Below are 129,494 nucleotides of genomic sequence, written 5' to 3' on the forward strand. Positions count from 1 at the left end.
AGACATGATTAATTTACTAATGCAACTTCCCACGTACATCATAGATTTGAAAGTTCATAATGCCTGTTGAAGTCTCCAAAAAAATAAAAAATAAAATTAAAGCCCACACCCCCCCATCAATAGAGTTAAGTCTTTCAAGTAATAGTATAACCATTGGTTGGAGACACGGCTCTTCTCTGAGCTCAAGTAACTACTTCGTAGCATTCTTCATCTTGGCCGTACCCAGATGGGTTTCCGGCCAGATTGCAGCCCTGGCTTCAGAATGGATGAACCATCTGTCCTGTAAGTGTGGCTGACAGCAGCAGGGGCTCACTTGACAGTTCAGCTTCAGGGCACTGAGAGAAGCAAATGCCAACTGAAAATGAAATACTACAGCTCAACAAAAGCAGGTTTGGTTTATTTGAATGATTTCATTAAATATCTACAAAGAAGGTAACAAACTGCAGCACAAAGCGCAATTGTACATGAAGCGCAATGCCTGGATTTAGTGCAAAACATACCATTAACTACGGCCAGGGAAGCCCAAGGTTTGAATTCCTTTTATTTTATTTTTACAGTGTACATTGTTAAATAATGTAAAGAAAACATCTGTAATTCAGAAACAGATCTTGTGGAAAAAAAGGTACTCAAAAGTGTAATATTAACACAAAATAATTTAACAGTTCAGTAGCACTAGTTAATTCTTCTAGACCTCAGTTATTTAATCCACAGGAGGGAAATCAATGGTAAATAAAACCAGTATTTGAATAACTAAGTGAAAACCCAACCTCAAACATATTAAACCAAAATACCATCCTCGTGCAACACTCAGCTGACCATTCTAACCATGAAGTGGCACCTTTCATCACTGATTCTTTCTACTTTCTGCATATTAATTCATTTCTTGTTTTGAAGAATGGGCCACAAACTCAGAAAGTAAAAGCTTCTCCATTAACAGTAGGAAGCCACAGCTTTCCCCCATATTCCGTTACAATGGGGGACTTTGAAGTCGGAAAAGGGGTTGGAGCCCAGCTACCTTATGGACTTCCCGTCTTTTGCTTTCCAGCCACCCTGCCGAGGCCTCCCTTCCTGACAAAAGCCACTCTTAAAAACTTCAACTTGAGACAAAGGGATGGAAAGACAAACCTGTGCATATGTTTGAGGGTAGCGTGAACAAGTACAGAAATAACAAATTCCCTGCTAACCTTAAAGGAACTTTTTTTTTGGGGGGGGGGGGGAGACATTTTTTTTTTACTTAGTATACAAACTTTTTAGACCAGCAGTAAAGCTACTCCCAAATACAAAATAGAAGTACTCTGACCCTTCACAGCCTGCTGCAGCAATAGAGAGTAATACTAGTTGGTTGCAATATGTCGTTTGAATCGAGAACTTGTATGTCGCGTTAGAAACCGAGTCTGAGTGGAAAGTAGGCGATGCAGTGCACCTACTCGAAGGCAACACAGTTACAGTCTTGGTACCAAGTTTTAAGTCCTTTAGACATTTTTAACAAAAACAAAGTTATTTTTTGATTCTGAGTGTTTCAAGTGTATCTGTCCTTGGCAATGAAACCCGCAACATGGAATATCTGTTTCTGCCCTTCCTAGGTAGAATGAAAGAGCAACCCCAGGAGACGTTCGCGCTCCCCAGGGTCCTAAACTCCCGTTTCTGAACACATGTTGACCCTCCTAAAACCCTTTTTTAGCTTTCAGCCAGCCTGCCCCTAGGAGCCGTCCTTTCAGACAAGCCTTTCTCCTTCCCTCCCTCCTCTCTCTTTCTCTCTCTCTCTGTTCACATTCAGCCCAGTTTTACTCTGGTTACACAACATGTCATCATTTCTGTACCCTCCACCAATATCCATTGCTGGTTTTCCCCACCTCCTCTCTGTAGTTTACCTTTTCGACGTAGAGCTGCAGTAGCTCCCCCTCCAACACCTACTCTAGACACTGTTACAGTATAAGCATCCAATGTTTTAGGCCTTTGGTATTTCAGTGGCTATGTCCAAAATAACCTCCCTCTCGCCTTTCCCTTGGTCTGTCTAAAGTCTGCCGGGCAGGTGATGCTAACTGCAGGAGCAATAAAAAGTCCAAGGCACTAAAATATCCAGCAAGCATACTGGGAGAACAGACAAGTATTCAAGTACATTAATTTATACAATTATACATTCACATTTATCTAATACAATGAAAATAAAAAGGAAAAAAGTTAAAGTGTCTCCAATAAGTATCAGGATATAGCTAGCTTTTTTCCCATTTTTTCTTTTTTGACTGTTTAACCCCCTATACTCCACTCGTTTGTTTTTTTTAAACTACTGTTGTCCAACAACATTTATATATCACAGTGTTTCCACATCAAAACTGATGGTAAGTACATGTCCGCAGGGAACTTTTAATTATTTTTCTTCTAAACATTTTAAATTGCTCTAATGCTGCTGCCAAAGCTCTTAATATCTTTTCCTGAAAGCAGGAAAGACTTATCTCAAAGCATGGGCTATTCTGTATGTCCATCTGTGTGCGCACTTGTTCCGGAACTGTGATGTCATGTTCTGAAGGAAAGGATAAGATGATGTAAAAATAGACCGCTTTCCATTTGGGCTCAAGTTCTTCAGAACAAGGCAAATGGCATACGAAGATTCATGCGAAGGCTAACAACTTTCTTTCCCAACCCATAGGATCCAGCCTCTTAAGTCATGTGGATTTTACAGTCAGAGGCTGCTGGCTTGCATGGTGATTTCCATCTCTATACATTCTGCCACATACAAGAATTAGAGGAAGTATGTGCCGTCTTAAGAGGATCCTGATCACGTTCTCCCCATCTTCCGAAAGGGGGGCTTTACTTACTGAGTGCAGACAGCAATGGTTAGAAGGGGAGGGGGGGGCATCCATCCCTTTTGGGCACAAAGAGCCTAGCAGTTAATTCAGGCCCCGACTCCTGCCCAAAGATCTACCCAGCAACGTGGCTGGGAATCGCTAAGTGGTCCGCAGATTGGAGCCAGGGGGGTTGCTGATAGATTTCTGTAAGTTGCTGATGTTGAAGTTTTGTAATGAGGCAGTTCCTACAGGCTGGAACTGGTTTAAAGGCTGCTGTGCTGGACCACCCGTCCCGCTCCAGGGGGGTACAAAGGGCACTGCTGGATAACCAAACGGCTGAGGGGGACACATGGCCTTGGTGAAGTGACCTAGGGAGGTAGCTGATGCTGCAGAGATAGGGGTAGCACCAAGAGAGGATGTCATCGAGATGCAGAGTTGGCTTGGTGCGGAGAACTTCCTTGCCATTCCTGGACCCTAAAACAAACAAAAACAATGGAACTCAATCCAAAATCAACCTACCTGAGAATTGCTAAACAAATTTCTTTCATCAACTCTATCCATGCATGAACCTGAAAAGTAACTATGGTACTTAGAGTGCTGATTAAATGTTTGTGAGCCCTTTTGAATTTTAATTTGAATTGAAATGTGATCTGCTTATTCATACAAGTCCTAAAATTACATAAAAAGAATCACATTACACAGTCAAAAACATATTTGTTCATTGATTTGTTGGGGAAAATGATTCAAAGCTATGAAACTTTGCTTTTAGTAACTGGTGTGCCCTCCTTAGTCAGTAATAACTGCAACAAAATAATTTCTGCTAACAGTTGATCAGTCCTGCACATCAACTGGAGGAAATTTACCCTGTTCCTCTTTTACAGAACAGTTTCAACTAAGGGATGTTGGTGGCCTTCATTGCAGGAACTGCATGCTTCAGGTCTTCCCGCAAAGTTTCTATAGGATCAAGTTAGGACTTTTGACTTGGCCATTTCAAAACCTTAATTTTATTCTACTTGAACCATTCTTTGGTGTTACAACTTGTGTGGTTTGGCTCACTGTCTTGCAGCGTGACTCACTTTCATTTGAGTTTCATTTCATGGCTAGATACCCTGACATTTTCCTGTACCATTTGCCAGTAGAATTTCGAATTCACGCTTCTCTCAAGCCGTTCTGGTCCAGAAGCAACAAAGCGGACTCAAACCTCAATCCTGTCACTCGCGTGTTTCACAGATGGGATAATGTTCTTATGCTGGAATGCAGTGTTTGCCTTTCGCCAAACTTAACACTTTTCATTCAAGCCAAGTTACATTATGGTCTCATCTGTTCATGGAACATTTGTTCCAATAGCCTTCTGGCTTATTCTCATCGTCTTTCACAAAATGTAGACTGGCAGCAGAGTTCTTTTGAGAGAGTAGTGGCTTTTTCCTTGCACTCCTGCCATGCACACCTCTACATCCTTCTATGCTGAAGATCAGACTTGTAATTCTGTTCTTTAAATAAAGGAAGCCTTCCCATGTTCACACCTAATTATCATCCCACGGATTGAAACACCCGACTCTTAATTTCTCCTTCAAATGAACTGATAATCCTAGAGGTTCATGTATTTTTGCTTCACACAAATATGTAGTTTTGGATCATTTTGCTTAATAAATAACCAAACTAATACAATGTTTTTCGCTCAGTTGTTTAATTAGGTTCTTATTATCTAGCTTTAGGAATTGAGTGGAGATGAGATCACGTTTTAGGCCATATCTATGCAGAAATATTGAATGTTCAAAGGGGTTCACAAACTTTAAAGCACCATTGCAGTATTAATTCTTCTTCTTCATCCTCCTCCTCCTCCTAGCCATTGTCTTTCCACTGCAGGATGAAGGCCACTTCCTCATGTTCCCAACCAAGATGGTCCTGAGGTTTCCTTTGCCAGTTGCGCTGCAATACTTGCTGATGTCATCAATCCGTCTTGTTTTAGGTCTCTTTCGTGGGCGCTTTTGTGAGGTCCATTCTATGAATGCCTTGGTCCACCTGCCATCAGTTCTTCTTGCTATGCGACCAAAATTCTCTTCGGGGAAGATGGGTGGCTGTTTAAATTTGATTAATTAATTGGAATCAATCAATCAATCAAATTTAAATAGCCACCCATCTTCCCCAATGAGAATTGTGGATGGCACATAATCAAAAAAAGCAACAGCCAATATAAAACTGATAGAAATCTAAAAAGTGAGAGTTATAAATAGAATAAAAACTAAACTGCTCAACTTGCCTCGTAATTGCCATGTCCTTTGCCTCCTTTCTTGCCAGACAGATTCATAGCGTCACGAGCCCAGTTGTCCACTAGTTTGTGCAGATCATCAGTGAAGGTTCCTTTCCGACTAGAGGCAGGGGGCTGAGACTGGGGTGCCTGGCTGTTTACTGTACCTCCAACAGTGTTTACACTGCTGGTCCCTAGGAAAAGGAAAGCAGCTATCATTTGAATACGATTGAAACAGAATTCCCTGGAGGCCATCAAGAGTTACAATGCAAAATAAGAGCAAGAATTTAAAAAGCCATGCATATGAGGTCTACTTGGACATAATGAAAAGGAAGGATTTTAGAGCTCAGCTAGCAGTTTTTCTGCTATTAAGTTAATTATGTAATTGTATGTTATTTTTCAGATCAGTGGGTGGTCTGCAAAGTTGCTGTTTTCCACAGACAAGTGGATTAACATTGGGCATTAATAACCAGGCTGTCGGGAAGTTTCCTCCCAATTGTCTACAAGCACCTATTATGCTCAGTTAAGCCATTTGCCAACTCTACCCACTCAATCCAATACCAAGAAATTATATATTCATTGGGATAGCCACTCTGTTCTGCAGATGGACAATCTGAAACCTCAAGGACACATTACTGGAAAGAAACACTTGCGTTACTGGCAGCAATCATGAAACAAAATTGTACTAAGAGCCCACTGACTTCACATCCCAAAACCAAAAATGACATATAGCAAACAATCTCCTTTGCTTCAAACTGAGAGGGTGGCTTCCAGAGGAGCCCGTTTATTTAGTTCCAAAGGTTTCACACCATGGGAGGGAATGATCTCAATACATCTAAAAAGAGAGGCACAAGGAGCTACTTGATTAAAAAAATATGGCACTTGCTAGAATCAGATCAGAAGAATAAAGAAAAGTCCAATATGTCCAGGGGTGTATGCCAAAGGATTTCCAGTGGCAAACTTGCTGAAACAATGTAGAAAAGTATTATTGCTTCTAATAGTTAGTTGAATAGCAAAAACTTCAACACAAGTCTTGAGAACTTCAATGTGCGATGGAAAAAAAAAATCACCCATAACCAAAACAGAAATGTTCGTCAATTTATAAAACAGAATCTGAACCCAAGAAGGTAACTTCAATGTGGAAATATTTGCTGTTTAAGAAATCTAAGTTTTATTTTAAAATTCAGGAAGGCATAAAGAATTAGAGCAGCACTTTGGATCTGAGAGCAAAGAGGTGCTTTGGAGCTTGCAGGGGCATACATGTTACACTTGTGTGCAGCCACATGCATCTTCAGTGGGAGGCAAGACAGACAAGTGACAAAAGAGGCAATCTGTGTGAAGCTGAAACTTTGCAATGTTCCACACTTGTACCCAATGTTGGGGTTAGAAGCACAAAAAGGCCAGGTTTGCACTGTGACCTTACTGTGTGTGTGTGTGTGTGTGTGTGTCATAATGAATGGCATGGATTACATATGCCTGCAATTCCATATCCAAACATCTTTCCCTGGGATTGCTATGTTCTATGGGCAGGGCCCCATGTGCTCCTAAGCACTTTTTTTTGCCTTCAGATCCAAACAGCTGCACAATCTTTGTATCTGTGGCATTGTATTATTATGGCAACTGGATCCTGTTGCTTAGAAACTAATAGCTAAAGGTTACAGATGGTAATAATTGGATTCTGGATCCCTAGACCTGAGTAGTAGAGAAATAAAAGTCCTTATTTGTGGTAACAGTGAGGCAAGGTGTTACTGTGCTGTGAAATACTGTATAAGCAAGCAAGGTGACTAACTTAAGATGACCTAGGATGTCACGGTCTCCCCCAAACTGAACAGACAGAAGGGGGAAAACATGCAAACAAGAAAATGGAAAAAAAGGAATCCTTTGCCCAGGTGAGAGAAATGAATGTAGTATTGAATCACTTACTGTGTAACATGCAAAGGAACAATATTTGATACAATAAAAGACATAGGCTGTAACATATGCATAAATCTAATTGATAAACAGCCAGACACACACGCACCAGCACAGATAACACACAAGAGTGAAGAAAAGAAAACCACCTTCACATCATGCCTAAAAGCATTGTCATCAGTTTCATGCAGGGACTAGAAGAGATTCTTCAGCCCCTTCCTGATGGCCATAAAAGATACATTGCTAGGTAAAGTGCCTACAAGACATTGGGATAAGTTGATGGTGTGAATTCTCAGATGTGACTAATTTTTCTCTTTCACTGGCTGTTCAGCATGCACCCAACTGCCTCAGAAACGATCTAAGATAATTAAATAAGAAGGATTTATACTTTATCAAAAATGACCTCAATTGTTAAAAGTAACCAATTTTTTAATCTGTTAAACCAGCCATCAAGAAGAGTCTGACAAAAATGTGGATCAGTGTCAATTAAAAAACAAAAAACACCTCCCCTCAATCTTGCTCAGTCACAGCAAATATTACAGAATTTTATTTTGGCTCTTATCTTTAAAGAACAAATGGAGCTCTTTCCCTCCATCGCTGCATTCAATCTCTTGAATCTCTCTCTCTCTTAATCCTGCCAAAGTGCTTCCCTCCATCTGCAGGAAGTCCTCCAATTATGACAATTGGGAACAGAATTTCTGTTGCTAAACAAGGTGGTTGCTAAGTGAGTCTTGCCCAATTCTGCAACCTTTTTTTGGCATGTTTATTAAAGGAATCTTTGCAGTTGTTAAATGGATCAGGCGGTCATTAAGAGAATCTGGTTTCCTTCATTGACTTTGCGGCCTGAAGCTGGCTGGGAAAGTCACAGATGGTGATCACATGAACCCGGGACTCTGCAACCATCGTAAATATATGCCAATTGCTAAGCATCCAAATTTTGACCATGTGACCTTTGGATGCTGTAATGGTGGTAAAAGCAAGGACCGGTTCTAAGTTACTTTTTCAGTGTCATTATACCTCTTAATGGTTGCTAAATAGAATATAGAATAACAGAGTTGGAAGGGACCTTGGAGATCTTCTAGTCCAACCCCCTGCTTGGCAGGGAACCCTACACAACTTCAAACAAATGTTATCCAATCTCTTCTTAAATGCTTCCAGTGTTGGAGCATTCAGAACTTCTGGAGGCAAGTTGTTCCACAGATTAAGTGTTCTAACTGTCAGGAAATTTCTCCTTGGTTCTAAGTTGCTTCTCTCCTTGATTAGTTTCTACCCACTGATTCTTGTCCTGCCCTCAGGTGCTTTGGAGGATAGTTTGACTCCCTCTTCTTTGTGGCAGCCCCTGAGATATTGGAACACTGCTATCATGTCTCCCTTAGTCCTTCTTTTCATTAAACTAGACATACCCAGTTCCTGTAACCGTTCTTTATATGTTTTAGCCTCCTGTCCCCTCATCATCTTTGTTGCTCTTCTTTACACTCTTTCTAGAGTCTTCACATCTTTTCTACGTCGTGGTGACCAAAACTGAATGCAGTATTCCAAGTGTGGCCTTACCAAGGCCTTATAAAGTGGTATTAACACTTCACGTGATTTGATTCTATCCCTCTGTTTATGCAGCCTAGAACTGTGTGGCTTTTTTGGCAGCTGCTGCACACTGCTGGCTCATATTTAAATGGTTGCCCACTAAATGAATGGTTATAAGTCGAGAAATACTTGTACCTTTATTAATGATACTTTTTCTTATGCTGTAGAGCAAGGGTGTCAAACTGGATTATTTCAAGGACTGAATCAACATTGTAGTTCTCCACCACAGGCTGGCTGGGGAGGGGAGAGAGATGAGAGGGATGCCTCCTGCAGCAAGTGATGCCTGCTGGCCAAAATAGGATGCACAGAGGGGACGCAAGCCCCCCCCCCCCGGTGCCCCATTCTCAGCCTGGATGCAGCACTTTACTGGCCAAAACGGGGCATGCCCCATTTTGGCTGCCAGAGGCACCGCGGGCCAGTCCTTTGCTATTTCTAAGCCAACCCTACAGGCCAGATTTAACCACCCCACAGGCTGGATCTGGCCCACAGGCCTTAAGTTTGACACCCCTACTGTAGGGTCACTCTGAGGTCATTTGTTTGTTTGCTAGTGGTCCTTTAAGATATGGATAGCACACTGGTCATATATAGCTGAATCAGTGCTTGCAGAAACCCCCTTTTGACATAATTATTAGAACCAAATTGCTTTCAAAAAGGAAATGTGCCTTCTAGTATGATATGAAAATTACTAGGGCCAATACATGCTAGAGTCTCATGATTAATCTCCAAGAAGTACACCATTAAGTGATGATCAAAGTTATCCTTTGTGGTAGTAACAGGGTGTTTAGGTCTACTTCTGCAGTAATGCAGAAATACATGTTATTAAAAGGAACAAAGGTATATAAAGAACAGATGCTGTGCTTAAGTCAGATTCAGGGAGGTTAAACTGTATGGCCTTGAACAAAACAACATAGTTTAGCAATCAGAATTTAGAGGTAACCAAAAATGAAATAATTACTACAGAGCTGGTTGCAAGGGCAGACTTTTTTCACCATCTTCCCTAAAGCACAAAGAGAAAGCAATTGGTTAAAGAGAAACAGTGAGAAACAGAGTATTAGCAAATAGCATAAAGCACCCGGTGATAAAGTAGGAAAACACAACAGGTTATCATCCCTTGATGACACTGCTTTTAATTCCTCAGTGGCCTTAACAGCATGACGACTTTCAAGTAGGGAAACAGCTACAATAGACCAATTTAAGTACATACTTGTTTAGAATTTCTCAGGTACATTATGGCAGCAAAGTTTTTCTAAATATAATATAGGGTAATTAGTTTTTTTTAATAATCTGAACTGAATTCAATATTGTAAACTTTCCTCTTATTTTTAATTGACTTCAAAAAGAGTAACAACAAATAAACCCACCAGGGGTTTATTTGCTGTTTTTATTGTAACTGATACAGTGATTGGCTGATTTATATTCGTGTGAAAGCCTCCTTGAGTCACCATGGGAATTTTCTAAAATAAAATAAAATAAATTTAGTTCTCAAAACAATTTCATTTTTCCTAGAAGGCCAGTGCCATCCAAAGTAAGAAGGAACCTGTTGAACCTTTTCTACTTTTATGTCAAGTGTACAAAGACATGTGTTATTTGCAACAGAGGTGATCAGCCTCATATTCGCTAGTAAGGACCTTTTCCCCTATACAATCTATTGACAAAAAAGACAGGCCTCGGGAAAACAGAAAACCTGTTAAAAATTGAATAAAGCCAAGCCATGCTTCCACAAGCATTGCCAAGATTTAGGGGACAGCAAAAATCAAGTGATGCCAAATTGGAGGCATTATACGTTTCCATTATTTTTAGGCTCCCCAAACCTTTCCTCCACATGGCTCATAGTTCACAGAATATTTTATGTAACAAAAAACTCCTGACAAAAATCCCATAGAGCAATTATACATGTGAATTAGCCACATTCTTGCTATTAATTATCCTCAAAATAACTACTGTTTTCTGAAATTTTCATTTTACTGCAATTTAGTATTGTTTAATAACTTTTTTCCCAAGTCTTGGCTAAATCACCATTTAATAGTTCATGTCCGGGCTCAGAAACTACGGCATATAAAATTCAGTTACTGATTGAGGAAACTTTTCAATTCCAAGGAAGAAATATTTTTGCCCCAATTGCGTGCATGAACATCTGTCCACACATCATTCACATGATGAGAAGATAGGATCGTAATACCTGTAAATTAAACTACCCATATCTTTATGCAGCTCGTAGATCAGCTCTAGACTTCCTAGTTTTTTATAAATCATTGTAGTGAAAGATCAGGTGTTTTCCCTAGTTTCTAACTGAACTGTGAGTAGTTGGCTACATAATGTTCAGGGGAAATTATCTCCTTGATCTGAAGCACATCAATGGAAAAACCTTTGTACCACTTCTCCTGGGGCAGATATATCCCCCTAATCTTGCTGAACTGCTATTGTGTTCAGTCAGTGCTACACTCATACCTGTGCGTGCGTGTTTACCTGAGTTGACAAAAATAAGCTCAGACAGATGAACAACAATCTGTTAACTTCAGAGTTGTGTGAATTAGGTTCTCATGTCCAGCACAGCTGTCATGTACACTAGGAAAGGGGTAAGCACCTCTCTGTCTGGTATATCTTGTCCCTGGCCATTATTTCTCTATACACTACAGAGAAGTTTAAAGATCTTGGCAAGGAATCCTAAGATTGTCTCCTTATAACCTGAAGGATCATATGAAACCACTACTACCACCAGAACCTTTTAGCTGAGCAGCAGGGTAACAATTTCAGAACACTGTTTTCTGCAAGCTACACTTCTCAGCCAAGCCCTAAGGTCAGAGAGATACAAGAAGGCAGATGTAAATGGACAGCATGTGATAACAGATCCAAGTAGCCAAAAACAAAAAGACGAGGAAGGAGTAAAGGTGTTACACACAAAGAGCCAAGCAGGGCGTACTCAGAAATCGGGTCCTCCTGCCACCAGGCTTGAATGTCACCCGCTCAGATGCACAGTTAAACTTCACACAGCCTGTGATAAAACAAAAAAAAAAAACAGAAAAAAGGGGCGAAGAACAAGGACAGGAGATAGAACACAACTACAAGATGTTAGAGAACTCTAGGCTGGACTGGTGAAATGCATTAGCAAGACACAAGAGAAAGAACCTCCACCAATTGAGAGCTTTTACACAAGACACAAGAAACCAGGACCTTCCTCCCCACCCACCTCCCCAACCCCAGATAATCATGTCTCCAATATCATGTTGTTTCTGATACCAGAACACAGCTATTTTAATCCAACTGCATGCATTTAATCCAACTGCACGCCACAAGTAATATATATTATAGCAACGGCACATTAAGACATAATATTGTGCAATTTGAAAGATAGGCAAGGTTTAAATCAGTATGCTCCAATGACTTGCTTTCTATAGTTTGGAAGGAGCCCTGACTATTATATTGTACCATTTCATTCTTCCTTATTTCATCCTTATTTCACATGCCTGATCTGTTTATACAATGAAACTGTACATTTATTTATAAGGGGGGAATCAATGATCAGAGTTCATTGTACAAACCTTCCAGAAAGCTTAGGTTTCAAACAAGTACACTGGGACGGACAAGTCAATCTAACTTATTTTGGCTAAACCTTCCTTTCAGCACCGGCCTTAAGTTTTACTCCTCCACCCTCACCCAATCGAAGAAGGTCAATCATCTCTCCTAAATTTTATTTGTCAGGGTTTGCCAGGCTCTAGAAATATTGTCATCCTCTGATGCAGGCAGATAAGCCCCACTGAAACTCCGTATTACGGATACTCATCTACAATGTTTACCTTGGCCTGGCCCAGAAAGGCTTGGAGCAGAAATGGCCCCATCGCTAGTAAAAGCTGAATAGAGATTTTCACTAGAAGGAGATGGCTTCAGTGGCTGTAACAGATGGTTCTGTCCTGTTTCAGGGACGCTACAAGGAGGGTGCAGGGTCTGCTGCTGGGGTAGAACTGAAGGGGCACTCTGAGCAGACAGGTTTCCTGTGCAGGGACAGAGGAGAGCAGAAGTTAAGGCATTGGTGACATAGTGAAGCCTTTGCTTGCCAATCCTACTACGTCATATTAAAATTCAGTCATGAACTCTAATGACAGATAGGTGTTTGCATTAGCTATCAATTAAGGCTGAAACTACGAGTAAAATTTGTTGAGAAACCGTCACTCTCTATTTAGAAGGCAATGGTTGACAATGAGCATTCAAGTGTTCACATATGATTAGTCAATACTGGTTAAGGCATCAGGCTAGAAATAAGGAGACCGCCGTGAATTCTAGTCCCGCTTTAGGCACAAAGGCAGCTAGGTGTCCTTGGACCACTCAATTTCTCTCAGCGTAAAAAAAAACCTTGCTAAGAAAACTGCAGGGACCTTTCCGTGCAGCCTTTGAGAATCAGACAGTTGAATGAATTTTTTTTAAAAGGTTAACAAAGCACCAGTTGTTCTCTTCACATGACAGGACTCGTTTTTATTACATAGATCAGTTGTGAATCTTTAGCGCGTAGACCTAGAAAGTGAGATTGAAGGACCTACAGATAGTCCTCAATTTATCACTGGTTGCTTAACAACTGTTTGAGGTTACGATGGACTTGAAAAAAGCTACTCACAACTTGTCCTTGAAACTACTACTGCTGCAGCATTCTGTGGTTACATTTGGAGCATTTGGCAACTGGCTCACATTTATGATTGATTGCAGCATCCATTTGTCATATGATAGTAAATTAGGGTAGGGCTGGCAAAATTGCCAATTGTATAAGTTAGGTTTATTATCACATGATTTGCTTAACAACTATGTGATTCGCTTAATGACCACAGTTGATTTAACCACCACAGTAAAAACAGCCGTAAAATTGAATTCAGTCACATGGTCCCCACAGACACCGCAGAAATAAATAGAGGAGGACTTAGGCACAGTTGAGCTACTTCAGCAAAGCCTTCTGGACTGCCAAGACGTTTAAATTAAGGAGGTGAGTTACTTGAAGTATGATAAAATAAGCGGCCAATTGTAAGAAAATAACTGCCCCTCTGTGAGGGAGATGGGTGATAAATAAGTTTGTGTGTGTGCATGCGCACACTCATGCGTCCGTAAAGTGGTTTGGCTGAAACAAAATTGAAACTGTGGCAAATTAAATGGACATAAAACCAGGCCACCAATACAAAAATGAAAACTCCTTTGACTCAGTGCCAAATCAACTGCACCAAATAAGACAACTTTTCCTACATTTTTACCAAGCTTACCCAAAATTTGTGGACTCTTGTTACCCTGGGAACTGCTGCGACTGGATCGGCTGCTTTTTCCTTTAGTAGGTCTTCTTCTCCTGCCTGAGAGAGGAGCAGCAGGAGGGATGATGACTGCTGGAGGCACTTTGCCCAATTTTGTGTAAAGGAGTTCAATCTCCAGCTTTTGACGACTCTGAAGTTCTTGGATCTCTTTAAGGTGCCTGAAAAATGAAAAGATGGTATACTGATATATTTGTGAGTCCTTTACATAATATTACCCAAGCCAATGTTTTTGTACTGCTGTATTACCTGTTAATATAGGGAACTGCTCCTACAGTGCATATGGCCTTCTGGAAGGGCATTACAATCTGGATTGGCTTGAGCCCTGAGGGAGGCACTCTTATGCTGGAGGTGGTTGATGAAATAAGATGATTTTGACCCAGCCCATGCCCTTGGTCTTAGTTTTTTATATAATTCTTAATTTAGTTTTAAGTTAGTTAGTTTATATCCCTGGATTTTTAGAAATTCATGCTGTTAATGTTTTAGTCCATCCTTTCCTCTTGGATCACCATGTACAGATGTGGGACCCCTGTCACCTGAATTAGTAATCATATGGTCCTTTCATCACACTCAGAGGATGCCAGATGGGGAGAAACATAAAATCTCTGCTGCTGTAATTTCCCCCCTATGTTTGTGTGTGTGTGTGTGTGTGTGTGCGCGCGTTTGTGTGTGTGTGTTTGGGGTATTATGTTACCCCTGGTATGCCCCAATTATGGGAGGAAGCTAACTGCTTCCATTATCTGTCTATCGGGTCGTCACAAGAGTCCATCACGACAGAAACCCAATATTTTTACTGTTGCCTTTGTTACATTTGTGTTGTATTTGTGCTGATAAATAAATAAAGGGAGACTAGTATAGATCTATTTTAAGCTATTTAGCTCTCATCAGCTAGCCCAGTAAGGGTATGGCTAGCTGATGAGAGCTAAATAGCTTGAAATAGATCTATACTAGTCTTCCTTTATTTATTTATCAGCACAAATACAACATATATATATAATGGCTCTGTGTGTATTTTTGTGTGTGTTCTAGCATAACTCTGGAATGTCTCCAGCAATTTCAACCAAACTTGGTCCCCAGATGACTTACTCTCTGGAAACAAATACTGTAAGACACCCCTAAAACCCCTCGGGGGGTGTGTTCTCTTAAGATACAGCCTGTTGTGCCTTAAAACGGCTTCTACTGTACAGCGCAGTAGAGCTGCCATGGTAACAGCTTCACAATACTCCACAAAGGGGCTCCCTCTGGTAAGGGGGAAAATCCAACATTAAAAATTACGTTTGGTCCAGACATTTCCCCCCTATAAATAAATACCTAGGGTTATCAACTAGGAAAATATTATATATATTTTGCTATCTTTAATTTGCATTTTAACTCTTTAGCTTCTTCTCGTTCAAGAACTGAGTGCTGCTGTATGACAGGGTGTGTTCCCATTATGGACTCCAGCTCCTGCTGACCTAGCAGTTCAAAAGCGTGTAATTGCAAGTGGATAGGTACCACTTCAGTGGGCACAATAATGGGGAATTGAAAGGAGCCCCCAACTGGGCATCCCCCAGTGATGTCCCCGGCTAATCCTTTCAACCCAGAAGCGTCTGAGGTACTTCTGACACAAATGCGAGTGTGTGCTGCTTATTTTGGTTTGAAGTTTCGTTAACTGCTTTAAGTGCTTGTCTTGGGCCAAAAGCTTAGAGATAATTCAAACAAAAAATAACTAAATTTCATCTGGAGAGCCTTAGCTATAAGCCATATTAGACAGAAGGTTCTTACCCACCTTAACTATTTTTAAAAAATATTTATATAATAAAATTAAAGAGGTTAAAAGATGTTGCAAGTCAAAGAATCAGACTATTGCATCATTTTGATTCGCAGAAATTATTGTCAGCCCAGCAAAAATATCTTGGATAGCTAATGAGCATCCCAGAGATTAGCTTGCCTTCTGGTTAATGGTTTGTAATTGTCCATCACAAACACTCAGAATTCCAAATATGCTCAGCCCTAAAAGTTATTTACTTTTGCATTGGATAAAGAAAACTGATTCAGAGATGAAGTACTTTTTCTCACTGGTTGCCATTAATTCCCCCTGAAAACTTACTTTTCCCGTAGTCGACGCAGCTCACACTTCAAATCTTCATCTTCTATGTCTGACTCATTATCGCTGCTCAGGTAGGAAGAGTTGAATGAGTTGCTGAGACTCTGGACTGGAAGACTGACTTTTGAGGCAGGAGGGGGGATTGAATCAGGACTCCCTGAACCATCATCTAACTCTTTAGCTACACCGCTCAGGAAAGCAGCTTCCAATTCAGAGGATGGCCCATTCAGATGCAGAGACGGCCTTCTCTCTGCAAATTCCGATTTAGGGGTCGTAAGTGGAGAAGAAACTTGCACAGAGTCCATGGACAAAGGGACCACTTCAGGAACATCTCTCTCCATGCAGGTTACCTCATCTTGAGTTCTAGACACAGAAAAGCGGCCAACTTGGTCCGTCGTTGTTGTCACCTGGAAACGTCCAACCTTGGTTGGCTGCAAATGAACAGTGGGAGAGAGTGCACCATCCACTGCATCCACTGAAGTGACGGGGATATTATCTGCTGTCCCACTGTAGGCGTGCTTCACGAGAGTACTTTCTGGACTGCTGCTAGACAAAGATGAGGATTCTGAGGTTGTTGTATCAAAGTGCTTGGGTTTACTTTCGCTGTCTTTCTGATCATCCACAGCCACTGACACCTAATTGTAACAGAGATATTATTAATTCAGTTTAGTTGTAGAAATATATAAAGTGTATAGTGTTTTAGGTCCCTGCACTGAAACAATGACCATATACACTTTTATGTTGTGAAAGAAATATGGAGAGGGAGAGAAATGAAGCAGAATTTGCTTGTGTTCATTGTAGAAACAAGGGGAATGAATAAAGAGCCTAGGAAATGTGCCAAAAGCTTAATGGAAAAAGCCATGACAATTTTAAATATAGTTTTCTATTTATACATACTTAGTTAAAAAGTCAATCATTACACTGGACTATTCATTGATAAAATGATCACTCTTCAGTACTGGTCACAAAATAAAAAAATTAATACCTGATCACAGCTGTGGCATTGGGCTAGTTTTCCTATTTTAAGTGTTGCAGTAATGTTTAGCACGACACTATTATGGAACTATGAATCTTAGCCAATTTTAAGAGACAATGGAGGATCACAGTTCCCCACTACCAGCTTGTACAATTGTGGTGTTCATGTTCTATCTAGTCCCTCCATAACAGAAACAGAAATAATTATTTCACCTCAGTGTCCTCCTTTGGAAATCTTACTTTTGGCTTTTCCTCTTTAAAAATGGATGTTTACATTATTTTAAAGACTTTCCCTCTTTTCTGGAAACAGAATGTCTGGTTGAAGAATTGTATGCTCATGTAGTAAACCACTATTCTGATGAATATTTATGGCCAATTGCTAGCAATTAACAATCACAGAAACCTTCATAGGAAAATAACATAAAGAGAAAATCCAGGTCGGTTGCAATTGGGAAACCCTTCACGCAAGGTAATTTATCAGGGGAATGTGCCTCTAGTGTTTGGTATTGGTGTTGCATTCTGCTTCCCTGTTCTCTAGCTCACTGCCCAACCAATGGACCCTCAGAGACTCAGGCTTCTGACTGTTGCTACAGAATGCCAGGTCAGTTTGTAATAAAGCCTCCCTCACCCATGATATTAATTAGTCAACTAATGGATCCCATAGGTTTTAGAGGGCTGTTTGGATCATTGCTGAAGGCATAGTGCATGTTCCGAACCAAAGCCTTAGTTGCAGCTGAGACTTTCAATCAGATTGTGTCTATGTGGTTCTTTCCTCTTGTCATAAGTTTCTACTTTTTGCTGTTGTTTTAATGCATTCTTAATGGCTCATTCATGAGATGGGAAGCCATATAAATTGGTCAAGGATCGCAAACACATTCAACACAACAGAAACTAATTTAGGAATACTTTTGGACTAAAACTAATCCTATTCTGATCCCACTACTGCTGGATTGTCTTGTTTACACAATATGTTAACCTACCCTTTACCTATTTATTGTACCAGGTAAACACAATCATTATAAAGTTTGAAAATGCTCAAAGGGAAGGAGCTTGCAAGATCAAATATTGTGTGGGTATTGGTTTCTAAGTAGGCTTAATATCTTATGAAATGGCTTGTCTAACACTCAATTAAATAACTAGAAATTAGTTGAGCAGCAATTTTGGAAATTGCTATCTACCTAAGGCAAACCAGCAGAAAACTTGGGGAAAAAGAGGCTCTGAGATAGAAACAGCAGTTCCGGAAGAGAAAAGGCTGAAATTATGGCCAGAAGCAATATGACTTGAGGATAGCTAAATCCCCACCAACATTAAGTAGAGTAGTCCTAATGGGACCCCGAGAGAAGAACCCTTGGCATAATAGACATGAAACAGAAAATGAAATCTACAACTTACATGAGTGTTCTTGGGAGGAAGAAAACTATTTTGCTCCAATTATTATGCAACTCTACCTTTAATTTGGGGGTGGGGGTAGTGTAAGACCAAGATAGTGAACAAGAACTATAATAACTTGGTGTTGTGGGAAAAATGTAGTGGGAAATTCCAAGAAGAGCATTCTGCCTGACAGTTTATTGAGTACAATTGAGGTCATTTCCACACAATTATATATATATGTCTTTCTTCTATTCATATAAGCAACAAAATAATTGAACAAGCAGGCATCAATGTTTGTTTCAGTATCTCAGCACACCCCAATAAAGTTACAATGTTTGAACCTTTTCAACTTATCTGTAATTAAGCCATCTTTGCCCTTCACAGTAAACATCCAAATTTAAAAAATCTTCTGTTTTTGAGGGAGGCAGAAAACCTTGGGTTTTTAAAGGTTTGGAATGGGATGAACTTTTCCCCTTTTCTGGCTTCGTTGCTAATTATGACTTTCTTGACAGTGGTGATGGGCTCTAATAGCACCCATTTATCTATTATAAACCCATCTGTAAAAAAAGGAGTAATTGATACTCCATGCTAATACCTGAAAACGACCCATCTTAAGAACTGCAACTTCCGAGGTGCTACTGCTCTCTGCATCCTGAGAACCTGAAAGACCAAATGGAAATAGAACATGAGACACAGATCTCTTAACACAGGTGGATAAATTCTTTGAGGGAAAAAATCCATTGAAAATATTTAGTTATATCAAATTAAGTCAGTCAATGATGACATTATTGAACTTGATAGGCCAAGATTCAGACTCCATACAGGAGTTTGTTACGTTCCTATGTTCCATTATGAAATCTAACCAGCTTTTATTTGTGGACATCTTTTAATACTGCATGAACCTCAAAAATGTACAACTGGATGATGATGAACGAATTGAGGGAGGTCACACTTGTTCTGCCTGGACAAGCCAGAGAAGGAGTCCAGTTCTGCATTTGCAAACAATGGTGTCCGTGGGTGGATCCAAAGAGGCAAAGCTGGCAGAGGTGACATCCTTTTGTACATATGTGCACCAAAGTTGCTCTTAGATGCCTTTCCTTCTTTGCCACTTGCCTGTCAGCAACACTGGCCACCACCACTCCCACATCACCTCATCTAGACTCTCTTTCTCTGAAAGTTGTTTGCTGCCTTTATACTCCTTCCCATTGGCTCTGCTCTGCTCACCCCAGCCAAAGGAGGGATATGCAGGGTAGTTGAGAGTGGAGTCACTTGAGACTGCCCAGAATTTCCCAGACATCAGGCACAAGTGTGAGAGAATTTGGGTCTCTTCTGCTAGGACTTCTCTTTACCTAACCTATTAGCCAGGAGCCATCCCCAGATATGGAGACCTAATGATATATTGGACTTTTTCCTTTCTGATGTCACTTTTCTCTCTTCTTAAGTCCATGTTATCCCAAACTGCTGGTCTGGAGAGCGGATGCCAGTTTCTCATCCCTGCCATGGGTCAGCTGAAAGGCTCTAGGGATGCCTGTGGCAGGTTCCAAAATACTTACTACGCTTTCTATCCAAACCTGGAGACATAGTGGGCATGGAATTGCCTTGTGCCTTGTACCTTTTGGCTCCCATTGCAAGTTAGGTGCTAAACCTGGCTGTCACAGGCTGACCTGGTGTTGGCAAGCTTGCCTATATGGGAGTGGCTACTACCTATCCTACTGGCTAAATTAACCCAAGGGAGCTGCTGGGTACAGATAAGCACCAAACACTATCTCCATAAAGAGGAAGAGGAGGGAACCTATCCAGACTACTCCAGAATCCGAGAACCCGTTTTAGCATATTATGGAATTATTAGCACAGATAATTCTTTGGATTAAATTCCAAAAACTTATTTTGAAGCGCGTGGAATATGTAAGCAGCATTTAAGAGTCATTTACTAAAACAGCCAGAATTGTTTTCAAGATTCTGTATTTTTTATCAGCTACTACATTTATGATCCCATGACCTTCAAAACATTTTTTCAGAACGGAGTCCAAAGCATCTACAAACACACAATCAAAGCAAAGAAGAAAAGCCTGCTAACTACAAAATCACATTAAATTGAAAAATAATGCACCAATGTAGCCATTTTAGCTACATATATATGCAACTTTTTTCTATCTACATCACTCAAGCATTTTAAATAGCTAGGTAAATTTTTGTTCATTTGTGATGTGAACAAATTCTAAAAGAAAATATTTTTGAAATTATAATCCTGTTACAAAGACTTCAAACCCTATTGCAAAACAATTCTAAATAAAACATTCAGTTTTAGCAATGGCAGAAGCATGCTTTCTACTTTCCAGAAATTGTTATAACCAGAGACTCTTACCAGAATCTGTGGGTTGCTCTGAGGCGGATACCATTCCAGTCACTGCTGAAGTTGCCACAGGTGGCACAGACTATAAAAACACAGCAAATAATAATAATAGTTTGTTCTTTTTATCCTTTTTCAGGTTGGGACAATCATCAATATGTCATTATTCAAATGTCCCATCATTTTTATTAAGATGCAGATACAAAAGCAAAGTACTTATGAATATTCGCTGTAGCAGATTGACACTACTAGGAAATAGTTCAGCTAATTTCAACACTGAATTTTCCAGAATGTTGGTGCTACTGTAAAAAATGATTCACATCCCTGATATTTGTCAAAGGGAAAGAACTCTGAGCAGATGCTGGACTGCATCATTTCAGACTACAGTTATGACATGAGACAGTTAAGATGATGCCTGAGGGCACCTCTCTTGATATTGACTAGGCTCCATGTACATCTGACTTTGATTTTTAAAATTAGAGATGCATAACAACCCCGGAAAGTCAACAGGGCTGCAAATGGTATGCAAGAGTTCATATGTGGCCCCTGGGCAATTCTAGGATATGAGACAAGCAAAACACAGCCAGCAAATCTGCTTAGCATTCTTAAATTTTCTGGACAATTGGCCATCAGGTCACAAGCATGTGAATATGTTCAAGTTATTTTCGGTCAAAACCTACACATGCAGTTGTTGTAACCATCTCTGGACTCAGAGTTCTTCTCAGCTGGGCATCCAGATCTTCCAGAGGTTGTTGGGACTAGAAGAAGGAAAAAAAAACAATTAAACTTTGCTCCTTAAAGCTTCCCAATATGCATAACTTCTCTAGAATGCAACAAACTTCTGAACAGTCATATCTTTATATCCACAAAATTATAGCTTATGTTGAAACAAATTCAAAGGCATTTGGCATATAAAAATGGGCATGTATGAAGTCTCTAATTTTATATTAATTCATTGCTTATGAGCATCATTTTGTCCATAGCAACCTTACTTGAAAAATCTGGAAGTATATTGCAACATTAAAACAGAATATAGGTATATACTAAGAAGTCTATGAGCTACTCTTAGGACTGTTAAGATACAAACCCCATGGATCTTCTTTTTTTCTGAGCTGATATAAATATACCTACCCACTCCTTTGTGTTTTTCATATTGCCATTTAGAAATTTTTCAACAAACTATATTTTTGCATAATAAATGTGGCCTAAATACAAATTATCTCTGAGAAATGCACAAGTAAAATTACAATCACATCTACTTGATCCATGCTTATTACATTAAGTAGTTAATGTAAATTGGTAATCCATGTGTACATATCAACTCTTGCTCTATATAGCACAATAATCGGAAAAGGGAATGGAGCACCAATGCCATCTATTTCCTTCACACACTGGAAAACGCCTTCATGATTTAGTTGATTCTTGGGGCTCAATCCTTCAAAGGCCTATTAAGAAAGAAGTTAAGCCGAGAGGAGGAGCCAACGTCACGATGATACGGACGTGCAGTCTCGATGCTCTCAGACCGCTGCCGATACTTTTGCCGCTGGGTGGTCCAATGAGACATAAACCGTCCCGTAGAGACGGTGAACAGGAAGAATACGTCTTGCTGATGTCAGGGACACTGCAAAGTCCCTGATTGATCCAAGAGAAGATCTTCAAGCCAGCGACAAAAAGTCTAGCCCCAGGCTGATGAAGTTGGGATGGCTCCAGAATGGAAGGGAAGTGGAAAGAGAAAGTGTGTCCATCTGGTGAGGAAACTTTACTGTTTTGGAAAGACTCCCCCCAAATTTTTTTTTAAAGTTTAATTAAATCCGAAAACTGAAGAAAATAAGTGGCGAAATTAACCTATATTGGATTGCTTTGGATAATGTGTTTCTTTTTCTTTGTAATTTTACTTTGTGGATTACTTAGAACATGTTATAAAGGTGTAATTTTATTGGATGATATTTGAAATAATTAATGAAATGTCATTATGTGGTTGTGTTTTCAATTTTGGATTATTTTATGCAAAATGATGTTAAAACAATTATAATCAAATGAGAATTGTGGGATGTTGATAGTAAGATATATAAAGATTTTTGATTTAAAATATATAATGTGATATGAACTATAAGTAATGACTGTGGAAGAGATGCATGAAAGTTATTTGCAACCAATCGACACACTTCTACAATATGTAATGAAAGATGATTTTGTGTGTGTTGTGTTTGTCTGTTTAACCAAAAATAAAAAAAATCTTTTCAAAAAAAGAAAAAGAAAGAAGCTAAGCCTAATTATTCAGAGTCCTATCCTCAATGTGCACAGAGAGGATTTCAAAATCCAGTAGCATTTACTACTACATAGAATGCTGCCTGTTTAACAAAGTAATACTTTTAATAAGTTATTTTTTATTGTACTTCCAAGATCAAGTTTACATATAGATTTCCAGCATATCCAACTGTATTTTTTATAACCCTTCTAGGACTGTGTTATGAAGGAATAGTATTGAAAATATTTTTTAAAAAAACAGACACTAGGTAAATACACTATATAAAATATAACCTAAACTGTATAATTCAGAGTTTAACAGTTTATTTATTTGAATAGTTCCAAGCAGGACTATAGAAATAACAATTCCCAGAAAGCCAGCATAGATTTAAGATTTGGTATAACCATTACCTATATTTGGTTTAGCAAGAACCAATTGATGCGTTAAAATTAACTTAACAAATATTGCACTTTTCAATCACAACACTGACAGTGTTTCCAACTCAAGAGGCCACATGCCCAATTTTTTTAAAAGTATCTTGCAATATAAATGTAATCATATATTGCATTATTTTTTATATTTCTCTCTCTCTTTGTGTGTGTGTGTATGAGAGAGAGAGAGAGGGGGAGGGAGGGAGGGAGTGAGGGAGGGAGAGAGAGAGAGAGAGAGGAGGGGGGAGAGATCTTGATCCTGCCTTTCTTCTAAAAGCTTGAAGCCACTTCCATAGGGATTGTCCTTATTTCTGTCAGTGCAGCAGCAACCACATGAGGTAGGTTGCCCTGAGAGAGTAGCTGATCCAAAGAGACACAGTTGGTCAATATTGCTGAGTGTGAATTTTAACCCTATCTAGTTCTTGCTCAATATCTTAATGACGCTAACTCTAAAGTGATATATCCACATAGTCCTCTCCAGCATTAGTTAATGTAGATACGGTATCTAACAATGGTTTTCAACAGATGGAAGTGCATGTTCAACCTTGATTGGGCTTCCAAACCTAAGTTGGCTTAGGGCTGTTTAGTAACTTGGAAGGGAGACAAGAACTGTAGACTATGCATGAAAGTAAAAAAGAATAACGAAGCAATGAGAAACCATTCTGCATCCCATCAGGATAACTGTGTGGACTCATCTATGATCCCTCCAATTCCTATAATTAAGACCCACAGAACTCAAAAGACTCATACCATTATGCACTGATCAGCAGGCTTTGAAGATAATGCTTCCTATAAAAAAACATTGCATATAAGTGCCCCAAAGATTTCTAGCTGACTATTTATCAAAAACAGGCACACTGTATTTTTATCTCAATTCCCTGAAGTGGTGGTCCCCATTACCAACCGAACTTGAAGCACCAGGACTTTATTCACGGGATGCACCTTTTTTTTAAAGGGGGAAAAATACATCTCACAAACTCATTAGACGTCAAACATCAGAACACATTTAAAAGGAACTATGTACTGATATCAAAGAAGCTTGATATCTTTAAACCAGATAACAGAAAAGTTCAGCAGCTATTTTGTATTGGAAGGGAGAGGGACTGGAAATAAAAATACCTCTAAATAAGAAGTCTCTCTATTATTAAGTGAGATTATGCAAGAAAAGGTTGCCCAGTTAATAAAAGAAGGTGTAGGAAGAACTATCATGCAATAGAGTTTAATTGAAGCATGCTCATTGAAAGAAAAACCAGGGGAAGCAGATAGCCGTAGAGCACCTGAGTTAGTGTAGGTCCCGGAAAGGGTGGCAGCTGCTCACTGGGTGGAGCACCAGTTGGAAGTTCAGAACCTACTGGTAGTGCCTATGGATAGACATGAAATTTAAGTTTAGTGACAGAAGCAAAAAATTAAACTTCACATGGAACCAAAGTATGTCATTCTAGAGCAGGGATGTCAAACTCAATTTCATTGAGGTCTGCATCACGGTTGTGTTTGATCTATCGGGGGGGGGGGTGATAGGTGTGCCTAGGGTGGGCATGGCCAGCTCGACATCACTTGTGTCTGAGGCGCCTGTGGTGGCCTGAGCGTTCTGCCAATAAAAATGGGCTCCCAAGTTCCATTTATGGCTGCAATGGCCTGCTACAACTCTCAGCCAGGGAAAACAGAGCCTGGGAGGGCCCCTCTGTTTTCCCTGGCAGAGGGTTGCAGGTGAGTGTCGCAGCCAAAAACGGAGGTCAGGAGCCCATTTTCACTGGCAGAGGCACCGCAAGCTGGTCCTTCACTGTTTCCAGGCCCCTGGAAACTGGCCCTTCACTAGACCCTGTGGGCCAGATCTAAGCACCCCACAGGCTGGATTCGGCCCCTGGGTCTTGAGTTTGACACCCCTGTTCTAGAGCCTTCAATAGTTAAAAGAACATCATTAACTTCGGTTATGATTAATTGCTGAAAGTCTTTATATCAATCAGTAACACACCAAAAGCAAAACTTCAACAAAGAATGTAACCATTTTCAGACCCCAAGCTTTGGTCATAATAAGTGGAATATGGGGGGAAGATGATAATCTGAAACCTATTGGGCAGAATATATTTCATGAAAAAATAGTTTAGTTCCATCCAAATATCAGTTATTGGCAGTTCCCTTTAAAAAAAAAAGTCCATATTTTTTTGGTCTAAAACTGAGCAGTTTGTATCACTTTAAAGGTATTTATTTTGCTTGGAACTTTTTATCCCATTGTGTTAAAAATTAAGAAAACCATATTCATTTGTAGTTCTCTCAAGCTCATCAATGAAAGGCAAAAATCTCATTATAGACCTTGGGTAAACTTTTAACTCAAGCTAATTTGGACAAATTTTCAACGTGACAAAATGAACTCCAAACCAAATTGGTTAATGCACACCACTAGTCTTTTAATAGGAAGCACTGAGGGAGTAGTTATTATTTTAAACCCCATCTGTATCTTAAGGGGGGGTTTGAATATGTATTGTTTACATAGACATACTTTCTATGGTTAAGTAGTTGTCATATTCTTAACTCAAAAACAAATATATTTAAAGCAAGATTAGCTAGAGTTAGGTTACAGTTGAAGGTTACAGTTATTTGAACTGCTCATGAGATTGGCCTAGCTACCATGCAAATGAAGGAAAAGGTTAATGAATATGCTGAAGGAAACCATAAAATTGGTTGTTCTATTAAAAGATACTGGAGCATGCAAGTTCAAGAGGGGAAAAGTTATGTTACCAACATTGGTTAAAACAACATATCAGCCTAGCAACAAAGTTCTGGGTAATTCCATTATACGTAACAGCAGTGAGTCTAAAGAATGGAATGCAGAGTTTTGAACATCTCCCTCTCCACTCCTCCATCAAAAATAGGTAGCTGTGTAAAATTTAGTTTGGAATGATATCTCATTATACCTCTTTTTTTAAAAGAAAAAAAAACATTAGAAGTTGTTGCAATATAGCTCTACATATGATAGTTTGGGGAAATTTTTAACTCTACATAAGAAAACACAAAGGTTATCATGTAAGTAACTTTGTAAAAAAAGAATGAGTTAATTTGATCTTCATTCATTTTCTTCCAGAAAACTTTAAAAAATAAACTCAGTCTCCATCTAAGTTTTTTCAAACTCCTATAACCTGTTTATTTTCCTTGTGTTCAACAGCATCAATGTTCTCTTTAATTTGGCAAAGAAATGTGGTTCATAATCTCTGCCACTTAATATTTAAATGAACTCAGCTGTGACTGAAGATCTTAAAATGGTGATCTGGGGATTCACACGTATGGGGTATATTCCTATACAAACCAATATTCTGAAACATACTCTGTGTCAGGCCTGCAGCTATCTTTTCTTTTGGATCTTTGGCCTGCCATACTTTCTACTATTCTACCTATGCATTTTCTATTGTGTGAAAATGGGAGAGGGGATTGTAAGGAGTTGCATACTATGTAGCCATAACAAAATTCTTTCTAGAAAGCCAAGGTCATCCTTTGTCTCTGCACCTGACCGGAATTGGATGGGTGGAACTGCCAGCATGGCAATGGGAGATTGGGCCATGTGATGGACTTGGGGGTGTGGGGACAAGATCTTGAACTTTCAACTAGGTGGGGAAGCTTTCAAAATCAGGTTTTCTCAGATGTGCCAACATGGCTCTCTTAATAAATTGGAACTTTGGGCAATACTTTGTCTTGGATTCTGATTTACTTTTTGGGTGCTATTTGGAACGCTGACACTCTGGCTGAGTTTGTATTGGCAAAAAACTACCCTTCAAAGATAAACTGTGATGAAATTATTCGTGATGAATGTATCTTTTCTTTTATGTACACTGAGAGCATATGCACCAAAGACAAATTCCTGGTGTGTCCAATCACACTTGGCCAATAAAGAATTCTATCTATCTATCAAATGTTGTCCAGATTCCCAGGAGGAAGGGAGTACATTAGTTTGGCAAGATTTCTATCTATAGGTGCAAAGCAACAAAGAAAATTGCTCAGAAGAATCTTAACATGTTTTCCTTGGTTACTGAAGCCTGACATCGACTCCTCCATCCTGTTGCATTCAATTTCCTGGTACTCAGTTCCAGGTCATTATAAATAAATGTGCCATTAATAATCACATTTAGCAGGGAAACAGTCACATGAATGTAGTACATATGAACACTTGAAAGAATTATAGCTTATAGTACAGAGACCGGATTGGTTAGCAGTGGCTGTTCTGGCAGTCTGGCATCATTAAGAGAGAACCCTGTAGGTCATATAGGAAGAACCTCAACTGACCCCCGACTTACAACTTCCTTCCAGTTATCCATTGACTTTGCTTATCAGAAGCCAAGGAAAATCACAAATTATGATCACATGACAGTGGGACACTGCAACGGCCCTAAATATGAGAGCTAGTCATAACTACCACTTGTTCAGCACCATCATAACTTCAGAAAGTCACTGAACATGGGAGATGTTAAGCAAGAACCATTTGCAATGAGCAGCTGTTATTTTGGGTTATATCTGTGCGTCACGCACATACATTTTATTTATTTTTATCCCACCTTTATTATTTTCATAAATAACTCAAGGTGGTGAACATACTTAATACACCTTTCACCTCCTATTTTCCCCACAATAACAACCCTGGTGAAGCGAGTTGTGCTGAGAGAGAGTGATTGGTCCAAAGTCACCCAGCTGGCTTTCATGTCTAAAACAGGATTAAAACTCACAGTTTCCTGGTTTCTTGCCTGCTGCCTTAACCACTAGACTGGATTAGCTGAGGAGGCAGATATATAACTTTACAAAGTACACAGCTATGATAATATTTAGTCACCATAGCCATATGTCTCCATAAATTTATCAGGTTTAAAGCCATCCAAGTTGGTAGGTATCACAGTATTTTGTGGTAATTTATATAATTTAATGATGTGTTATATTGTGAAATACCTTTTCTCCAATCAAATTCCCTACCATTTCATTTAATTAAGACAAAATTTTATTATGATAAGCAGGTAAATTTTTTTTCTATCCCCCACCTTTCACTTCACTCATAACTTTTTGTGTCTATTTTGCTTTGCTTTTCTAAGCAGAAATACTAATGTAAATACTAATATTTATAATATTTAGCAAAGAGCTAGAACGGATGAACTAACGCTAAGAAACTTATAAAGGTTGAACAAGGAAAATATCGATAAATATTTAGCAGGCTTTTCATTTGACGCGATTTAAAATGCTTTGATCAAAATACTGGATTCCTTACCGAGGTCCGGTTAAGAGGTGGTTTTGAAGGAGGCGTCCCTGGTTTAGTCGTTGCTGTTGCAGGGCAGCACGTCACTGAGACGGAACTAATTGGGGTGCCAGCTTGTCCTGGAGTGGTAACTGGTGTCATGACAGGAAGACCTGTCGGACCAAGCACCAAACTTGCTGGTGGTATACTGGTACTTGCAGTGGATGGCACAGGCTTTGTGGGTGCACCAGTAGTACTTGGTAAGCCAGGAATGGCTGTGCCCTCCATTGTTAAAGATGTTTCCAGGGACACAGAGGGGTGAGCTGTTCCAATTCCACCATGTTCACTGAAGAGGGATCGTAGCTTTTCTTCCAGGGTTTTTATGTCATCAATGCCAGGTGCTTTGGGCTGGGTGTCAATATCCCCTTCTAGACAATGAGTATGAGGTTGATTGGGTAATGGCGCTGGTTGAGGCTGACTGTGTATCAAAGTCTGCTGGACAACAGGTATATTAGCTACTGGCTGTGCCAGTGGTACGGCACCAGGCAAAGGGCCCTGGGGTAACACTGGGGCAGAGACTGCACCCAATGGTGTTGCAAAACTAGATGAGGTAACTATAGGTGGGACGGGTAATGGCTGTACCACAGATTGCTGGGAGCTGCTGCTAGACATGCCCGAGTCTCCTGTAGAGAGTATTGGTACAGAAACATGCACAGGTATTTCACCTGTATGGCACAACTGTGGATTTTCTGATGCCTGTTCACTTTCTGATCTTGGTTGCAGCACACTAACCACTACCACATTTGCTAGGCTGGGAACAGAAGTACTGGTGTTCAAGTGAGAAGTCTGTGAAACAACGCTCTGGGCCATAGATACAGGAACTGTTTGAGATGTTGTTGAAACAGCACTGCCAACTGGCTGGGATGGCACCAATGGCGCCATAACGCCCGATACTGTAACACTAGGCCCTGTTGTTGCAGCTTGTGGCAACGTCAGGGAAGCAGGCGTGCTAATACTAGTAACAATTTCTCCAGTAGCAGAAGCTGCCTGGACTACAGATGTGGATGGAAATGAAGGTGCACTGACACTCAAAGCTACTCCACTAATTAACTGTGATCCAGGCAACACTGGTGGTGGAGAGCTTGGGACTGACAATTCTTCACTTGTTGGAAGCCCTGTTTCTGTGGACTGAGTTGACGATAAAGAAATACTAGTGGAGGGAGGAAGTGACGCAGAGGAAGCAGGTACAGTTGTAGATGGCAGCCCATTGGCCCCTGAAGCTACAATAGGAAAAGGAGGCACAGCTTGGTTAAATATTGGGGGAGCTGTGCTAGGTCCTTCAGTGTGCTGCATATGCTTGAGTTCTGAGAAAGCTTGCTGCAGACTGATTGATGATGCAGAATGCGAGAGATTCATCCCAGGACCATGAGATGTGGAAGCAACTGAAAGAAAAAGACACAGTCAACTTATTCAGGAAAACTTACCGAAGGGCACTAAATGTAATGCTAAATGCTGGTTAACGTAATTTGCACTTCTATAGGTAGTCCTTTTTTAACAACGGTATTTGGAACCAGAATTTGTGTTACTAAGCAATGAGATCATAAAGCACAATGGGGGATTCTGCTTCTTAGTGACAGCAGACCTGCAGTCCCATTGCCATTGTTCAGTGAATCACAGCGGATCATTAAGTGAGGTCTTGAGAGGACCACAACTTCCAACTTTCAGCTGGTTTCTCCATTGGCTCTGCTTGTGAGAGAAGCTGGCAGGGAAGGTCAAAACCTATGATCATGAAACACAGGCACTGCAATGGTTGAAAATCCAGGTCGGTTGCCCACCCTGGACCATGGTATCCTTCTGCGGTGGTTGCGGGAGATGGGAGTGGGAGGCACCATTCTTCAGTGGTTCTCCTCCTACCTCTCGGACAGGTTGCAGTCGGTGTTGGTCGGAGGGCAGAGATCGACCCCTAGGCCCCTCAATTACGGGGTGTCGCAGGGTTCGGTCCTGTCTCCCCTCCTATTTAACATCTACATGAAGCCGCTGGGTGAGATCATATGTCGGCACGGGATTAAATACCACCAATACGCGGACGATACACAGTTGTATCTGTCCGCCCCGTGCCAACTCAGTGAAGCGGTTGAAGTGATGTGCCAGTGCCTGGAGGCTGTCAGGGTCTGGATGGGAACGAACAAGCTTGCATTCAATCCCAACAAGACTGAATGGCTATTGATGCTCTCTCCCAAAGATTGGCTACTTACTCCATCTCTCAGTCTGGGGGGTGAAATTATATGCCCCTCAGAAAGGGTTCGCAATTTGGGAGTCCTCCTGGACCCGCAGCTGACTTTAGAACACCATTTATCGGCTGTGACCAGGGGGGCCTTTGCCCAGGTTCGCCTGGTGCACCAATTGCGACCCTACCTGGACCGGGAGGCCCTTCGAATAGTCACTCATGCCCTCGTGACCTCAAGACTGGACTACTGTAACGCGCTCTACATGGGGCTGCCCTTGAAGAGTTTTCGGAGACTTCAGCTTGTCCAGAATGCAGCCGCGCGAGCGATTGTGGGTGCACCTCGGTACACCCATGTTACACCTATCCTCCGTGAGCTGCACTGGCTGCCCATTGGTCTCCGGACACGCTTCAAAGTGCTAGTCGTTACTTTTAAAGCCCTACATGGTATCGGACCTGGGTACTTGAGAGACCACCTCCTGCCAATTACCTCCCAAAGACCTATTAGATCCCACAGACTAGGCCTCCTCCGAATTCCATCTGCTGGCCAGTGTCGACTGGCAACTCCCCGGGGGAGGGCCTTCTCTGTGGCTGCTCTGGCCCTCTGGAATGATCTCCCCGTTGAGATCCGGACCCTTACCACCCTTCCGGCTTTCCGCAAAGCAACTAAGACCTGGCTATTCCAGCAGGCCTGGGGCTGTTGAATTTTTCAACCCCATCCACGGTTACGACCGTTGCTGTATTTTTAAATTGTTTGTCTTTTTATTTTTATTTTGTACCCCCTTCCCCTTCTGATTGTTAGCCGCCCTGAGTCTCTTGGGAATAGGGCGGCATACAAACTGAATAAATCTAAATCTAAACCCTCCAGAGCAGGGAGGGTCAAACTTGCAGTCCGTATGTGTCACATGCTGGCCACGCCCACGGTTGATTTAGTGAATGGGAAAAAGTCGTGATACGTCATGTGATGCCGTGAGTTTGACACTCCTGCCCCAGAGTATGATCACATAACCATAGGAGTGCCGCTACAGATGGAACTTCAAAGACCACTCATAAATTCAAAAGGTCGCTGAACAAGTGGTCATTAACCAAGGACCACCTGTACCATCTTCCTAACAAACGAGTACAATAGCTTACGATAAATTAATCCAATTCTAAAATTAATACAGAACGTGTCTGTGTGTGCGTGCGTGCGTGTGTGTGTCTGTGTGTGTGTGTGTGTGTACGTAGACACAGAAAGCAAACATAGCCTAAAACAGGAATATGTGACACCAATAAACCACTGAATACTATTACCAGTTGGTCCATGTTTTTAAAACTTTGAAAACAGCTGAAAACTCATGACAGTTAATATTTTAGATCTTTCCTATGATCACATTCTGATTGTATTTAATCTTAAAATGTCCTGTGATATCATGAACAGATAAACACAATTGTTCGGGTTAGCTTTGGACAAGAAAGATTAAAAGCCTAATATAGATAAAAATGGCACGTCACATGTCAATAGTCATTCAAAGAGAATCTTTGAAGATGCTCTCAAACTCTAGCTAAGTATATCTGTGAAAGGTGGATGTTTAGATCAGGGTAATTTACACCATTTTTTATTAAAAGAATTCCAATTAAGCCAAGCCTACACTGGAAAGCAATACAAACAAACATTTTGTGGAAGAATGCTATTTAACTTACTTGAATCAAAAAGCTCATATTCTGATGGAATGGAAGTGAAAAATTTCTGTTCTCGCAATCTACTTTCTGGTACAGGACTGACAATAAATCTTCTTCCAGCAGAGTGGACTACCTGAGTAAGCGAATTAGGAGGTACACCTAAAATAACAAGAAAGAAAGAAATTGGTTATAGCTGTGCAATTACATGCAATCCAATTTCTAATTCAATGCAATACATGTAGTCCTCATATACGATGACAAATTGGACTAGGATTGTCACAGCTAAGTGATGCAGTCATAAAACGTGACATCCTGTGATTGCACCACTAAGAGATGACAATCTTGGCAGTCCTAATCATCACTGTAACCCAGTGACACGTGGGTTATTAAACAGGGGGTGTTTGATGCTATTGGGGAGTATCATGGGGTGGGGGGTGGGGTTGAGGCAGTCCATGCATGAACTAGGGAGCCAAGGGAAACAGGTTGTGGTGCCACAGGAGCACAGGGAGACCATAAGAGCTTACCGGAGTGACATTCCCTGCCAGCTTCCCATTGGTTTTGACTGTGGGAAGCTGGCAGGGAAGATAACAAATTATGATCATGTGCTGGAACAGCTGGAGCTTTGAGGACTGGTTGCAAGTACCACTCATTGCAACCTCAAACAGTTTCTGAATCAGCAGGTAGTAAGCAAGGACTAACCGTAATGAAATAGGTGATTGAAACTTTGCAGTATTTGAGATAAAAATCACCAATGCCAAATCATAGTAGAATTTAATGGTACTTACCTATTTTTTGTGGCATGGAAGAAACAGGATCCGGTTGCTTGAAGTCTCCATCCAATTTCTGTAACAAAGGAAAATCTCAGAATTATAGTCATAACAATTAATTAGTTAAGCTAAAATGTGTGTTTGTGTATCTATGTATATATTTGATTTCTATCTCATCTTTCTCTGTTTGACTCAAGAAGGTGTACTTAATGTTCCTACATCCAATTTTCCCTAAAACAACAGCCTGGGAAGTGGGTTGGGCCGAAAGAAAGTGACTGGCCCAAAGGCAGCTGACCTTCATGCCTAAGGAAGAACTAAAACTTACAGTCTAACAAATTATCCACTACACTAATCTGACTCTCCATATTCCAGCTACCCTGTTTCCCCAAAAATAAGACCTTCGCGGATAATAAGCCCAATCAGGCTTTTGAGCCAAAATAAGCCCTCCCCCGAAAATAAGCCCTCTCTGAAAATATTGTAACATAGCAGCAGCCATGAGGTGACCATGCTCATCGCCTCCGGCACCTCAAAAATAATAAGACCTCCCTGAAAAGAAGGCCAAGTGCTTATTTCGGGGGTCAAAAGAAAATGTTTTATTTTTGGGGAAACGTGGTAGTTATAATATATGTCACCCCAGAAAAGAAACTTTGCTCACTGAAATATGCATATGTTCAATTGTAAATATTTTAATTAATTTATCTGATATTTTAGTAACTTGCTTTTAAGTATTGTTAAATCTGCAAAAACTGTATCTTTAGATTTATTTATTAAATCTGTATACCACCATTTTGGACAGCTCTAGTGCAGGTGAAAATTACTGATTTAAACAAATACTAAAAATTATCTAATAATTGAAAGTTTGATGTAACAAAAACATTTTTCAAATGTTTCAATTTTCAAAGCAACTTTAGTTTCCTCACTGGCCTTCTCCCTAGGCACTTAATTTGCTTTTTCAGTTTGCAACATGGACAGTAAATAAAAGAAAATGGCCATTCAGTTAGTTGGAACAATAAAAAATGAGTTGGAGCGAGGGACATTCTATTATCTTTACTAAAAGACTTCCATCACATTTCTCTTTCCCCTTAATTGCTTACAGATGGGTACTTTAAAACACATTATTTAACCTTAAAATGGACTAAATTTGTAGTTCTTCCTTCCTCATAATTTCCCCTTTCTGTGTTATGGCTTCTTAAGTCAGTGTTTTTCACCCTTCAGAAATTTAAAATGTAGCTGGAAATTCTGAGAGTTGAAGTCTACACATTTCTAAACTAGAGACTACTTGCCACTGGACATGCCCACATTCCTGCCTGTGGAAACTAAGCAAAGGACAATACTGCTGGGAGGGAAGACAGAGACCCACAATTATTGATATGATGGTTCAATTTCAGATTATAAATATCTTTTGCCACAATTGCTTAGAAAAAATGAAAAGAATAGGAGAAACAATTTAAGATAAATGCTAGTACATCAAAATCAACCCATACCTGGTTCTGAATGCCATCCATACTTTGATCGCCTTCTGCCTCCATACTAGGATCTTCATTGAGCATTTCATCTGCCTTTTCTATAATATCTCGAACCTGCTCAACAAATGAATCTCTCTCTATTGCCAATATGAATTCATTTTGCACCTGCATATAAAATTGGAATTGCAGTAATTACAGAATTGCTACAGGATGATCCTCTGGAACAAATTGAAAACCTGTAAAAGATGCACTGCACAGCATTCTAGGAAACACACTTTCTTCATCTATCTTCTAGCCAAAAAAATGGCAAGTGATTTTCAATTGTACAATTTACTAGTTGAATTGAGTATTAACAGAACTATAATTCTGGACAGTAAACATCCAGACAACTACTATCTTGAGTTGGCAACAGTTTTCTGTATCACTTTGTTACCCATTTCTGATCACGTGGACTTTTGCAGCTCAGTGGCAGCCTTACAGCCAGATATGTCTATATTTGGCATAGAGCTCTTCAACTGTCACTTTTCATTGCTCACTATAAATCACTATTTTAATTTCTTCTCCTTTAAGGATTAACAAGTTTAAAAAGAAAAGAAAAGCAATACAAACATATTAAACATTCATTATAAATGTTGCTATATCTTTTTGCAAACACACACTAGTAATGACGGGAAAAACCTTGTCACTAAACATAAAGCTACCCAGTAACCATCTGATTTAAGTATTTTAAAGAGTAGTTGTTAAAGCAGCTGTTTGCCAAATAAATGATAGTTTAGGGGGGAAAAGGCAATAATCCCTGCATCCAAATTTTGATTTAACCATTTTCATACAAAAAAGCTGACTGTTCAACAGAAGGTAGAAACTGCAGTAGCATCGGCAGTACAGATTTTAGGAGGAAATGTGCCAAAATTAAAATTTTGGAGACAGAAATCTGATAGGGTAGATTACCAAAACTAATGCTGCTAACAGTGAACTCATATCAGCTGTTTTACCATTATAGAAGCAATTTCCTCTGGATTGTCACCATCCAAGTCAAATTTGAAAGTAACCATTTTTCTGTTGTGTGTTTCTAGCTGACATTCCACAACCCGATCACCTTTATTTGAAACCTGGAAAAACAGAATGGCTTTCAAAATGCAAACTGAATACAGAAGATCAGCTACAGACATCCTAAGCTCAGTTATCTAGTGCAGTATTTATTAACCAGTGGTGTGTGGTAGTTATCTAGATGGGACACAATTCCTCTTTCTAGCTCAGAAAGTAACATGCAGGAGAGAAACAGAGCCATCAGTCTAAAGTGCGCTGAGAAAAAGAAAATGAACAGTCTAACAAAACAAGAATCCTACAGGAAATTTAGGCTTTAAGGGTTAAGACAAAGTAGCATTTTATTCACAGATTCATTGGGCAACAATTAATGGAAAATCTACCCACACAGTAACAAATAATTAGCTTTCACTATTTTACAATGACAGCAGTAACATCAACAGCACTACTGCAATTGTATATATTTGTAAATCTTACAATGTCATAAAATATATTAATAGGATATCTTTGAATCACACGCTCCCCTACCCCTTTGGAAAAAGTGGACTCTTCATTACTATCTTGGTGAGAACCAGTTTCTTTGACAGAGTAATCCCAAACTACTTAGTGCTATATTTCAATCAATAAAATATGCATTACTCAAACAGGTAACTCACATTAAGAATTCTCAGTTTGGGACGTGTAGATTTCTCATGTCGAGAACGGCTGCGTACTGATTTACGATAATGTCGCTTTGTAGTCCTCCCCTCATGTCTACCACTAGATGCCGAAACACTTTCATTGCAATCACTTAAGCCTGAGGCAACATCTGAATGAGCACTAAAGAAAAAAAGATTAATGTTAGCAATATTTTCCATTTCACACATAAAACTGCTTTTACATTCTTATTTTCTTTTCTTTTTTTAGGTAGGTATGGGGGTGGGGTGGGGTGTTCTTTTTCTTTATTCAAGTATATTGAGTATTTAATCATTTTTTCCCAAAATAATGTTGTTTGAACAATAGCAATATATAGTTTACATATAATAAACTATAAATTAATATTTAATGCTTTCCCAAAAAAGGCAAAAGATTTATATGATCTGAAGAGAAACCAGAGTATTAATACTTTCCAAGAATTGTTATTTTTAACATTTTAAAAGACATTTATAACTTTTTAAAAGATTTTAGTTCTAACAGGCCATCTCATTCTTGTTAAAACAAGTGATCAAACAATGGAAAAATTATATTGTCATACATATAATTATTTATATTTGGGAGGGGAGAAGATTTTTGTGTTTCATACTGAATAAAATACAAAAAGTTCTGAATATTTAACCAAAAGGAATAATGGGAACTGTAAATTAGTCTCCCCCTCCCTCTTTTTATTCTGAGTGGGTTCAAAATTTAGCCATTTGTTGGACTGACTGTCATCGATAACCCAATCAAAAGAAATCTGGCAGAGATCATAAATACTGTTATTTATCTATTACTGAATAAATCTTACATATGTGACTCTATGTTATTGTTACTCTTTAAAACTCCCACATCAAAACAAGGAAAGCAATATTTTAAATTGTTTTTGCAATCTATAATTACAATAGTCCAGCAAAGAACATCATATAGTATAATTTACTATATAGTACAACAATGGATCCTAAGAGCAGCAAAAATCCTTCTCTAGGTGTTAAGCTTTGGTGCTGGTACCTTAAAGCACAAGGGAAGGTGTTTGGCTACTTGCCGATATTGCTCAACAAAGCAAAAAACAACAGTAAACAAAAAGCAACACACTCATTTCCATTTAGCATAATCTCCCAACAACAGTCTACTAAAGCTAAGTAACAAAGGATCTAGCTCCAATGTGGGTGGGTCACTGGGACCAGAGGTTTAGCCTTTTGAACTTTCAGACTCATGCTGGAGCCCATCCTCAGGGAACATCTCTCTTACCGGAATGTGTGAGAGTGAAGATCTGAGGATGAGCTCTAGCACAAGCCTGAAAGTTCGGAAGGCTAAACTTCTGGTCCCAGTGACCGACCCAGATTGGAATTTCCCAAATTATTCTGCGACATGTATATTTGCCTTCATTCAATAAAGAAACTATTTTGCGTAACTTAGAATTTGTAATCCCAACATTATTATTAGCAGTGTTTCTCCTGAGCCTAAACATGTGGTTTTTACATTTTCTCCAACCACCTTTCCTCCTTGCTCCATCAGTCCTAGCCAAGAGCATTAGGGACAGAACCAATACCTGCAATGTCAACTTGGAAGCATATTTAAAAGGGGGGGGGGAAACAAACCCTCGAGCTAATCGTGACTCAGAAATTAACAAACCAATGAGGACACTTAGAACAGACTGGAACAGCCTAATTTTGTTTTTTGCTCAGAACAAAATCAGAACGTTTTGTTCCAGGACTAGGATGAAAACTCAGGAGGTGGGAGTTTTGTTTAAAGAGCGGAATAGCATGCACCAAAATGAATATATCTGCAACAGACCAATAAATTATAAATACTATGCAGTCTTCTAATGTACGATATCATCTACTTTAAGATTCATCTTCTTCAAAAGTAGCAGGAAAATTATTATTAGGTGATTATGCTGAATATATTGGGTTCTTGCATGCTCTAAATATTTCAGAAAATGTATCCCAATTTGAAAAACACAGTTTTAGCTTACATACAAAATTAACTAAAAACATTCTCAAATCTTGGGAATAAGAAAATCAGATTCTTTGCTATCACAGCTGTTTTTCCAAAGCAGTAGCTTACTATTTACCTGTCTATTGAAGAAACTAAAGGAGTTGATTGTGAAGGTTGCTGCTGTATGGAAGGCTGAGGCTCTGGAGGTGCAATCTGCGTGATTCCGGGAGTTGTACCCTGCAATGAGAAAAATGAACATTCAAGTAACTTCTTAAACTTTTCTTTTAATCTGACATCGTAATCCAACCATCTACGCAACTAGAAGCTTTGAAAAGCACTCTCTCTACATCTTTTAAAGCATCTACCGAATTCAAACTGTTAACTTTCAGAGCGTTTCTCGTGCAAATTCAAGAAGTCAACTATGAGATTAATGTGACATCAAAGCTTGCCATGCAACCAGAAATCTTACTTAGCAGAATGTGCAACAGAAAAGCCAATGAAGAATGCAGGGGGAATTCAAATCTCTTCCATTAATAACAGAGCTGCAGAGAAGAGTTCTGAGGAAAGGTTTTTTTTTTCCAGGTGCTACTGAGAATCTGTATCTTATTTAAAGGGCATTACTAGCCAGGAGAGAAGTACTAGTAAGTAATTTGCATCTGGGAGGCCCACTCACTTCCCAACAGCACAGCCAGGGGCAACAAGGTTTCCACATTGGCATCACATTCTGTTGTAAGAGAAATTCATTTGAAAGTTAACATACAATATTAGCTGGAATCGGAAAACGAGACCGGCTGTATAACTGGTGCTTTGAAATTCAGTTTCTAAAGCACATTCCCAACAACATGCAGTTCATCCATTTACCTCTAATGCTGTCTGCTGGGTGGAAGCAGACTGGGGCACTTGAACCTGTCCTCCTAGACTGCCCAAAGAAACTAAAACACTCTGTTCCATGTAAGGCTGCCCTACTGCAGCAAGATAGCTTGGCTGAGCCAATGCTTCTGTGGGTAAAGGAGGGGACAATACTGCAGAAGGAAGGCAAGCAGAAGCCACAGAAGAGGAAGCAATATTTGAGTCTCCAATATACTGTGCTGGTAGCCGAGGTGGGAAGCCCTGTGACAAATGAGGAAGCCATGTTAGCTTATTTTAGTGTGACTGGTATGAAACAGTATGAAATAGACAAGAAAGGAGAAATTGCAAGCCAGGTTGTTAAAAGTGTTTTTTTTGCCCAACCACCATTTTAGACTTAATTTATTTCAGAAGCTCCAGAGCATATTGCCTTAGGATCATTTTTACCTTCCAAGCCACCATGCAGCCTATATCTCTGTAGCAAGCAACTACTCCTCTTTGAAAGAAGAGCTTCAGCTACACACTCTTAAATTTCAAGATGAACTATGCTACTCATGGTAAAGTTTTTTTGAAAAAAACACCCTCTACATTTCATCATCCCCACTCCCGTTTTTTTTTTTTAATTCTAGAGGTGTGTTTGGCAAAATATAAAGCAAACAGTATTTTCATAATCTACAATTAGAGAGAATATGCTGAGCATATTTTCACAATGTAAAAAGCAACAGAGAACATTACAGAACAAAAAACCCAACCAAACAAAAGTATATTGTTTGTACTCCCATTAGAGCATAGCTTCTAAGTCAAAAGGTGAAAACTGAATAGCCAAAATTTCAATAATCATCATCATCTTAGTAATTTGTCACTTTCTTCAAGCAATTCTAAGGAAGCATCTGAATTATTACACATCCCCTTATATTTAAGAATGAGATAAGACACGAAATTTAAATAGAAATTTTAACTTTTTTTTAGACATAAGTAGCCTTTGCACTATTAATTAATAAATACTAATTTTTAAAATAAAAGCATTACTGCTTTTTTTTTTTAAAGGTCCAGTTTTTAGACACAGATTTAGCTTTATATCAGAAGATTCCCATGTATTCCCATGTATGATAAACTATATTTTCCTATTTATTGTTCTTCCATGTAAAGCAGAGCTCCTGCACGCAAGATTTTTCATGGAAATTAAAACATTGGGGAACTGATGAGATTACAGAGGGGGACTTTTGCTTGATTCCCAAAATACCTGGTACAGAGCATCTGTAGCTGGAAGTGGAACTTCAGCAGTTTGTCCCAGAGTAGAAGGCAATCCCATGGACTGAACACCTGGCTGAAGAAGCTGTGGGAGCACCTGGCTGGACAGCTGAGCCCCAGGCTGCAAGAGGGTTGGAAGCTGGCTAGGGACACCTGTTGAGCCCACAGGAAGGGCAGTTGCTGCAGCAGATGTAGCCAGAGTAAGCAGTGGCTGGTTAATGCCAGCTGCCATAGAAATGGATAGAGATGGGAAGCATGGCTGAGCCACAGACACATGAGGTGCTGGCATGGGCATCTGAGAGGTCGAGAACTGTGGAAGAAGTGGTGGTTGTATGGGCTGTCCCACTGGGAGGAAATGAGACATGACTGGGGCAGCTGAAGACTGAGCAAGGGAAGGTGCTCCCATAGGTAACTGTGATTCACCCTGGATGATCGGCACTGTTTGGGAAACAGGAAGCTGGGGAGGTAAAGAAAAATAGAGATAGGGTTTTAAGAAGCAGGGTTGCAGGAAGCATGTTCTTACTGCATTAGTCCAAGAAAGGAAAAAAATGTTACATTTTACTTAGTAAAAGAGCATAAAAATATATTTGGTAAAACTAGCAGGAAAGTTTCTTAGCCAAGAGTAAAGGAGAAAGGCATATAGGAAAGAGCATTTTTAAGGAATGTTCAGTATGAGATTATTGGGCTATTGGTTCCAATATACACTTGAAATTATACATACCAAAGGCACTCTACATTTTTTTCAAAAACCAGCCAGTTACATAATTTTAGATCATGTCCAAACTCATGCAGACAAGTCTTTCCCTTTCATAAATCGATGTTCCTTTCAATTTCATAATCAACTATTATATTTTTCCACGCAACACATATCCTGTTATCTATAGTCCGTTTTTTTAAAATCCACATAAAAGTAAAAATCTAAACTTCAGACAGCCTAGAGGGTGGTTTAGAAATACCAAGCTGTACTATACCTGCGTCCCAGCAGGTACCTGAGGCATAGGCATTACTTGTGCTTGTTGTGTTACTGGCTGTAGTGGAGCAGATCCAGTGGAAACTGGTGGCTGTGGAACTTGGTATTGCCCAGTCTGCTGAGAGGTGGTTGGCTGTTGGGTAGTCTGAAATGAAGACATGAAATAAAAATCAGAGAATGAATTCACAAATATTTCATTTTTTTAAAAATACTCAATTTGGAATAGATGTGCCTTCGGTAAGCATGGATTCTATAAAGAGGAATCATACTGACACTAAAATAAAATGAGCAGTTGTAGTTTTCAAATACTCTTGGGCTACAACCATAATCAGCCCAAGCCCTCAACATTGGGGATATTTGGAATTGCAAATGAACTTTTATAGGCAATAGTATTCTAAAATACAGTGTATAGGTTGGACAGCTATACAATTTGTTTCATTAACCAATAAATTTTGTTTGGACACTTACATTCATAGCCAAATAGAAATGGAGGAAAAAGTCCTCCTTTCTCCTTTTTTCAATTTAAGAGCTGGTTTAGCCAAATTAGCCAGCTTTTGATTTAGCTGAAATCAATTATTGTTCTAAACACTTGTCCAGTATTCAGTTGTTTTTGCTTGCTAGTTCTTGCATCAAAACTATCAATATATGATGCAATGAGGGGTTTTATCTGCAGAACCTGGTGCTAATTAGGACTGAAAATGCTGAGAAAGCATGATGGGTCCAACTCTCCATGTTGGCTTCTATGCCAAAGTAAAATGAAAAGACTAAAGCAAGAATGGAGTTAAATGGAAAATATTTCTGTCTCAATAGCAGAAAAATGTGCAAAACCCAGAATATCTGGTTGTTACATCAGACCAATTGCTAAATTTATGATGGTATTTCCGGAAGTATATCATTTTTTTTAATCTAGAGCATTAATCCAGAGGAAAAACACTGAAAATGCTATGAAAATACTTTGAGGGATATCACTGAATCTACAAAATGATACAGCTATCATTCATCATTACCAATTGATTTTGCTGCAAAAGTTGTGATGATGCGGTCACCGATGATTCATTTGAGGATGGCTGCCCTTGCATCTGCATAGAAGGGAAAGAGAATCAGAATCAGACTATTGATCAATTTCAGTATTGGGAACATTGAAACAATAATGACCTAAAGTAATAATTGCCCTGAAATGGAAAAGCATTTTATTTTAATCAACTAGGACTGTGTGGTAATCCCAATTATGTAAAAAGGACTTCATAGTGCAGCTATCTGCAACACTTTAAAGCAGTTGCATTTTTCCAGTAATCAAACTCAGTTACTAGTATTATAAGAATGAAATATGTGTTTGGGAGTGTGTGTGGGGGGGAGGGGGGGTTAATTAAAACCAACCCAAAAGACCCTGTGCTACAAATAGGGACACACACTCAATTTCTACAGGAAAAATGATACTGATCTCTTTTTTTAAAGTTTAATTTTCCTACAGTTTTTCAAAGATTTATATCTATCACTCAAGAAGACAAAATGCTGAACTATCGTTAGGTGAAATAATGGTATTTTCTAGCCAAATCTAAGCAAATCCAAGAACCTTGTTAGAAATTTCTCAGAGATACTGTAAGAATCAGCTGTTTTTTCAGAAAAAGCACCCGAAGCCAAGGGTTAGTAATTTCAAATTTTGAATGAGTAAGCAAGCAAAATCAAAACAACACAGTTATGAATGGATGTAAAACTGGAATGGCAATGACCACCTTTTGCAATCATTCCCATATAATGAAATGTGTATTATGTATTGGACTGTATCTCAATATATAATGAAAAACAAATGTTTTCAAAGAAGAAAAAAATAATTTAGGTTTTAATACAAGGGTGGGCAAGAGAGAAAAGGGTTGGAGATCTACACAAAAAAAGTGGGTATTTTTTTAGCTAAGCTGAAAATATAAGAATATACGGTAAGAATTTTTATTAAACAAGCATACAGTGTTCAAAACTTCACGTTAAGGGGGAAATATGAAACACAGTTCTGGGGCCATCCTGAGGGGAAGAAATACTATTGTCTTGAAATGGCTTGCAATATACACCCTGATAATTATGTAACCATCTTGAAATGTTCAGAGTACAATTTGCTTAACTGTTTATATTTTCATTTCATTTTCCAAGATTCTTAGAAACCTCCCCCTACCCCCCCAAAAATCACAGATCTTATTAGAATCACAAGAAATAGCAATAAGTTATCAATCAATAGTACAAAGTGTTTAGATAGGGACAGATAATGTTTTGGGGCCAAGGGATCTGCTTGAATGTGCAACTTGAATATACAAATATATTACACGTATTTATATTGGATGTAACCACATAGCAGTTTATAAGATAGTGTTCAATTAGAACAGTATTTCTCAACCTTGGCAATTTCAAGATACGTGGATTGAACTCCCATCCTGGCTGGGGAACTCTGGGACTTGGCAGTCGACACATGTTCAAGTTGCCAAGGTTGAGAAATACTGCATTATTACATAGAAAAGTATGAGAGGGCTTGAGGTGAAGCTGCCTCTTGGTTCTACTTAGGGCATGCTGCAACAATGTAGAAAAACTGGTACTATTCTTACTATGAGCAGATAGATAACGTTGCACAGATGTGACCAATCCTGGTCATGCAGTCTCCATGTTCTCTATCTTATTAAAAAGTGTTAGCTGAAAATCACGATTGGTCAAAGGTACAATAGAAGCAGAGCTGAATGTCTGGCAACTGCCATAGCATATGCAAAATTTCTGCTTGGAATGTGGTGAATTAAATGGTAAAGAATAAGCTTTAGGAAATAAAGCAGAACAAATAATTGCATGTGTGCGAAAATAAGACAAATAGGAAGGATATAATAGATTAAAAAGGAAGTAGTCTTGATACTGTATGTGGAACTGCTGAATGCATGAGGAAACATTTATGGAGATTCTAGGTTATCTAGGTCACGGTTGTTTCAATGGACCCTTTTCAAGGAAAAACAAAGGAAGTCCAGTTGCCTTTTGAAAAAGCACCTTTGGGGCCTGCAGAAAACGGAAAGTGTGAGTTTAAATATGTATGAAAGGGCTGAAATGTATATCAAATGCATGAATTGGTATCATCTAAGCTGTACATGGAATCATATACAGGTGATAACTGCATGTTACAAATGTGAAAGATGGCAATGGAGGAATCAGGGATAGCTATAGAAAAATAGTGTAATATTCTGAATTAATTCAGTGCATAAAAAATCCTGTTGGGTGCAATGAAGGGATAGATGGGAAGAAAAATATAGAAAAAGTGTCTGGGCTATTTGAAAAACTGAAGATATTGCACTGCTTAAAAAAAGAATTGTTTCAAATACGTGGTTAAGCATATCTACTCGTGCATGCATATATGGAAAAATAATGAGTCAACGAACGTGACTCTTTTGATATTTATAATGAAGGATGAGAATTAGTGAAGGATGGAAGGAAATTAAATATTCTGAATGTAGGGCAGATTTATTTATTTATTTTTGCTGAGATCAAGACTGGATTAGGGAAAATAAACATTTTAAAAAGTTTGTGTTAGGGGCAAATATCTGTAGCTTGGATGTAGGATGAAAGTGGAGGTTCATTCTCTGAGCTTGTGGGTTGGTTCCCAAATGTTTCGTTACCAGGCTAGGTAACGTTAATGTATTTTAAAAAGTAGTAAATAGTAATAAAAACAACAGATGAAAGAAAAAAATACAAGTCCTATACCAAAAATGGAATTGAAATATAACACAATTTCCCAATAGAATGGATAGCAAGCGGATGTAAGGCAGCAGCCCCCAACCTTTTGGGCACCAGGGACCAGTTTCGTAAGAGAGGGTTTTCCACGGACCAGAGGGGGGCGGAAATTATTATCTATGTTTATAATTTTGTTTTATGTATAGTTTTTCAAACAGCTGAAGATTGCATAATTCACACACTTTATTGCGATATAGTTCCTTTATATGTGTTTTGATGTCTCATTGTCACAGTTTGACCACATTGATCAGCAACTAATTTAGTTTAATCATGGAGAAAGAGGAGCAGACTCCCATGTGTCAGTACTATTACACCTTATGCGTATCTTCAATGGGTGCCAATTATGGATTAGGGTGTAAAATTTCCTAAAATGTTTAAGATGGGGGAGGAAGGCAGAATCTTGGAAAATGGAAAACTGGGAGACAAAATTACTTTCTTGTTGAAGTGGATAATTTTATATTTGAATATATGAACATAATATATCGCTCAGCATCTAAAATTGCATTAATTTGCATGCATGATACATCTATGAAAATGTCATATGTGCAAAGTAATGCAATTTTAGATGCTGAGCGATACATTATGTAATCCAACTCATATTTATTTACAGGTCAGACATATTGTTTATAGGTAGTCCTTTACTTACGACCGATCGCTTAAAGACTGTTCAAATTATGATGGACACCCCCCCCCCCCAAAGCTACTTACAACCTGTTTTTGAAGTTATGATGCAAGAAACCCCCTCCAAATAATCATGTGGTTGCATTTTTGGCACTTGGCAACTGACTCCCATTTAGGGGCATCGGCAGCATTCTGCAGTCACATAACTGTGACCTGTACTTTTGCCAGTGTCCCATTTTTATTTGGGGATTCTGACAAGAAACATCCATTGGAGAAAATTGATTTGCCTAATGACTATGGTGTTTGCTTAACGACTACCACAACAAATGTGGTCCAGTCACATGATGCTGTGACAATGTACAACCATAATTCCAGAGTCAATTATTCCTGTAAGTTAAGGACTACACGTAGTGAGCCTAGTCCTAGGTAAGCCGGTATAAGATTGCAACCTCAAAACATAAAATCAGTAAGTACAATTCTCTCTATAAAACAAACTTTGTTATGTTTCATAGGATATACTCCTAATTAATTTTATAGTGGTTTGTTGACTTGAATTATATATAGCTAAATGTTAAGGATTCACAGCACATTTATTTTACAAAGTTCAAAATATCTGGATGTTCTGCATAAGCACAACATACATGTGAGCCGTCATTTCTGTTGATTTTACACTAAGCAATCATAGTATACAATCTGAATAAGGAAATACTGGATTAATTTTTTTAAATAAAAATGAACAAGAATATTTGAGTGCTTCTAAGAGCTCTCAGAACATCCAAACTTCCCAGATTTTTCATTTTCAGATGGTGAAAAGAAGCTGTAAATTTCACTTACCTGAGCTTCCAAACTCAGCTTCAGATAAGTAAAAAGACTTTAATGCAATGAAGTAATAACACATAATCTATTACACAGCCCTACAATCAAGATTTGCTTACAATCAATACACCCTACACATAATAGTCCCAGTGAGGATGTTCCTAAAAAGATAGGACTAGAATTGTTTCAGCAGGCAACACACTCCTGGAGAAACAATTTGTCCTTCGGTACCAGAGTATCTTGGGAAGGGAAAAAGGAATCTTATACTATAGTGCCAAGGTAACACTAAAAACCCAAGAATATTTGGAAGCATTTGTACTGGTAACCTGAGAATAGAATGCAGATGATCTTGAAACCAACGCAGAGTGTGCCTGTTCAGATGAAGTTCCCTGTGGAAAGTGGATGAAGATCTGTGAATCAGGCAATACCTTCTGAGCCATTTGGGAAGCAGAAAAAGATAAATCTGTGGCATATGATACAGATGTCCCAGTCAGAGGGGGCGACAGAAAATCACCAGTATCAGAAGAAGTTAACTGTGATGAGTCACTGGAATACCCTTGGCTACCATCCAGCCAGCTCTGGAGAACAGAACTGCCTCTACTCATCATGAACTCAGAACTCATATAATTACTCTGTTCCTCTTTTACAGGCTGAAGACGAACAGGCTGTAAAGTTCTTTGAGTAGACTCCTCCTGGTTAAAATCTGTGTGACGATTTCTATAAACACACTGAGATAAGGTTGTACTTTCTCCTGCAGTTACACTGGGAGTTTGAACATGGAACTCAAACACGCTTGTTTGACCATCCCCACTGTGAGAGAGTACAGCAGGTGCAGAATGTGGAACAAAGACTGGATGAAAATTCATCTGCATGGCATCTGCGCTCAATGGGGTTGATATGTCGGACGCTGGCAATAATGGATTCATTCCAGAATCCAATCTCAAATTTTGAATTTGTCTTGCCAAAAATGTCTGACCTGTCTGATATTCGAAAGCAGAATTCTGAAGAGGGCCACCTTGTACAATTCTCGGTTCAGGAGTTTGCAGTAAATTTGGCTCAGTTCCTTGAGCATTATAGGATAGTGTCTCATAGTGTTCAGGTAATTGAGATTGGTAGTGCATGCCCATTAAATATAATGCTTCTTGGGTCAACATGTTTGTAGCATCTTCCGAAGTTGCTTGTCCAGGTCTGTAATCATTCAAGGTTTGAGTCGAGTTCAACACAGTGTTAGCCTGAATGTGTTCTCTTGTGGAGTTATGAGCAGTTGTGCTCATTGTTGCTGTCTCTGGTGTCCAAACTGTTGGACTACCACCAGGGAGAAGTAGATTTTGAGTGATCTTGAACAAGGGCTGGAAATGGCAAGTTTGGGCTTCAAGGACAGAAGTACTTTTACGCCGTTGAGAAATGGACACCCCCGAAGGACAGGTGGGTGGTGGTGAGAAAGAGCCTGGCAGTTCATGAATGGTAGAAAAAATTACTTGGGAATCTAGGAATGCTGGGGTTCCCCCATACCGATGCATCACGGACTGAGGCTGTATTGACATGAACAAGACAAGTAGTTCAGACATTACAGAAATATATCACCATTTAAGCTCAATAAATGGCTCTCTTTAGTAACCTTATAGAATGGCTACACTTAGGTCATATTTAACACACAAAATGTTTTGAGTGTTATACAAATCCATTAAATACATCCATGGCAGAGACTGTTGTCTATAGGAATATTTGCTTTTGTTAGAAGCCGTTTTTCCAATCATCTTTTTATTAAGATAAATACATTTTGTTAGATTTGCTTCAAAACCATCATTTCTCCATACATATATCTATATTTTGCAATACAGTACACCTCCTGAGAAATAGTTGTCTAAATAGGAAGAGACTCTGCTTTTAAACAGCAACAAGTCTAGAGATTATTCATTGTTTTCACACCTCCAAAACCTAGTTATAACAAAGGGATTACATTTGTCAAGTGTTGCACTTTATTATGCTAGAATGGGTATGTTATCTCTTATAAAATTCTCTGTTAAACACATTCCAATGTGATTAAAATGCTTGGTTTTTCTTTTTTATACTAATAGGATCAATTGAGACCATGTTATCAAAATTCAAACTGTTTTGGAAAAGCAGCAGCAAATTCTCCTATGACATAGAAAAAAATGTGGAGTGACAATTAGTCTTAGTCTTTGGGAATGGAGGAAAATGTTTTCTTGTACTGTAGGAAAGTGATTCTAATTTCCTCTCCTTATCTAAAAAAAATAATTTTAATCACTTCTGTATGTTGCCAAGAAAATATATCCAGCTAGTAGCAAGACATTGAACTTGTATCACAAGAGCTTTACGTTTACCTCCAGTTGCCACCCAGAGATTAAACAAGAAATCCATTATTGTTCTTAACTAAAATTAAAAACACCCAGTGCATAATATACTGGGAGTAGCCCTAGGGCCCAATATGGCACAAAGGAACGGGGCTTAAGGAATAGGAAGCTTCTAACCTTCTTGAAGTCCATAAATGTGTGTCTTGAGGGTAATTTTCTTTAGCTCCCATGATAGTAGAGCAAGCAGTTGCTTCCTGAATAGATGAAGCTTAAAAATTGTTTCTGCCTTGTTCACATTGCCTACATGAAGCTCTGCTTCTTTACTGTGTCTAGCCAAATACATACATGATTTTACCTTCTTCATAAATGACTTGAAGTTAGGCGTGAGCAGTGAAACTTTCAAGTTGACAGATGAAAGCACTAAAGATATGATCTTGTCTAGTAACAAAACATCTGCAAATAACCAAGCTCAGACAGCACCCAAGACTCAACAGTTACAGGTGAATGTTATTCAGGCAATTAAAGCAAATGGTCCCGAAAGTTATCCACGCAGTAAGTAAATTATTATAGCAAATATATTTCAGTGCAAGTAAGTTTAAAATGAGTATTATTTGATTTAAAAAAAGATCATGCATCAGAGGATTAATAATATGGTAGTTTGTTACAGGTCCTATTTGTTATAGATCTGCTATAGAGGTAATGTTCATTATCTTCCATTTCCTTTGCAAATTTTGATTATTTTAATTGCTCCCCCAATTGATTTAATAAAAAAAAATCCAAGTTATCTTGCTTGAAACTGAAAAAAAGAAACTTTGACTTTAGGTTTTGATGATTAGAATGATTTTGCAATTAAAGAATTGGCTTGAAATGTGAAATATGAAGCAAAAGGTTGATGCTGTATTATGATTGGAATGTACTGTATCAAAGAAAGTTGGAAGTTATTTTTCTCTCTCTTTCATTCTACTGTCTTTTCTTATTTTTCTAATATTTGTTTCTTCTATATTTTTGTCTTATAATGAAATTTAACAAAAATGTATTTTTAAAAAATCCATCTTAGGAAAAGGAATATACACACAACAGTACACATGTATACACTACCAGACAAACCTATGTAACAGTTATGTCTGCCGGACCCTGTGAATTAATTTTGTAATCTTGTTGAAATATATGTATTTGTATTTCTATTGACATTTTCTTTTGTTTGCAAATTTCTGAAGGTTTTTTTTTTTTTTTGCTGTTTTACTGTTATTGTTAATCACCCAAAATCATTTATTTGAGATGGGCAGCCATGTACTGCAAATTATTGATTGAACAATAAATAAATGCCACTTTCAGGATTACTAACATATAACAGATAGAAACACCCAATCAATTGAGGCAAATTCTGAGAAAATGTTAAGTTGTACTATCCTAGGCTAGCGATTAAGTAGAAGCTGCTAGGAAATCCAGGACTGCAGGGATGTTTTTTTTTTAAAAAAAGGAATGATAAACCATTTCATATTATGCCAAGAAATGTTGGCCATGTGGTTGCCAGAAAGCCTGGCACAGAGTTAGGCTGTACAAAGTCACAATTACCGAATTAGCACATCCTGAAAAGTGTGCATTAGGTGACTCAATTTTTTCACTCCTCCGTATGTCCATGAATCACCACAAAAGTGTCCAATTATTGATTTTGCAACTACAAATAATTATTTAACAAATAAGCAAAGTTGCAATTATGGAATCCACAAATAATGAGAATCAACTGTAGTATTTACCTGAGAAAACCTTCAAATGTTTTTGAAATAATACCATAATTTTCAGATTCCTCCTATAAATTATGTGATACTTTTAAGCGTTTTCCCAAAGCTTTGATCAAATTAATTTCTAACTTCAGGAAGGAGAGGAATTAGCTTTCCTATAGCACAGAGTAACCAGGGTGCCTTTTTCGTCCTAATCCAATACTAGAAGCCAGGATGTATTTAGTGGTAACTTATCTTAACGTGTCAGGAGTGTGACATACAGGGCTGACAAAGAGGGAAGGCAGGCTGGAGCGCCGTTGGTTGCGTGGAGAGGTGATATGCATGGGCAGGACACTCTCCAGGGCTTTGGAAAGCTTTTCACCAAAAGTTTCCTGCGGGGTAGTCCGAAGATAGGAAGAAGACAGAGGTGCAGACAACGCTAATGGCAGGGTGGAAGGAGAACTGGGAGGGATCGGGGAGGAAAGGAAGGGGGAAAGAGTGGAAGCACAAACTGACATGCTACAGCCATGTTGAGGCTAAAAAAAACACAAAGAAATGAGCATAAATGACTTGACTAATGAGCTGAAACTCAGGAAGATAATCATAGCAGAAGACTGATTATAACAGACAGGGTTACCAAGAAACTTGACAGACATCACACACAAAATTAATATGTGCACCTTAGAGGCCTTCAGGTTTTCCTCTATTAAATTCCACCAAAACTAAATCTACAACAATATAGTTAGCAAACAGTGGTGTAGAAAAGAGGCATCTGCTCCAAGTTCAGGTCTCCATTAGGATGTTGTGTTTAAGGGATCCATTAGAGGTTTATTCTATTTAGGCATAGAAAACAAGCTCTTAATGAAGAAGACCTCTTTCTTCCAAGTGTTAACAATTAAATATTAATATAATTGTCTCTAGTTGTCTCCCCCCCCCCCCTTTCTTCACTTCAGTTGATTTTGTTTGAACTGGAATGGCCTCCTAAATAATGCCTTGCCAGGATCTCTCTACAATTTTATTCAGCTAAGAATTATATGACACAAAATAATGATTCACATTATAATCAGCACATGTTCAGACTTTAAGATTAAAAACAAATTTGACAACTGAACAATATGGTAGAAGAGTTCATTAGAAAATAAAGATACTATAAACTGCTTACATTCCCAAGGTAGATGATAATTTACTTATTTTGTCAATTGAACCAATTTAAGATTTTTTTAAAAAGTTATGTAGTAGCTCTTCCAGAAGCCAGTATTTTTTCTTCTCACCAGTTTTTTAGGTTTTTTAATTATTTTCTTCCCAAGTCATTTTTCCACTGAGATTCCCTCAAAATTGTAACTTCCAAAAGAGACGGAATTCCTTTTTTCTCTCTCTTGGAAATCTATTTGTCATTTGAAAATGGCCTTTTCAGAAGAACTATTAACATACCCTTAGTATTATTTATGATTACTGAACCTTGAAGCAAGACATGTGAAGACTGTTTAATGGGTTATTGTTTAAACAATATTTTTGGAATGGAGTCAGAGGAACTAAAATTATGTATACAAAACTTAAAGCTAAAATGTTGCATTTGGATTAAAAGGGCACAAAGCAGTGGTGGGTTTCAAAATTTTTTGGAACATCTTCTGTAGGTGTGGCCTGCTTTCCGGGTCCACTGGTGGAACCTCTTCTAACCGGTTCAGTAGATTTGACGAACCGGTTCTACCAAACTGGTGCGAACTGGTAGGAACCCACCTCTGGCACAAAGCTTCACAAGTGCATTTGAAATGTATGGCAATGTTTCTCTTCTAGAAAAGGATTACTTTCCCTAGCTACCTGCATCAATATGATATAAATAAATGTATGATTATACAAATGTTGCAATCTTTGGCTATGGGTCAAATTCTACAACCAGTTATAATTTTTGCCAGTACAGATCCCACAAGTAGCTTTTTTTCGTTTAAAAAAGTATAATGAATAGAATAGGAGGTGAGATCATCTAGAAATCCCCCAATGTCAGCTCTGAAAGCCCAGCAGAGAAAGATACAAATTATAGGGTAACACAAATGAACACATGAAGTGGGAAAGGTAACTGTGCCCATAAGCAAGTAAAAGGGAGCTATAAATAAATGGAGACATAAGGTTCACTTAAAACTGAAGTGGTTACATGCAGCATTCTATAATGGTTAATTCTTCTTACCTTGTTTAGCTGCAATTGAAAACTTACAACACATTTACATAACACATGTTTTATAAATGTCATCATTTATTCAGAAACTCCATCCCATGATTTTTATTCCACCCACAATTCAACAATGCTTGAACCTAAGTACAGTTTCAAATACCTCTGTGTGTGCATTTACTGCCAGTAAGCAAATGTTTCACATTCAGTTCACTATGCTTACTTTCAGAACATTCCTATTTCAAAGCAATCTTAGGGTAAGCAACAGGCTTGCGCACACAGTTTCCTATATTACTTATGATTAACTTCAGACTGAAAACCTGAGGTCTAAGCCCACCCAGGAAAATTGAACAAGATTCTAGGGTTCTTGCCATTCTGCTTAATGTTGTGCTTACCACTGTAGAGGTCTGGTATCCTCCAGGCTGTTGTGACTGTGGCTGGCCAACAGGAACTGAATATCCTGAGGCTGGAAGTGTTGGAAGAGACTGTTCTTGCTGGGAAGTGAAGGAAGTCGTCTGCTGGCTACTCAAACATGATTCACTAAAGAGAGATGAACCCTGGCCACTATCAACTGTGCCATCAGCTGTAAAACACAATATAAATATGATTTTTAAATACCAGGTTCATAACTTCATGGTAAGTTCAAGCCTTGTAAGTGCAAAGAACATTCTCATTCATTCATTTATTCTCTCCCTCTCTTTCCCCTCCCCCCCCCTCTTTCCCCATTTAATATGTTGAAAGTGATGTGCTGAAGGAAGATAGTGCATAGAAACGGAATTTGGATTCTCAGGCTGGATGTTGACATTGAAATGTTGACACTATTAAGTCTTATGTAATTATCACATTTTAAATAAATTACTATAATTAAAATTACAAATATCATCCATAGTTTTAGTACTTGAAATTATCAGATACCTTAGATGAAAGGCATCTAAGGCAATAAAACCAATCAGGAAAATTTGTTCTTATACATTATTTTAATATTTTGGATTTCTCTATCTACTTTTCAATATACAAAAAATGGAGGGAAAGTGTTAATATCCCCAAATTTTTCAACATCAATTCTAAAGAGATATTCTTTTTATTATTATTACTATAGTTTATCACACAATCAGCCAGATATTTACATGGTATCTGGCATTTTTTGTCTACCTAGCGAGTCCTTCCCAAGGACCTGGGTGGGATAGGCAGATGTTATTCTTTGATGGCATTAAAGGTAGCATTGCAGGATGCAAACTATTACTACTATGGTTATGATCATTTCCTTCAAATCATCCCGAATAAAAATAATAGCATAAGATTTCTGCCAGTGGGCGTTTGAATTTTTTAAAAAACTTTTGTTGCAATTCAAAAACAAACTGAATAATAGCAAGGAGATAAGCAATAATTCTCCAATAATGATTCAACACTCTTCTTCAACCCCAGGGGACTATTTTTTAATTATAGTCTTTAGGCAAGTTTACTAGGAAATATTTTTACACTTTATTCCAATCAGAGAGCAAACCCAGACACCATGCCTTTTGTATCCCAGGGACTTTAGCTTAAAGAAGTCTGTTAAACTTCGTGTCTTCCCCACCCTGTCAGGGCCAGTATGTTAGTGGAACTCAATATACATGTGTCTGTTTCTGTGAACTGGTTATATGCCTTCATTTTCTTTTGTATTGGGCTATTTCAAATTTTGTGCTTCTAGTGATCCTTTTTATCTTGTTTTTTCTTTCTTCTTCTTTTGGTAAACTGGTTGTTAGTCACACAGAGTTATATAGTTATGATAATAGACAGAATCTCTCACATAACAGTTACCTGGGCAGTACTAACAATTTTGCTTATGGTATTAAAGTCTACCTTAAGATCAGAAGTTGTATTGGGCTGTTTAGAGGTGAGCTTCATGGACTTGGGAGATAATTGTAATTGGGAGGAAAATAACTGAGATATTAATGTGTACTTTCCTCTTTTGATCTTCTTCTTGCTTATATAATTCTAGTGATTTCTGCTATTCCCTACAGCTTTTGTGTATCGTCGAAGGATGCCAAATAAGCCAAAAAAGAAATAATAAATTTTGTGTTTTTGACATAATTATAAAAGAATATACCGCTTTGGCTTGCAAACCATCTTAAGAGAAGAGGAAGGAATTAATTTTTCCTATATGTATTCATTCCCCAGCTGAATTATTAATTTTTGCCAGTCCAAAGATCTTTTAATGCTAATACATTCTTGAGGAAGTAAACAGAGATGAAATTAAATTAACTATGAAACTGATAGAAGGAAATGCAAGAGTCTAGTTATTAATAGCAAAGACATGACTGTGGAATAGATCACAAATTGCTAATACGCTAGATTCAAGTTAAATTTTAGTAGCAGAAGAAAACCAACCAGTTTCCACAATATGGATTTGTCTTATATTGTACTAATTTCCCATTTATATTTGATCTGTCAAAGAAATACAAGTATTTCTGATTTACAACAGTTCGTTTAGTGACGGTTTGAAGTTACAACAGCACTGAAAAAAGTGAACAATGGCCATTTTTCATACATATGACAATTGCAGCATCCTCATGGTCATGTGATCATAATTCAAAAGCTTGGCAACTGGCATGTATTTTTGATGGTTGCAATGTCCTGAAATCAAGTGAAGGTGACCTTTTGTGACCTTCTGATAAGCAAAGTCAATGGGAAAGCCAGATGCACTTAACAACTGTGTTACTAACTTAACAACTGTAAAATGGGGCAAAATTCACTTAACAACTGTCTCACTCAGCAACAGAAATTTTAGGGCGAATTGTAGCCATAAATTGAGGATTACATGTAAATAACTTCCAGACAGTAGTACATTAGGTTGGTTCTCTGGATATATGGATCAAGGAAGCTGCCTATTTCTTGAAGTGAGGTTAGAAAGTAATTTTGGAGAGATGAGGAGAGGCAAACAGAGTCAGTCTAGAGATTAATCCTTAACCTGGACTCAAATGAAGCTCCATCTTGGGAGATTTTTTAGGATGGCAGTGGTGGTCACAAATGCTTTAGAATAGAATAGAGAATAACAGAGTTGGAAGGGACCATGGAGTCTTTTAGTCTAACTCCCTGCTTAGACAGGAAACCATACACCACTTCAAACAAATAGTTATCCAATATCTTCTTTAAAACTTCCAGTGTTGGGGCATTCACAACTTCTGGAGGCAAGCTGTTCCACTGATTAATTGTTCTAACTGTCAGGAAATTTCTCCTCAATTCTAAGTTGCTTCTCCCCTTGACTAGTTTCCACTCATTGCTTCTTGTTCTACACTCAGGTGCTTTGGGGAATAGTTTGACTCCCTCTTCTTTGTGGCAACCCCTGAGATATTGGAATACTGCTATCATATCTCCCCTAGTCCTTCTTTTCATTAAATTAGACATACCCAGTTCCTGCAACCGTTCTTTATATGTTTTAGCCTCCAGTCCCCTCATCATCTTTGTTGCTCTTCTCTGCACTTTTTCTAGAGTTTCCACATCTTTTTTACATCGTGATGACCAAAACTGAATGCAGTATTCCAAGTGTGGCCTTATCAAGGCATTATAAAGTGGTATTAACACTCCAAGGGAATCTTGATTCTATCCCTCTGTTTATGCAGCCTAGAACAGTTTTGGCTTTTTTGGCAGCTGCTGCTCATTGCTGGCTCATATTTAAATGGTTGTCCACTAGGACTCCAAGATCCCTTTCACAGTTACTACTGTTGAGCAAGGTACCACCTATACTGTACCTGGGCATTTCATTTTTCTTGCCTAAATGTAGAACCTTATTCTTTTCACCACTGAATTTCATTTTATTAGATAGTGCCCAATATTCAAGTTTGTTAAGAACCGAGAACGGTGAGTCTGGGGCTGCTGCTGAGGCTTGCCTCGGCCCGGGTCGCTTCGCGCACTCTCAGTTCAAAAAAGAAAAAAGCTTCTTTGCGCTCTTCCCAGCGCTCCATGCTCTCCGTGGCTCGAATCCAGCTGCCAAAGCCGTTTCCAGTAGATTGGTGTGATGGTGGGGCCTCTGAGCTGGGAATCCCTAGCCTCTAGCCTCCTGATCGCATAAAAACCCCCAGGGATCAGCGCCACGTGCTTGGCAAAGCCGGAAATGGCTGCCGCGACCTCAGCGCTCCCGCCAATCCCAAGGATACAAAGTAACACTTCCTGGTGGTTAGAAAGGAAAACCACGTAGAGCTACTTACAGCCTAAAGCAGAGAGCTAGCTATGGTGACTGCAGAGTTAAAAACATGACTCGTTCTTTAACCGGACTGAGATGAAGTGGAGAAGAAAGGGTGGAGCACAGAGGCGTGTCTTCAGCTTCATCCTAGTCTCGTGGCCAAATGGGCGTGTCAATACCATCCACTGGAGCCTCCTGTCCCTCTCTCCAGAAAGTAATTTAGTAGCTTCATCTTATGAAGAATAGGACAGTGCTGAAGAGGGAATTTATGACCAGTCTTTGAAGTTCCTGCACTCACATAAACAAAATTGAGGCACTTGGCAACCAGTTTGCACTTACAGCCAATTGTAGCATCTGTGGTCATGTTATCGCCATTTGTGACTTCTCTGCTGCCTTCCCAGCAGGGAAGATCACAAGTTGCCTGGGTAAGTCTCCTCCCAGCCTTTCTTTTCTCACTCCCAAGGTACCTAGACTACTTGATAATGTAGGTAGTAGAGTGACTGTTTTCCCTAAGGGGGAGGGGAAAGTGTCTTTTGAACCTTTTGTGGTTTTTTTTAAAGTTCTCTTCTAAATAGAAGAAATTTGATCCTGCCCGGTCTGATGACATCACCACAATTTATGCAAATACTGGAGATTAATAATAATGTTAATGATAGTAAGAAGGTAGTGAGATGGAGAAAAAGAGTGGCTTCTCTACTGTGATTAGATGACAATGGCAACAATTGATTCTGACAATTTATGGTTCTCTCTGCTAGATATGAAATCAAGCAATGGTGATTTGGCTTCTGTTGCAACCATTTTGTCCCTGCAGGAATCAGTGTCTATTTCTGAACATAATAGCAAAGCAGAAACTGCATCCATAGTTACAAAGATTGACCATTAATCTCTAATGACAACTTAGCCTCCGCTATCCACAAGTGGGGGGGAAATGGAAGTTAGGCGACACATACAGAAAGTACTTACATAATACAGAAATACTGGGTTGCTGGAACTGAACCTGTTGGTGCTGATCTGCCTCAGGCTCCTCAGGTTCTACTTGGGTAGAAACAGAAGTTGAAGTGGTGGGAACGGCAGTGACACTAGTAGTAGGCACAGCCTGTTTTGTTCCTTGTTGGGCAGCCCCTGAGTGTGTTTTCTGTTCTGTCTGCTGCTTCTGATTGACTTCTTCTTGCTTTCTTTTCTCCTGTTCTTCCCTTACCAACTGACGCTGCTCTCTCTTTCGCTTAATCAAAGATACCCTATCCTTTATAGCTTTAGCCATTGTTTTGTGATCTCCTTCACAGACATATCCAGATTCAACCTGAAAGAAAAACAGTTCTTACTATTAGACGATGGTGAATGACAATAAATACATTTATGTATCACATCTATAGAGCCACCCATCTCACATGAAAGTGACTCTGGGCAGCATATAGCAATCAATTAAAAAAATGCATAAAAACATTCACAATGAAAAAATAATAATTATAAAAAGGCACAAAACAGAAATGCATGGTATTAACTTCACCAAGACAGCCATTTTTAGAATGACACAACATAAATGAAATGATCAGCTTGTCAGTTTTAAATTAACTATTACAAGAACATTAGAAGAAAATATTTGGTTTAAAAATTATTCATCACAGTATTCTCCCAAAATATTATGAGATCTTATCAAGGAAACAAGCCACTATAGCAACTATAATAGTATAGCCACTATTGTTCAGCCTCTTAGGACAGCTGACCCACAGCTACCTGGAATGGAAGGAAAATCTAGATGCAGTGTCCTCTGTTTTATTAACAGATAACCTACACTGAAGTCATAAGGTGAACTCAAACCAGGATGTTTTTAAGACTTGAAATGTTTCGATTTGATTTTAACTAAATGTTGGTGTTGGTGTATATTCAATCAGTTATTATTTCAAGTACTGATTTCTATTCGTAATTTTGAAATGGAAGTCCCAAATATTATTTTTTCAAAAGGCAATTCATCCAAGAAACTTGTTCAGTTCTAACTGACTGGTGGGGTATGGAAAGATTTATATTCTTTGTAGACATCCACTTATTAGATTTCTGAGTGTCAATTGTTATCTCTGAGTCAGTTAGTTACAAATGAAGAAGCTTCTTGGATGAAAAGGAGAAACATTTTCAAAGAAAAAACCAAAACAGTCCAGTTGTTTTTTGGAAAAAAAAATCTTTTGAGACAACCATGACCTGGATGATTGAGAATCTCCAAAGACTTGAAATGAAAGGTTTATTATGTTGTTTATATTTATATTTCTGTTGTTTAATACTTCCTCCTCTGTAAATCATTTTGAGAGAGATTTGCTTTGTAAATTTTCTAAAAATGTCAAATATTTTATGTAAATAAACTTTAGAAATTACATCTAGAAACATCTGTCTCAGATTGATGGTAGAAAAGTTTACTAATTAATCTTATCAACTGGGAAAAAATAAAAATATTTTGTTTAAAGTTCAGCTGGAAAATGACAAGCAACATTCTAAACTGCATTTTTTTAAAAGCAAGTATTCAAGTGATTTGATTGCTTTTAACTAAGTAAGATATCATAATATTATACCTGAATACATGTCAACGATATCTGAAGCATTAAACTGGGCGATGTACAAAATGGAGAAAATCACTTTTAAGAAATGTGGTTGTTCTTGGCTAATGTAAATAGTATTTACCTCAAACTTTTGCCAGATTGTATTGTTATTTGCTTATTTAAAATATTCTTGTATTAAATGGAGAGACTTGGGGTTTAGTTAAGAATTTTGTACATAATTCACTCATGAATTACAGCTTTCTGTATCACTTCATTTTCAAGTATTGAGTTTTGTACAGTTATCAAAATAACAAATGGACCAAACTGTATCCAAAACTCAAAAATCTACATTTAGAGACAGATACCCAATCCCTTTATTGCTCACCATTTCTTGTGCTACATCCTCAGGAACATCTCTTTCCAAGTCAAAAGAAAATTCTATTGCTTCATTATCCTTGTATTTTCCTTTTAGCTTTTTAATATCTTCAATTCGTAGCCAGAGCTTAATAGCAATTTTCTCTCCATCATCTTCTTCTGCTAATTCTACACGCACACCAGTTTCTTCCTGGAAGAATGCATGATTCAAAAGGTCCTTGATAGCATATCTGATAATTATAAAAAGAAGAGATCAAGTTATAATTTAGGGCATCCATGAGTGAGATGGAGATTTAGGGATACAAAAGCAGTGCAACTAAATACAAAAGATTATTCAAACTTTACCATTTGAACCAAACATATTTTCCTCCCAAATAAAACCTTAATTCTTATGCAAAGATAAATTGCATTCATGCCACTTTGTTCTCCAAAAAAAGAAAGCACTTATTTTTTTAAAGATCTGAAGAAAACAATATTACGATGCAATACTATGATACAATGGATGAGGCAACAAATGTTTACTTAATTATTAAAGGAAATACTGTCAATACATTTTAATGCTTCACCCATTCTTTAAACAGAAGAGGACAAATTGGAAATTTATGCCTTCTCTACAAAAAAAGTAATTAGTGCAATTTGAAAAAAAGACTATGGGTGTAATTTGACCTTCACTGAAAGAAATGCTAATGTGTGCTTGCAAAACCAGCGCCACATTCATTGATTACACACTAAAGAAACAGTCAATAAACTAGGACCTGTGGACAAATACAATCTCCTGCTGGTTTTTACAGCCCATGAGCTAAGAAAGAACAGGTAAGCAGATGGAGATTGTCAGGCCAGAGTTTTAGTTGGGTTCCCAGGGCAAGGGACAGGGCTGAATACCAGGTCATACTGGGTGGGCACCTCTCAGAAGATTCCTTGCTTGCAGCCTGGCACCATCCTAATGACAGCTGCACTAAGCCTGCAGTCACAGAGAGGTGGGATTTTGGCCTTTACTGAAAGAATTTGCCAACATTTGTAGAGTACTGAGGCATTACAGATTATCGGAAAGTTTTTCATCAAAACAGTCAACACAGCCCATTTCTACTGCTCAATCCAAATAGAAGAACATTTACCTTTCATCTTTATTTTGACGAATGCATCCCTCAATTATTTCCTTCACTTCAGGAATAGCTACTTTATCAAAGCTGGCTGGCTTGACTCCCTGAAACAAAGAAATAAGACCATACAAGGAAAGTCATTATTATATATTAGTTATATTTATATATCTTATCTATCTTATCTATCTTATCTGTCTGTCTGTCTGTCCGTCCGTCCGTCCATCCATCCATCCATCTATCTATCTTTTACCTATCACCTCTATCACCTCTTTATCCCCCCCTCTCTCCACTCTCTCTCTACCCTCTCTCTCCACCCGCTCTCTCTTGGCAGACATCTGGATCATTAAAGCAACCATGTCACCTTCTAGGATCATGAGGCTGTCACCTACAGCTACACACTATCACCTCTATCTATCACCTCCAACTCTCTCTACCCTCTCTCTCTCACTCTACCCTCTCTCTCTCCCCCCTCTCTCATGGCAGACATCTGGATCATTAAAGCAACCATGTCACCTTCTAGGATCATGAGACTGTTACCTACAGCTACACACTATCACCTCTATTACCTCTACTCTCTCTCTACCCTCACTCTCTACCCTCTCTCTCTCACTCTACCCTCTCCTCCCCCTCTCTCATGGCAGACATCTGGATCATTAAAGCAACCATGTCACCTTCTAGGATCATGAGGCTGTCACCTACAGCTACATACTATCACCTCTATCTATCACCTCCACTCTCTCTCTACCCTCTCTCTCTCACTCTACCCCCCCTCTCTCTACCCCCCCTCTCTCTACCCTCTCCCCCCCTCTCATGGCAGACATCTGGATCATTAAAGCAACCATGTCACCTTCTAGGATCAAGAGGCTGTCACCTACAGCTACACACTCCTGAATATGGAAGTAGTTTCTTTAGTGAAATGCAGACTAGTAACACGTTACATTCCCAAATGTTCCAAAAATCATTTCAAAATGAATCCAAAGCATTAGTTTCATTAAAGAGAAAAGGCCATTGGCATTATTATCTTGTGACCATATATTTTATTCATTACAAAACATGGACACTAACTTACCTCCAAATCAAAACTAAATACAATAAAGATACTAAATTATATGACATTGAAACAGAACCACACAAATTGGATAAAATTATTCAAAGCTCAGATAGAAAGATGATAGGGAGAATATATAAAATCCTCCTGAAGTATAAAATGGAAGAGGAAATTGTGAAAGAACAAATGATAAAATGGGTGCAGAACTTTGGCTATAATATTGAATTAGACAAATGGGAAAAATTTTGGGGAACAAACTTAAAAATGACACTATCAGTTGCATACAAGGAAAACCAGTACAAAATGTTTTACAGATGGCACCTGGCACCAACAAGGTTAGCTAAAATCTTAACAAATACCTCCCCAAAATGTTGGAAATGCGAATCAATACAGGGAACATATTACCATTTATGGTGGACCTGTGAGGCGGCTAAAATTTTTTGGAAAAGGATCAAAAATTAGCTGGAGGCAATAACAGGGGTTAAAATACAATGGAAACCTGATTTTTTTTTTATAAGGAATAATGTCTGTGAAATACAAAAAAGAAATCCAGTATTTAATACTACATATAATTACAGCAGCGAGGATTGCCTTTGCCCAGAAATGGAAAAACAAATTAATTCCAAGCGAAGATGAAATAATAAGAAAGGTTATGGATTGTGCTGAAATGGACAAACTAACTAAAGAAATCCAGGGAAAAGAAGAATCAGAATTCTACCAGATATGGGATAAATGGTATAGGTGGATGGGGGGGAAAAAAACAAGAATCAATGAAGGAATATAACAAAAGTCAAAAAATAATAGTTATGAGTAAAATAAGAGGGTTAAGAATGGTGAAATCCAAATGCAATACAATAGAAGGGAAAATAATATAAGGTATTGATTGATAGTTGCTATTAGAAAGAATAGGAAGCTCCTGTTCATATTGTACTGTGTAAATGTGGTGTACATCTAAATTTTGTATGTGTGTATTTTACATGTTTGTTAATAAAATTTTTTTTAAAAATAACATGGACACCAATAACACATTTCTTTAATTAAATGTGCAAATGTAATTAAAATTAAAGCTGTTCCCCAATTAAAATTTAGTAAATGAGTTTCGATTCATTGAATCTACATGCTATATTATTAAAATAATACTATCATTTCTCCATTCTTCCAAAAGGTGCCCCTACACAATAACATGTGCCATCACACAAGAACCATTCTTTCATCCTGTCAGTGAATGGAGAATTTCTTTTTTAACATGGTTTTTATTTATCTACATTTTCCATATTTAATCATCTATTTAAAAGTTTCTAACCGGTGAAAAACACAGACCCAATTGAAAGATGTAGCCCAACTATAATATTCAAAACCACGTATCATGTTTTCCCGAAAATAAGACAGGGTCTTATTTTCTTTTGACCCCCAAAATAAGCACTTGGCCTTATTTTGGGGGAGGTTTAATTATTATTTTGGGGGAGGCAGTGAGCATGATCACCTCATGGCTGCTGCTGTGTTGCAATATTTTTGGGGAGGTCTTATTTTTGGGGAAACAGGGTACATATATAGAATAAGAAAATATTATATCCACAACTCAAAGATTCCCTAGCAACAGAAAATAATATTTTGAACTGAGTCTTTCAAGTTTAAAAAATGATTAGTTTATAAACAAGGTTGCACAACAAAGTTCATATATTTTTCTGAAAATTATCTAAGCTACTATTGTTCAAGAATAACTTGTATTACAAAAGTATATATAATCTAATACCAGATGAAGTAAAAACCACTAGACACCCAAGTATTGTGCTTACTGGAAACATAAATAATGAAGTTAAGTTTTACATATTTTGAATACGCCATGCAAAGAGTCACTGGAGAAGATTTCCTTGTTTGGAAAAATTGAGGGCAATCAAACACAAGAGAAAGCAAGATGGCTAAGTACAATTACTAATGGCATAAGCATGAGCTTAGTTTACTAGAACTCAAGAAGCCATTATTGATAGACAGTCCTGGTGAAATCATTGTGTCATGAAGGTCAGAGCCAACTGAATTGTAAACAACAAATTACCATCTAATCTTCATTCAACCATCTTCCCCATAGTCCTCCAAACTACTCATTTTATTCAAATGAGTACTAACCTCCGAGTCTTATTAGATATCTTTGTGAATTTCAGTTAACTCATATTCCACCAATTCCTTCACTTATTTATCTAGATTCAGTTGATATAAATCAATGATTTGTTTACATTGTTAGTAAAATTCAAGGATTAACATATAGATGTAGGCTGAAATAGATGAGATAAACATACCACTCTTTCAAATAGGCAATACAGAAATACACCAGTCTACCTTTTCAGGTTTAACATAATAAGGAAATATGTAGTATTTCATGAAAACATGTGTGAAAGTATGTAGGCATGCACTGAGGCACTATAAATAATCTCCACACACACACTTTACAGATCCACATATAAGAACCCCAATTTTTAAAAAAAATCTCCTACAGTCAGCATTCTTGGAACAAGACAAAAGAACTCCAATACAAACGGTTTTTAATATCTATGTCTGTCTGTCTATATTTAGATATAGATATGAAATTACAAATCTAAGAAATATATTTTTATATGACAACACTTTATCTCACAAGATAATCTCCCAGACTGAACATCTACTGCATTTGTTCAGTTCTTGCACACATGTCAGCTGACAGTTTGGGTGTTCATTAAATTGTTTAGAAAATCATAATGATCAAAGTATTTCTCTCTTGGATAAGTCTTAACTTCCCCATTGGATGTGTTGAAGACCGGTGGATGTATTTCTCTGCACTACATCCAAATCTTTTTTCATAACTTTATAGTATGCTGACAGATAAATTGTTTTATCTGCAATCAAAATCCATACCTGCCTCACATGATATATGAGGAGTTGTCCTAGAACCCATAGAATCTACACAAATTGCAATTTAACTTTATTCCTAGGTTAACAACCTTCAGTGTAGAAGAACCAATATTCTGAACAATCCAATTAGATCAAACAGCCAGAAAAATACAGATAGATTCAAGTAGTTGTATTTTCTTGTAGCTTTGAACATTAAAGGCCTTCTATTACACTCTGACCTAAATGTAACATACCAAATTAACCAGATCTTCATAAAGCATAAGTTTTAACATCTTTATGAAATCAATCTGCCTACATAAGAACATTCCTATCCACATAGAAACACTAAATCTTTATATTAAGCATTGTCATTGTTAAGTATAGATATAATCTTATAATTGTTCAAGTATAGCCTGATTTAAATACATATCTATGTGATTGAAATTCTTACCTCTGTAACACAGTCCTTATGGGAGCAACAGAAACAGTGTGAATTTATGATGAGAAACACTGGACAAAAATCTCGCTTTGAAAAATCCATCAGGAAATAATACTATTATACAAAATTTGCAAAAAAAAAAAAAAACCCTGTTCTAATCAGAAAAGACTCTTAAATGTTATGCTTAACGCACAGCAGAAGGAAAGCACACTTTGAGCTTTAAAGGAAACATATCCTCTTCATTTACAACTTTACTTTCCCTCATCCTGTGCAGTCTGAAGAAGTCAGAGCTCTGTTGAGAACACTGCTTTCACAGCCTAGGACCCTCCAGAGAGAACACACCAGCAATGTCATGCAATATGTAAATCTGTTTACAGCTCCTCCCATTTGCTTTCCTGTAACTTCTTACGAAGTGGTAAGAAATTTGAACCACTGCTGTTCAATATACTGTAACATCATGCAGAAAGATAAAGAAAACAGAAGAGAAAATGAAATATTTTTATTTCTTGAAAAATTACTTATCAGTTGTTTTGCAAACTTAGTAATAACAAGGGGGGGAAAAACCCAGGTCACAGAATTCCTTTCCTATTCAGTTCCCATTGCAATCTTCGCAGGATTTTACAATACATTTTATTCCGTCCTAGAACAGAATATAAATTAATAATTATATAAAATTATTGTTATGGTTACTGTTGTATTTGTCACTATTATTGTCACATTAGTTAACTTTCAGAGAATATAACTGAAATTGCCCTAGTATTCTTACATTTGACAGAGTAGTTATATCTAACAGCACTTTGAACTCAATCATTTTGGGCAAAGAACTCCACATTGGTCTGCCACCAGCCTATTCTGAGTAAAGTTCGGATGAAGAGAGCCACAGAAAAAGCAACAGAGTTTGTTCTGATCAGGGAGTGAGGTGGGGTGGGGGTTCTGGCTGCTGCTACTGCCAGTTCGCTCAGGGACACGCTTGATGCGTGCTACGTGTGCACAGTACTAAAAAAAATGAGAAAACCAGTTCGGGGGCATAGCAGGCCAAGTTGCTACCTACTCGGTCAAACCAGAAGGTACAGAAAATGTGTTGCTGCTGCTTTTCCATAATGTAAAGCTTTTATTTAGACTAATTGTATTACATTTTGTGATGACTTCCGTAGTTTACTAGACTGCTACCACTTAATGTTATTACTGAATGATTAATTTGTAATTTTAGAATCCTTCATCTATTATTTTTTAAGACATCTTGTTCAAAGAATCTGAGATGCAGAATGTATTAAAGAACTGTATGCTACAACATTACATATACTATTACATATACACCAGATGCAGTTCACCAATAGTATAATATACAACTGTCTGTATAAAATGTATATGGAGTGTCCCTTCGTGTGTAAAATATCAGGAAAGTTATACAGGTAGTCCTTGACTTACAACCACAATTGAGCCCAAAATATATGTTATTGAGACATTTGTTAAGTGAGTTTTGCTCCATTTTAGGATTTTTCTAGCCACAATTATTAAACTAATCACTGTAATTTGTAAAGTTAGTAACACAGTTGTTAAATGAATCTGGCTTCCCCATTGACTTTGCCTGTCAGAAGGTTGCAAATGTTCACAGTACTCAGGACATCGCAACCATCTCATAAATATGAACCAGTTGCCAAGCATTCACATTTTGATCACATGACCACAGGGATGCTGTAAAATGTGTCACAAAGATGGTCATAAGTCACTTTTTTCAGTATCATCGTAACTTTGAAAGAGCCAAGGTGGCGCAGTGGTTAAATGCAGCACTGCAGGCTACTGCTAGATCAGCAGGTCAGCGGTTCAAATCTCACCGGCTCAGGGTTGACTCAGCCTTCCATCCTTCCGAGGTGGGTAAAATGAGGACCCAGATTGTTGGGGGCAATATGCTGACTCTCTGTAAACCGCTTAGAGAGGCCTGAAAGGCCTATGAAGCGGTATATAAGTCTACTGCTACTGCTATTGCTATTGAATGGTAAAGGAACTGTTGTAAATTGAGGACTACCTGTAACAGTTGAGATAGTGCTCAGGATTTCTTCAAAACAAGAGACTTAAATACAGAGTCTGAAATGAATTTTATTGAGAATTACTTTAATCTTCTTTTAGACTTCATCATTAATTATATTGGCCTATGAATTCCTGAGTCAAGCTGCACAAACAAAATGCTTTTACAAGTCTACATTACTATTTTGCTAGGCTATTTTGATGCCAGTTTGAACTAGATGCAGGCTGTTATAAAGCATTAAAGGAATTTTAAAAAGAACCCATGATCCCAATGGAAAACAAAGTTGACCTTGCTTCCCTCCAAGCCCAGGGCAATAACATGCAAGGCAGTTCATTTGCTCAATGCTCCTTGTGAAACACAAACTCCTATTATTAGCAACGAAGTCTGGGAGGCTTGCATATTTAATTTCTTCCTTTTGGGTCTATAGTATGCCCTAATAAATACAGCCTTTAAATGCATTGTTTTTTAAAAATAAAAACATAGCCTGCTACTGCTCTTGTTCTGTTTATTCAATATTAACATACTCTAATTGCAAAGTTAACTTACAGAAGGTAAAGGTACTTTCTTTAATTAGCTATATTAGATTCAAAAACCACATTATGATATATTTTTGCTGAATCTAATTATTCCAGAAAATGATATTTTTAAGAAGGCAGTTCATGACATATATTCCCTTCATTTTCACTCATAGTTACTGGCATTAATGTGAGCAAATGTTCATTGCACTAACCAAAATCACATTAGAAAAAATTAATAAGATGTTTAAGTATATTCTGTATGTCTGTTTTTTTTAGAAAAATGGCTCCGCGTGCCACCGGTTCGCCATCAGGGGCATATACAATGCAATTTTTTTTTCATTTACTTGTCCTCATTTAACTTGGAGCCAAGTTAGAACAAGTGTTGAAAGTGTGATTGCAGTTAACTGATCTTTAAAAGGATGACATATCTAACTAGAATTGCAGAAAATGGCAATAAAGTTGCTGCATGCTTTAATAAAATCACTTTTGAGCAGAGAACTGCAAGTAATGCTAATAGCATCTTCCTGAGTAAATGTAAGTCTGATATTATATTGGATGGATGTGTATGTTTGTGGAGAGGGAGGACAGAGGAAGAGATATTAAATCTGATTCTAATTTGATTTTTTGCAGTTTCTGAGGGCACGTGAAGCATTGCCCTGTCAGCTCCAGTGCGCATGTGTGCGCTGGCCAGCTGATTTTTGGCCTTCATTTTCAGCCGTTTTTCTCCCTCTGGAGGCTTCGGGGAAGCCTCCTGAGTGAGAAAAACGGCTCAACGGGCAATCCAGAAGTCAGTTCCTAAACTTCTGGTTTGCATGTTGGGCCATTTTTCGCCTTTCCCAGACTCCTAGAAAGCCTCTGGAGCCTGGGAAAGATGAAAAATGGACCTACCGGGCCTACCGGAAGTCAGAAAACAGGCCGTTTCTGACTTCTGGAGGGCCTCAGGGAGGTGGGGGAGGCAGTTTTCACCCACCCCAGGCTCCAAGAAAGTCATGCGTGCATGTGCGGGGCAGCGGAAGGGTGGTGGTCACATGCACATGCGCAGGGGGCACAGTGCGGGAGGAGATTAAATTATGGAGGTGGCACCCAAGGCGAAAAAGGTTTGCCATCACTGGTATATTCATTCTATATAAGTTCAGTAGGAGAAAAAACTAGAAACAGATGACTTTAAGCATTACTGTATTTTTTTTCCACCAACTGTTCAACTAGGCTTTGGGATTTGAGTTTTCTGGTTGTCCTTTAAAAAGTGATTGAGGTGATGCCCTGTTGAAAAATAGGACATATTATAAGTAAAGCCACTAAACATGCATAAATCTAGATCAATATTTTTCAAGCTTGACAAATTTAAGATAGAGAGCCGAGGTGGTGCAGTGGTTAGAGTGCAGTACTGCAGGCCACTTCAGCTGACTGTTAGCTGCAGTTCAGCGGTTCAAATCTCACCGGCTCAGGGTTGACTCAGCCTTCCATCCTTCTGAGGTGGGTAAAATGAGGACCCAGACTGTGGGGGCGATATGCTGACTCTGTAAACCGCTTAGAGAGGGCTGAAAGCCTTATGAAGCGGTATATAAGTCTACTAAATTTAAGATGTGTGGACTTCAACTCCCAGAATTCCCTAGCCAGGTTGCCAAGTTTGAAAATCACTGGTTTCAAAAACACTGGTCCAGATTGTTTTAGTTCATGAGTAAGAATAAACTAGCCTAAAAAGATTAAAATCAAGCTGGATTTAATAAATCCAAATATTAAATGTTCAAATACTTCATTTGCAATTAATCAATTTGGTCTTTTCTATAAATCTAGATCTAAAAATATATAATAATTTAGATACATATCAATTATATAAACAATCTATAAACATTAATTCTGTGTTTTCACACTAAGTCACAAAAGCTATATATATTTATAAGAAATATGTAAGACAAATATATGAATTCTTGGTTATATATGTTTAAATTTTATTTATACATATAAAAGCTGTATTTATCCATAAAATACAATAATGTATTGAGAACTGATATCACTAATTTTTTTTAGCCTATATTAAATTCAATTGCATCAATTTGACATGGAAAATGCTGCCATACAGTCTCCATCTAATACTTCTAATTGCTCCAGGTGTTTTCCTCCCAATTCTTCTTGAGATGTTTTAGCATTTAGGTCCATTGCTATAGAGAAGAAACTACAACCCTAACCTTATTCTCTTATAAATTCAGCAACATGGTCTAGATCAGGGCTGTCAAAATCACAGCACAAATGTGCCATGTGCTGGCCATGCCAACGCCTGGTTTAGCAAAGGGGAAAAGTTGTGGTACATCACGTGACAATGCCGTGAAGACGCAGGTTTGACACCCCTGCTCTAGATAATAAGGGTGAAATGTTATTTAACTTCCAAGATTTATTTAAGTTTACATGTTCTAGAAAAGATTTATTTCTATTTGTGCTATTTGTTTGTCCATAAAATTAATATTTCTATACTAGATGGACATTCTAACAATTGTCTCAATGCTGAAGTTTCCACTTATCTTGATTTGGTACATGTTCTTGATTTGGTACATGTTCCCAAGTTATTCTATTATAGGTGCAAACAGCAGTCCCATCTTATCTGGATGCTGTTTCAGTCATATATATAAAGCTGAATTTTATTGTAAAGATGTTTTCAAGTTGAGCTGAACTCCTAACTATATAAATATAATCATTGTGCTTCACATATAACAATTGAAGGGCATTTACAGACAAGTGACAAATAAAAACTTGGAAAGAAGAAAATCCATAGGACAAAACAAAACAAAACCTACCAATCCCATCAATTGGTTCTATATTATGGATTACAGGGTAGAAAATAAACCCAAGAGACTCAAGGACAGAATGTCCTTAACAAACTGTAACAGTATGTCTTCATTGTGGTTAAATACTTAAGTGTACCTCCAGGAAATTAATAACAAACTCAGATCTGACACACATTTGTATGGAAATACAGGAGACTAACATACCTGAGTTCTTCGCCTCAGGTGTTCGGCATAGTTATAGAATGGTTTGGAATTTCATTATTTATTGTTTTCACAAACAATTGTTCTATGATCTTTAACTATTTCGGGATTTCACATTTTTGCAGTCTTTGTTAATAGAAGTCAAATTACAGAACTTTGAAAGCATATTAAAATGATTAAAATTAGCCATATGAACCAATATCAATTTTTAATTCTTAGAATATTTAGTTATACAAATTTAAAAAATTTAACTTTATAGCTCTGGGCCATGTTTAGTTATTTTCTGAGTTCAAACTTCCCCCTATCAGCTGAAGCTGGTATGAAATAATGTTTCCAATCCAAAAACAAATTTTATTTGAGTGAAATGATGAGCTTTACAAACTATAAGAGTTCTTCCCTTATTTTACAATACGATATCTTATCTGTATCCAATAAGAATTAAGGTTGTCCAAAGCAACATTTTTAGATATGTACAGATAAAAAGGAAGACAGAAGGAATACCTATCAAGTTTGTAGGTATCACAAAGCTGAAGGGGAATGAATTATACATTAGAATAGCAACTCAAACTCTAAATATGAACAATGGACCCCATCCAATAAAATGTTATTGGAATAAATGAAATGCAGGGTGCTGCACTTAGGTAGGAAAAAATGGATACATTGATCCAAACAAAATAGTTATCTGGATCAGAAGAAGTACTCCTGAAAATGATCTGGATATTTTGGTAAACATTACTTTATATTACGTTAAGCATATTTAGCAATGTGAGGCAGCTGCCAAAAGAGCTAACAAAATCTTAGGCTGCATCAACAGAGGTTCAAGATAGAAATCATGAGAAGCGACAGTTCTGTTCTATGTGTACAGACAGATTGCATCTAGAATATTATTTCCAGTTCCAAGATATAAGGATGCTAGGAAACTAGAAAAAATACAGAGAAGAATTAAAAATATGTTGAGAACCTTTGAGGATAAATCCTATGAAGAATGGTATTTAATCTAAAGAATTTAAATTTTAAAAGATTAAAAAACTGAATATATTTAATCTAAAGAAGAGAAGGCTAAGGAGATATAGTAACAGTGTCCAGATTCAGCTTTCATGCCTAAGTGAAGGCTAGAACTCAACAGTCTCCTGATTTCTAGGCCAGCATCTTAGTTAGCCATTATACCAAACTGGCTCTCATAGCTCTCCATAGCTCCCAAGGGCACAGAGCAAGAACCAATGGAGGTAAACTTTATAGAGAAAGATTCAAGCTCAAAATAAGGAGATTTTTGACAGTGGGAACTTTTAAGCAGTGGAATAGCTTGCCTCTTTTTCCTATGGGGGTTCCATAATTGGAGGCTTTCAAGCAAAATTCGGACACCCATTTGTCTGAGACCGTGTGAAGATTCTTCCCTGGAGAAAAGAATGAATAAGATCTCTAAGATCTTTGAAAAAATTGATACAGCTCAAAATATTTCTTTTTCTTGCGTTAATCAGAATACTTCATAAAAGAGCAAATGAACTCAAAACATCTGCAACTATTATTAAATTTTATTGTTCTAATAAAAATATTATTGCAATTGATATTTTTATTACTGTCTTATGGCCAAGAGAAGAACAACTATGTTTTAGTCTATTTTAAAATTCACCAACAAGGGAAAATAAGACAGGAAAAAGGGATTTTATGTTGAAAAGAAGGGATAATAGTATAATAGCCATATGGAGTTAAAGATGGGAAAATGCAGAATGATATGCTTGTATAGAAGTACAGAGAGCAAGCTACTTAAGAGAGTGGTAAAAAAAAATAGAGATGAAATAATGATAAAACTGAATGATATGAAATCTGGAGTTAGAACTAATCAAATGATGATAAAGCAATTTAATAAATCACAACAGAAAAAGGGACAAGAGACATTCTTAAAACTATTATATATGTTATATGTATGATGGATCAGATACAGTTGTTTAAATATAAATATAATTTATAAATTAGGCAGATTAGTAATCACCTTAGATGTTTGTTGATTTGAGAATGCCCTTTGAAATAGTTCTGTTTTCAACAGTTCCTGAAGCTTATGAGAAGTGAATCTGATTTCCATATGGAAACCATTCTATACAGCCCTCGTGTTGCTACAGAAAAGCAGTACTTTCTAGCTTTGGGTCCTCAGCCCAACCCACCTCCAAAGCATTAACTATAAATAAATGTGATCTACAAGATCTGGTGGAGCAACTAGCTCTGCAAATACGCTAAGCCACAATGATACATCCCAGCACCTTAAAATGTACCTAGAAACACAGCAACTAGGGCAGGATTCAGAAAAATCAGTATTCTGGACTCCCATTGCTGTAAAGTATAGTGACTGCTACATTCTGAACAGATGCACTTTCCAAGTAATCTTTACAAGCAGCTCAAATGAGTAGAGTAGAGTAGAGTAGAGTAGAGTAGAGTAGAGTAGAGTAGAGTAGAGTAGAGTAGAGTAGAGTAGAGTAGAGTAGAGTAGAGTAGAGTTCTTTATTTGCCAAATGTGATTGGACACACAAGGAATTTGTCTTTGGTGCAAAGAACTAAAGAACGCTATAATAGTCCAACTAGGTGAAAATCAGTTACTATAACCAGGTTCTCCTGCATCAAGTAAGGTCATAATTGGTGCAGCAGCTGAAACTCAGCAAAGCCCTTCCTGTCATCAACTCCACCTGCTTCTAGCAGGAACTATGAGTCCAGGAAGCCTCTCAAATCACAAACCTGTTCCTTCATGGGTAATGTCTGCCCGCCCAGAGATCACACTAACATCTATAGAAATCCCAATGTAATAATAAGAACAATACTGCCTTACATGGGTTCACCTTAGTCTGTTCTCTCTCATCCAGACCTTCATAGCTTGCAGGTATAGGGACAGAATGTCAATAGCATCTCCCTTGCAGCCTGGGGTAGTGATATGAAATTCAATGCTATAAGCGTATTGATATCACATCTCAAAACATCAGATGATCATCCCTTTTAACACCCAGCTTCATACACATATTAAAGACCAAGGGAGAGAGGACCAAACCTTGTGGCACCCCACATATCAGAGGCCATCAAGCCAATCATCTCTTCATCCTGACTGAAACTCCCTATTTAGGAAAAAGCAGACCCCCTTCAAAAGCATCTCTAATCCCTTGTGCCAGGCCCTGATTAAAAAGGGCCCAGGTTATCTGTACCATCTAGAGCACGGGTGTCAAACTCACTGTGTCACGTTGCTGTCACGTGACGTATTGCAACGTTCCCCCCCTTCGCGGAGCTGGGGTGGGCATGGCCTGCAAATGACACATCTGGCCCGCAAGCCGCCGGTTTGACACCCCTGATGTAGAGTGCTTCAAGTTGGTCCATTAGTCCATCTCAGCAATCTTCCTTAAAAAGGGAAGGCTGGAGACTGGATATTGAATATGCAGAGTTTTATAGTGATTACTTAAAAAGATTTGCTGGCAATTTCTGTATACTTCAGAAAGCCAGAATGATAACAGGCAGAGGAAAAAATTGTTTAAAAGTATTATGCAAACATACATACATTTAAAAAAAAAGCCCTCAAAGAGACCTTGATTACTTATGAACAGAAGAGCTTTGCCCCTGCCTTCTTCTGGCACTCTGGCTTCCCAGTCTTGGCATTCCTAGGCAATCAATTCCCTACTGAAGTACTAACCAGGGCTGCTTTGCTGAACTTCCCAGCTCAATCTAAGTTAGCTAGACACTGCCACCTGCTGAGGCAGAAGAGATATACCCCTTTATAAAAGCATCCATCTGAAGACGCAAGTAAGTTTAAACATAACTTTGCACATATTGCGTCTATCAAATTCTAATCAATTTATTTTTCTTCTCCTTGAAGATGTATGCTATACTTTTCAACCTAAAAAAGTTACTCCTCACATTTAAAATTAGGAAATACTTTCAGAAAAAGCATGGTAACTGATTACAGGCATCACAGGGAGCAATAAATGCATAATTTACCACAACTCTCTTTGCACCAACTGTATATTATTAAATTGCATCCAAAATAAATACTGCAGCACACTTGCCTGCAGTAAAAACTGAATGTATAGAGAAAAAGGCAGAGGATTGCATAACACAGAGAAACACAATAAACTGCAATTTTGTATCATTAATATTTTTGTGATAGTTGCAGTTCTATTACAGTGTCCTATTGATACACATTTCACAGAAAACCGTAGCCTAAAGACAAAGCACATGCATTGTGTACCAGAGACCTAAGATTTACTCCCAGCATTTTTTGCTAAAACTAGAAAAAGCCTAACTCTTCTGCCAGATAGCTGGGTAGACCTGCTATATAGACCTGATTGTGGTCCTTGGCTTCAAGCATAGCATATCCAATGAGTCTATCCATTTTAGTTTTACCAGGTCTTTCTTTTCTTACATGCCCCCCTCCCATCTCTGTATCAGCTCCGGCATGAGGGATATTGAAAGGAAGCCGCAAGCAATATTGGCTGGTGTGTTAGAACCCATGCCATGCAAAGAAGGGGAAAGAGAGTCAAGACTTTCCAGATTTTGTTTCAGCCAAAATCCAGAACCGAAATGTTTTAACTTTTAGATCTGTCAAACCACAGTCCAACTTGAATATTTTGGCAGATCTTCTAAGACACAATGTTTCAAGTTTGAAGTAATGCACATTTTGTACATACCCCTACACAGATCTATTTAAATACTTCTAATTTGCAAATTCTAGTAGTGAAACGTATATGCAATATTAGCAGATTCCTTATTTTGCATTAGGCACTTTAACAGATCCAAATTTTAAAAACTTCAAAAGAGGCTGGCTGGAAGCACTAAGTTTTACTGGCCATTCTAAATTCAAGTAAGCTTGGAGTCGGACAGACCTTCCGGGGGGGGGGGGGGGCAGGAACTGAAATATTTGTCTTCAAGGACCCTGAAAACAACATTCCCTCCATGAAAGCAGCTGAAGAAAACCTCTACGTGGTCCTGAAGAGATCAAAGTGCAGAGCCATGAAGTATTTTAAAGATGACAACCACCATTTTCAATGGCAGGTAGAAGAAAATAGGCAACCAATGCCAACTCTCAGGATAGAGGTTATTATATGGGAGGGATCTGATTCACCCATAGCTCTCTAAATTGCTACATTCAGGACCAGCTGTCACTTCCAAGTAGCAGAACAGTTCCAAATTCAAGAACAGCCCATCTGCAGTATATTGCACTAGCCAAAGTGGGGGGGGGGGGTAACCAAAGCAAGCCCCCTCAAATACACGTGGAAACTTTTCTTTTGTTCCAGCTTAGACTCTTGAAAGTTATCTATCCACTCTCATAGAAGATTACGGTTCTTGCTTATCTGTGACAGGTGATGTACTTATTGTTAGAGAAATATATACAAAACTTACACTGGTCACTCGACGGTAGATCTGTGCAGCATTTTGACATTCAGAATAAGGGTATTCAGATGTAGCCATCTCAAGCATACACATCCCAAAAGCATATACATCAACGGACTCATCGTATTTCTCCTCATACATCTCGGGTGCCATGAACTCTGGGGTACCTTAAATTAAAAGAACGATTCAGACTCTAAATGTCTCAAAGCGAGCAGAGGCTGCTGCCGTTACTCACCGCAGAAGGGAGCACGGGGAGACCTGTGAGAAAAGAAGAAGTGGAGGCAAAAAGAAAAGGGAGGATACCCTCAGTCATTCTTTTTCGTCAATGAATCCCATAGGTCTTCCATTGCAAGGTCTTTGCAAGAAGTGAAGAATAGTAAATATTTATTTTACCATTTATATCAACATTGCAATTCAAATTGAATTAGGAATAAAATAAGGAGGTTTTAGTAGAAATTAATAAACTTGATTGTTGAATCCTAGATTGAAAATAAATGGAGAAAAATAAAAGTAAGAGACTAGTTAGGCTGAAAACCAAATATGTGTTAGCCACACTTACCTTCCCTCCCATTGAGAAAGGAGGGGCAATGTTTGTTTCATCATACCTGCCTGCTCTCTGCTGTAAGGAATTAATACTGATTAGCGTCCACAGCTAGTCTCTGACCTGTAATGCTCCATTTATTTATTTTTTAATAGTGACACTTTTAAACAAAGCCTTGCAATGAAAAACCTGTCTACGAGTAAAGCCTTCTTAAAAATGGATTTTTAAAATTTTCTGCAAAGGCCACTCACCAGAGCCCTTTTCACATACTTACCATTTCACCTGCAGTACATTTAATAGGCCTACTACAGATACAGGAAATAGTGAGGGAAATCCTATAGGCAAAAATACTCAGAAATATAAAGAGATTGAGTTATAGACACAGAGTGTGTGATTAACATCTTGAATTAAAAAAACAATTTGCAGCAGATGTTTTATCTCTGAGGTATGAAATGAATGCAGTTTCTCATATGGTAGTAAACTATACTACGTAATCAGAGATATTTAAAGCCAGAAATATTTACAATAAGAAAAGAATTATTTCCTGCAGGCAAACCAGGTTTTATGCAAATTTACAGACAACCTTTTAAGTGCCTATCCACCCTCCCATGGTTCAATTAGTATCTAAGTCTTAATTGAAAGTCAACATACTAAAACAACTGTTAACAAAAACTAAGAATATGGTAATTTTCCAATTGAAAGTTGAACACAACACATGGAAAAGGCAACGTTGTGTTCAGGAAACTGGTCATTTCCACATTTTTTTTCCATTAATATTTAATGTTTTAGACTGGCTGGAAAGCAGGAAATGTTTCATTGTGACAAGGACAAGATATCTGCAGATAGAAACTGTACCCTTAAAATCAGTTTTAAGGGATCTAAAACAAGAACTGCATTCTTAAAAACACACAAGTGCAGACTAAAAAGGACAATCTTCTCCCTTGTTAGCCTGCTTCACACAGAAAATAGCAGAACAGAGCCGTTAAAACCATTTCTATGGCAATAAAATATCTGGCAAATCCAAAGTAAATGCAAAACCCAGAAACTGAAGGTTAGATGGTAAGATTGCTTTTTTTAAGGATGTTTTGTATCACCATTTTGTGTTTCCCATTGTTTCCCATTTGCAACAGATATTTAACTAGAGTGCATATATTATGGTTTTAGCAAGAGTGTTCTGCTAATTGTAACAATCTATGGTATCAGCACTCTTCCAGCAATATACCCAAATACCAAAGATGTGTAATGTACAAGATCTATTATATCAAAGACTTTACGGCTGAAATATGGAAAAAGCTCAGAAGCAAGCTTATTTTATTTTATTAGAGTTTCAAATGAGATCTTCTAAAATAGAACTGGAACTTACCTATCACACTTTTGGCAAAAGAAGCTCGTTTTAAAGTTGCCAAGCCCAGATCTCCTATCTTGACTGATCCTGTGGGGCCAGTGATAAAGATGTTGTCACACTTCAAATCGCGATGGATAATGGGAGGAGTGCGTGTATGCAAGAATTGTAAACCTTTGAGTATCTGCCGGCACCAGCTTCGTAACACTTTGATTTTCATCACTTTAAATCTTTTCAAATATCTAGGAGAGAACAACCCAAATAAAAGTAAGCTTCATCTTGAAACTCATATTTACACAGTAACATTATAAATATTTAACAAATAGGATATTAAAAAACAGCCTCTCATGGTCAATGAATTGACCATTAGGGGACACTGGCCAAAGATGAGATGTACTCATACTTTTTTTTAAAGGTCAAAGGAACTGGGCTTAGAAAGATTACCTCTCCCCCATTGGACCTTTGAGAGAAAATATTTTAAATTACTATATACTATTTGAGCCATTATATATAAATAAAACTATTTGTTTTTTAAAAAAATAAAGTCATTACAGTTTTTCAATCATAGAGTATGCCATCATATAACACAGCATCTCATTTAAATATGTTTTTTTTCACTTTTAGCAATTAAATTTGGAACAAAAATAATACTTATAGTTATCATATTGTCTTTGCACACTCTATTTATAAGAAATCAATAGAGATGCTGGCTTAGTTGGAGGCGGGGGGAAATACAACAGAGTCAACTCATCAGTTCTAGCAGGGTAACTGTGGGGCACAAGCTTTTACAAAACCGGAACTGGCAATTGTTTTGAAGAGCCAAGTATGGAAGCAAAATTGCCAACATTTTAATATAACTTTTTATGTTGGATCTTGCAGAATGTAAGATTTTCTGAATTATATATCAGTGGAGGAAAAATCTAAGGGACTCAATTTAATAATGCTACTGAGAACAACTAGGAATAATAGGAAAGTATAGAAGGAATAAAAGCAGCACTATTATATATGTCAGTTACTGATTACCCAATCAGGGAGAAGATGAAATTGTCCAAAATCAAATTCCTGATCTTTCAGAGGCTTGATAATAATTTTTTTAAAAGCCCACTGGAATCTGGGAAAGGTTTATTCTGCCAAGCACGAGCCTTTCAGCAAATTCTTGACTTGTCTTGCTGACAGTGTTTTCTTTGATGATGTTACCTAGTTTGGGTAATGAAACGACTGGAAGAAAACAAGGAAGCTCAGAGAGCACCAAGGACCCCTCATTTCAACCCTAAGCCACAAGTATTTTATTTTAGTGCTTTCTTTCAAAGATGAAGAATAATATCATAAGATCAGCAATCCTTGAGTTGATGTTACTCAATAAGTAGTATTATTATAACTGTATGTAATACTATAACGGTGCTACAAAAATCCCAATGAACTCTAGGTGACAGAAACAACCCCCCCCCCTTTAAAATTTAGAGGTCATCCAGAATTTTCCAGGACAGATACACTAGCTCCACAACAAGGAATTGGAAGTAGCAGGAGAAACAGGGGAAAGTAACCACACAATGATAGATTTCCTCTCACAATAAGCCAAAGATTAGTGAATAATGGTAAAGAGAACAAAGAGAGCTTCCTCAAACATGTTCAGAATAAAAGAAAAAAAAAGGATCAGTAGCTGCTCAGTAAAAGCAGCAAAGGATAACCATTATTTAATTCCTGATTCAGCGCTATATTCACCAAAAGGAAGATACACACACACACACACTCTCCTGAAAGGTCAGAAATGAGATTGAAAACCAAAAGAAACATGGTCAAGGAATTCTGAATGAGTTTAAGATACCAGAACTAAATAAATTGCACAGGAAGATGTAGGTTCTGTGTGCAATTCAAGGTCTGGTTATCACTTATAAAGCTCTTCATTGCAAAGGGGCTGGCTAATTGAATAACTATACCAATTATTTCTTCTTCTCTGGTGGAGTTGCACCCTGGTTCCTGTCAATTAAACAAGACCCAGAAAATGTGCTCCTGTCTTCTTGAATGATATAACTACAAAGATTCATAGAGCTCCCATCCTAATGATATTCAGAAAATCATTTAAAATGTGGTTTTCTCACAGGCCTTGAAATAAGATTCCTATCCTTTTGTTGTTGTTGTTGTTAGTGTGTCGCCTGTTGAATGGTTGTAAATTTATTCTGTATTAGTTGCCTTTCTTTTTTAATTGTAAACCACTTAAGAGTCATTAAGGAACCTGTTAGCCTTAAACTTAAAATAATTGCATACATACTTACATATATACATAAAAAAATCAAACAAAACTGCATTTGTTAAACATTCAGGAATCTCCAATGGGTAGTAGATGGTGAAAACATTGAGTACATGAAGGTTTTTAAATAGTTAGTTGTGATCTTCCAAGACACAGAGTCACAAAATACACATAATGATTTTCTGGTCTTGTAGGTTCAAAGAAGCACTTCAGCCATTTTAAAGAGCATTTTTCCTCCACACTAAAAGCAGTAAAAGTATCTGTGGCTTTAAAAACACTTATAAAGCCCCACATGGCATGGGCCAGGCTTTTTGCAGGATCACCAGTCCCCACTGTATCTGCCCAACTCATCAGGTCTAGCAGAAAGGGTGTGCTCTATGTCCCATCACCCCAAAAAGTAATCTTGTTGGTCCCTGCAGTCAAGCCTATTCCTTGGTTTTGTCAGGCATCAAAAAAATCATTCCTCCAGAGATCCTGATGACCCCATCCTTGTTAGACTTTCACAAGGTTTTGAAGATCTGGCTGTTCCCTGGGTATTTATTAAGGTGAGATATAGTTATTCATACTCAAATAAAGCAAACTAGGAATTATATTCAGTGTACGTACTCATGATTTCTTAACTGTTTCTATGATGAAAAATTAAAATAAAACCAGTTTTGCTTTGAAAAGTAATCTAATTTCTAAAGTATGCTCCTTTTATAATTTTTCAGGCATGTTGCAACTTGCTTATTTTGCCTTTTAATTAAAATAATCTACCTAAAATTAAAAAAGGGAGGGGAACGATAGAAAGCCAGGCAGGTAGCATTAAAAGAACCTGTAGATTCACCACATTGTCCATCCCTGATCCATCCTTAAACATAGATGGTAATTATTAGCTAAGAATATTTTCTAATGTATTCGATTGAAATACCAGCTATACCCCTTCTAAAACTTTTAACATTTAAGAGCTTCATAGAAGATACTACAGCAAGAATGACTGCTCTATACTGTACACTGATTTCCTGGAGGAAGAATATAAATATAACATTAAAAAAAAAACCATTAAGACTACTCTTAACTTGAATATTCAGTGTTCTCAGTACTCTTAGAAATTCTCATTAATTCTTTTCCAATATTTAGCAGAGATGTAACCAATCCTAGTCTAAATGTGGGCCCTATCTGTGAATCTCAAAGAATGTATATATCAAAATTAAGAGGTAAAATGAATGATGCACGATTTAGCATGATTTTCTATGTTCAACACTTAACTCCCTTGTACCTCCCCCAAAGTAGCCAAAACATTCAGCCCTGCCCATCACGTAATATCACGTATCATATGACCTTCTTACAGTTCTTCAACCATTTTTTTAAAAAAAGTACTGTCTTCAGGCACATATACTCTTGAATTATTTGTATTCGGAGCCGCAAAGTAGGCATACACCTCAAAAATGTGTCTCCAATTAAGAAATTCTAGTTTCAAATAGTTAAACGGAACTATTAGAATTTTCTGATTATAAGCATATTTTAACATTATATGCTATTAAAATACTATGAATATTTGCCAATGCTTTACTGACCACTAGAGGACTCACTTGCTACTCATTTGCCTGGAATTCCGGGCATTTGCTAGAGTATGGACATAATGTGGTTTGCCAAATAAAATTCTAAAAAACTCTTTAACATTTCCCGCTTACAAAACAGCAATAGTCCCAGAATGTTCATAATTTTGAAGCCAAACTGGAACATAAACAGTGGAGAAAAATACTCCATGTCATGTTTAGGGAGGTTTGTGACTAAAATGGAAATTACTATGCTTTCCTTTTCTTTTTGATAATTCAGGTTGTGCTCCACTAGCATATACTTACGTTTTCAATGTGCCAGATGTCATAAGTTCTGTAACCAGAACAATACATTTCTTTCCCTTGACTGTAGATTCCCAGGAATCATAGAATCTAACAATATTAGGATGTTGAAGCCCTTTCAGCATTTCAGCTTCCTCCTTAAACCGTTGTCTTTCTGATTTGGACAGCTTCCGATCCTAAAAGAGAAAATCAACAAAAATGTATTATAGACAGCTACAAATGAATATGAAAGAAATAGCTGGCCTCAAATATTTAAGGATCAAGATTACATGTTACAAGACATGAAAAGCTATTTTAACTAACAGTCTCTCAATTCTTTGTGTAAACTATTGATTACCTTCATCTGCAATTTCCTGCACAAACTGCCAACAGCAGTTGGTTTGGTTATTTCAAAAATTATGTAAGAGGAAGAATACATGATAAAATAGTATGAAATGAATAAATGTTGAAACGTTTATTTCTATTGCTCCTAAAAAGCAAAGTGCTTAGACATTCTTTTTATATAGAACTTAAAAAATTCTCTCTTAAAAAAACACTGGTAATTTTTTCTAATTTTATTACAACCTCTTATCAGACAATCCAAAGTACACAATTTAGTGCTCCTGAATAAAAAAAGGATTCATTTTAAATAAAGATATGAAGAATCTCTAAATACCATTCTGTATTCTTATATTAAGTAATGCCCTAATTCTCAATTATAAGCAGTATTTGTCCCTTTAAGACATAATTAAAAATAAGCTAATAATTGTAACTATGGAAAAACACTGAAAATAGTACAGAAAACAGTACAGAGGCACCTCCAGGCAAACAGGGCAGTATATAAGTTAAATAAATAAATTTCATAAGACAAATACTAGATCCCCATGTGCCTATAACTTAAGGATATACTAATTGAAATGTCTTTTTAAAAAAGATCTATGAACTTAAGAATACGATCCTATTGTTGTGTTCTAATAATAAATCCCTTTAATTTCACTAAGGTTTATTCTCAAATAAGATTGTACAGGTTAATTGAAATGTGCAAAAACAAAGTTAGTTGAAAATATTAAGTTAATAATTAAGATGGTAACTTATTTTACTGATTAGGTCAGCCACTGGATAATATACACTACAGTATATGCACATAGGGTACTAACTTGGAAGAGGTGAGTTTGAGAATAACGGAAAAGAAAATCTCAAGTTATATTTTATGCATTATGATTTTTCTACTGGAAATTATTACAGTATATAGCAGACATAAACATGCAACTTCTTAGTATGCAAACAGATGCATTTTTCCTACTTCAAAGTAGCTTCTCTGTAAAAAAAAATCATATGGGAAACAGTCCTACAATCTGTACAAAAATGACATAGTGGAAACACAATACCTATATCATCAGTACATGAGAATGAAGTTAGAGTAGATGGTAAACCTTTCAAAATTTGAGCTATCAACTATTTAAACATTACTTCTAAGATCAATTACTCAGTTCAGCTTTCTTTTGCTTGTCTGGTATATGTAAATTATGAATAAGAAAGTGTTGGCCCTGACTCTTCCACTTCCTGAGAAAAAGGAAGGACTCATATGCAAATATATGTGTTTCTAAAAGATCTTGATGTTTCTAGGCAGAATTTTAGAATATAAAAAATGCACTTCATTACAATTTGAGCTTAGTATGATATCTATAAACCATGACTTGTAAAGCATAGTGGATGGATTTGTTCAACATAAAAACTTGAAAAGAAGCAGACCATATTATGGCTCAAAGTGTATGAATCAAGCCACAAAAAGTGATCTGTGCATTTATAAATGGAATTTATGCTTTCCTCTTAAATACTATTATAGAAAACTGGATCTGGATTCTGTTGTTTCATAAAAGTAATCTTAATATTTATTAGGGCATCTGCCGCTGCATAGCTGTCCAATTTGTAATGGCGTGTAAACTGAGATGGAGAGGCCCAGGTGGTGTCCTGACAGACCTCTTCTATTGAAGCCTGCGCAGCCCATGCCCTGACATGGCCGGACTCCTGATGGAGTGAGCAGTAATATGTCTTGGTGTTGGGAAGGACTGCAGTTCATAGGCTTTCACTATGCAGGCCCTGATCCAATGATCCAGGGAAAACGGTGTTGCCTTGCTGCCCATCGTTGTCGGCTGGAAAGATACGAACAAAGCCTCTGTGCGACGAAGCGAAGATGTCCTTCTGATATAGATGCGAGTGGTGCAAGGTTCTGCCCTTAGATACAGGGAGGGTAATATCTTGTGTTTATTTCTAGATTTTACAAAGAGGGGATCTAAAGGGTCCCCGAATAGGCGATCCCTTGAGAAGGGGGAGGAAGCCAGCCTCCATTTATGTCTGGCGTCCTCTTGCCATTGTCTGAGCCAGAGGAGGCGTCTAGTCACCACCGAAGAGGCAATGGATTTAGAAGCAAACTGTGCAGCGTTCAGAGATGCATCTGCGGAAAACTCTATTGCTGCCTTCAATTTATTAATGTCCTGGTGGGATCTAGTGTCCCCTGTGGGGATTCTGCCCTGCAATTGCTTCAACCAGAGCAAAGAAGCTCTGTTGAAGAAGGATGATGCTGTGGCTACTCTTACCGCCCATGGAGCGGTCTGTTGGCTTTTGACCAAGGTCTCCTCAGACCTCTTGTCCTCCAGGCAGAGGCCCTACTCTGGAGAGCCAGTGACAACAGAGGAGTCAGGCAGAGGTGTGACAGGAGGGTCAATAAATGGGACCACTAGGGCCTTGGCTAACTTGGGGCCAATGTTATAAAGGCGTTTGTCCTAACTATTTGGAGAGGGACCCGACCAGGGAGAGGCCCACTGCCTCTGTACCACATCTAGAAATAATTTGGGAGAGAGAATCACCTCCTTTTCTACTGCTGGTTCTGGAAACAGGGGGGGAAGCCCGGATCCTGAGGGGGCCACCAGCCTTGACTGGGCAGTTTCTAGGTTGGCAACCTTTCTGACCTTGAAGAAACCTGAATAAGGAGGGCCAGAAGAGGCCTACGAAAGCTGGTTGGTCTGGAGTTAGCCCTTCATCCTCAGACAGATCTGAGTCCCTATGAGCCTCTTCCTCCCCCGAGAAGGAAGCCTGACTGGGAGATACGGAGGGCAGGTGATCCAGGTGGGAGAGAAACCACTGGAATCCCCTGGAGTCCTGATGAGCCTGGGACCTAAACATGTTAGATAACTGAGATGACCTGGGCTGTAGGCCTGCCTCATTCCCCTGCTTGATGGCTTCTGAGATTATGGCTGCCATACTGGGCAGAGGTCCAGTGTCTGGGCTGCTGAGGGTAGAGGCTTGTTGCCAACAGGGCGAGACTGACCTCTGGAATGGGGCTGTTATGCCCAAATCCATGCCCTCTACTAGGTGGACTGCCAAAGCAATCTCCAACTTCCTCAGGTTGGGACAAAGAAAGATCCTCCTCACTATCAGGTGATAACTCTGCTCGCTGAGGGCTGTCGATAGCAAAGAGTCGCTCCTCGAATGGATGGGGGCTGACTTGTTCCCTGGATCATTGATCAGATATCCTTCTGGCCGCCTCCATCTGGGCTTTTGCAAATTCCCAGTCTAAGGCCATCTGGCACCTGCTTTCTGCCCGTTCTATGGTCTTAAGGGGCCTTTCTAGAGTGCCCCTTAGAGCTTGACTGAGGGACTGGACGTTTCTTTGTAGGCCTCGATCCTGAGGTCCCTGTGGTATGCCCTGAACGAGGGGGGTCAAGGGTCTTCTGCCACAGAGGCTGAGCTCCCCAAACTTGCATCAGCCATTTCAATGTGCTGCGTGGCAAATTTCCTAGAGGCCCGGAGGACAGCAGGGAAATATGGCCTGAAAAAGTAGTGGCAGGGTCCATGTGGGGAGAACGCTCACCGGCACTATGAAAAGGCACCAGTTTTGTGGTGATCCAAAATGGCTGCTGGAATTTTCACACCCTTTCAAAATGGCGCCAGTCACTGTTGGAGGATTCAAAATGGCGTCTATCACTGATGGAGGCCTGGGGTGGGGCCACGGAGTGAAAACTCATGAACAATGCCCCAGTGCCTTGATGGGACCGCTGCTCAACGTTGCCTATGGTTCTGGGGTCAGCGTTCCAAAGCGATGCTCATGGGTGCTGCTCTGAGTCAGCCATAGGCCAAGCTGCTGCTCTGCAGCCCTCAGAGAACTGGGGCTGATGCCCTTGTTGCTGGATCAGGGCTGCTACTAACCTGACTAAAAAGAAAGGCAAGCCAAGTTGCTGAAGATATAAAAACAGCTTTTTTCTATGAATTGGAAGTGGGGAGAAAATAACACATCGAGTCCTGAGTCTAAAAGCTGGGAGGAGCTACCAGAAGAGGCATGACTTTAAAGATTGCAGACTCAGTCCAATTGGCTAACAGATGGAATTAACCTATTCCTGGATGCCATCTTCACCACCTATGGAGAATGACTGGTCCAAAGACACCCAGCTGGCTTTCATGCCTAAGGTGGGACTAGAACTCAAAGCCTCCTGGTTTCCACCACAGTGCCTTATCTACTATAAAATACTTCCATGTTGAAGATGAAAGAAACATGTATTATATTTTCAAAGATAAAGAATAAGGGATTTTGGCTTTCCAGCTTGGAAATGCCAACATAAAACAAGGACACTCACACAGTTTTGTTCTACAAATTTAGAAAAACCGAGTTACGTTATCGGTTAAACTAGAACATGCAAAACCTTTCAGGAATTTATTTGTTTAGATTTCACCAGAGTTTAAATTAGCTATAAAAACATTCTAAAAAGAACACATGTTCTACCCTTGTCTCAATTCCTTATTAGAAAGACACACATGATGGAAAAATTAACAATACTCCACTCTAAAAGCTTATTCAGTTATGCTTTTAAAAACATTCCATGATTTAGAGATATGGAAACCGGACAAGTACCTTTCATTGGATCTTTCATAACTGCTATTAGCTAGGAAGAACCCAACTAATTCTATATCTATAAACGCTATAACTTTCATCAATACTTTTTGAACATAATTAAAAAGTGTAATTGAAAGAGAGAGAAAACATAAAGCAATTGTATTGGAAATATACAGTATATCCACTGTAGAAGTGAAATATAATTTTCCTAATATATTTCTTCCTTGAAAAATGAAGTAGGCCTAGCATAACTCCCTTATATACAATATACTGCCAACCCCAAAACATCTGTAATTACTAATATATTTTCTGCCATTGCATATGCCCTATGAAACACCATCCCCTTGGCATTTAGGTTGCCCCTGCTCCTGCTGACTTTTTGAAGGAGTTCTGGTTCTGCCAACAGGTATGCGGGATCAAGGAATGCAGTGCAAGCTAATCTATATCGAATGCTATTGGTAAATGCAATTGGCTGTTAATGTTATGAATTTCTTTCTTTGATCCCTGTAACAAGTTATGGGGCAGGCTGGTTTGAGAACTGGTTACTAATCCAAGATCACTTGTGAGTATCTGTGGTTATGAGCAGCCTTGAACCTGAGGCCTCCTAATCCTAATTCACTACATCACTTTGGCTATTGGTAAGGTAAAGATGATTTAAATATACTAAAGAGCAAGATACTATATCTACAGATGTTATTCAATATGACTTATAATACTGACTAAAAAGCATCTGTCATTATTCTGCATTAAGGCACACATTGTTCTTGGCTTTGTACCATCTTATTTTCAAGAGACTGAATGAGAACTCTTTGGAGGCTATTTTTCCACTATTCTTCAGGTTGTTATGGTCTAAAAGTCTCATATAATTTAGTTATTGTAACTTATTGCCTTCCTATTTTAGGAAAACATACGCCACTCAATATAAAGAGAGCCAGTTTGGTCTAGTAATTAAGAAATCAGGCTAGAAACCATAAAACCACGTTTTGACTTAGCCATGAAAGTCAACTAAGGGACTTTGGGCCAGTCGCTTTCTCTCAAGCTAATCTACCTAACAGGGTTGTTGCTGTGGGGAAAAGAGGAGGGAGATATGTTGGATATGCTCGCCACCTTGAGTTATTTGTAAAATAATAAAGGCAGGATACAAATAAATAAAATAAATTTTGTATTCAACTTTATAATGAAGTTATGTTAACATCAACAAATTTGTCTTAATTAAAGTGAAGCCCTGAACATTTTTTGGTACTGGAATGAATGAGCCACATAGAGAAACTTTTATCAAATTTGAAGATGGCAGCTTAAATGAACATGGGTCATTATAACTTAGGCCCAATATATTGGAAGATATTTGTTGCAGAGACCCATGTAAACCGAAATTTGGGGAGTTGCCTGGCATATAAGACGAAGCAAACACTGGTTTTTCCAAAAGTGTATAGAATCTGTTAAGTTTATTCTGCTCCAACCATTGAGAACTTGGGACAAGTTTCAAAACAGATTTGGAGCCTAATTAGTTTAAGCTAAATTCAAAGCAACATTCAAAATAAAATGTCTACCGAAGTAGGTAAAGTGTTCTAGAAGCAGCAGTTTAAGCAATTTGTTCTTATTCTCTCAACAACAATCTAGATAAACTTCAACTCACAGCTGTGAGTGTCAGCTTCTACTTGAGTAGCCTCTGGTTCACTTCCTTCCTTCCAAAGTAAGCCCTTCTAGTTACTCTGCCTGGGAAATGAGTTGAATTAAAGTCAGGAATCATAGAGAGATGGGGAATGAGCTTTTTCATTATCTAGTAAAGTAAATTCAGCAGGTAGCTTGTCTCTTGGTTTCTCATTGTTGTCCTTTGTCATTTCCCATCACATTCCACCTATTTCTCCAATCCCCACTCTTGCTTTCTTATTAGAATAACCCTTAAGCTTAGGGAGCACTGAATCTAAAAATTCATTCACTACTGATGTGGATTACTGAGGAGGGTGAGATTTTTCTTTAAACATAACCTTTCTTTGTTTTGTCTCTTACATTGCAAATAACCATATTCCAGCAGCCATGAAAACCTTTAGAGCCAAGATTGTAAGCTATCTGGAATAGGATATAGCACACACTTTTGCCATAATCATGACATAACTCACTAAGATAATTCAGTCCTTTTTTAAAAGACTGTTTTTACATATCTCCGTGTGTTTCCAATCATGTGTTAAGACTGAAGTCTGGGCTAATTTCTCTGGAGACTGGTATGTACTTATATTAACTGAAATTGTGAATTAATCATACTGGTGATACGCTGGCCTCTGATTTTGCAGCACAACATCATCTTCATGTGGAAGAAAAGGATCCTGGCTGATCTAGATACTTTTTTTCCAGTTCAACATTTTATCTTTGTTGGCCCAGAAAGGACCCAGAAAGTTTGGATGGAAGAGCTAATACTCTAAAAAAAAGAAATAAAATTAATCTTTTTTAAAAATAGGCTAAAAATAACCAAATAAATTTTTAACACAGACCAATGCAAAGTTCTTTACATATGAAAGAGGAAACAAACACACAGGTATAGAATGTGGATACTTGATTTGACTGTTATACTTCTGTTTGAATAGATTCTAAGCTAAACAGAATAAAGTGTATGATATAGATACACTTACATTAGGGTGAACCAACAGGAGTATAATTTCCAAAACACAAGAAATAACATTCTATTATATTCTGTATTGGCTAGACTCCACTTTAAGTATCATATACAATCTTTTGGGCAATATATTTTTTAAGAACTGCAGAGAAATATGAAGAAACACCATCAGCAGACAATGAGGTTATTATTAATAATTATAATTAATAATAATATAGTTAATAAGAATCCAAATCTTCTGAAGAGGTACTGAAGGCAAATATATTGCAGCATTGTTCAAGTATTTGAAGTAATGTCACAAAGAATGAAGCCAAAGTATATTCTTTGACATTTTAAAGGCAGAACAAAATATAAGTTACAACTTACAAGAAGGCAGATACTGACTGAAAGTTAGCATAAAACTCTGAAAATTTACTTGTAATTTCAAAATATTTCTGGAGATCCTAGGAATAAACACTTCGTCATATTAACGTAGTTTGCATGACATCCTAAGAAAATATACTTCAATAATTAATACGTTTACGTACACTAATTCCCCTAACAAGGAGGCACAGCTAATAAATACATTCTAAATTTTTTTGGGTTGTCATCCAAATCAAGGGTTCTGGCTCTTTCCTGGACTAAATCATTATATGAAGTCACATTTTTTGGCTCCTTCCCTTGTATGTATTGAGGGGAGTAAGCCACCATTTCTGATTCAAAGATCATTAAATAAACCCCAAATGTATCTATACATACCTTGCTAGGCACTTCCTGTCAGTGGAGACAATAACAGAAATAATCAGAACAGCATTAGCATTCTTTTCCTTTGTGTCTAAGTCATGTTTTGGTTTGGGATGTTGTTCCAATTGGCCTGTTTGTTTTGCTATCCTGAAATAAATATTAGTATGCGTTCAAAACAACAACAGCTACTACTACTATTACAGCCACACAAGTTCCCATTCTGTGGGCACTTTTTACATCCACTGATATTTAAACTATATTTTTCTTCTCCCAGGAAATGAGTTCAAATTTGTAAAACATCAGCTGCCCTTCCAGATAGTTCTGCATGATTCATCAAAAGACAAATATATTCTTGGAAGTTTAATTATACAACTATATTCCTTTAAGATTAAGACTAAATACCGGTAGGGAGGGATTTATTATTTTATAATTCTCATATCAAGAAACAAATGCCTTTTAAAAAAAGTAATTTGCGAAAAACAAAATAGTTACCGTATTTTTCAATCTATAAGACGCACTCCCCCCCACAAAAAAAGTGGGTGGAAATGTCTATGGATCTTATAGTGTGAATGTTGCTGAAGCCTCACCCACCCGCCAGACCCCACCCTTTGTCCTCTGCCTCCCAGCAATTTGCCTCCTTGCAGCAAACCACAAACCACAAAGGCTGATTTAGCATGAGCAGCTGACTGGCGGTTGGATCGGCCTTCCAGAATACCACTGATCATCTGTTCCAGGCTGTGGGGATCATCGCCACATATCGCTGCCTCCGCATGCCCCATTTTCGGCCTCCACCCATCCTCTTTTTGGGCCATTCCAGGCGGAGGCTGAAAATGGAGAGTGCAGAGACTGAAAATGGGGCATACGGAGGCCAAAAATGGAGTGCGTGGCGATAACGATCCCCGCAGCCTGCAACAGCTTATTGGCACTATTTTGATCAAAAATATGATATATTAATCTCTATAATTTCTGATATGATAAATTTCTTAATTTTCTCCAAAAAATAAAAGGCAGGTCAGCTACTTTTGGAATGTAGTATGCTTTTAGACTTAAATAAATAAAAAATATTTATTTATTTAGAAAATATTTATGACCACCCAATTTACTCATGGTAATTCCAAGTGGTTTATAGAAATAAATGATGTTTGTCCATCGTGTTTGAAAAGGACCTTGACATCTAACAGGTTGTAGGCTATCCACGATGTATCTGCAGGTGGTTGTAAGGCCTTTATAGGCATGAAATGTTCTGGCACATGTTGGTAGACATGTGTGGGCACCATTGTTGCAGCATTTGCAACTCTGGCTTTGTGAAGTGCTCACTTCTCTTATGCTATGGTTGTTATAGAAAAGTAAATAAAAATAATTCTAGAAATAAAACTCTAAATATCAAACTCAATAAACCCTCATCTCCCTGGTGACCACAATCAAAAAATCAAATAAGTAACTTGATTGGCTTCATATTATCCTGGGATTCCTAGGCCTGCTGGTAAAACCATGTTTTCATAGTCTTTCAAAAGAGTATCAGGATGAGACCTAATCTTATCACTGATGTTCCACTGGAAGTATGGCCTCACTCAGAAGACCATTCTTCTTAGTCCCACTAAATGGACCTCCTTAAGAGACACATAACACATAACACACTCTGCTTCCCCACTCAGGATTGGGTAGACTAGGAAAATATGGCCTTTCAAATAACCGGGTCCCATGCATACCTTAAGCAACTTAAACTCCATACAAGATATTGGTATCTGCTTACCATTTTAAACATTTACAGCATATAGGTGCATTTTCAATAATAATATGCAAACAGATTTGTAACTTGGTACATTTCATGGTAACCTTCCACCCAGTGGTGGGTTTCAATTTATTTTATTACTGGTTTGTTCATGCATGCATGCACAATGCTTTTGCGCATACACAGAAGCATACAGGCAGGTGGGCAGATCTTCCCGCCACCACCACTACCGGTTCACCCAATCTGGAGACACCCACCTCTGCTTCCACCCCTTACACTGTGAGTCACATATCACAAATGAATAATTATCAAATCCATTACCTGATGCTTGCCTTTTCTTAACCATAAATTCTGTCACCAAGATTAAGAGAGGAACAGAGTTCTGAATACCACTTACTGTAGGATCCAACTGTTCCAGAGAAATCTACTGATACTCTAATTTGATACTACTGATATTCTACTATACTATCACATGATCAAAACTTGTCTGCTTAGCAGCTAGTATGGGTTTATGAGAGTTGCAATGTCCTGGAGTCATGTAATCACATTTTGTGACTTTCTGACAAGCAACGTCAATGGGAAAGCCAGATTCACTTAACAATGGTGTTACTAATTTAACAACTGCAGTGATTACCTAACAACTGTGGCAAGAATGGTAATAATGGGGCAAAATTCACTTGCTTAGCAACAGAAATTCTGGGCCCCATTGTGGCCGTACATCAAGGACTACCCGTATTTCTCCATGCTAATTATGAAATTAATTATGCTTTTGAAGGTAGAGTCACATAACACTGACACAGTTGGAAGCTCTTCAGGTGCCTTCAAACAAACTGATACTCTAGATATGATGGACTACCATTTTCAACATGTCCAGCCAGCATAAGTTTGATATACAGACTATGTAAAATGAGTGTGTCCACCAGGAAGTCTGCTCTATGTAGTTTTTGCAAGACATTTTGTAATAGTACATATTTTGCAAAACATTCTTTGCATATTCCAACTTTGTTTCAAAAATTTGCAACACTTCCTTAAATTCTTTTTCTAGGATGACATCCACAGAGCAGATTATACTCAATCAAAAGAAACATGTTACCCTAGTACAGGGTAAGCGGATGGAAGTTTGAAACTTAGTGATAGATTTTCGGACAAATTGCAATAGATCATCCAAGGTTTCCAATTCCCAGTTCTTTAACAGCAGCTCCCATAGACAAGCATTCATGCAAATTAGCATTCTACTAAACACTCCAACTCAAGATTCATAACTTGTAAAGTTGGCATTAATGGATTAATAATAATACATTCCAATATGATCTGATATCTAATCCTACATTTGATTAGACATTATTTTGTGCTTAGACTAAATTTATAAATACAGTATTACAGACTGCCTATCTCTTATCATAATAATTTCATTTCTTCCTTAACGCAAAAATAGTACCAAAAATAGCATCAATATTTGTTGCTTATAAATGTCTATATATCACATTTTCATCATGTCACGTTATATATAAATACATATAGAAAATAGATTCACATTTAATAATTTTGCCTGTTTAGTATTTAACCATTATATGAACTCTGGAGAGATTCCAATCTATGAAAGCAATATTTTTAGTGATCTACAAATGCTCATCCACTATTTAAAAAGTAATTATATCCTTTTCTACATCCTAAACCACTGAACCGTATCTCTATCTTAGGGATTAATAATGGTTCAGTATATAATTGAAAAAATGTGTACCGTAATTGTATTTTACTACACTTATTAAACACAAAGCAAAACAAAAAATTGTAAGGCACAATTTTAACTCTCCCCCGATTACAAAATAGATAGCACACTAGTTGTTTTAAGGGTATGTTTCATTTTCTTCTTAATCATTTCAGTTCTCAATAGCAAAAATCCTGTTTTACTGCATACCTGAATTGCTTTTAAGAACTGTGTAATAAGATTTATGACCATGCTAGTTCTCCCATTAAAGGCTGTTTCAGTAGAGTTGCCTGGCACTTAAGTTTTTATGGTACTTTTAATTTCACATCATGTTCACCAGTGCATGTAACAAAGCAAATTAAAATAGCCAGCAACATTTTCTAGACTTTTTCTTTAAGTGTATGTGACTGAAACAGGAGTGGAAGTTAGCAAATGTGTTCCTTATCTCAGGAAAAAGTTACTTATTTCCATAGCAGAGGATATGTTCAATGATTAAAATGAGCCTTTATTCTTACTGAAATTTCTCAATAACTTGAAATGATTAGTGCAGGAACTCACTGCCCTCCTGTGAATGCAAACTGTGCCTACCGGAACAATTCATCCATATTCCAGATGTTAAGGAAATGCTTATGGTCAATCAGTGGTAAACTAAATATGGTCAAATATATTATAATATTTCACATCTCTTGGTAAAGAATAAAGGTACTGAAGAGAGATTCTAAGAGACAAATCTTCAAGTTTAAACCATGCTGCAAGTGCTTACTTTTTAAAAGTTGTTCTAGCCACTATAAAATTCCAATTCCAATTAAAAAGAGAACAATTTTCTTTCATCATGATTAAAAATACTTTTATAGCTATGTTTACTCCAGAAGATTGAAGAAATATTTCTAGATAGAGGTCTAACCTGCAAGCTACATAACAGAATCCCACGTTCTTGATAAAAGTGAAGGGGGAGTGGAGGAGAGGAATTATGTTATTCTTCGTGATGATTTTTCCAAGGAAAAAAATTATGTCATTCTAGCATTGAGGCTCTTTTTAAAAAAATGCCAGTAAAAGGCAACTACATGGAAACAGTTGGGACTAGCAGATGACTCTAATTTGTATGCAAGTTGCCAACTACTGCCCTTGAGAAATGAAACTGCCAATCCTTACAATCAAATACTTTTTAAAATCCTCACAGCCATTTGTTTCTAAATCGCAGCAACTTAGTTTCCATATAACTAGGCTGAACTAATATGACTAACTCTATTTAGAATGACAAAATATTCTAAAAATTCAGAATGCTAACTGAAACACAGATTGCTAGCACAATTCAAATAGAAAAAAATAGACAAAATGATGAAACCAAACAGTCCACAAAACACAATCCTTTGGAATGAAACAAAACATAAAATTTTTCAAATCTTACATCATAAGTAACTATGGGAATCCTCTTGCTCCCACAATTTTAGCTTCAGGCTACAAAACTGGGTGGAGAAACGCCTAATATGATCTACCACTCTCAGAAAATAAAAATTCATAAATAAATCATAGGAACTCTATGCAGATAGGTCAGAAGCAACAGAAACACATTCCGTGCGACACAAATAATAATAAACAAAATGACAGACAAACATCCATTACTCTAGTTATTCAGACTCTATTTTGAATTGTCAAAAATTTGATTATTGAAGACTTCTCAAATAATATTATGGAGTAATCTACAATTCTCATGAATAAATTTTACAAATCCTGGGACCTGTGCCCAAGTTTGTAACTATGCAAATACAGTCCTTTGATTCTAAACTATTTTGCAATTCTCTCACAAATACAACTTTTAAATGTATGTTTTGTATGAGTAGTTCCACAGTTGCCTAGACAGCACTTAATCTATCACTTATTTACTAGGCAGTCAGAAAGAAAGGATAGCACTGCTAAGGAATTCTGGAATATTCCCTAGTGGATTCGAAGTGCTTTTCCTTTCCCTTCACTGCAATAATACATAATTTATAAATTGGTCCATAACCTTTTTTTTAACAAGATGCTTGATTATGAAGAGTCTAAATGAAGCAGGAACTACTGAAAATGGTCTAATATCAACCTTATTTAAAATAAGTAATTTTAACAGACAATATATCATTTAAAATTTGAAAATAAGCAAATTACCATACATACAATTCAGAATATAATATATTCAAGTATGCTATCTATTTAATGAAAAACATTTTGACAGTATTGAACTAGTATTTAATTTATACTCAGAAGTTAAGTGAAGATAAAACTGACCTGACAGAATCATAGAGTCCAGTTCATTATCCATATCTTTGTCTACTTTATGTCAATAAAATATTTCTTCTCTTCCACTAGTCTAATGTATCTATAGAATCTCAGACAGCAACATTTTTTTCTGAGTAAAAATAATTGGTTAAATTATTAGACCCTATTCTTTGAAGCAGTACTCCCAGAAGCTCAGTGCAGTAATTTTACTGAGGTTTCAGTAGATTGTATCACTTGCTTCTAATATGACTCAGAATTGTCAATGATAAGAAAGCTGATAGCCAGGTTTCTATTTGATATTGTTGAATCAATTTTAGTTGCTGATCCTTAAAAAACATGGACAACTATTTGGCTCTTTGCATCTAACAGCATGTCCTCCTCATCTTTACTAGCAAGTGTTATAAAGTCAGGGAATACAGGAGACATATTAAAACCCATCCAAAGGTAGAAGTCCTCTCAGGCTGAAGAAAACTACTAAATCTTATCGTGGCTCATAATGCTTCACTGTAGTGCATTACACGTTCAGTTCAAGAACAATATGAATCCTTCAGATGAAGTTTTCATAGCACAGAAAAGCACGTATGAATATCCCATTTTGAATCATTAAAGCTGCTGATTCTTTCTTCAGGTCAACTAGTTGCTTCAGAAGCTGCTGCCTTTTTCTCCAAATAGATGTCCAAGGACAACTATTTTACTGGGCTCACAAACACATATGCACACATACATGCAGCAGGGAGAGAGAGAGAGGCGGGGGTAGATAGCTAGATAGACAGACAGATGGACAGAGACCCAAACCCAGATATACTGTAAGATAGAAGACAATATATATAGTCTTACGATGGTCACATATTTATGTCTATGTTAAGATATCTTTTTATACTTTCCAATACAACTGAAATAAATTATATAATAGGGCCTGGGACTTTACATTAGCACAAAAGTTGTTTTAAGAACAAAACTATATATTATCAATTCAAATAAATACAATAAATAAAATAAAAATTCATTGAAGCAGATATGCTGGGTAGGAAGAAACAGGCAAAAGGTGGCATTTAAAAATTGGGCTGGATTTGGCAAGGTCTGAAGAGAAAAAAATCCCTGTGCTTCCCCGTGGGAAAAGGCAGCTGGATAACAGCATGGAATGTTGCCAAATATTGTGTTCTATTCTATAACCCACTCAAGTCATTCAAAGCAAAGCAGGTCTTAATTCCTGAAAAGAATTCCAGAAGCCGTGCTTTGCATCCTTAGCTTACTTTATTAAAGCTTTTAAAGCTTACATGCTTTGGACCTGCTGTTTTCTTCCCTTAGACATCCTTCTATTCCTCGACACCTCACTGAAGGTACATCGACAAAGGTACCTTCTGAAAAGGTCTCTTTCAGAATTTCCCCAAATTGTTTCTCATTCATTATGAAGAAAGAAGTATTTTTATTTAGATACTCAGTGGGGAAAAAAAATCTTGTTTATCCTGGAAGGATAACTTTTAGTGCTAAAAGGCTATGTTGCTTTTTATCATAAAATTTGTTGTTGTATGAAACATAAGATACTGACTTATGTTGTTTTACTGTTTGAACTGGATACAAATGTATGGTTATTTCATATTTTGAAAAATAAATGGTAAGTACAGAAATTATTTCTAATGGCTTTGTGAAGCTTGAAGAGAAGGCTGTAGGTCGGGTATCTCTTAAAATATTATCATTTAAAATTTCCCTACATAACTGATTTTTTAGGAAAGTATGAACACTTTTCAAATTTTATATTTTCACATTTTCACAGGATGACAGATTATTTATGTCTTATTTTGCTTTGTATACTAGCAAATTGGAGAAATTTTTCAAACGCTGGATATTTCTGTATTTTCATTCAGGGATTTTATCGCATATAAACCAAATATATTTATTTGGAGAAGCATATGCACACATACCAATATTTTATAAAGACTGTGAATTCAAATTGACAACAAAACTTCACTTTGTTTGGCTTCCACCCTTACATCAAAATACTTACTCCACCAGTTTTATGAGGTATGTTCAATTGCTTATCTAAAATTAAGAAATGTTTAAGATTTGAAAGACAACGTCTACTTTATAGCCTCATGGAATAAACAAACATGCCTATATAGAAGCCACCTATTATGCAATGCAGCTATTACACTGTCTATGACAACCTGTTAAAATTTTGTGAGCCTAAGAAAATGAAGACTTCATTCATTATTTTATGTACTTATGGTCAAATGCTCACAAAGACAACATTTCCAAAAACTGCCAAGCATGTCTAATTTGGTTACAACCATAAGCCTGAATTTGTAAACTGTTGTAAAAGAATATAGACCTGACCTTGGGAGTGAGGAAAGAATAACGAATCCACTCATGAAAGACTTTAAAAAATGAGTACAGTACTCTATTCTGAGAAAGAAGCATGAGAAAACACTCAAATAACCTCACCTTCATTTTGTTCAGTTTGAGATGGAACAAACAGAAACAATGTTCTATTATTCTATTCTACAATACTAGAAAGCATTTCTAGAATATCTTTGCTCGCCTACCGCTAAGGGCTACAGCCATTCTGGTTTATCAGACATAAACATTCCACTGAACATAGCTTGATCATTCCCCATACCTGACTCCAACTACTTGTCAAAGTTGTATGGCCATCTTCAGATTCCCCCTTGCATGGGAGCTAAACAGGAGTCACAGCATGCCTTATCTACACTATACTGGCCCTCAATTTCTAGAATATGCTTTTCCTGGCAGTTAACTGCCATAAAACATCTTTGTTTGGCTTTGATTGATGGACTGTAGGTCAAGACTCTGGCCTGCATATATGCTTTGTTCTATTCGATTTCTGCTGTTTTCATTTTCCAACCTCATTCTACACCACCCAGATTCTCAAGATCAGTATGATAAACAATTGATGTAAATAAATAAAGACACTGCTTCTGGCTTGTTAGTTAAATGATACCATTTGTCTCTTATTTTTCTATTTTAAACATCCCAAAATAATAAACATCAAAACATTTTGCTTACCATTTAGAATTAACACACGAGGGGAAAAAGCCAGAGATCCTGATATGAACACAATCTTTAAAACAAGAAGTGGAAGCTCCCTTATTTGCCTATAGCCATCCCCACTGGTAAAAGATATAGTCAAGAGTGATCAATTAAAGTGCACCTGTTTAATTCTGTTTTGCTTTTCATTTCTGACCCATAAAATTACCAAGAATCCCTATTTAATATCAAAAACATTTTAATGGCTAACTCTGGCTCTACTCCTCTAAACTCCCGTCCCCAATCATCTCTTTAAAAAGAACAATTTCCCAATAGCCCTCTTATTTTTCAAATCATTTCTTCCTTCCTTCTACTGCTGCTCCAAAAGTACATACATTTCATACAGACAACAAACACCTGGTTGCATTTCCTTTTATCTGCTTCCTCTTGAATTTCCAAAAATTCTAGTAATAACTATATTTAGGGGGAAATTTTTTTGCATGATCCTTCATAATATTGAAAAGCTGTAGTGAGCTTATTAAAGCAGACACTTAAGAATGAACTATTACTACTTCAGGGAGGTAAGTGAAACAGATCGGCTGCAAGAGAAATTCTCTGGATTTTTCCAAGAAACCAATATACTATTGTAGTTTGGCTTAAGTTATTTTACCATTGCATGCTCTGAATCCAATACTTTTATTACTTCTTTGACTCTATGTAATCCTAAAATAACAATTATTGCACAGAGAGAAAACATAGAATGTCAGTTTGTTCATAATGCTGTTCCTTTTTCATGACCTATGATGGTGAGATATTAGAAAGGGCAACAGTCCAGTTGAAACCAATAAGATCCTTAGCCATACTAACTTGCCAGAAGCTGGCTTTTGATTCCAATTAATCAAAGCTCTAGCCTGAACACAACGTTTGAATTAACATCTAGGAATCATAAAAGAGGACTTGACTAGAGAAAAAGGTCAAATGGTCTTAAATTGGAATATAGGACTAATTGTACTCTATCTAGTAATTTTGCTGCCAATTTTGCGATTAAAAATGTATTAGTGATTAAAATGAAGTCTTCCCTGTATCCAATGGAATCTTATAATTGCTGCAACATTCTTCTTACAACCAAGGAGGTATGGTTAATTTAGGCTGACTTCTTAATGTAGACTTGGAAGACAACTCCTAAATATCTGAAACATTTAGTTTGTTCTATGCACTGGTTACATTTATATATCTACGAATCTTACCATTTTAAAAGAAATAATAATAATAATAATAATAATTATTATTATTATTATTATTATTATTATTATTATTATTATTATTATTATTATTATTATTATTATTGGGAGTTGGTAATTAATAACAAGCTTTTCTTCCTTGCAGAATTTGGGCTAGGGCCTTCAGAACTCTCCTGAGCACAGCCTAATGGATTTAATAGCAGCAAAAGCACAAAGTAGTGCAGGTACTTGTCTGTCAGTTTCAAGCCTCTAAATCTCAATCTAGTACTCATTTAATTGGAGAATTTAAAGATAATTTTAAAAAGAACTAGATCAATTGGGTCATCATTTCATGGGTTTTTTTTTTACATAAAAATAGAGAAACAGAATGACCACAGGCAGCCAAAAAGCAAAGGGAGCAACTTCTGATCTCCTTGTGTTTTTCCCCACTGAATTTCTTTGTGGGAAGCTGGCAAAGAACATTGGATTCCTTCCTTCCTCCCTCCCTCCCTCCCTCCCTCCCTCCCTCTCTTCCATTTTTTCAACAGACTATTTTCAGGGAGAATATCAGGAATTGCTTTGAAATCCCAAAGCAATTGGATGTCATTCATTGAAATGGCCAAGGGAAGAAAAGTCAAAGCCATGAAAGACAAAAAAAATTCAGAAAGTAACTGAACACAGAATTTCAAACAATTTATAGAAAAGACAAGGAAAAGTGCTATAGTCAGTTTCTAAAAGCACTGGAGATTAAAACAAATAGGGAAGAAAAAGGAAAGTCCTCCAAAACTTGCTGAAACTCAGAAGGAAGTCCAACTTTAGATTGTCTTTCATTAGATTTGAATTCTAAGGAAAACTAGTGAACAGACAGCAACTGATTAAAAAAAAGATCAAAGATAGAAGAAATATCCCAAAATTCTATATGGTAAAGATCTTAGTATTCAATATACTTTACAAGATGTCACCTTTTACAAGAACCTCAGATACTATAGAATTACATTAGATGAGCATTCCGGTTATTACCAAGTTGGAACTCAATAATTTCTGCTTGAGCAGGGGATTGGACTAGAAGACCCCCAAGGTCCCTTCCAACTCTGTTATTCTGTTAACAATTTACGGAATAAGTACGATATATGGCAAACAACAGAAGCTGTAAAGGTTCGAGCCAAACTAACCCAGCACATGTGGTGAATACAGTGGAAGAGATGAATTTATATACCAATATCAAAGAACGGAGACTTGCATAGAATATGCAAACTATTGGACAATATCCTTGATTTCACATCCTAGCAAAATAATGCTTAGGATAATCCAGATTAGAGTCCTACATGGAAATCGAGATGCCAGTTGTTCAAGATGGTTTTAGAAACTGCCGAGAAAAAACATTATTGCTGATTCACGCTGCATAATTGAGAAAGCCAGGAACTATCAAATCACTGATTATATAGAAAGATCTTCAATTGTGCGAACCATGTCAAGATGTCTAATGTTTTGAGGAAAACGAAACCCTAGATAATTTCATTGTCCTCATATGAAATCTACATATAGAACAGGAAACTATAGTCTTGACATGGCAAAAATGACTAGCAAATCAATAAAACAGTATAGTTTTTCTTTAATTATTCAAATTATATGCTGAGGGAGCATGTATTGAGGGAGACTGAATGGTTTTACAACTAAAGAAAGAAACATAACAAACTATACTGTACTAATGATACTACTCTCATGGCTAAAATTGCAAATTGCCTATTAACTATAGCAATAAAAATCAAAGAAAAAAATGAAACTAATATTAAACATAAAAAAACAAATTAATAACAATAACCACAGCAAACACTTAGAATTGACAGTAAGGATATTGAAATGGCTTCTGCTTTTTAGGATCAAATTTTAACAATAAATGAGCCAGTAGTAAAAAAAAATACACTGACAAGTAACTTGGTAGGATTAATAGTGAAGTCTTGGAAAATGTATTAGTAAGACAGAAATGAAGCCTTGGAAAAGACATTCAGAATCTATGATATATCTATATATACAAAGATCAGATCCTTGCATGTTTTCCTTGTGATATTCTATGGAGCAAATTGAATTTGGAAGAAGCAGGAAACTACTGATTCCTTACAATTTTAACATTGGGGAAGACTCATGGAAATACTATGAATAACCAACAAAACAAATGGATCATAGAATAAATCCAGAATTCAGTTTAGAGAAACATCATTTAAACACAGATGCATCCTGCAAGACTTTCAGTGTATCTCTGAGAAAAACAGTCAACCTCCGTTGGATTGAAAAGGAGATGAAAGCAGAACAGAACAGAATAACACAGTTGGAAGGGACTTTGGGAGATCTTTCAGTCTAACCCCTGCTCAAGCCGAAGGCACCTATACCGTTCTAGAATGGCTATCCAATTTCTTCTTTAAAACCTCCAGTAATGGCACACCCAAACTTCTGAAAGCAATCCATTCCACTGATAAATTTTTCTCACTGTCAAGACATTTCTTCTTGGTTCTAAGTTGCATCTCTCTTTGGTAAGTTTCCATCTGTTACTTCTTGTCTTGCTTTGGAGAATAAGTTGATCCCCTCTTCTTTGTGGCAGCACCTCAAATATTGGAAAACTATTATCATGTTACCCTGAGAGGACAGGTCATTGTGGAGAAGGTCCATATGGTCGATAAGATTTAATGCTGATTTGATGGCACATAATCATATAAGATGCTTATGTTTCTATTAAGTGAACATGAGTATTTATTTGTACAAATACAGAAAAAAGTTCATTTCTAATGCAAGCATTCACAATACATCTAATTTGCCCAATGCACAACTGCTGTTTCAATTATGAAACAGACTGCTTTCTAGCATTTTAAAATGTTTTGAATGTGGACTTGAGTAAACTTGAGTTCAGTGACAGATTTAATCCAAACTAAAATATTTTGGTGTGTTTGGAACAAACCATTTCTTAAATTAGAAGTTTCATACAATATTTGAAATGAGATGCTTTGCAAACTTTGTGTGGATAACTTTTTGAAAGCAAACATTGTGCACATCTAGTTATTTGCTATATAATAGAGAATCACAACTTTGCTTAAAATTCTCCAACTCCTTTTTGAAATCTTTAACATAGCCAATACTGGATGATGACTTGTTTTTCAAGAAATATTCTTACTCAGTGTCTTTCACAGGTATTATAAGCAGTCAAAACAAAGGCATTAAGAAATTAATTTGATGACCAGAAGTTTTAAATAAACTGCATTTGTACTATAAATACTATTAAAACAAAATATAATTACTATAATAACTAGTTTTCCTCACTTACTGAGGCAAAAAAATAGTTACAAATTATTTATCTTGGTGATTAAAATCATTATTTAAAATCTTGCATGATACTTGTAAGTATGATAATTGAGTGTCAAGCCAAATTTTGTTTACTCAACAAAGACACATTAAGTAAATTCAGGCTTGTAATTAACTACTCTCCCTGTCAATAGTGACAAGTTAAGACTTCCATCCACCAGGTGTAATTTCTTCTCAAATGCAAAGTGTTCAGTCAAATCCAATACTAAACTATAGTTACAGTACAATATTTTTTTCTAGAGTCCACCAAAATTTGTGGTCTCTCAACTTTCCTTCTCCTTCAGTACAATCTCCAAATTACAAAGTTTTCCTTTTTAATTAATCATAATTTGTCAATTAAGAAATTAAGCTATAGTTAGTGGGAAAACTGAATTTTTAGCTTGTTTTTACTAAACAAATTAAGTTTAAACTGCTGTTTATTTAAGTACAAGCAACAAAGCAAGCTAAGGTTGAAGCAGAAGCCATGATTCCATATCCATCTTCACAGACACATCAGGGAGGATAGTATGAAATCTATGGCATTTAGGCTCCCAAGACAAGTTTAATGGTGTGGTTATATATTTCCCCTGTTCCCTGAATAGATGATGATCAAGAAACAGAAAGAGGAAGGATAAGCATCCTGCCCTAGTCTTTAAAATTCAGATGGCATAGTGTGCAAAGCTATTATAATTTCCATCAAAGGGTTGAAACAAGAAAGTCTTATTCCATTATATTAAGGGCAGAGGGATGATCCCTCAACAAAAGATAGGCAAATATTTGTCTATCTTTTGGAAGCAAAACATGGAAAAGAAATGCAGCAAAATGGAAGAAAGGATTGAAAGATACCAATGAAATATGACATGAAAAAGGAACATAGATCTGTCAGAAAAAAATGGGCAAGAAAGGGAAGATATAAGCACTCCTGGTATTTTATTTCTAAATGTAAAAGAAACTAATTAGAGAATCAGTAAGAAGAATGCTTATACAGATTTAAAATACTCTGCTGAGGCATTTTTCCATATTAAAATGTGACATATTTTCCTCAAATCAGTATTTTTCATGCAGGAAAAGTTTATATAGTACTTCCATATACATACAGCATTAGGCTCAATAATAGAGTACAGAAAATCTGACTTAGTTATCTGCTTTTAACATATACTTCAGCAAACTACTTTACCATTACTTTTTAACATTTTATATTGTATTATTTTATACTACTCTTCCTTCAGCAGGGCTGCACATTACTTTATAAGAAAACATAAATATGAAACATAAACTGTGTATAGCTTTATAAGCTACTTCAACAAACTAAACTGGACCCAGCAGTAAGCTAATGCTTTCGGGACTCATATGGTCCCATTTAGCTGTTAATTATCAAATGCACCATGCAAATCAATCAAGATTTTTAGATTTTTAATGGAAATCCTCAATTCTGACAGGCAGATTAAAATTTCTACTTCTTATAAAAATACTGGATTATCTTAAAAAGTAGTAGTTAATTCCCTCATACATGTGCTTTTATATATTAAGAAAACAATTTTCTACTCTACCTAAAAATTATTCAATAAAAATAAAGAGCGGACTTCACTGCTTTTGGCTGTAGCCATTGTTTTATTTACATGAAAAAGAATCTATACTTCATTTTCTTCTGTCTTCGGGAATAAATTTACCATTAAAGGCACTGCTCAATATTATATATAGGTAGTCCTTCAGGTTCAAAGAAGACAATTTTGTTGTGCAATTCACCTGTGGACATTGAGGTGGCTCTGCAGTCCCAGTCTGGAAGCGCAGAGTGTAGTTCAATGGGGACACTGGATTGTTGTGATAATTACAGATGTTATTCTGTGATGCCACTCACGTTTTCTATAAGTTTTTCATGATGCCTGTCTTCAAAGCCAATGGAGGCTTCATAGCAGAGGGCTTGGCAGTCAGTTTCTAGTTCCTTTTGCTGGATGTCATTGGGGTGAAGGGTTACTTTCACATAGTCTTTGTAGTGCTTGCATGGACAACCTCAAGATCTCTCCTCAATCTCCAGTACATCACAGAGCAACTGGCAAGGCATATGGTGGTTATCCATTCTGATGATCTGTCCCACCCTGATAATCAGAGACTCAGTGCTGATGGAATTCACACAATCCAGGAGCTCCATCTTGAAGACATGGTCTTGCCAATGAATGAAGAAGAGAGAACTCATGTGAAATTTCTCCAATTGTTTGATATGTACAGAGTCCAGGAGTCATAGGCAGAGCTGCACCATCACTTATACAGTGGGAGGGGCAGCGTATAGATTTGGCAAATAAATCCACATAGGAGAGAAGAGATAATACAGCTCTGTAGATTTTCAGTTTTGTGGAAATACAGATATTATGCTGATTGAACACTCTAGGATGCAACCGCCCTCAATCCTGGTTGGCCTTGCTGATCCTGAAGTTAGTTTATCTGAAGAGCCATCACTTAAGATGATGCTTCCAAAGTATTTGTCATCTAGATGTCATCAACAGTGGGGTTTTTGTTTTATATGGTTGATACATGGCATGGGCAGGTAAAGTACTTCAGTCTTGTTCAAGTTGATAGTCAGGCCAAAGATTACAGCAGCATCTGACAATTTGTTCAGCATCAACTATAGAACACTGTCTTTGTGCACCAGGAACACACAGTCATGAGCAAACAGGATTTCTTGAATGACTATATGGAGACATGTCCCTGCATTCAAGCAGAGATTAGCAATAGCAATAGCAGTTAGACTTATATACCGCTTCATAGGGCTTTCAGCCCTCTCTAAGCGGTTTACAGAGTCAGCATATTGCCCCCAACAACAATCCAGGTCCTCATTTTACCCACCTCAGAAGGATGGAAGGCTGAGTCAACCCTGAGTCGGTGAGATTTGAACAGCCGAACTGCAGAACTGCAGTGCTGCATTTAACCACTGCGCCACCTCGGCTCTGTCTAGAAAGCCATCTAATCAGTACATGATGTACACTCTTTTCTTCAGATTCTAGACAACATGTGACAACATGTAAGCAAGTAACAGATTGAATAGAACTGATGCTAGGACACAACCGTGCTTACCGCCCAATAGAAATGGCAAATGAAGTTGATGTAAAGGACTGGTCCTGTCATTCTGTTGTGGAATAGCTGAATCAATTTCATATATTTCCTCAGGCATCCATAATATCTCAGGGTGGTTCAGAGAGTTTCCCTGTTTACAGCGTCAAATGCCTTTGTTAGGTCAATGAAGATTTGAGGTTTGTTCTGCCCAATGCACTTGTGTCATGGTAAGTCTCACAATATTACTGAATAATTAAATGCCCCTTAAGATTTTACAAATTTAACATAGTATATAATAAACAAGATACATTATTGCACTTAAATGTTTTGGTCTCTCAGCTAATCAATTTCCAATAGTGCAATAGGACTTTCTGTTCATCTTCTATCTGCAGCAGTCCCCATGTAAAATCCTGACATGCAATACAGACATCCAGAGAAGAGTTTGAGGATATATTCAGAAACTGTATGCATGGCTGTGTGGCATACCTGTCCTCACTTTCATCAGGAGAAACTGCCTTCTCTAACAAAAGTATGGCATTAGATTTAACCTATAGTTCCAAGTTTTTATAAGCAACTTCTATTTCGCATTATCTTTAAAAATCAGTGCTACACAATATTCTTAAAGACCATTTCAGTTTTTAAGCAGCACGACCTATAACTGTATTCCAAAAGATAAGTTATAGCCAGGTAAGAAAAATTGGTTGAGACAAAGACATTGAGATTATTCAAATATTAATACTCTAGATGTGAAAGATTCCCTTCATATTTCAATAGATTTACACATTTAAAATAAAGCAATTTGTCAGATGAAAATAATCCTAAATCTTTCAGAAGCACATGTGTTCTTCCTCCTGGTATCCTCAGCTGTGATGCAAAGGGACTCTTACCTGTTTCCTGCACAACTCAGCTACAAAGAAAACCAAGAATTCCCACAAGCAAATGATGGGATATAGTGTTTACTGGCTGACTTGCACCAAGCATGATTCCTTACCCTACAAGCAGCAATTCTGTATTATTTTAGTGAAACAGGACTGCAAAGAGAAAAGTACTCAAGAGGGAAGGGAGGGGGCAGGAGTTATGGTAGTATTTATTTATTCAAATTTGTTATAGCCCATTTCAAATGGATTCTGGTTGATGTACAAAACTGAGTGTGTCCACTCAGTGCCCATTCAGAAGCTGTCCATCGTAGCCAACAGAATTGGACTTCAGAATAGAACCTCTTATCATTCACCCACTTTCATTTCATAGGAATACATATGCAATCAGGAGTAACCTGAAATTATACATAGACAGTGAATGAACCAGTAAGATGTGTAAAGCATTTCTCTTTTTGCTTTATGAGGCAGGAATTATTCACTATTTCACCAAATGCAGAGGATATTGTAGGTGAATTGAGAAAAATAGAGAAAAAGGGGGAACAGACTAGGTTAACAAGCCACTAATAAAAAGTGAAGATCAGATTGGAATGGGTTTATTGCTACTCAGACCTGCCCCATAGAACTGCATTTCTCCTACTGCATCTGGCATCCTATCTTGCATACCACATAATCCCCAAAAAGCTGATACAATCTTCTCAATTTTTGATGATGCAACAGGACAACATGCTGCCAAACTGCTAAATTTCAAGAGGGTCTCAGGATTCCACCAGTTGTACATATAAAAATAAAACATTTTAGACCATTCTACAAAATGTATCTTGAAGCCTATTTTTAAAAAATATATTATTTTAAAATAATTTCCAAATAATTTAAACCTTCAAATAAGAGTCTTCTCTCTTCTTCTACAGCTTTCAGAAGAAGGTTTACTTTTAAATGAAAAGGATATTGTACTTGTAAAATTGAAGGTTTATCCTTTGATATTCTCATTATGAAGTACTTTATGAAAAAAAAAGTTAGTTCTATTATTCCAACCTAAGATTTGCTGAATGTTATAGTAAGAGGCAAATGTAGGACTACAAGTAGAGCAAATGTACTGGTATTTGAAAATAGAAAATTGTAGTGTCTGTACAAAACAAATTTCAGTTTTCTTTTTACTTTCATTCATAGGTATGACAGCAATTCTAATAGTGCATAGCAAATAATTAATATTGCTAAATAAAATGAAAATTCAAACAAAATCTCAAATCCTAGGACATAAGACATATTTTTCAACCAATGTAAGTTGTTTGATAATAAATTAATCTACCTTGAAATATAATTTCATTTAAAATCTAAACTTTTTACATCATGATCAAGCTCTTCAGACAAACTAGATCCAACAGTAGTTTCACCAACTTATTAAAAGCAAGTACATCAAGGCATAGATTCTAGGACTGAGTGCATATCTAACTGCTACAATCGTTTATGTTCCCCAAACCTAATTACTCAGTGTTCAACTGTCATTAAGTGATACAGGTAGTCCTCTACTTACAACCACAACTGAACCCAAAAATCCAGTTAAGTGAGACATTTGTTAAGTGAGTTTTGCCCCATTTTATTTTTCTTGCTACAGTTACATGAATCACTGCAGTTGATAAGTTAGCAACACAATTGTTAAGTTTTCTCCACTGAACTTGCTTATGGGAAAGTTGCAAAAGATCACATAACCTTGGGACACAACGTAAGTATGAACCAGTTGCTAAGCATCTGAATTTTGATCACGTGTTCATGGGGCTGCTACAAAGGCCATTAGTGTGAAAACTGGTCATAAGTCACTTTTTTCAGTGCTGTTGTAACTTTGAATGGTTACTAAATAAAGTGTTGTAAGTCGAGGACTACTTGTATTCCATAGAAATTACCAATTTGCGCACTTGATTCCTGCTTCAAAGGACATCTTCCTTTAAAAATGTAGAAAGTTAGAAAAAGAACACATCCTCAAACCATCATCCACTGTACTGCTAACCATAGAGCAAGTAAGCACTTATAAAATAGATGGCCTATTTGTTAACTAATTTATTTAGGTGTTGATAATTTATCTGAACTCTTAAATATTTACTTACATGTAAATCACTTAGAAATCAATCCAAATACCAGATAGAGTTGTGGAAAGAGAAATATAAGAAACCTGTGAATAGCCATTCTAATGTCTATATTTGGATCAGATGGATAATCTGTTAGCTATCCTCACCATCCATTAGTCTCTCCATCTCTCCCCTCCCCCTACCACATTTGTTCTACTCTGCCTGTTTCAAATTCTGACCCTGAAACCATTTATCCAACCTGAGAATTCTATATCCAATCGATGATTAACAAGATGCTTTCTAAAAAGCCATATGTGAATATAACTTTTGTAAGACTGCTTATACAAAAATGTGTAGCATATACTTCATTAGCAATTAAATGAGCAAATACAGAAAATATTGCACCTTGAATCTTGATATAGATTCACTATGACTTTCCCTAATTTCATAAAGCTATTATTGAATCAAGTATCTCAATTCCATCACAGTAATTAATTTTGGTTTAAAAATAAAGTACCATGTGCGTAGCCTGCAATTTTGCAACCAATTGTAGTTGTACAGGCAATTAATTTATTTATTGGCTTTATATGGCTGCTCATCTTTCAAAAAGACTCTGGGCAGCATACAACAATTAAGTAAAAATATATGGAAGCAATCATTATTAAATATACAAACCAATCATTAAAAATAAAAAGGCACAGGAGAGAGTGGATACTAACTACAATGTTGGAGCCATCTTAGAATTTTACCGGTACCCAGGGGACCCTCCAGCCTAATAACATAGCCAGGTCTTGAGGGACTTCTGAGATATTAGCAGGGATAGAGCAAACCTCATTTGTGTGGGGGTGGGGGGGTGGGGAGGGAATGTTCCATAAGATGGGCACCACAACAGAGAAGACTTGCTTCCTGTGACCTGCCAAGAATTGGATGGGCAGATATTATAATCAGGGAAGGCAGCCCCTCAAATAACCCAGTCCCATATCATGAACGGACTATAAAAGTTGCCAATTTTTCCACATTTTAACTGAAGATCCTGCTAATTGTAGGGTTTTCCAGTTCCAGAAAAAGTTGTAGTTTCCTGAAAAATTAGTTTTTATTAATGTGGTATTCTATTGGCACACATCCACCCAATAGAGAAATTTAAGCAAAAGTGAGGTGACTCCACCCACTCTCAGCAAAGGGCGGAGCACTTGGTGTTATTACTGGAAGAACAATAACTGCATCAAATACCTTAATTCTTTTTAATCCCTTATTTTAAATGGGAATAGTTTTGAAACAAAATCAAAGCTCAAAAATCATATTCCACTCCTGAGTGAAATATTTCTGTGCAGTCTTAATATATATGATAGGAAGAATTCAATTAGGTTCTCTGAACTGCCAACTTTCCATCAGCAGAAAAAAGAGAAGATGGTTTTTCAGCAATTCTATTTCCTTCCTAAAGTCCTTCAAACCTGCTCCACGTGGTCACTTAATATGAGGCAAAAGGGGGAGAGGTGCAGAACAGCAGAGAGAGAAAAAGGGAACTGCTAAAAATCTACTCCTTTTCTTTGACAGGGTGGTTTCATCAGCCAAAAAAAATTAACTGAATTCCAACTTAAGAGTTTCGAATTAATGGTTACTAAATCATTTACCACATACATAAAAATAGGCTGTATAAAAGTTTGGAAAAGTATTGTCTTCCACATATGGCTTATAGGAATACTACCCTTGCCTTAGGCCTATCAACTCAGCATCAAAAAAACCCACTAATGCCGGCTCTAGTACCTGCAACTCACACCAAGCAACCTCCACTGTGGTCTCAGTGTCTAGTCCCTTGTAGACAGTCTTGAAGGAGCCTCGGCCAATCTCAATGTCAAACTTCAAAAAACGACCATCTGGGGAAACAGCCACCGCTTTGGTCTCCAGCTCTTCGATATCTTCTTGCTGCTTAGTTCGCTCTTCCTGCAGATCCCGGGCCGAGGCAGCAACGCTTCCTGCCGTACTGGTAGGGGGCAGCTGAGCGGCTTCTATCCCTTCCTCCTTGGCTAATAAGGGGACAACCTCCTTCACGACCAAGAGCTCTGGACCAGACGGCACTTCTGCGGCCGGAGGCAGAGGCGCGGGCGGCTGTAGTAGCAACGCAGGGGCCTGGCTGGAGGTGACAGAAGCGCCGGCCGCCTGGATGACAGACTCGGGAGGAGAGCCCAACACGGGTGGGATGCTCCCTCGAGCAGCAGCGGCGGCGGCAGCCGGGGGAGGCGCCGCTGGCTGCAGCCGCGGAAGGTCCAGAGCGGTGGCATTCGAATCGCAAATGACGCTCCGGCGAAAAAAGCGGTGTTCCGTGGCCGCCGCACCGCGGCTGTCCTTGTCCATGGTATGCCGGCGTCGCCGGTACTCCTCGCTACGGCAATTGGCCCCTTCCGAGCCTTCGGCGTCTCCCGGGGAGGACGACGTCCCCGCAGCGGCCACCCCGAGCTTTTCGCCAACGGAGCTGTCCGAACTCGAGCCGTTCTTGGGCGGGGGAGGCGGCGGGGCGAGGAAACGAGGAGAAGCCGCCGCCGCTGTCGCCGCACCCGCACCGCTCTCCGGAGCGCCCGCTGACATGATGTCGAAGGGGAGGCGCAGCAGTTGCCGCCGCCGCTGCAGCAGCAGCTGACGCGAGGGCAGTCAAGGCGAGGCGGCGAGCGCGCCCAAGAGCTGCTCGGAAGGCGGCAGAAGCGGCAGCGGTCCTTGGTGGTGGTGGTGCTGCTGCTGCTGCAAAGGCGGCTCCCGGAATCTCCGGGCGGCGTGGAGCAAAGAAGGCGACGAGGCGACTGGTGGAGCGGGCTGGGCCGGCGGAGGCGGGGTGGCTCCCCAGTCAGTGTCCGCATCCATCCTGCTGCAGCGGGGAGCCGAACAGCAGGGCCGACATGGAGCAGCAGCGGAGGCGGGGTGGGGGAGTCAGAGGAAGAAAGAGGCCGGGAAGGAGCCTTCGGCAGGCCCCGGACCAGCGGGGTGGGGTGCGCGGTAAGGGCAGGCCCGTGGCTGTCGCGGCCGCGCGCGTTCCGTCTCACCCAAGCTCCTTGCCCTCCTCCGTTGAAGTCCGGCTCAGCCGCTCGCTTAGGCTCCTCCCCGGCCCGTCCTCGCCGCCGAGACCTCTTTCCCTTCTTCCGTTCGTTCCCTCACGCGATGCCGGGACTACCGCCGCTGCCGCCCCTCCTTTGGGGCTTCGTTCTCAGCCCGAAGAGGAGGAGGAGGAGGAGGAGAAGGCCACCCTCCGCCTGGCCTGAGGGAGTGGGAGGAAAGGCGGAGAAATCACCCAGAAGGGGCGCCGCGCCTGCTTGCCTACCGCCGGGGCTTCTTCTTCACGCCCGTCCTTCCCTCCCACTCGTGAGGAGAGTGGGGGATGGGGCTCCCGCTGCCACCTCTCCCGAGTGAGTGGGGGAGAGAGAGAGAAACTGGCCGCGCTAAATGGCGACCGCCCCCGAAAGACGCGCGCACAGCGACACTCTTCTTCCCTCTCGCTCTCTCCCTGTCCGCCAGCGAGCGAGAGACAGACTGCGAGGCCACGCCCCCCTTTTTCCGTCCGCACTCCACCACGCCTGCGTCAACGCTGCTCCTCCTTCGGGGGTCTGCCTGGGAGATGTAGTCCTCGCCTGTCTCTGACGCCTCGAGCCACGGCGCGGCTTTACACGTTCCCATGATGCCTGAGGAAGAAGCAGAAGAAGGCGGCGAAGGCTAACCGTGCAAGTGGGAAAGTGGTACTTACGGGTTGTTTCCACCGCCCCCATCCACCCCTCCCCACTTCTCCCTGCGTCGCCCTGCATGCAATGAAAGCGCGACGCCAGTAGAGGACTACTGACGGCTTCGGGAATCATGATCAATGGGGTTACTGCTCAAAAAATTCAAAGAGTTTCCCATCATGCTTAGCTTCACTCTTTCTTTTTTTAATTAGAATGCAAACGTTTAAAAATGGCAAATAATGTATTTTCATGTATATGTTCTGCCAGAAACGGTGGATTGGTTTGAAAATTTTGATTTTTGCAATTTACGTTGAATCACACAATTTTCAGGACAGTCACAGACCAGCATTACAAATAAAAGCATTAAAAATAAAAAACCAACAAAATATATTACGATTAAAGATAACTAGAGTATCTGTTGGCAGTTCGTCTGCCTAATTTTGCGTTCAGTATAACAATAGTAGTAAAACGTTGTAGTAAAACTACTTTGTAATTTATGTTGATTTTAAAACCACTATTTAGTAAAGTCTCAATTAACCATGCTTGTATAATTTTGAATTCTGAATATAAATTTAGGTGCCATTTCAGTGTGCATGGACGGTTTTGTTGCATATTAGTACTAACACAGGATTTTACTTCAGAGAATAAAAGAAAGAAACCTATTTTAAAGTTAATGGCGTTTAATAACCCTCCTGGGAACAATTTAGTAAACTTGAGGTGGAATCTGTTAAAGCAAGCCAAGGTCAAATTAGATTACTTAATCTTCTTCACATGTTAAATTGTGAATTAGCAGTATTTGTTTCCTTTGATGGGAAATCTTCAGGAAAGAACAAGAATCTCTTACTGGAATAAATACTCTATTCCAGTGTTTTTCAACCACTGTGCCGCGGCACACTAGTGTGCCGTGACATAGTGTAAGGTGTGCCATGGGAAAATTACTTTATATATAGTCAATATAGGCACAGAGTTAAATATTTTTTACCATTTTCTAATGGTGGTGTGCCTCGTGATTTTTTTCATGAAAAAAGTGTGCCTTTGCACAAAAAAGGTTGAAAAACACTGCTCTATTCCAACATTGTAGGAGCAGAGCTTAGTCTATAGTTGTCCAAAATCAGAACTAACCTAATAGCAGCTTATGCCTCTTAATCAAATTTGTTATTTTAGAAAAGATGCTACCAAATCCTTCCTATTCCCACAACATATTTGAGTCAAAGGGATTAGTACATTGCAGGATGCCCAATAACAACTTGGGCTACTAGGGATAGCCTCCCCCCCAAAAAATCCCTTAGTCTGACCATTTTTACTAACAAGTCTTGAAGGAAACATAAACTAAGACAACCTACTTCATTTTGTGAGGAAAAAAAACTGGAAAAAGGGAATTGACAAATGTAAGCCTGTCTAAAACATAACTAAACATTGATAACATAACATGTTTCCCAATATAGAGTGACTGGCTACACTAACCAAGTTTTGCCGGCTGCTGTCTGTATCACTGTAGAAAGGGCCTATGATTTAATGAAATCTTGCCAGTTCTATGCTGAGATTTGGTGAGTGGGTTAGGGTAAGGGTTAGAGTCTTATAGAGATAGTCCTTGATTTATACTTCTTCTTGTGCCATATCCGTCATCAGATGTTGGTGATCCTATTTTTATCAACGGCTGCAAAAAAAAAAGAGGTGCTGCTGAGTTTTATCCAAACCAGTCCCCTAGATTTTTGAAGCCATGATGTTCTTCTTATGCCTGGACTTCATTTGCCTTCAATCTTTCCTTAGAGGATTTAAGTGAAGGATTCCATATTTTTCCAAGTATCGCATCACATGTCCAAAATATTCTAACTTTTGCTTTTTTTATGTTTTTTATTATTTCCCTTGGCTTTCCCAGGTGGCTTGTCACCTCCACATTTCTGATTTTCTCAACCCAACTTATATGTAACAGCTTATATGCAACAGCCTTGACTTATAACCATTCATTTAGTGACCATCCAAAATTACAAGGGCACTGAAAAAAGTGATTTATAATCATTTTCACACCTATTGTAGGATCCCCATGGCCATATGATCAAAATCCAGATGTTTGGCAACTGGCATGTATTTATGACAGTTGCATTGTCTTGGGATCATATAATCACCATTTGTAGTCTTCTCAGCCAGCTTCCGATAAGCAAAGTCAATGGGGGAAGCCAGATTCACTTAATGACCAAATGGTTCATTTAATTGTCTTGCCCAAAATTTCCACAAAATGGAAATTTTGGGCTGAATTGTGGTTGTAAGTCAAGGACTACCAGTGGTAGGATTCAAATTTTTTTACTATCGGTTCTGTGGGCGTGGCTTTGTGGGCGTGGCAGGGGAAGGATACTGCAAAATCCCCATTCCCTCCCCACTCCTGGAGGAAGAATATTGCAAAATCCCCATTCTCTCCCCACTCCAAGGGAAGGATACTGCAAAATCCCCATTCCCTCTCAGAACCTGTCAGAACTGGCTGAATACCACCTCTGAGGACTATTATAGAAAAACTTTTGCTGAATTCCTAATTACAAAGTATCAATAGTTCACCCCTTGTCCGTTTTGTATTGGTTTTTTTTTAATCTAATAGCATTTTTTTTCAATGTAACTTTTCCATGGAATTTATATGGAAAGGCAATATTTGGCTTTGAAACTTGAATTTTTATTCCTCGGTGGAAATGTTATAGAATAATTACATCGACATTTTTATTAATTTGCTCATTTACTGTAATGGATGTAGGGTATCATAGATATGAATTCGTTATTTTATGATTTTTATCAGAATTTAAGGCTCTGGAATGGCTCACTCAGCCCATATTTTATAATTAAATATTTTCTTGCTTGATGAACTTACAAAGATCTGTAGTAATCCAGCCTGCCTTTTTTTTCCAGACAAGATCCAAAATCTCACCTCACCATTTATATAGTGTTGCCTGATCCTTGTGGACTTGTGGATGACCAAGAAATCAGGAAGCAGGGGCTATGCATGATGCATTTTGCATTCTGATTGCAAGTCTAGGCTTAGTCCTTAGTGGCAACAAGTCCAAGCTTATGATATGCTGCAACCACATAGACGACCAAACCATCCACATTCAAAATGAACCAATTGAAGCTGTTGATCATTTCACCTACCTTGGCAGCAACATTACGGGAAATGGAGATGTTTCTTCAGAAATAAGTGCTAGAATTCAAAAAGCAACAATTGCCTGGAGCTCACTCAAGAAACTCTGGGCTAGGAAAGACATTTGCCTGAAAACCAAAGTCCGTATATACAAGGCTGCTATCATACCAACGTTATTATACGGTTGTGAAACCTGGCCAATAAAAATTGCTCATCAACACAAACTGGACTTATTTCAAAACCGTTGCTTGCGTAGACTTAAGAAAATCAAGTACTCTGAAAGAATATCCAATGCTGAAATCCGCCGAAAATGTGAGATCAATGAAAATGTATCTACCATTATAGAACTTAGACACTGGCGCTGGCTAGGCCATACATTGAGAATGCCAGAAAATCGAATCCCAAAAATTTCCCTGCTTGCAGAGCCTGGTCCAACCTGGAAACGGCCAAAAGGAGGTGTTCGTCTAACCACTCTGCGTCACTTCAAACGGAAAGCGGAAGATATAGTCATGCGCCCATTCAATCTTAGCCGAAAATCATATAATAGCGACTGGCTGCACCACCTGACAACCCTAGCCCAGGACCGAAAACAGTGGCGCCAAATTTCCATGGAAGTCGCCTATACCCACGATGGGTGAAGAGGCATCAAGTACAAGTACAAGTACATCAGGTCAAGCACTGTACATGGTGTCATAGCCCACTATGTGCAGAAATATTTGTTTTGGACCTTTTGTTGTTGAACATAGACCTAAAGAGCTTGGTGGAACAGATAGAAAATAGGATTAAAATGAGTCAAGAATCATATTTACTAATGACCATTGTTTATATCCATGTTTACATTTATACCTGATGTCTTGTACATGTTTGACGAACTAATCAATATAAAAACAAATACAAATGGCAAAAGTGAGAAGGTGTCAGGCACAAGCAACCGGGTCCACACTTGTAGAGTTCAAAGTAGCCACTTTATTGTGTTCTGTCTATAATACAGGAATATCCCCAGATTGCTTGCCTTCTCTTGGAAACAAACATGTACGGTCCCATGGAATTTAGGAGGGGGAGGTGGCCCTAAGTCTCTTGCCGCTATGCAATGACTCAAGGCTAATTCCCTGCTTGATCCCTCCTCCTCACCTGGCTGGCAGCTTCCCAACAGGTGGGACAGCAAACATCTTAAAGAACACTGGGCTGGAATAATAAGCAGAAACCAGCAATATTAAAGTCAACAAGGAGAAATACAAAATTCTTCATTTGGTGGGACAAATAAAAGTCACGAGTAAGGGGAGAACATATAAGGCAGTATCACACACAAAAAGAACCTGCTGAGCATGAGTCAACAGTGTGCAGAAAGCTCAAAGACAAATGCAGTCCTAATCTGCATTAACAGATATATAGTATCAAGATCAAGATTCATCGTGGATCTATTTTGAATTGGTCAGACTTTATCTAAAATACTTAACCGTTCTGAACATTGTATTTTGCAACTGTAAAAAACAATACAACTGTGTTAATTAACAACATGAATAAACTGGAACAAGTTCAGGATTATAAAATGTCAGAGAATGTAGAAGGAACTTATGAAAAGTGTTTCAATACCTTGGGTGTCTAGTCTGAAAAAGAAATAATTGTGGGTGAATCATTTGAATTATGTTGCAATATCTGATGGATTGTCACCTAGAGATCAGAAGAATGGTTCCACAGAAAACAATGAGTTTAAATTACAATCCGGTACATTTTGACTGAGCATCAGAAAAGCCATTTTATACTTACAATCTGTTCAATAATTGAACAGACAACCACGGGAAAGATGGAGTTTCTTTTGCTAGAGATACTTAAGTAGAGGTGATATGACCATCTGCTGTAGTTGAGGCTGCTGTAGTAGCAGATTTCTGGAGGGGGCAGGGGATTCAACTACATGATCTCCAAAGTCCCTTCCAATCAAACATATTTCAATCATCAGAAATTTACTTCCTACTGAAACTGATTTATAAGGAGTTTGGACATGCTAGTTTTGAGCCAAATTCAAATCTGCCACTATTTGAAAATCCAAAAGAGATCAGTTCAATTTCTACTTGCTTATTCACTTCCCAGCCATGTAGGAATTATTTTCATGTTGTTTTCAGAGGGAATAATGACTTGCACAAGCAAGCATGGGTCTTGAAAGCATGCATGCTGATCCTGTGCATGTGTACTCTGAATATAAGTAAGCTTAGGAGTGTTTGTTACAACATGCATTGGCAGGATGTGTTGTTTTCCATTCCAAGGAATTTTTCAATAAATGTGATCCATGTAGACATGTAGAAAAGAAACATGCCTTTGCATTTCCTTCTCACTGCAGTCCCTGTTTGGGGATAAACTAATTTGGACACGCTTTATCAGTCCTAAATCTAGATTAATCTAGATTACTCAATTAGCTTTATCAGTTAAATCTAGATTTGTAATACTGGCCAGATCTAAGAATAAACGCTTAAATACTTGGCATATTTACAGGAGAACTGAGATAAATATTATAGTAGTAACTGCAGATTTTCTCAGGAAGCATTAAGACTGAAAGCTACTAATAAAAACAACAATATGAGTAAATTACAAACATATAATGTCGTGGCTTCCTAGAAAGTTGTAAAAACTTGGCTTATCCAGAGGGCTTTTGAGTCCACAGCTCTCAATGCTGAACGCTGTTCTACTCTCTGGTTATATTGCTTTATATTTTTATTACATTATTATACTATTAGTCTTATACTTTATTACATAAACTGTAAACCAGCTTCCATTTGGACTTAAGCAGTGTATAAATACTCACCATCTGAGTCTTGTAGTAAATGAGTTTAGCTAATGGCATTTGTAAGGGGTTAACTAGGAAGTACTGTTAGGATTCAACTAGAAATGGGAACATGACTTTAAGACAGAGTGAGTTTGTTAGGCCAAAGCAGAAAAGTTATTAAACATGAAGTGACTTGTTATACATTTGATACATACCCACATTCATTTTGCAGTTTTGACTAATGCTTTATTGAAGCATCATTGATTTGATTTTTTTCCAATAAAAGTGAATCAGTCTGCATTGTACATATATATTTGCTGTTAGTTGCGAAGTCTTGTCCAACCCATTGTGACCCCATGGACAACGTTCCTCCAGGCTCTCCTGTGCTCTACCATCCCCTGGAGTCCATTTAACCTCATGCCTACTGCTTCGGTGAGTCCATCCAGCCACTTCATTCTCTCTCGTCCCCTTCTTCTTTTGCCCTCCATTAGAAGAGCATTAGGCTCTTCTCCAGTGAGTCCTTCCTTCTCATTAGGTGGCCAAACTATTTAAGTTTCATCTTCAGGATCTGGCCTTCTAAAGAGCAGTCAGGGTTGATCTCTAGGACTGACCGGTTTGATCACCTTGCAGTCCAAGGGACTCACAGGAGTCTTCTCCAGCACCATAGTTCAAAGGCCTCAATTCTTTGGCCCTCAGCCTTTCTTATGGTCCAACTTTCACAGCCGTACATTGCAACTGGTATTATATCATATATATTAGTTTATTAATTATGCTATTTGGGGGGGGGGGGAAACCCTTGAGTATAGGTAGCCCTCGAGATACAACTGTAATGGACCTGCCCATTATGGTCACATGTCACAATAACCATTCAGCAAAACAGCCTTGTTTAATAATCACACCCTTTGTTCTCCCTGATGCAGCTGGTAAATGAACCTGAGGATAGTTTAATGGAGCATAGGATGCATCAAGTGGGAAACCTACATAGGCCCAGAGTCCAGTGTCCCAGGCTTCCCAAGGCTACCCCATCCCCTGAGGCACCCTGTGCTGCTTCTCACTCCTTGGGGTGGGGTGGGGTGGGGATCCCTGCAGTCCTTCCCATCTAGTAAACAAGGAGAGATCCCATGGAAGAACATGCAGCATTTAGCCTGCTCCAAGGCCCAACAACACCCAACTTCTCTTTCTGTTTTTTTGCAGCTTCTGACAGAGATAACTGGCCCACACTATAGGATCAGATTCTGGGGAATTCTGGGAATTGAAGTCCACTCATCTTAAAGTTGCCAGGTTTGAGAAACACTATTCTACATGACTAGCAAAAATGAATATCACAAAAATCCAATAAAGCCACACACAATTGCCCACCCACAAAATAAAAACCTAGTCAAAACAGCTGCTGAATATATGCTGAACCCTAACCCTTAAGACTCAAAATGCTGCCTAAATAAAATGGTTTTGATCACCTTGAGGAAGGCTGACAGTCACGGGGCAGGTGTTCCCATGTCTAGCAGGATTAAGGGCTTACCTTATTTTAAAGTAACATGCAACACTTACCTAGGATAACCAACCTGTAAATTAGGAATATTCATAGAATTTGGTAAAAAAAAAAAGATGGCATTATGATAATGGAATTGAAGCTCTACCCAGGGCTGAGTTTTTTGACAACACCATACTGAAACTCCTGGTGTAAATCTTATTATATAATTATATTAACATGGCAAAGAGAAATTTACTATAAGCCTCCCTCATTTCCTTTCCAAACATGGCAGCTAATAATTGCAACTTGGATTCGGTACAGCCTCCTCATGCCCATTCATGCCTGTGGCATATCTGTCTGCAGAGAGAAAATTCTTAAGGAATGATGGGTGTATGCTTTTAGATTGTCATCTGGCTTCAGGTGCTTGAGTAGGATGATTGGTATTTTCCTGGATCCCTTTCCCTTCCCCTCCACCCTTTCCAACTCCACACAAGCAATAGGATCAAGGATCTTTATCAATAGACCCAGGTTATGCAATGCTATTCATTCAGTCTAGCTGTGTTTAACTGACACACGGCTTCGCAAAGCAGGCAACCACACGTTATAGAACAAACACAGCCCATCTGAGTAGTTTGCAGTCCCATGTCTGAAGCAAATAATAGGAAACTGGGTTAGTTGAATAAACCATGATGGTTTATTCTACTCTAGGACATAGATATGCATGACACCTGAATGCATCCTTTGTTTGTTTGTACTGCTGTAGTTGATCCATTCCACGTTTTCAGCAGCAGTTTCTTACAAGCCAAATTATGCTGCTCTGATGACAGTTGAGTGATTTATTATTAATGCAGTTCACTCATCCTTTCTTAAGTCAATTGCTATTATAATTGCGTCAAATTTCCATTCCTTTCCACAGCACGGCTTTGATTTTCAACAACCACTCCTATATCCTTTATCAGCACCTTTTTTTCTTCTAAACTCAGCAGTGAGAATGTGCGGTGAGGTGCGTGCCTCTGCTTTGAGTAGCTGTGAGCAAGAGGGCATCTTGCTGCAGCTGAAGTGATATTTTGCACTCCCGCAAGATAAACTGCATCTGCCAAAATTACGCACGGCTATATAATTTATGAAAAGATTCGGAAGTCTGCCTTCATCTGGCCAGTCGAGTTTTTTTTTCTGTGCTTCTAGAATTTGAAATCTACTCCAATCTCACTTTATCACTTGAGCAAATGCTGGTTCTCATCATTCTGACTTTGAATAATCTGGGAATTGCCCAGAATTTGATATGAGGGGAGTCTATATGCATGTTTTAAATAATCATTTGGATACTGGGATAATTCAGTGTTAAGATTTGTTCCGACAAATATTCTCTGTTTGGCTTTGTAGTATCACATTAAATCATGGCATTATACAGGCCATCATTGGCCTCTTTTATGCGGTATACCAGATGTGTCAAACTTGTGGTCCACAGGCCAGATGCATCACGTGCTGGCCACGCCCATCTCCTTTTTAGGGAAGGGAAAAAAGTCATGATACGTTACATGATGACGTGATAACGCGAGTTTGACATTTCTGCAGTATACTAAACCAAAAGCAAGCAAGATATTTTGAACAGTGTGAATCCAGTGTGAATATTCTATGTAGATCACAAAGATTCATAATATATACATTTGCAGTAAGAATGATGTATATATTCAGTGTTCTTGGACATAAGAAGATCTACAACAAGAATCTGCAATGCATTTCCTTTATCCCAGATAGAGTATACAGGAAACAATCTAAGACTTAAAACTTCACTGGAGATGGCAAAAACTGTGCAAGTATTTTAGATAATTAATATACTGTTTAGGACTTTTATCAGTGATTCTGTAAGTACATTTATGTAAGGAAAAGGGAATTAGCAACTGACAGAAACATCATGATAATCCATATTGGAAAGGTGCAGAATTTCCTTTTTGCCCAACGAAAATCAGAATCAATCTTATCAAATAAGTCCCCTGTGAAACCAGTATAAATGAATTAAGCATTCCTGCTGCAACAGCTATGAAGTGAAATACTTAACATCCTTAGGGTGATACTCCTATGAGTTCTGATTTAAACGTAAGCTTCACAGGTTATAATATTAATGACATTGGAGGAAATATGGACCATGTGAAACTATATCGCTTGGTGTAGGATTGGGCAAACACTTTGGATGCCATTTTATTTGGGTCAAATGCCCCATGTATATACCCATGCATGAACATGCACCAAATTATGGCCTGTAAATCTCTGTGAATAGGGAGGCATCCTAGCTTTTACTGCCATTGATGCTATCAAGCGATCTACTGTACTGGAATAGTGATGTGTTCCTGACTGGCAAAACATAGCCTATCACAGAAATTAGATGAATAATTTGAACAGAGAAGTGAGACAAAAGTCTATTTAAAAAAAAAAGATTTCAACGGAACAGCAGCATCTTGAGAAATAAAATGGAACCAAACAGTGCAAGTGTCCAATAAGATGATAATTGCATTTGTTATGTATTTATTCTTTACATATTATTGTTCTTTATACTTTGTAAAGCTCATGCAATATTTCTTAGCAGAAGAATGGCTATTATTATTAATAGCAAGCTATACTGTACTATTGTTGGCAATTATATCAGTGGATATCCAAAAGATGACCAGCTGGGTCCTCTACAGAGATTGGATTAGGAAGAAATGAATTAGCTGGACTGCTGAAATCCAAAACAGAATTAAACAGATCATTGAGCCCATTTTTTTGCAAACTTACATTCATGACATAAGCTCAGATATGCTCAGAAACCCCTAAATTGTGCCTGGAATTATTCCAAGTAAGGATCGTGTGACTCTAGAAACAGATTAAAGAAACAAGTCCATAAAATAAGTCAGGCGTCTTCTGAAAGTTGTTTTTGACCTACAACATCTAGCATTTATCCTAGGTTAATCCAACATCAAGAAGATTCTACTTCTGTACCTTATTTTAATTTCATATCATGAATTACAATTATTGCAATATATTTTTGTTTCCCATTGAAAACAAACCAGCTGTTTCTGAAAGATAAGCTTGTGGAAAGAGCCGAAGATATCTTTGCACATCAAAGTATTCCTTAGCAGGTTTTTTACTCAATTTCAAATAAAACACTTCATGTAAACATTAATTTCCTGGACATTAAAAAAATAAGATGCATATAAAGACACCCATATTAAATCTCTCATATTTTATGATAACATTTATAATACAGATGTCTTTAAAACCCGTTACTGCACTATTACTATTTGATAGATAGACGACTTCATGAAGATGCAGTTACTGCAGGGAAATTATTGTTCGGTGTTAAGAGAGCATATCTCAAATAGCTATAAGATACCTTCAGGGTCAGTAGTAATATAACTTCTAACACCATTTGAAAAATTTCTAGTGGGAAAACATTTTATAAGCTTCCTGTAAACTTATAAGCTTATTGATCAGAAAGGTCAGCAGTTTGGTGGTTCAAATGCCTAGCGCCGCGTAACGGAGTGAGCTCCTGTTACTTGTCCCAGCTTCTGCCAACCCAGCAGTTCGAAAACAAGTAAAAATGCAAGTAGAAAAATAGGAACCATCTTTGGTGGGAAGATAACAAAGTTCCGTGCGCCTTCAGCATTTAGTCATGCCAGCCACATGGCCATGGAGACATCTTCGGACAGCAATGGCTCTTTGGCTTTGAAACAGAGATGAGCACGGCCTCATAGAGTCAGGAACGACTAGCACATACGTGCGAGGGGAACCTTTACCTTTTTAAACTTATAAAAAGCTTCCATTTGCTTGGCCATTAGGGGAAAAGAATGCTGGAAGAGATGGGCCTTCGATCTGATCCAGCAAAACATTGATATTCTGACCCTATGGTAGACCTTCTCAAGGAAAGAAAATTTTGCAATGTAAAATTTGCCTTTACAGTATTTTCCCTCCTTTTCTTTTACAGGAAAAGAATCCCATTCAAATGAACGACAAATCTTGTCGTAGATCTTCTTCTTATGTCCAAGAACACTGAATGCAGACGTTTTTGCAATGTTCACTCATAAATGCTGATTTTCCCATTGTGAAGGAACCTTTGACCAATGTGAGAAAAGGATCACTTGCGGGGATTTGGTACTTGTGCAATCTGATGCACTTCTACTATTGAAAACCAGAACATCTTCCCTGAACCCATGTTACCCAGATTTATTCAGTATCGGCAGTTGCCCTTGTCAAGCAACAGTATTGAGATTGCTCATTAAAGGGCTTGACAGTAATTTACAATGGGGTTTTAAAAAATCATGTCGCTTGTGATAAAACTGTTTCTTGCCTGCAAGGCTAACATTATGCCAAATATAGGACACTGTATATGTATCATGCATATACATATGAATATAGTTGTACATAGACATGCACTAATATTGTCTGTCTACAGGGGTGGGCTGCTGGGGGTTTGCAGGGGTTCGGGATAACCTCTAGCTAAGTTTTTGTGCAGTTTGGAAGAACCCTCAAATCCCACTCCTGGCTGGCCCTTCCCATCCCGTCCCTCCCCTCCCAGGAGTCCCTATGCAGACCATTTTGGATGCAGGTACGTGTTTTTCAGAGTATAAGACGCACCAAGATTTTGAAGAGGCAATTAAAAAAAAAAGTTTTTGCACTTCGTGAAAACGGGCCCTTTTTTAAAAAAAGGGCATGAATAGATTTTACGAGGCTTGTAGAGTGCTCCTGGGGAGTGCCCCCCAAAATGAGCAAAAAACAGTTCTTTTTTTTGCAAAAACGGGCCCGTTTTTTGTCCAAAAAAAAGGGCATGAATAGCCTTTAGGTGGCTTATAGAGTGCTCCTGGGAGCTGTGTGGGGGGAGGGGGCAAAATTGAGCAAAAAACAGCCCGTTTTTCACTCATTTCTGCCTTCCCCAGCCCCCAGGAGCACTCTATAAGCTTTCCAAAGGTTCTGCACAGCCATTTTGGTGAAGGGGGAGGCAAAAAATGCTGTATTCATTGTATAAGACGCACTCAGATTTTCAGCCTCTTTTTTGAGTGAAAAGTGTGCGTCTTATACTCCTAAAAATATGGTAAGTGCAGGTCACGTGCGGAAACTTGGGGAGAGTGAAAAACAGGCCTACCAGAAGTTTGGGAAGGCCGAAAATGGGCCCATTTCTGGCCTCCAGAGGGCCTCTGCAGCTTGGGGAGGCCATTTTCGCCTTCCCGGAGGCTCGAGGAAAGCCTCTGGAGTTCGGGGAAGGCAAAAACGCTGCCCCCACACTGTAGTGCAGGAGGCCGACTAGGCCACGGCCATCCAGCAAACGGGGAGAGAACCTCTTGCTAAAATTTTTGAAGTCCAACCCTGTCTGTCTGGTGCCTTACCACTGCACAAACATGAAATCTGTCTCCTAACTGTTTCACCTGTAGACCCATGGAGCTCCCAAACAGTCTACCATCAAGATCGTAACTGTGCTCAGACCTGCTTCTCTAAATAAGGCATCTTCAAATACTTTTTTTTTTAAATTCCCAGAAAATTATTCCAATGGGGGGAAAAAATCTTTAATGAATTGCAGTTTTGACTTTGGTAGTAGAAAACTATTCTCCTTTCTCACTTTGATCCTTTTTCAACAGACGTTTTGCTGCGGGATAATCTGGGAAAAGATTTTTGCCGTTAATATATTACCGCTTTTTATCTCCCTTCTCATCCCTGAAGCTATTCCCATCTGTTTTTTATAGTAACATGCGTGAGAGCGATTTGGGCTGCCTGAATTGTATAGTTAGAAGAGTGAGAGGCTATGAAAACTGTTAGCTCATGGAAAATTAAGAGAAATAAGTGTGAAGTTAGGCAATAGAGAAAAAGCATTCTATTAATTTTAGTTAGTTTTCTTTCTCCTTTTTGCAACCATCTTAATACAGCTCTTCTGATTTTGAACAAAGCATGAAGTGTACTTGGATGCACAGGTTTTGGAAATAATGTCCTTTAATATTATATTTATTAATATAGTCAATTTTACAACAATTTATTTATTTATTTATTTATTTATTTATTTACTTATTTATTAGACTTATATACCGCTTCATAGGGCTTTCAGCCCTCTCTAAGCGGTTTACAGATTTTTTAGCAAATTGAGTCAGCAACTTGCCCCCACAGTCTGGGTCCTCATTTCACCCACCTCGGAAGGATGGAAGGCTGAGTCGACCTTGAGCCGGTGAGATTTGAACCGCTGAACTTCAGATCACAGTCAGCTGAAGTGGCCTGCAGTACTGCACCCTAACCACTGCGCCACCTCAGCTCTTTGTTCACAACAGCAGTGATTTGTTCACAACGGCAGTGAACAAACAACAACAATTTGTTCACAACGGCAGTGATTCACTTAATAAACATGACAAGAAAAGTCATAGAATGGGGCAAAACTCACTTAATAAATTTCTCACTTAGAAACATAAATTTTGGGCTCTAAAACAATAACAATTAATTCCACTTTCAGGTGTGCAATTCTCACACCTCTATGTTGGGATGATGAAATTTCTAGTTCGTTATATATGGTAGATCTTGAACTGAAGAAGGCTGAATTAATAGAATTTATCTTCAATTATCATGTGGATTGCTACTCCAGCTTTGGTAAACAGTCTACTTTTTTGAGAGCATCTAACTTATTAAGTATGGACATGGTGGCTCAGTGGCTAAGACACTGAGCTTGTCGATCAGAAAGGTCGGCAGTTTGGTGATTCGAATCCCTATCGCTGCGTAATGGAGTGAACTCCCATTACTTGTCCCATCTTCTGCCAACCTAGCAGGTCAAAACCATGTAAAACTGCAAGTAGAAAAAATAGGAACCACTTCTGGTGAGAAGGTAACAGCGTTCCGTGCGCCTTCGACATTTAGTTATGCTGGTCACATGACCACGGAGACGTCTTCGGACAGCGCTGGCTTTGAAACGGAGATGAAAGTGAAGCTTCTTATGAACACAATGCACTTCATTTCTCTATAAGGGAACATCTCTCCAATTGGCTGTTTTCTCCACCAGTCACTTATTCTGGTTTTCATGGCCTTTTCATTATTTTTTTCTCTCCAAATTCACAGAAAGGGATGAAATCTGGGGGGGGGGGGAAATTAAGCCAACTTCATATCCAAATGAGAAATGCAGAGAGAATAAGCAGTTTAAGATCACACTGAAGAAAAGGCTTTGATTGTATTTATTATCTCTCTTACGAATATTGCTTTCTCTCCTTACTAAATTTATTTTGGCTCAAAAGGTGTGCATCCAAATCAACTTATTCCACTGAATCTTATTGTTTTCCATATTTTTAACTTTCATTATGCCCTACATGAACTCTTTCTTCAATAGCAAGGGTTTGGGTCATTTGTAATTCTCTTAAAATCTCACTTCTTTATTCTGTTGCCTTATTCCAAGTTCATTTCAGTTCATAATGTTTGCTTTTCTCTGCTTTGACAAAAATATATCTTCCTTTTCACTTGAATGAACAGAGGGATGGAGTAATAGTATCCAGACTTGAGCAAGCTTTGAGACTGTTTATCTGCCATTGTTGGGAGTGAGGTTTGCTCAGAAAGGCGTGGTGACACAGAGAGAGCGAAGAAGTCACACTGAAAAAGTGTTTTAGACTAGGTGGGAAATTACCTTATAACTGCTAATCAATCAGCAGGGATTACAGGGGAGAGAAAAAAGGTATGCTGGTTTGAGTCTGACCTAAGTCCATCCCCCCCCCCCCTTCCCTCCAGATATGCAATCTCTTGTATTCACAATCAGGGTAGCAATTAAAAACTTTAGCTAAATGGAGCATTCATATACTAGCCTGCACTATACACGCTGAATACCAATAAATGAGGTCATGGGAAAACTACTCATCTAGGGCTGGGCTAGATAATTGTCGTTCCTTTTTTGGAGAGCTTAATGTGACTGATTATATAGTTTATGTGTGTAGAAAAATATAGTCAGTTTGAAATGGTCACAGACTCACAGTCCTCGGTAAGATTTCTGACCCTTCCAGGCGAGAAAGATATTTATACTGATCATTTGACTCAAGGGCAGAGAAGAGCAGCAAAGATGATTAGGGGACTGGAGGCTAAAACATACGAAGAATGGTTGCAGGAACTGGGTATGTCTAGTTTAATGAAAAGAAGGACAAGGGGAGACATCAGGGGTGGGTTTCAACCGGTTTGCGGTGGTCCCTGCGAACCGGTTGGTCGGCGAACCCGGAAGTAAGTAACTTCCGGGAATGGCGAAGGGCGCACCCGCCCGCCCGCGCTCCTTACCCGGTTTTGACGAGTTCTGCGCTTCCATGCATGCGCAGGACGCATACAGGGCCTGCGCAATCGTCCAGGAGCAGCTGGAGCATCGCACAGATGCTAGTACGCATGCGTGCGCCACGCACATGCACATGTGCGCCACGCACGTGCACATGTGCGCCACGTGCATGCACGCGCACGTTGCGCGCATGCATGAGGACGCCATCGGCCCCGTTCCAACCGAACCAGTTGGAATGGGGCGAGAAACCCACCCCTGGGAGACATGATAGCAGTGTTCCAATATCTCAGGGGCTGCCACAAAGAAGAGGGAGTTAAGCTATTCTCCAAAGCACCTGAGGGTAGAACAAGAAACAATGGGTGGAAACTAATCAAGGAGAGAAGTAACTTAGAACTAAGGAGAAATTTCCTGAGAGTTAGAATAATTACTCAGTGGAACAACTTGCCTCCAGAAATTCTGAATGCTCCAACACTGGAAGTTTTTAAGATGTTGGATAACCATTTGTCTGAAATGATATAGGGTTTCCTGACTAGGCAGGGGGTTGGACTAGAAGACCTCCAAGGTCCCTTCCAACTCTATTATTCTATTCTATTCTATTCTATTCTAAGGGCCAGTTGGTCAGATATGCCACAAGGCATGTTTTCCATGCTCCTTTTCGTACCATAAATGAATATATGAAATATCCCTTTCCATGTAAAAAAAAGAGAGGTCACAG

At 38.1% G+C, this 129,494-nt stretch overlaps 1 protein-coding gene and 1 long non-coding RNA gene across 2 annotated transcripts; one reads left to right on the forward strand and one right to left on the reverse strand.

Moving 5' to 3' along the window:
• Nucleotides 1-524: 524 nt before the first annotated feature.
• Nucleotides 525-112,986, reverse strand: WNK1 (WNK lysine deficient protein kinase 1). Its single transcript, XM_032221405.1, is given in 31 exon segments — nucleotides 525-3,260; nucleotides 5,047-5,228; nucleotides 12,321-12,515; nucleotides 13,764-13,966; nucleotides 15,895-16,526; nucleotides 18,833-18,897; nucleotides 20,603-20,672; nucleotides 21,268-21,345; nucleotides 24,544-24,627; nucleotides 28,506-29,914; nucleotides 32,380-32,517; nucleotides 33,144-33,201; nucleotides 34,610-34,756; nucleotides 35,584-35,700; nucleotides 36,292-36,454; nucleotides 38,385-38,485; nucleotides 40,338-40,802; nucleotides 41,317-41,460; nucleotides 42,323-42,394; nucleotides 46,829-48,034; nucleotides 50,820-50,939; nucleotides 50,941-50,996; nucleotides 50,999-51,074; nucleotides 53,098-53,285; nucleotides 57,828-58,164; nucleotides 59,775-59,994; nucleotides 60,880-60,968; nucleotides 76,106-76,263; nucleotides 78,001-78,221; nucleotides 82,072-82,244; nucleotides 111,251-112,986. Coding segments are annotated over 31 exon segments (8,301 nt in total). The 5' UTR covers nucleotides 112,070-112,986; the 3' UTR covers nucleotides 525-2,945.
• Nucleotides 112,987-113,119: 133 nt separating this feature from the next.
• LOC116511408 lies at nucleotides 113,120-116,366 on the forward strand. Its single transcript, XR_004255742.1, has 2 exons — nucleotides 113,120-113,205; nucleotides 116,080-116,366. It is a non-coding gene; the product is annotated as an uncharacterized LOC116511408 (long non-coding RNA).
• The last annotated feature ends 13,128 nt before the right edge of the window (nucleotides 116,367-129,494 follow it).

Source organism: Thamnophis elegans, chromosome 7 (assembly GCF_009769535.1).
Source record: "Thamnophis elegans isolate rThaEle1 chromosome 7, rThaEle1.pri, whole genome shotgun sequence".
Lineage (NCBI taxonomy): Eukaryota > Metazoa > Chordata > Lepidosauria > Squamata > Colubridae > Thamnophis > Thamnophis elegans.